Source organism: Dendropsophus ebraccatus, chromosome 1 (genome assembly GCF_027789765.1).
Source record: "Dendropsophus ebraccatus isolate aDenEbr1 chromosome 1, aDenEbr1.pat, whole genome shotgun sequence".
In the NCBI taxonomy this organism is placed as follows: domain Eukaryota; kingdom Metazoa; phylum Chordata; class Amphibia; order Anura; family Hylidae; genus Dendropsophus; species Dendropsophus ebraccatus.
The window spans coordinates 32,678,560-32,822,738 of NC_091454.1; the positions used below are offsets into that span (position 1 = coordinate 32,678,560).

The 144,179-nt window shown below is 39.3% G+C and overlaps 15 protein-coding genes and 1 pseudogene across 15 annotated transcripts; all 16 read right to left on the reverse strand.

Moving 5' to 3' along the window:
• Window positions 1–2,296: 2,296 nt before the first annotated feature.
• LOC138779126 (protocadherin gamma-B5-like) lies at window positions 2,297–4,612 on the reverse strand. The gene has a single exon (XM_069956565.1). It carries the CDS (start codon window positions 4,610–4,612, stop codon window positions 2,297–2,299), a length of 2,316 nt encoding a protein of 771 aa, XP_069812666.1.
• A 5,651-nt stretch (window positions 4,613–10,263) lies between these two features.
• Window positions 10,264–12,702, reverse strand: LOC138779286 (protocadherin gamma-B4-like). Its single transcript, XM_069956575.1, has one exon. The coding sequence runs from the start codon at window positions 12,700–12,702 to the stop codon at window positions 10,264–10,266; it is 2,439 nt and encodes an 812-aa protein (XP_069812676.1).
• A 4,537-nt stretch (window positions 12,703–17,239) lies between these two features.
• LOC138779405 (protocadherin gamma-B1-like) lies at window positions 17,240–19,687 on the reverse strand. The gene has a single exon (XM_069956606.1). The coding sequence runs from the start codon at window positions 19,685–19,687 to the stop codon at window positions 17,240–17,242; it is 2,448 nt and encodes an 815-aa protein (XP_069812707.1).
• Window positions 19,688–31,260: 11,573 nt separating this feature from the next.
• On the reverse strand, window positions 31,261–33,702 carry LOC138779565 (protocadherin gamma-B2-like). The gene has a single exon (XM_069956616.1). The coding sequence runs from the start codon at window positions 33,700–33,702 to the stop codon at window positions 31,261–31,263; it is 2,442 nt and encodes an 813-aa protein (XP_069812717.1).
• A 4,915-nt stretch (window positions 33,703–38,617) lies between these two features.
• On the reverse strand, window positions 38,618–40,936 carry LOC138779725 (protocadherin gamma-B4-like). Its single transcript, XM_069956625.1, has one exon. The coding sequence runs from the start codon at window positions 40,934–40,936 to the stop codon at window positions 38,618–38,620; it is 2,319 nt and encodes a 772-aa protein (XP_069812726.1).
• A 3,937-nt stretch (window positions 40,937–44,873) lies between these two features.
• On the reverse strand, window positions 44,874–47,309 carry LOC138779852 (protocadherin gamma-B2-like). The gene has a single exon (XM_069956658.1). The coding sequence runs from the start codon at window positions 47,307–47,309 to the stop codon at window positions 44,874–44,876; it is 2,436 nt and encodes an 811-aa protein (XP_069812759.1).
• A 4,269-nt stretch (window positions 47,310–51,578) lies between these two features.
• LOC138780008 (protocadherin gamma-B7-like) lies at window positions 51,579–54,020 on the reverse strand. The gene has a single exon (XM_069956668.1). It carries the CDS (start codon window positions 54,018–54,020, stop codon window positions 51,579–51,581), a length of 2,442 nt encoding a protein of 813 aa, XP_069812769.1.
• A 1,976-nt stretch (window positions 54,021–55,996) lies between these two features.
• On the reverse strand, window positions 55,997–58,423 carry LOC138780166 (protocadherin gamma-B4-like). Its single transcript, XM_069956677.1, has one exon. It carries the CDS (start codon window positions 58,421–58,423, stop codon window positions 55,997–55,999), a length of 2,427 nt encoding a protein of 808 aa, XP_069812778.1.
• Window positions 58,424–63,379: 4,956 nt separating this feature from the next.
• Window positions 63,380–65,806, reverse strand: LOC138780320 (protocadherin gamma-B4-like). The gene has a single exon (XM_069956702.1). The coding sequence runs from the start codon at window positions 65,804–65,806 to the stop codon at window positions 63,380–63,382; it is 2,427 nt and encodes an 808-aa protein (XP_069812803.1).
• Window positions 65,807–73,315: 7,509 nt separating this feature from the next.
• LOC138780455 (protocadherin gamma-B4-like) lies at window positions 73,316–75,746 on the reverse strand (annotated as a pseudogene).
• A 5,678-nt stretch (window positions 75,747–81,424) lies between these two features.
• LOC138780606 (protocadherin gamma-B4-like) lies at window positions 81,425–83,845 on the reverse strand. The gene has a single exon (XM_069956714.1). It carries the CDS (start codon window positions 83,843–83,845, stop codon window positions 81,425–81,427), a length of 2,421 nt encoding a protein of 806 aa, XP_069812815.1.
• A 7,553-nt stretch (window positions 83,846–91,398) lies between these two features.
• On the reverse strand, window positions 91,399–93,804 carry LOC138780772 (protocadherin gamma-B4-like). The gene has a single exon (XM_069956732.1). It carries the CDS (start codon window positions 93,802–93,804, stop codon window positions 91,399–91,401), a length of 2,406 nt encoding a protein of 801 aa, XP_069812833.1.
• A 2,846-nt stretch (window positions 93,805–96,650) lies between these two features.
• Window positions 96,651–104,014, reverse strand: LOC138780895 (protocadherin gamma-B4-like). Its single transcript, XM_069956753.1, has 2 exons — window positions 101,600–104,014; window positions 96,651–96,884 (listed from the first exon to the last, which is right to left on the reverse strand). The coding sequence occupies exons 1-2, from the start codon at window positions 104,012–104,014 to the stop codon at window positions 96,651–96,653; spliced, it is 2,649 nt and encodes an 882-aa protein (XP_069812854.1).
• Window positions 104,015–106,341: 2,327 nt separating this feature from the next.
• On the reverse strand, window positions 106,342–108,765 carry LOC138781063 (protocadherin gamma-B2-like). Its single transcript, XM_069956762.1, has one exon. The coding sequence runs from the start codon at window positions 108,763–108,765 to the stop codon at window positions 106,342–106,344; it is 2,424 nt and encodes an 807-aa protein (XP_069812863.1).
• A 12,112-nt stretch (window positions 108,766–120,877) lies between these two features.
• Window positions 120,878–125,528, reverse strand: LOC138781199 (protocadherin gamma-B4-like). The gene is made up of 2 exons (XM_069956779.1): window positions 123,156–125,528; window positions 120,878–121,012 (listed from the first exon to the last, which is right to left on the reverse strand). The coding sequence occupies exons 1-2, from the start codon at window positions 125,526–125,528 to the stop codon at window positions 120,878–120,880; spliced, it is 2,508 nt and encodes an 835-aa protein (XP_069812880.1).
• A 3,870-nt stretch (window positions 125,529–129,398) lies between these two features.
• LOC138781365 (protocadherin gamma-B7-like) lies at window positions 129,399–131,372 on the reverse strand. Its single transcript, XM_069956781.1, has one exon. It carries the CDS (start codon window positions 131,370–131,372, stop codon window positions 129,399–129,401), a length of 1,974 nt encoding a protein of 657 aa, XP_069812882.1.
• Between the last annotated feature and the right edge of the window lie 12,807 nt (window positions 131,373–144,179).

Consider the following 144,179-nt stretch of genomic DNA (forward strand, 5'->3'; position numbering starts at 1 on the left):
CAAAACACAAAATATCCCCCCCCCCAGGCCCCCCAATAATAAAAATGCATTATATTCCCTATACACAATAAACCGTTACACAAAACAGATCAAAAACACAAAACCTATACATGTTTTGTATGGCCACTTCCGTATCGAACCAATGTATAAAATTATATCAATAATTATATCACATAACACACACTGTAAAAAAAACAAAAAACTGAATTGCTGTATTTTATCAATCAGCTTTAGACAATACATTATAAAAGAGATCATAAAGTCCTATATTTATAAAACTTGGTATCAATAGAAACTACTGTAGACATCTTCTCACAAAAAAATGAGCCCAAAACCAGCTCTGTCACACAAAAGATAAGACCGCTATGGATCTTGCAATGTGGCGACAGTTTTGGTGGGTTTTTGTTAGGAAGATAACCGCCATTACTGTGAACAGACTGTTTGTTCACAGGGATGAATTCCTAAACATGATCAAAACCCCATTATATTTGAATATAGAGGTTCCCTCAGAAAAAAATAGTAACCTCAGTATGTATTTCACTTTCTTAAGCCCACAACGCCATAAACCTACAGAATATATTTGCAATTGGCTATTCCTATAGTAAATCCTTGATCCCCCTAATCCATTTCTGTTCATTTGTCCTATTTCCATCTTCACATTTTTAGGCTATGTTCACACAGCGTAAAAGTACGGCCATTGTTGCAATCGGCACCAATGACCATACTTTGTACGAGTGGAACACTGCATGTTCTTTTATGGGATCCCGGAAGGAGCGCATACACATAGGGGGGGATTTATGAAAGGGTTTAAATATACACCTGGTGTAAATTGCCCACAGCCACCAATCACAGCTCCTCTCTTATTTTACAAGAGCTGAAAGCTGATCTGTGATTGGTTGCTGTGGGCAGTTTACACCAGGTGTATATTTACACCCTTTCATAAATCTCCCCCATAGTATACGCTCTGGCCGGGATCCCAATCGGTGCCGCAAAGAACTGACATGTCAGTTTTCTGTGGCCGCTAATCATTGAATAGCGGCCGTAGAAAACCATGTCGCTGCACACTGTGGAGCAAGCGGCTGCGGCCGCTTACTTCACAGTGTGCTATGGGGAGTTTTGATGCGGGCGTGCACCGATGCGCCCGCATCAGAACTCTGTGGCCACAAAGATCAGATTTTTGCAGAGAGTGGCCGCTCCTTGAACAGGCTGGGTAACAGAACGGCCAATCTCATATGTCATGTGAACATGGCCTTATACTGTGAATTTTATTTGCTCTGAATATTGTTGTTTTCTATTCAAGCGCCAAACCTGGTGTACAGATCTAGGCAGCCTCATCTTACTCCCTGTAATGCGTTACACAAACCTAAGCTCAACATTGCTACTTAATTACTGGCCATATTGTGATCCCTGGTTTATTTGGTTATCCCAACACATCACATTGCTGTATCCATCTAACACATTGAAGACACCCATGGCTACATCTGAATGCTTTGCTCCTTTTATGATCATTGAGAAACCATTAAACCATCAACTAGACAAATTTCTATACAATGGAGGCTATTAAAGGAAAATGGGCAAAAAGGGTTGCTGGACCACATATACCATGTGATACTAAGATAGGTGCACTGCACACACAAACAAAGAAAAATCATTAAAACATGTTGGGATGGGGGAAGTGTAGGCATATTAAATAATTCACAGGATTGGCGATGAGTATGAGGTTAGACTTACGTACCGACAAGGGATCTGTAGATCAGAGATCTGGCTTCTTTGTTATCAATTAAGTCATGAGTGGAAGCGTGACCCACAGCTCCCAGCTCCATTCATTTTCTATGGAGCTGCCAGAAAGAGCCCAGTGCTATGCTTGTCTCTCTGGCGTCAGACCCCCAAAATCTCATACTTTACTCCCCCCCCCCCCCCATCCCGTGGATAGGCGACAAGTACGTTTAAACAGGAAAAGAGAAGCACTTAGAGAAGCACTCATAAAAAATGGAAACTTTAAAACTGAAAGAGATGTCAATACTCCTTTACAGGATCAGGTATTGTTTCACTACTGCCAATCATTGCTGCAAATTGGTAAGCTAGTTTCTCCCCTTCTAGAGAAAAGATAATTTGCATCAAATGCATTAAATTGGATAATCCAATCTCAAGTATACAATATAATAAAACTGCAAATTCTTTGTATAACCCACAAAAAAAGAAATGTATACAGATAAAACAACTGATTGAGTAAATCTTGGTTAGCAGCCTTCCTTATAAAGTATTGTACAAAAACTTTTTTAAAGATGTTTAAATGTCAATATGTAAATACCTGATCGATATTGCTGGGAGGCAGGTCGGTGCTTGCACAAACATCCCCTTCTGTCGGATTGTCTGTGTCTATGAGATTGTCTGTAGGGACGTTCTGCACCGGTTTCAGATAAGCAATTTCATTCTGCTTTGAGTCCAGAGTCACACACACATCATATGAGAATGGGAAAGGTAAACTTGTATCACTGATCTCAGAAGGACATCCCAGGGTGAACTGAGGATACACATTTCTGCTATATGCTCCATAGCTTGTTGGGGTGGGAGTCTTTCTGCATTTGTAGATGACAGCGATGAGAACAGTTATAATGAATAAACAGGAGATCAGAGCTATGGATACCACCAGATAGAAAGTTACAGGGGACTTACTATCTGAATTAGTTGGTTGTTTTCTGATCTCCGGCACAACTTGCTGAAAATTCTCAGCTACAACTACGTTCAAAGTAACTGTAGATGAGAGAGATGGGACTCCATTATCCTTCACCAGGACCACAAGTTTTTGCCTTAAGGTATCAGAGTCTTGAAGATCTCTCACAATCTTTATTTCTCCAGTGTGTTGACCAATTCCAAATAAAGTTGGATCAGGAACCTGTAGTAAGTGATAGGAGAGCCAGGCGTTGTGTCCAGAGTCAGCGTCCACTGCAATCACTTTGGTGACTAGATAACCTTTCTCAGCAGAGTGAGGAATAAACTCAAATAATGCTGATCCCTCAGTGTCTGCTGACGGGTAGAGGATCTTAGGAGCATTATCATTCTTATCAATGATACATATCCTCACTGTGACATTACTGCTTAGAGGAGGAGATCCACTGTCTTTAGCCATCACCTGGAACTGAAATTCTCGCAACTGTTCATAGTCAAATGATCTCTGGGCATAGAGAACCCCAGTCATTGAGTTTATGGAGACATAGGAGGTGACGGGAATATTATCTATGTTGCTGCTGACAATGCTGTATGTAATTTTCCCATTCTCATCCTGATCAAGATCTGAAGCAACAATATTGTGTACTGAGGTCCCAGGTTGGTTATTTTCTATAATGTAGACAATGTTGTTGATTCTCTCAAAAACTGGAGAATTGTCATTCACATCTGAAATAGTCAGCTGAATGGTTTTATTGGTAGCCAGTGAAGGAGATCCTTTATCCATACACTGAACTGTGACATTATATACAGAATTCCTCTCTCGGTCCATGTTAGCTGCAGTTACAAGTTTATAGTAGTTGCTGGATGATGGTAACAGCTGAAAATTCTTTGTGTCTGAGATCTGACAAAGAATGTCACCATTCATCTCAGAATCCAGATCATGGACATTAATAATTGCTATAACAGTACCAGGTGGAAAATCTTCTGGAATAGTTGCTGCCAGAGTGGTGACTGTTATATCCGGAGCATTATCATTCACATCAATCACTTGTATAGACACCTTACAATGTGTCACCTGACCTCCACCATCTTTAGCCTCCACAGTCATTTCATAGCTATCAGATGCTTCATAATCTAAAGTTCCTATTACCTTAATGTCACCTTTTATGGAATCTACAGAAAATTTTTGATTAGCATTTTGGGGGATATAACTGAAAGAATAAGATATTTGGCCATATGAACCTTCATCTGCATCACTTGCATTTAAATGGACCACTAGGTAGCCAACAGGTACATTCTCCGGTAGGCTTATTTCATAGGTGTCTTTCATAAATGTTGGAAAGTTGTCATTTACATCTTGAACAGAAATCTTAACTATTGCAGTGCCTGTTTTAGGAGGTTTCCCTTCATCGGATGCAGTTAAAATTAATTCATAGAAACTCTGCTTTTCTCTGTCCAACAATTTTTCCAGTATAATTTCTGGATATTTAATTCCATCTTTAGTTGTCCTTTCTCCAATTCTAAAGTTTTCATTACCAGAAAGAGTATAACTTTGAACAGAATTTGTACCTAAATCCGGATCTTCTGCATTTCCTAATGGGAAATGAACTCCAGATAGAGCAGATTCCCTGATTCCTATATCAAAAGATTTCTTAGAGAATGTCGGAGCATTATCATTCACATCCTGGATTTCTATAGTGATTGTGTAAAAAGTCAAAGGATTTTCGATCACAGCTTCCAGGTTTAGAAAGCAGCTCGGTTTAGCTCCACATAATGTTTCTCTATCAATTCTATCTGATACAATTAAATCTCCATTCTCCATATGAATGGTGAAATATTGCTTTGTAACATGAGATACTATCTGAAATTTTCTAGATACAAGATCCTTAAAATTTATTCCAAGATCCTTTGCCACATTCCCAACTACAGCTCCCCTTTTCATTTCCTCAGGTATTGAGTATTGTAATTGGCCTGAGATATTCTTGCAGTAAAATAAGATGACATAAAATAATACTTGCCATATTACTGTCCATTGTGTCCATCTGTATCTTGTGCTATATTTCATTGTAGAAATTCTTCATATAAATGATCAGGGAAAGGGGAATTGTAAGATTCGAAAGGATTCTTGAGAATAAAGGAAAAGGCAATATGCTCTGAAGTATTAATGCTGGATATTCTAGAGATCTGTGCTGTGAAGCTGCAGTAGTTCTCTCATTCAGTTACAATAAAATATACTACAGTCTAATGGCGGCACTCAGAGTCCAAATTGAGGTACTGCAAGTCACTGGTAAAAGCTTATTCTGTTACTCTTACTATTCAGTGTATACTTTCCTAAATCAAACTTTCTTATCACAATTATAACCACTATTATCATTATCAACTGCAAGTAGCCTTTTCAAGTGTTCCATTCTCTATGCCTACTATTATTAGTGTTATAAATATTTGCATTATTATTTTAGTCTAGCATAAAAATAACAATAAACTCAATGGATTCAATGTCTTGTTGCTAATGTTTTAAAACTTGGGATGTAAAGAATATTTACAAAATAAATTGACCTGGAGACTACCTTACCACTGCCCGCCCTTTCAGATCTCCAGAACTTTCCTCAAAGGCCAATAACGGGGTCTATCTGCCTGTAAATCGTCCTTGCAGAGTGGGCTGACAGACAGAGAGCCTTGACTAGTTACAGGCTGGAAACCCCCAGATGACTAGTTCCCACCTCTGTCCCTCTCTCTTTGCGCCGGAATAAAAAAAAAACATTTTTCTCCGAACTCCACATACAGATTAAGACACAGCACATTCGGTAGGCAATCTGTGTACGAGAGGTGTTTAGTGCAGCTGGGAGCTATATTAGCATGACTGTGTATAATCTCTTGTATAACTATTCATTACATCCTGGGGGCACCTACAGAATTATCAGCAGCTCAGACATAGGGTTTAATGGTTTTACAAAGAAAATTAGTTAGGAAAATAGACAGTTGAAGCTATATATTTGATATAAATGTATACTTTCCTCTTCCATGCTTGTTAAGAACACCAAATATATGATAGTTGTGTGTAAGCTGTGTGTTAAGTTTTTTCTTTATTTTAATTAATTAAATAGGCAAAAGACAACTCACACTTAAACAGGAGAAGAATATGGATACCACCAAGTATAGGGGTCCTCCTTAGAAAAAGATATAGTAACCTCAGTATGTAAGCCCATAACTCCACAGGATGTTTTTGCAATCGGCTATTTATGGTGAATCCTTGGTCCCCATTTTTAATTCTTATGTTAGTTGATAGCAATTTGCTTATTTGTCCCTTTTCCCTCTTCACATTTTATACTGTGAATGGTATATGCTGAAAACATTGTTCTACATCTGTTCTAGAACCAGTAGATGTAGCCAGACTCATCTTCTACACGTTATACAAACCTAACGTTAACATTCGTACTCAATTACGAGCCTTATTGCAATCACTGATGCATTAGGATATCCCAATACATCCAATTGCTGTGTCAGTCTAGCACACTCAAAACACCCTTGGCTATGTCTGTATGCCTAGCTCCTTTTACGGCTATTAAGTAACCAATAAGTCACCAAGTAGGCAAAATACCATACAGGCTATTAGAGGCAAATAGGCAAAAAGGCCTACTGGCCGGTATAAAACCACATGGTAGTAAGAAGGGGGCAGTGTAAGAATATTAAAGGGGTGCTCCGGCGGGGGGGGGGCACTTTTTTTGGGGGACCGGGGAGGAGGTGGCTGAAATAAAAGACATCCACTTACATCCCCGGTTCCAGCGGCGCATCCCACATCACGGCGCTCCGGTCGCTGGTTCCCGGCTGCTTCCGGGTGTCTGACAACGCCCGAGACGCTACGTCTCAGGGCCACTCAGCCACTCAGTGAAGGAGGCGGGATCCGAGCGGACTTCAAACGGATCCCGCCTCCTTCACTGAGTGGCTGAGCGGACCTGAGATGTCACGTCTCGGGCCTCCTTCAGACACCCGGAAGCGGCCGGGAACCGGGGACTGGAGCGCCGTAATGCGGGACCCGCCGCTGGAACTGGGGAGGTAAGTGGACGTCTTTTATTTCAGCCACCTCCTCCCCGGTCCCCCCAAAAAAGTGCCCCCCCGCGGGAGCACCCCTTTAAAAGACCATACCCTGAGAAACTGACTTTATCTGAAAGATTTAATAAAACTAGTGTAAAAAGGTAGAGCAATTACCCAAAAAATCCAATCAGATTTCAGATTTATTTTTTCAGTGGCCATTGAAAAAAATGGAAAAATATCCCTATTGTGTACTACTGATATATTACTGATACTTGTTTTATTATTGGACTTTTTTTAACAATTTAAAGCGATTGTACCACCAGGCATATTGCTATGGGCTTTTACATTAACAGACCGGCGCCGAAACGGGGATGTCGGTGGCATAGCCCTTTTTTTGAGCAGCCGCCCAGTTCCTGTGCACATCGCCGGGCTATCCCCAGCACCAGGGCAGTGTGACAAAAACCCCTTCCCTCCGTGACGCAGCTCCATTAGGCTCAATGGTTCAAAATCTGCAGTTCAACAAAAGGACCACGACATCCCCACACCAGTGACGGTCTGTTAATTAAGAAAGCCCATAGCGATTCACCTGGTGGTACATTTGCTTTAAGGGAAAGAATGGCCTCTGTTTTCAATTAAAATAGGGGCCATTTTGTTTCAGCCTGGGCGGCACTGCATTGAAATCAATGCAATGGTGTCGTTCCATTCTCACACCATACCAAACAACAGGCGTCAATTAGGCGTTATTCATTTTCCATGCACATCTTTTAAGGAAGTCCATGCATCCGTGCCCTGCATGAAAATAAATGTTAATTGATTTCTAAGCACACGTGGATGGGGCCATATGGGAAACCGGTTGGTGTTCGGCTGTTGTTATACTGTGTGAACTTAGCCTAAAAAAAATAAAATTAGAACACAGAAAAATAAGACACATTTCCAGTACCTTATAGATTGTAATCTTACAGATTGTAAGCCCTCATGGGTAGGGTCCTCTTCCCCCATGTACCAGTCTGCTATTTACCTTTATGTGTTTTTGATCTTGTAATGTTTCTGTTTGTTACCCTTATCACTTGTATTGCGCTCTGGAATTAAGGGCGCTTTATTAATATAATTATTATTATAATAGAATTATATTATATACTGTATTTTCCGGCGTATAAGATGAAAAGGGGTATAAGACAACCCCCAACTTTTCCAGTTAAAGGTTTAGGATATATACTCGCCCTATAAGACTACCTCTCTTTGAACGCAAACCAAATAAAAAAGGAATAAAAAAACATCAGACAGCAGTAAGATCTGAGAGGCAAAGAAGGAGGTACAGTAATACCGGTAGGATACAAAGGCAGCCAGACAGGTAAAAGGTGTGTTTTTCTTGGCACAGCGCTACTCTACCATATCTCTAATTTTCCATACCCCAGAAACCTGCAGCTTGCTCTATGCTTCAAACAGCAGCTGCAACCATTTTTGAGCTCCCCTGATGTGGCGACTGCATATTCTCTAGATCGTTTCTGAAATTTTTCAGCACCCGCCTTATAAGACGACTCCCGGTGTATAAGACGACCCCCTAACATTTGAAAAGATTTTCCCCGGTCAAAAAGTATACGCACAATATGATATGAAGTAACATAAAATTACCATAAAATACACTTAGGGTGCCTTCACACCTACCGTATCGCAGTAGAAAATCCGCTGCGGATCCGCAGCAAATCCGCAGCAGATTTAACTAAATGAATGAACACAGCATTAAATACGCATCGGATCCGCAGCAGATTTGTAAGTGCGGATCCGCAGCTGATTTTCTACTGCGATACGGTAGGTGTGAAGGCACCCTAAATTTGATTTTATACCAAAGAAATAAGCTTTTTGTTTTTTCAATGGAATGCATTGAAGTCAATGAAATGAAGGCCACTCAACACACATTGGGGGACAATTACTAAAAAGTCTAAAGTGGGCGACTTTTCTAATGTGGGTTGGTGTTTATATTGTTCCAATATATTGTGTGTGATTTATGGAAAAGTCACACTGTCATAATAAATGCATCTAAGTAAAAAGTTAATTCACCTTGTACTGACCAGACGTAGGCCTGCACCAGTTTCTACGACTTTTTAAAAAGTTGCAAATGAAAAATTGGGTGCAAATCCAGGATTAAGCACATTTTTGGAATTAGGTGAACAATTATTCACCTAAAAATAGGTGCAAAGCCCTTGATAATTTCCCTCATGGTGTATTGAATACCAGACATTTTTTGCACAGATGTCAAATTAATGTTCCTGACAGTTATTCACTGATGTTATTTTGAAAACAAAGGACATTATTTTCAGTTGTTAACACAGTTGTTTTCAGTTGTTTCACAGTCCTTTCACCATCTTTACTACTAAATGTAATGCATCTTCAAAAAAGAACCACAACCAAAAGGCCCTGAACTAGAATAATGTACCAACAGCGGTCAATGTAATGACAGACGCCCAAAATGCATAATGACTGACATCATTTGAGAGAAAAAACAGCTAGACAAAATTCATGTGAACATAGCCTTACTCCCGGTTTTGGTTAAAAATACTGACCACTTAATCTTAAAAGAAATCTGTCACTTGGTTTATGCTGCCTCAAATGGGGGCAGCATAAAATAGTGACAAAAATGCTGAATAGATCGGTGTATTACATACATAATTTTCTTCAGACATTCTCCTAATATGCAGGAGAATTCTTGGAATTCTTGCTGCACCGCTCCCCCCACCCTCCAGCTGCTGATTGATGGTTGACTGCCTATACACAGCATGGATAGCTAACTGCCAATCAGCAGCTGGTGGGTGGAGTTTTCTGATTATCATGAATATCCAGGACTACTGGTCTAATGCACATAATGGAGAGGACTACTTTATTATTGTCCGTGTTATTCAGGAGCATAGCTCCCAATCAGCTTCACAGGACAATGTGAGTGATACATCATTCTGTTTAGCTTCTCTGTCACTAGATTATGCTACCCTTAGATAGGACAGCATAAACCTGTTGAAAGAGTCTCCTTAAGAAGGAGAGGGACAAAACACTATATTTGTGCTGAGGCCCTTTTATAGCTATCAATGGAGTACCTTGGTTAATTGTGGTACATGGGAACAACAACAAAAGTCCAGCGAGGTACAGTTAATGGGGGGGGGGGGCAGTTCACTGTGACACCGACTATGTACTGAAATAACACTACAGCCTTTTATTTCTCAAATACAGTGGGGGTCCTACCCTTTGGACACCAATAGTGATGGTTTATCCCAGTAATATGCAATTATTTTTCGAGATTTAATAAATAGCCCTGGATGAGATTGTTTTGCTACTGTCATTCAATGGTGTCTTTTGGTAGGACAGTTCTTTCCCCTTCCAGAGAATAGATATTTTGCACCAAATACACTGAATTGTGATGATCCAAATAAAGCTCCAAATTGTTTGTTTTACGTATTACAACCAACAGCAAATAAATGTGTACAAATAAAACAACTGATTTGGTAAACCATGGTTACCAGCAATTCGCATAAAGTATTGTACAATAATTATTTACAAATATTTGTTTGAATGTCAGTATCTAAATACCTGATTGATATTGCTGGGAGACAGGTCGGTGCTGGCACAAACATTTCCTTCTGTCGGATTGCCAGTGTCTATGAGATTGTCTGTAGGGACGTTCTCCACTGGTTTCAGATAAGCAATTTCATTTTGCTTTGAGTCCAGAGTCACACACACATCATATGAGAATGGGAAAGGTAAACTTGTATCACTGATCTCAGAAGGACATCCCAGGGTGAACTGAGGATACACATTTCTGCTATATGCTCCATAGCTTGTTGGGGTGGGAGTCTTTCTGCATTTGTAGATGACAGCGATGAGAACAGTTATAATGAATAATAGAGAGATCAGAGCTATGGATACCACCAGATAGAAGGTTACAGGGGATTTACTGTCTGAATTAGTTGGTTGTTTTCTGATCTCCGGCACAACTTGCTGAAAATTCTCAGCCACAACTAAAGACAAAGTAACTGTAGATGAGAGAGATGGGACTCCATTATCCTTCACCAGGACCACAAGTTTCTGCCTTAAGGTATCAGAGTCTTGAAGATCTCTCACAATCTTTACTTCACCAGTGTGTTGACCAATTCCAAATAAATTTGGATCGGGAACCTGTAGTAAGTGATAGGAGAGCCAGGCGTTGTGTCCAGAGTCAACGTCCACTGCTATCACTTTGGTGACTAGATAACCTTTCTCAGCGGAGTGAGGAATAAACTCAAATAATGCTGATCCCTCAGTGTCTGCTGATGGGTAGAGGATCTTAGGAGCATTATCATTCTTATCAATGATACATATCCTCACTGTGACATTACTGCTTAGAGGAGGAGATCCACTGTCTTTAGCCATCACCTGGAACTGAAATTCCCGCAACTGCTCATAGTCAAATGATCTCTGGGCATAGAGAACCCCGGTCATTGAGTTTATGGAGACATAGGAGGTGACGGGAATATTATCTATGTTGCTGCTCACAATGCTGTATGTAATTTTCCCATTATCACCTCGATCAGGATCTGAAGCAACAATATTGTGTATTGAGGTCCCAGGTTGGTTATTTTCTATAATGTAGACAATGTAGTTAATTCTCTCAAAAAACGGAATATTATCATTCACGTCTGAAATAGTCAGCTGAATGGTTTTATTGGTAGACAGTGGAGGAGATCCTTTATCCATACACTGAACGGAGACATTATATACAGAATTCTTTTCTTGGTCCATGTTAGCTGCAGTTACAAGTTTATAGTAGTTGTTGGATGATGGTAACAGTTGAAAATCCTTCATCTCTGAATTCAGACAAACAACTTCTCTATTGATCCCAGAATCCAGATCATGGACATTAATAATTGCTATGACAGTACCAGGTGGAGAATCTTCTGGAATGGTTGTGGCTAAAGTGGTGACTGTTATATCCGGAGCATTGTCATTCACATCAATCACTTGTATTGACACCTTACAATGTGAGACAAGACCTCCACCATCTTTAGCCTCCACAGTCATTTCATAGCTATCGGATGCTTCATAGTCTAAAGTCCCTATAATATTTATGTCCCCTGTTATGGAATCTATAGAAAATATCTGATTAGTATTTTTAGAAATATGGTTAAAGGAATAAGATATTTGGCCATTTGTACCTTCATCTTCATCAGTTGCATTTAAATGGGAAACTAGAAAACCAACAGGTACATTTTCAGGAAGGCTTATGTAATATGTATCTTGGGCAAATGTTGGAAAGTTGTCATTCACATCTTGAACAGTGATCTGGATTGTGGCAGTGCCAGTTTTAGGAGGTTTACCCCCATCAGAGGAAGTTAATATCAACTCATAAAAACTCTGCTTTTCTCTATCCAAAGGTTTCTTTAGTATAATTTCTGCATATTTAATTCCATCCTTAGTGGTTCTTTCTCCTATATTAAAATATTCATTACCAGAAAGAGTGTAACTTTGTATAGAATTTGTGCCCAAATCTGGATCTTCTGCATTTCCTAATGAAAAGTGTACTCCGGGAACTGAAGACTCACTGATTCCTACATCAAAAGATTTCTTGGAGAATGTAGGAGAATTATCATTCACATCCTGGATTTCTATAGTGATTGTGTAAAAAGTCAAAGGATTTTCAATCACAGCTTCCAGGTTTAGAAAGCAGCTCGGTTTAATCCCACATGATGTTTCTCTATCAATTCTATCTGATACAATTAAATCTCCATTCTCCATATGAATGCTGAAATATTGGTTTGTAACATGAGAAACAATCTGGAATTTTCTAGATATAAGATCCTTAACATTTATTCCAAGATCCTTTGCCACATTCCCAACTACAGATCCCCTTTTCATTTCCTCAGGTATTGAGTATTGTAATTGGCCTGTGATATTCTTAATGCAAAATGAAGAAAAACAGAACAATACTTGCCATATAGCTGTCCACTGCATCACTCTGCACCTTGTCTTGTGTTTCATTGTTAGAAGTAAAAAATATTTTCTTTTAAATCCAGACAAAAAAACATCTGTAAGATTCCAAAGGATTCTTGAGAAGCAGATAAAGGGTAAAGCACTTCACAGCAAACACTGATGAATTTGTGCAGGATTTTCTAGAGATCTGTGCTGTGAGGCTGCATTACTTTCCTTATTCAGCTACAATAAAAAATAGTACAGTCTTATGGCGGCGCTCAGAGTTTAAACTGAGGTACTGCATGTAACCAGCTAAAATGACCTTCTGCGATATTTAATATAGATAGTTTTAATGATATTAAACTATTTCTTTTAATTATATAATCTTCCTTTTTTTTCTTTATAGTTGCAGTATGTCACTTTGTTACAATTGTAACCTGATAGTTGTAAGCTTTAGATAAAGTACAATAAATAAGTAGAGAAAAGATTATGTATTTCTGATTAATCCATTTATATAATATACTTCATATACAAGAGTTTTCCTAAACAAATTAAAAAAAATACACCCATTCATGCCTTATGCCGCTATAGATGGATACTCAATAGTGTAGCTAGAATGTGGCTAATCATAAAGGCAAAGCAAGATTTTCATACTCCCCTTAGTTCCTAAAGTTTAACATTTTACATATTTAAACATCACTTATTTAACATTATCACATCACTCTGCTCTCCCAATAATCCAGTGTTTTATTCATTAAACTGAACCTATCAGCACAATTGTGCTGATATGGTTCCCTCCAGCACCTTATAGAGCTCGCGGCACGTACAGGCTGCTGCTGCCTTGGTAGCTTTAGTATGCAGAAAAAGAAGTTTTATTCCCCCAAGAGAGGCAGGAAGAAAGCCATGATTAGTCCCGGGCAGATCGCCGCCCAGATGACTAGTTGCCGCCCCTCTCCCTGCCTTTTTCTGCTTAATAAAGCTACAGCTGCAGCGGCATCCTGTACATGACGCAAGCTGCACAGTAGCTCTATAAGGTGCTGGAGGGAACTATATAACAAAATCGTTCTTATTGGTTCACTTTAATGAATAAAACACTATGGATTGCCTTTAGGCTAGGTTCACACTCTGTATCTGTGCGGCTGTATTGCGGGCGGTAAATCATCGGCCGGATTTTTCCGGTTCATGCGTACGCTGGAAAGTATACGATATACGGCTGCACAGTGCACACTATGTATGAATCTACGGTCCGATCGTAAACGGACCCGTAAAAAAATGAACAAGACCATTGTTTGCGGCTGGAGATGCGGCCGAGGATTGACAGGCGGTCCGTACGGAGTACTTCAAAAATAGCTGGCAATAATGCCGAATGCCGATGCCTCTAATAGTTAATATATTAAATTAATAAAACACATTTTCTTTGTAATAAAGTCCCTTTCGTTGTTCAATAATTTAATTCTAACGAATCCATCATTGTGCAATTAAATATACTATTAAAATAAATATATATATATATATATATATATATAAATAAATGTATATTTATATATATATATTTTTTGACAGTATATTTAATTGCACAATAATGGATTCGTTAGAATGAAATTATTAAACAACGAAACTGATTTTATTTCAACGAAAATGTGTTTTATTAATTAAATATTAATTAGTACAGGAAGCTCCAGTAAGCCGTTAATTCATATTGTCGGCAATAGAGCTTTCTGTACTAATCATCACTTTACTTTAATTAAAACATCAAATGTTTCTTCTAATTATGTTATCACAATAGCATTATTAGAAGAAACATTTAGAATTATATGTGCGCTCAGCTGATTGGCTGATTGGCTGAGCGCACGTATAATTAGCGGGTCCGCAGCACAGTGACTTCATTGTGCTGCGGACCAGCGAAGAGACAACATCGGGGTGAGTATAGAGCTCTCCCCACCCCTCCCCAGCACTGCACCCCTCCCAGCAAGGAAGGGGGGTCACTTAACCCCTTCCTTGCTGGGATGGGTGCAGTCTGACATCAGTCTGGCCCCCAAGGGGTTAAGGGGGATGCAATACATCCTCCCTTGACCCCTTGGGGGCCAGACTGTAAGCAGCGATCTGTAAAGATGCTGCATACTGTAAGAAGCACAACGCCCCGCTCACAATGATGGGTGTTGTGCTCCTGTTTGTGTGTTTTTTGTGTGTTTCTCCCTTTTTGTTTTTCAGATATCGGTATCCTGGGGATTACGTCGGATTCCGTGGACTACGTCGTTGACCAGCGGTTGTTTTTTTTTTTTTTTTTTTAATAAAATGGTCAATGAGGGGTGTGGGGGTGTTTTTATTTGAATAAAAAAAAAATTAACTTGTGTCTTGTCTTTATTTCTTTACTTTATAGACTTAGTAGTGGAAGCCGTCTAATAGACGGAATCCATTACTAAGTTGGGGCCTAGTGTTAGCTGGTATAAAATGGCTAACACTAACCCCCCATTATTACCCCAGTACCCAATGCCACCAGGGGTACTGGGAAGAGCCGGGTGCCAGTGGTCCCGAAGCGTCAAAATTGGTGCTCCTGGACCGGGCGGCAGCAGGCTGGTAAGATTTAGGCTGGGGAGGGCCTAAACCAATGGCTCTTCCCACCCTGGTGTTACCAGGCTGCTGTCGTTTGGTTTTTAACCCGGCTGGTTATAAAAATAGGGGGGACCCTATGCGTTTTTTAAAATTATTTATTTATTTAAAAAAAACCGCATAGGGTCCCCCCTATTTTTATAACCAGCCGGGTTAAAAACCAAACTACAGCAGCCTGGTAACACCAGGGTGGGAAGAGCCATTGGTTTAGGCCCTCCCCAGCCTAAATCTTACCAGCCTGCCGGTCCAGGAGCGCCAATTTTGATGCTCCGGGACCACTGGCACCCGGCTCTTCCCAGTACCCCTGGTGGCATTGGGTACTGGGGTAATAATGGGGGTTAGTGTTAGCCATTTTATACCGGCTAACACTAGGCCCCAACTTAGTAATGGATTCCGTCTATTAGACGGCTTCCACTACTAAGTCTATAAAGTAAAGAAATAAAGACAAGACACAAGTTAAAAAATATTTTTATTCAAATAAAAACACCCCCACATCCCTCATTGACCATTTTATAAAAAAAACAAAAAAAAAAACAACCGCTGGTCATCGACGTAGTCCACGGAATCCGATGTAATCCACAGGATACCGATATCTGAAAAACAAAAAAGGAGAAACACACAAAAAACACACAAACAGGAGCACAACACCCATCATTGTGAGCGGTGTTGTGCTCCTTACAGTATGCAGCATCTTTACAGATCGCTGCTTACAGTCTGGCCCCCAAGGGGTTAAGGGAGGATGTATTGCATCCCCCTTAACCCCTTGGGGGCCAGACTGATGTCAGACTGCACCCATCCCAGCAAGGAAGGGGTTAAGTGACCCCCCTTCCTTGCTGGGAGGAGTGCAGTGCTGGGGAGGGGGTGGGGAGAGCTCTATACTCACCCCGATCTTCTCTCTTCGCTGGTCCGCAGCACAATGAAGTCACTGTACTGCGGACTGGCTCTTTATATGTGCGCTCAGCCGATCAGCCAATCAGCTGAGCTCACATATAATTCTAAATGTTTCTTCTAATAATGCTATTGTGATAACATAATTAGAAGAAACATTTGATGTTTTAATTAAAGTAAAGTGATGATTAGTACAGAATGCTCTATTGCCGGCAATATGAATTAACAGCTTACTGGAGCTTCCTGTACTAATTAATATTTAATTAATAAAACACATTTTCGTTTCGTTGTTCAATAGTTTAATTTAAATGAATCCATCATTGTGCAATTAAATATACTGTCAAAAAATAAATATATATATAAAAATATAAATTTATTTATATATATATATATATATATTTATTTTAACAGTATATTTAATTGCAAAATGATGGAATCGTTTAAATTTAATTATTGAACAATGAAAGGGACTTTATTACAATGAAAATGTGTTTTATTAATTCAATATATTAACCATGAGAGGCATCGGCATCGGCATACTGCAGAGGATCGCAAACCCCGGTAATAGCAATTCATGTAAACTGTTTCCCTGCTTTCCCAGATGCATCCAGAGGTGTTTGCATCACTTTCTTAAGATTTTATTTGTTATTTTTAGTTGAACCAGATTTCCAAGTAAATGACCGAATGTTTTCAGCCGCATGTCTATTTTTTCCCACGGCCGTAGTTTCATCCGCACATTTACAGCCGCATAAAAAATACAGCCGCACACATACATAGTTTGAACATAGCCTTAAGATGTATTCTTATTTCCATCCACCCCTCCACTCCATAGATCTTCAGTTAAAAGCAGTGCAAGCAGGCTAACCCGTCACATGAAGAATTAGTATTAGGGTCACTCAGTTCCCACACCTTTTTCCTCCAAATGTCTCTATAACCTTTTCTATATAAAATCATTGTAACCTAGCACCTTTGACATTATTAGCAGTTTATAAATAGTGATTGAAAAAACTTGGTGATCTGTAAGACTCAGAAACCCAATAATATATAATCATGATTGTTTGAAAACATTTTTGCCAAATTGCTATTTAAAAAATCCATTTGTTTAAAGTTAAATATCAAAATACAGTACCTGATCGATATTGCTTACAGGCAGGTCGGTGCTTGCACAAATATTCCCTTCTGTTGGGTTGTCAGTGTCGATGAGATTGTCTGTAGGGACGTTCTGCACCGGTTTCAGATAAGCAATTTCATTCTGCTTTGAGTCCAGAGTCACACACACATCATATGAGAATGGGAAAGGTAAACTTGTATCACTGATCTCAGAAGGACATCCCAGGGTGAACTGAGGATACACATTTCTGCTATATGCTCCATAGCTTGTTGGGGTGGGAGTCTTTCTGCATTTGTAGATGACAGCGATGAGAACAGTTATAATGAATAAACAGGAGATCAGAGCTATGGATACAACTAGATAGAAAGTTACAGGGGATTTACTGTCTGCATTAGTTGGTTGTTTTCTGATCTCCGGCACAACTTGCTGAAAATTCTCAGCCACAACTAAGGACAAAGTAACTGTAGATGAGAGAGATGGGACTCCATTATCCTTCACCAGAACCACAAGTTTTTGCCTTAAGGTATCAGAGTCTTGAAGATCTCTCACAATCTTTACTTCACCAGTGTGTTGGCCAATTCCAAATAAAGTTGGGTCAGGAACCTGTAGTAAGTGATAGGAGAGCCAGGCGTTGTGTCCAGAGTCAGCGTCCACTGCTATCACTTTGGTGACTAGATATCCTTTCTCAGCGGAGTGAGGAATAAACTCAAATAATGCTGATCCCTCAGTGTCTGCTGATGGGTAGAGGATCTTAGGAGCATTATCATTCTTATCAATGATACATATCCTCACTGTGACATTACTGCTTAGAGGAGGAGATCCACTGTCTTTAGCCATCACCTGGAACTGAAATTCCCGCAATTGTTCATAGTCAAATGATCTCTGGGCATAGAGAACCCCGGTCATTGAGTTTATGGAGACATAGGAGGTGACGGGAATATTATCTATGTTGCTGCTGACAATGCTGTATGTAATTTTCCCATTCTCATCCTGATCAAGATCTGAAGCGACAATATTATGTATTGAGGTCCCAGGTTGATTATTTTCTATAATGTAGACAATGTAGTTGATTCTCTCAAAAACTGGAGCATTGTCATTTACATCTGAAATAGTCAGCTGAATGGTTTTATTGGTAGCCAGTGAAGGAGATCCTTTATCCATACACTGAACTGTGACATTATATACAAAATTCCTCTCTCGGTCCATGTTAGCTGCAGTTACAAGCTTATAGTAGTTGCTGGATGATGGTAACAGCTGAAAATCCTTTATGTCTGAGATCTGACAAATAATCTCACCATTCATCCCAGAGTCCAAATCACGGACATTTATAATTGCTATGACAGTACCAGGTGGAGAATCTTCTGGAATTCTTGCTGCCAGAGTGGGGACTGTTATATCTGGAGCATTATCATTCACATCAATCACTTGTATTGACACCTTACAATGTGACACAAGACCTCCACCATCTTTAGCTTCTACAGTCATCTCATAACTATCAGATGCTTCATAGTCTAATGTCCCTATTATCTTTATGTCACCTTTTGTAGAATCTATGGAAAAAATCCCATTAGCTTTTTCAGGAAACTGGCTAAAGGCATAAGACACTAAGCCGTTTGTACCTTCATCTTCATCAGTTGCATTTATTTGGACTACTAGATATCCAATAGGGGCATTTTCATGTATTTTAATCTGATTTATGGCTTGAGTAAAACTTGGAAAGTTGTCGTTCACATCCTGAACACTGATCTTTATTATGGCTGTGCCAGTTTTAGGAGGTTTACCCCCATCAAAAGCAGTTAATATCAAATCATAAGAACTCTGCTTCTCTCTGTCCAGTGATCTTTCCAGTATAATTTCTGGGGTCTTAAGTCCATCCTTAGTTGTTTGTTCCCCAAGTCTAAAGTATTCGTTGCTACTAAGAGTATAACTTTGTACAGAGTTGGTGCCTAGATCTGGATCTTGTGCATTGCCTAATGGGAAATGTACTCCAGGAACAGAAAACTCACTAATTTCAATTTCAAAGTATTTCTTAGCAAATGTAGGAGCATTATCATTCACATCTTGGATTTCTATAGTGATTGTATAAAAAGTCAAAGGGTTTTCGATCACAGCTTCCAGGTTTATAAAGCAGCTCGGTTTATCCCCACATAATGTTTCTCTATCAATTCTATCTGATACAGTTAAATCTCCATTCTCTATATGAACATTAAAATATTGCTTTGCATCATGAGAAACAATTTGGAATTTTCTAAATGCAAGGTCCTTTACATTAAATCCAAGATCCCTAGCCACATTACCGACAACTGATCCTTTTTTTAGTTCTTCAGGTATTGAGTATTGTAATTGGCCTGAGACTTCCCTGAATCCAAAGGAAAGAAGAGAAAGTAATAATACTTGCCATAATATTGTCCATCTTGAGCACCTGAGTCTTCTCCTTTGTTGCATTGTTAGCTGGATATTCAAAGTAAGCCCTTTCAGAATTAATAAAATAGAGTTCTAAGCAGTCATGTGAAGAAGATAAAGGAAAAGCAATCCTTGAGATGCAGTGAAGAATAAATGCAGGATTTTTTTGCTGTGAGGCTGCATCAGTTCCCTTATTTAACTACAATAAAATATACAACAGTCTAATGGCGGCGCTCAGAGTCCAAACTGAGGTACTGCAAGTCACCAGCTGAAACCTCTTGACATCTGAATCCTACTTTTTAAATACTTGTTGTTATAGTAATATTTGTTGCTCTATTTTATAGTTATGTTTTGTATAATTTTGTACAGTTTAATTTTTTACCATACTAACTTGAAAAGAATAATAATTTTACACCACTACTTTAATAGCATTGAAGTCAGAAGTAAAAATACAAAATTTCACATCATTTAGAAGGAAAACCTGCCTGGATTTCATAAATATTACATAGAAAAACTTTCCTAATTATCCATGCCTTTGCAAATTACTACATGAAAGTTCTAATTTTCTTGCTTTTTCAAGTATATTTCCTGATTTTGCAGTTAAGGATAACCAAAAAGTATATTGCGCTCTTTTAGCTACAAAGCAGGAACTCTCTGTACCTGCAACTCAGTTATCAGCACCGTACAGGATTGACAGCCAGAACTCATAAGCAATTCCTTTAATCAAGCACTATTTCCTCCAGTTGCTTCCAGAGTAATTAGGCTGGGTTCACACTACATATATTTCAGTCAGTATTGTGGTCCTCATATTGCAACCAAAACCAGGAGTGGATTAAAAACACAGAAAGGCTCTGTTCACACAATGTTGAAATTGAGTGCATGGCCGCCATTTAATGGCAAATATTTGCTGTTATTTTAGTACAACGGCTGTTATATTGAAATAATGTCAGTTATTTACTGTTATATGGTGGCCATCCACTCAATTTCAACATTGTGTGAACAGTTTTTAATTCACTCCTGGTTTTGGTTGCAATATGAGGACCACAATACTGACTGAAATATACGTAATGTGAACCCAGCCTCGATGTATGTAAAGTAATACAAAGTACAGTATAATGTTGTCTGTCAAGGATTCTTTTAGAAGAAATTTTCCTCTGAGGCTACCCCCTCTCCCATTCAGAACTAGTCTATATCCACTCCCCTTTCCCAAGTGCACATATTTACCAAAATTGCATAGAAATGAAAATAAAACAAAAAACTTAAAGGGGTAGTCCACCCAAAAATTTTTTCTTTCAAATCAACTGCTGCCATGAAGTGACAGAGATTTGTAATTTACTTCTATTAAAAAATCTCAAGCCTTCCAGTACTTATCAGCTGCTGTATGCCCAACAGGAAGTTGTATTATTTCCAGTCTGGAGAGCAGGAGGGGTTTTCTATGGGGATTTGCTCCTGCTTTGGACAGTTCCTGACATGGACAGAGGAGGCAACAGAGAGCACTGGGTCAGACAGGAAAGAAAACACCACTTCCTGCTGGACATACAGCAGCTAATAAGTACTGGAAGATTTAAGATTTTTTAATAGAAGTGAATTACAAATCTCTGGCACTTTATGGCACCAGTTGATTTGAAAGAAATTTTTTTGGGGTGGACTACCCCTTTAAGCATGTCAATAATTAGTAAAATATAAGTCTATATACAGGCAGGGCCGGTTTTAGACTAAATGTGGCCCTGGGCAAAGTTGAAGGTGGGGCCCCAAATGCTGAAATATTGTAGCAACAATTTAAGGTCCCCATACATGTTACTCTTTTGTTGGTGGTACCTGTTGCTCCTGGTGGGTTCAGCCATCAGTGTAAGGTGTATGGGGCTCTCTGGACAGTCCTCTGACAGATGTTATCAGTGGACATAGGGGATCAGGCTTGGTGAAAAATCAACGCCCAGCCTCTTTGTTCTCAGAGACAAGCCGCCATCAGATCTGTCTGGCTATGGCTGTCCCCTCCCATAGAGAACACAGGAACACTTAGATGTGCCAAATTTCTGTGTATGGAAAGGATAGGGTCATATGGGAGAGATAATTGTCAGCTGAAGGATTGTTCAGCCAGCAGTTATTGAAGGTGTGTAGCCACTTTTAAGGCCGTATTACACGGCCTGATATTCCGCAGAAGTGAGCGCCAATCTGGTAGAATGGAGCTCGCTTAGAGAGCCTACTACATGGCTCTTTTATGATGCAGCAAAAGCTATGGAGGAGATTTATCAAACTGGTGTAAAGAAGAATTGTCTCAGTTGCCCCTAGCAACCAATCAGATTCCATCTACTCAGAATCTGAGTAATGAAAGGTGGAATCTGATTGGTTGCTAGGGGCAACTGAGCCAGTTTCACTTTACACCATGTTTGATAAATCTCCCCCTATGTGTATATATACAGTATATCATTAGTGATGTCTGTGCAAGCCTTGCTGTATATAGTAAACAATAAAGATATATACTACCTGATCATTTTCCCCGGTGTCCTCACAGAGCTATATTGTCCTGTTTCGGACAGTTTTCACTCCATGGATTAGGGCCCTTACTCAGTTCAGAAGGTTACATGCCAGGACTGCCGCTACACGTCAAGACTGCCCCTACATGCCAGGACTGCCGCTACATGCAAGGACTGCAGCTAGAGGTGTAAACACAAGAACTATTTATATGAATTGTTTTAAAAAAATGAAATAAATATCACTATTTCAGAACCAAATATTACCTCCTTACCGTTATTGAAGAAAACATACTATATATAGGCCAATATTACTACCATAGAGTGACCACCACATAATGACTCTATGTATACTATATACAGACCAATATTACTGCCATAGAGTGACCACCACATAATAACTCTATATACACTATATACAGACCAATATTACCGCCATAGAGTGACCACTGCATAATGACTCTATATACACTATATACAGACCAATATTACCGCCATAGAGTGACCACCACATAATAACTCTATCTACAGACCAATATTAATGCCATAGAGTGACCACCACATAATGACTCTATATACACTATATACAGACCAATATTACCGCCATAGAGTGACCACCACATAATGACTATATACACTATATGGGGATGTCACTGTCCATGAACACCTGGGTAATAGTGACCACAATATAGTGACTTTTAGCTTAAAGTGTAGAAAAGAAAAACATGTTGGGAGGGCAAAAACTCTTAATTTTAAAAGGGCCAATTTTCCTGGGTTAAGGGCAGAACTTCAGGGCATAGACTGGGAGCGGCTGCTGTCACATACGGATACAGCTAATAACTGGGAAATCTTCAAATCCACATTAAATAACTGTACTGCCAAATATATTCCTATGGGTAACAAATATAAACGGTTAAAATCCAATCCCACATGGCTTACAACCGAGGTTAGAAGGGCTATAAATGAGAAAAAAGGGGCATTCAAAAAATATAAATCAGAGGGGTCAGCTGTAGCATTTAAACATTACAAAGAAGTCAACAAAACCTGTAAAAATGTAATAAAAGCAGCAAAAATTCACAATGAAAGGCAGGTAGCTATAGATAGCAAAAGAAACCCCAAAAAATTCTTCAAATATATTAATGCAAAAAAACCAAGGTCAGAGCATGTAGGACCCCTAAATAATGGCGACGGGGAATTAATAACTGGGGATCAGGAGAAAGCTGAGTTACTTAATGGGTTCTTCAGTTCTGTATATACAAAAGAGGATGGAGCTGTGGTGGGTGGGGCCAGTACTGAGGTGGGTGGGGCCAGTGCTGCTAACACATGTAATGTACTGAACTGGTTTACTATAGATATGGTCCAAGATAAATTAAACAAACTTAATGTAACCAAAGCTCCAGGGCCTGATGGATTGCACCCCAGAGTTCTTAGGGAACTCAGTTCTGTAATTTCACTACCCTTGTATGAAATATTCCGTGATTCTTTGCTTACTGGTATTGTGCCGAGGGACTGGCGTAAGGCAAATGTAATACCGATCTTCAAAAAGGGCTCTCGAACTTCCCCAGGTAACTATAGACCCGTAAGCTTAACGTCCATTGTGGGGAAACTATTTGAGGGGCTTATAAGGGACTACATCCAGGAATATGTAGTGGCTAATAGTATTATAAGTGATAACCAGCATGGTTTTACTAAGGACAGAAGCTGTCAAACCAACCTAATATGTTTCTATGAAGAGGTAAGTAGAAGCCTGGATGGCGGCGCGGCTGTGGATATAGTGTACCTGGATTTTGCAAAAGCGTTTGACACAGTTCCTCATGGACGTCTGATGGGTAAGTTAAAGTCTATCGGTTTGGAAAATTTAATGTGTAACTGGATTGAAAACTGGCTTAATAATCGTACCCAGAGAGTGGTTGTCAATGATTCCTACTCCGAATGGTCCCCGGTAATAAGTGGTGTACCCCAAGGGTCAGTACTGGGCCCTCTTCTGTTTAACTTGTTTATTAATGATATCGAGAATGGAATTAACAGCAATGTTTCTATCTTTGCAGATGACACCAAGCTTTGTAGTACAGTACAGTCTATGGAGGATGTGCAGATGTTACAGGATGACTTAGACACACTGAGTGTTTGGGCGTCCACTTGGCAAATGAGGTTCAATGTGGATAAATGTAAAGTTATGCACCTGGGTACTAATAACCCGCATACATCATATGTCCTGGGGGGAGTTACTCTGGGAGAGTCACTGATAGAGAAGGATCTGGGTGTACTTGTAGATAATAGACTACAGAACAGTACACAATGTCAGTCAGCTGCTTCTAAGGCCAGTAGGATATTGTCATGCATTAAAACAGGCATGGACTCTCGGGACAGGGATATAATATTACCGCTTTATAAAGCTTTGGTGCGGCCTCATCTGGAGTATGCCGTCCAGTTTTGGAACCCGATTCATAAAAAGGATGTTCTAGAGCTGGAGAGGGTACAAAGACGGGCAACTAAACTAATAAGGGGAATGGAGCATCTTAGTTATGAGGAGAGATTAAAAGAATTACATTTGTTTAGTCTGGAGAAGAGACGTATAAGGGGAGATATGATTAACTTATTTAAATATATAAATGGCCCCTACAAGAGATATGGGGAAAAGATGTTCCAGGTAAAACCCCCTCAAAGGACAAGAGGGCACTGCCTCCGCCTGGAGAAAAAAAGGTTCAATCTCCGGAGGCGACAAGTCTTCTTTACCATGAGAACTGTGAATCTGTGGAACAGTCTACCACAGCATCTGGTCACAGCAAAAACAGTAGAGGGCTTCAAAACCGGCCTAGACAAGTTCTTAGACCAAAATAATATAGATGCATATGTATAACATATCACCCCTCCCCCTTCCCTGTATCCATCCCCTCCTTGGTTGAACTTGATGGACATGTGTCTTTTTTCAACCGTATTAACTATGTTACTATATACAGACCAATATTAACGCCATACAGTGACCACCACATAATGACTATATACACTATATACAGACCAATATTACCGCCATAGAGTGACCACCACATAACTCTATATAAAGACCAATATAACTGCCATAGAGTGACCACCACATAATGACTATATACACTATATACAGACCAATATTACCGCCATAGAGTGACCACCACATAATAACTCTATATAAAGACAAATATTACTGCCATAGAGTGACCACCACATAATGACTATATACACTATATACAGACCAATATTACCGCCATAGATTGACCACCGATATACACACACACTAACACATCCATGAAAACACATTATACAGATCCAAACCATCCAGTCCATCCACCACACACATGACATGTAACACACACTACATTTATCCATCATACACATAGCATTCATACACACACTACATTCATCCATCATACACATAGCATTCATACACACACTACATTCATCCATCATACACATAGCATTCATACACACACTACATTCATCCATCATACACATAGCATTCATACACACACTACATTCATGAATTATACAACTATATTCATACACATTGCACACTACATATACAGTATACTCACTACATCTAGCAGCATGCTGGGTGCAGTGGTGCATCCCCCTCATGTTCCTTAGCAGCAGGTTGTCATCCTCACCCGGCAGCCCTCTCCTCCATCGTCCCGACAGCTCCACACCAGAGGAGGAAGTCACGTGCAGTAAGAGGAGCTGGAGGGAGGGGGAGGGGGAGCAGACACCGAGCAGCGTCCTGCAGCCTCTGTGTGACCCCTGATAGCAGCCATTAGCTGTAGTCAGGGATCACTGCCAGACGCTGCAGGACCCTGTCTGTGCTCTCCTGCCCTACTGTAACTGGGGTAGGGGCCCCTGGGGGATGGGGGCCCCTGGGCAATTGCCTTGTTTGCCCCCCCTAATGCCGGCCCTGTATACAGGTATGTTTTTAAAGGGAACCATCCCCTAAAATACCACTATAACTGTTAGGACTCGGGCAATGCGTTCAGCTCGGCATCAATAGCAGCCAGAATGCATCTCATGTTTTTGCTATACTCTGCCCTGCTATTCCTTGTTATGGCAGTGGCAAGTATTCTCTCCCTGGCTGATCAGCATAAGGTGTAGTGTGTTTGCTGATTGTTGATTGACAGCACCAGTCAGCTGTCGGTATCTGGGTAGGACCTGGATCCTCAGCCTCAATCACGCCTGGGGCTGGGACTACAGGTTCCATTAGTACCTTCCCCTGTTTCCCATTGCAATAGAGCCTAGTTATCTAGCATTTCTTGAACTAGCTATTCACTCTGACTGTACCCCGATTCTTTGGATCTTGACTTTGTACTTACAGTACATTGACCGGCTGTTACCGACTAGGACCTCTGACTATTCCCTTTTTGTATGTTAGTCTTGTCTCTGTTTTGTGTTTCCACTTGGATCAGGTTCGGGAACGCCACTCAGTTGTCCGCAGCCATTTAGGGCTGTTGAGGCAAGTAGGCAGGGACAGCTTTGGCAGGTGTCAGTTCTAGGGCCTGTCTGTTGTCATCCCAGACCCCTCTACCTGACAATAACGTTATTGAAAAGTGCAGCAGCAGCACCCAGCACACTTCCCAGACATGCTTTTTTAACTTTCCTCCCTGCAATGTATATTCTCCAAACTTACTTTATATTCTTGGAGCGCTGTATGCAAATCCCCCGCAAGTAATCATCTGGGTGGTGAGCCGTCGACATCTAGTCAAGATCCCTTGGGCGTTCCTCCATGTCAATCAGGCCCCTCTGGTTGTGATTCAAACTGAATAATTAGTCTGACGTTATTCAGGGGCGCCTCGTGCATCACGTCGGTACACCCATATTCTTACCACAGTGGTCCCGATGCATGCTGTACTGCACAGGTGCAGGATAGCCTCTAACTCATTGCCGAAGATCCAAGTGGCATGAAATCCCTAATCACTTTTATTAGTGTTATTACAGCTCAAGGTCTTCCACTATTGATGGACACTCCCCTTCAATATAGTGTAGCAGGTTTATCCAAAGCAGGGGAAGAACCAAAACCTACCTGCCCTCAAGGGAACAAAAGGTTGCAAAGACCAGAACCAAACTTCTCTACTACTGCCACTTGGGTTCTGAAGTTCACTGCACGAACTTCCAGAGACCTAAGGGCACCGCCATGTTTGGGGAGTCCTATGCTCCCATGAGAGATCATGACCTCATCTTGAGAGTAGAAGTAGTGTGTGCAGTTGCAGCTAGTGTGTTAAACAATGAGCAGTGCAGCCAAGATGCTCCCACTCATAACGCATATGCTCAGCAACCACAGGCCCCTGAGGCCTTCAAGACCAGCTGGGGTGACAGCAAATACCCAGCAGATTTCTCTGCGCAGCCTTTGGCGCAATGCAGATGCAGGGTCTCCAAGCCTGGGGGGCCCCATTGTTCTCTTATGGTTATTTTGGGAGGAAGAGAACCTCAAAATTACGAATGCCCAGTTCTAGTGAGTAACCCAGGGAGGGAAGAGAAGCGGTACCCACCAAATTTGAGAAATCCAAGGTGTATGGGTTCATCTCGGATAAAAAAAAAAAAAAACATTGGGGAACCCTATTTGTGAGGCGGAGCTCAATAAAGTGGGACTACCTCCCTGAACACCTCCACAACTTGACACCAGGCGAGTAGGTAGAGTACACCCCCATGAGCGATCTGCAAGGATGGTGGGCAGCAGCCATTACCAATGCGGGGTTACTCCCCCTTGATTCATCCTCTGCCATGATGATTGAAAAGTGGAAGGAGGATTATAAACGGCAAGCCAGGCATTATCAACTATTAGGGTACGTGCACAATATGGAATGGCAACAGATAACCGTGCAACTCGTACCCGCCGGCGGACTGACGCAGGCGCCCATAGACTCTTTTCTATGCACAGGCGGATTCTATAATCTGTCCAAAGAATGAACACGTTCATTCTTTGGATGGAGGGCGAGTAATAGCTGCGGAATGCGCAATGGGTTATCCGTTAACATTCCGCAGTGTGCACGTACTCTTACAGAGAGTCCTCGACTGCTGACTATTCCTGAGTGGATCCAGCTCATCAAGGCTGCACCTATTCCCACCATGGCTGATTCCGAACCTGCTGAGATGACGCCACCCACTACTCCATCTTGGGCATTTCCTACAGGATACTCCAACTTGGGCCTCACAGGAGACTGGATGCTGTTTCATCAACCAGTCTATCTACTGAGGATAACCCAACAGGGGCCGATTGTGCCTAGGCCATTATCATCTACAGCCTTTCAGTCCCCATCACTAGCAGGAGTAAAAGGGAGGTCGTGATCCAGTCAGACCCAAGGACAGGCTTTCATCAGTTAAGCCTACAGGCGGTTCCTTCCCCAAGGCCTCCTTTGTCACAGCTACTAAATCAGATCAGCCTCAGCTAAATTGAGCGTTTACATAGACAGATTTATTTGATAGATTTTTTAAGGCAAAGCCAGGAACAGACTATGAACATGTGATAAAGGAAACACTGAGATTTCCCCTCTTTTCAAATTCATTTCTGGCTTTGGGTTAAAAAATCTGTAAGATAAATCTGTCTATGTTAACGCTCTATAAGGCTGAGCCTGGCCAGCTTTGCCTTTTACAGGCACATTGCTTTGCAGAGCAGATCAGCACTTTAATGCAATATGCCTGTAATCAGGCAATACCAAAGTGAGGTCTCCATGGTGGGACAATAAAATAAAGTAAAAAAAAACACACCCAAAAATTATAGACAAAGTAAAAAACACACATAATCCACCATAGCCCCCAATACAATAATAAATGTAGCAAAAATATTTAAAAATAAAAAAAAGTACACGTATTTAGTATATCCAAGTCCGTAAGAAAGCTGGCAATGAAATTATCACTTGATTAAAACTGCAAGCGGACCGCAGAAAACATGAAATAAGATAAATGCAAATTTTTATTAATTTTCATGAAAAATGTTTTCTGTTATCTGTTTTACTTTGCACCTCTAAAACATCAAGGGCGTCTCCACCAACACCTCACACAGCAGTAATAGAGAGAGTCTTGGGGAAATACATGTACCACAATTAACCACCAAGGAGCATCCCCCTTGTAACCCATATGTCAGACCCCCAGAAGTAAAAGGATTGAGAGATAATTCAGAGGATAGCCCGAAAAAAAGACCTCTCTGTCACGTCAATTCTTTCCCTCGTAATCTAGTCTGCTGAAGCTTCCACCTCCATGTCTCTGTGATAAGCCCCTTTGGGTTTAAAACGTTGCCAGTTCTGGTGCTGCCACTTCCAGGTGTCTGTTCTAGGCCTCTCTGGGTAAAATAGATTGCCCCTAATGGTGGTGTAACTTTGAAGTGTACACTACTGTCCTGGGAGAAATTTTATGGTTGCAATCCTTCTCCTATTATAATGAAGTTCATTCGAACCCAAAGTTATCGTTAAAATTCACCGAACCATTCGAACCAAACCAGTTTGCAGATCTTTACCAACAACTTATTTCTGGCTACAAATGAATTACTGGATATTATTAAACATATGACCTTATGTGCATATATGAATGAAATGGGATTAAGGCTATCATTGGTTTAACCTTATCACACATTGTTTGAAAAGTATTATATATTAGTATTTCTAAATAATATTTATATTGACCTATTTTTATGAAGAGTTTAATTAACATAACTCATTGAGCATCATTGCCTTGTGATTGTGACTAGTAATAATTACGTATATCATTAGGAAACAGCATCACTATTGTCCTCTATTTGAGTGTGGTTTTGCTGCTCAGTTCATTGAAGTTTTTATAAGGAAAACCTTGTTAAAAAGCTAGAGAAACAGAAGCAACACCTCTAAGGGGTAAACCCATCTGGGAAACAAATATCCTTTGACTATGCCATGTCCACTGGATGTGTGTACCACCTCTAAAATCTGGATCTTTAGATAGCAGCTCCCCATCAGACTGTTTGTGGGTGCCAGGGGTGGTTGGAAAGTCAAAAACTGCAATTTGTTTAACGCTCATTGACTATAAGAACAACAGCTTAAGGTGCGTTTACACGAAACGATAATTGGCCCGATCGTACATTAAAGGGGTTGTCCCGCGCTAAAAAATTATTCACAGAATAACACACATTACAAAGTTATACAACTTTGTAATGTATGTTATGTCTGTGAATGGCCCCCTTCCCCGTGTCCCACCACCCCCACCCGTGTACCCGGAAGTGTGGTGCGCTATACTCACCTGTCACGTGCCGACCACGGTCTCCGATCCTCAGCAGTGACGTCTTCTTCGGGCGGCCGGCGGATCTTCCCGAGTGCCGGACGCCCTCTGCAGCGTCATCCGAAGCTCAGCCGCGATTGGTTGAGCACAGTTATGCTCAGCCAATCGCGGAATGAGGATCGCAGACCGTGGTCGGCACGTGACAGGTGAGTATAGCGCACCACACTTCCGGGTACACGGGTGGGGGTGGTGGGACACGGGGAAGGGGGCCATTCACAGACATAACATACATTACAAAGCTGTATAACTTTGTAATGTGTGTTATTCTGTGAATAATTTTTTAGCGCCGGACAACCCCTTTAACGATGTCGGAGTAACGATTTTTTTTTCATAACGATCAGCGTTTAAACGGTACGTATATCGTAGGGAAAATCGTTTTGCGATCGTTTTGCGATCGCTTAAGCTTATCTCACACATTGGTTAAATCGGCGAACAACGAATTTTTTGTGAACGACGATTTGATGACATGTTGAAAGATCAAAATGAACGATTTCTCGTTCGTCGTTTGATCGTTTGCTGCGTTAACACGTACGATTATCATTCGAATTCGATCGTTATCGTGCAAATTCTCAGGATAATTGTTACGTGTAAACGCACCTTTAGCCCTAAGAGCTACGATGCTTGCCTAACTCTCTAATTTATGTAACAGTGTGGCTCATAGGTTTTGCCATTAGCACAATTCTAATCCCACTGTAGACAGAATGGTGGGCGAAGGCTCCTTTACCAGTGTAAAAAAACATGGAGAATTATTGCTAATATACTGTAGATACATGTATAACAATTTAGATAAATACATACTGTATAACTATTTAATTGTACTTGTAACAAATGATGCACTTATGTATTTTAATAAAAGTATTTAGAAGTTTAAGATAAAAAAAAAGTTTAAGAATTTTGTACCTGATCAGTATTGATGGCTGCGACGTCAATGTTTGTAGAATCATTCACTGCTGATAAATCCCCAGTGTCTATGAGATTGTCTGTGGGGACGTTCTGCACCGGTTTCAGATAAGCAATTTCATTCTGCTTTGAGTCCAGAGTCACACACACATCATATGAGAATGGGAAAGGTAAACTTGTATCACTGATCTCAGAAGGACATCCCAGGGTGAACTGAGGATACACATTTCTGCTATATGCTCCATAGCTTGTTGGGGTGGGAGTCTTTCTGCATTTGTAGATGACAGCGATGAGAACAGTTATAATGAATAAACAGGAGATCAGAGCTATGGATACCACCAGATAGAAAGTTACAGGGGATTTACTGTCTGCATTAGTTGGTTGTTTTCTGATCTCTGGCACAACTTGCTGAAAGTTCTCGGCCACAACCAAGTTCAAAGTAACTGTAGATGAGAGAGATGGGACTCCATTATCCTTCACCAGGACCACAAGTTTTTGCCTTAAGGTATCAGAGTCTTGAAGATCTCTCACAATCTTTACTTCACCAGTGTGTTGACCAATTCCAAATAATGTTGGATCGGGAACCTGTAGTAAGTGATAGGAGAGCCAGGCGTTGTGTCCAGAGTCAGCGTCCACTGCTATCACTTTGGTGACTAGATATCCTTTCTCAGCAGAGTGAGGAATAAACTCAAATAATGCTGATCCCTCAGTGTCTGCTGACGGGTAGAGGATCTTAGGAGCATTATCATTCTTATCAATGATACATATCCTCACTGTGACATTACTGCTTAGAGGAGGAGATCCACTGTCTTTAGCCATCACCTGGAACTGAAATTCCCGCAACTGTTCATAGTCAAATGATCTCTGGGCATAGAGAACCCCGGTCATTGAGTTTATGGAGACATAGGAGGTGACCGGAATATTATCTATGTTGCTGTTCACAATGCTGTATGTAATTTTCCCATTGTCATCCTGATCAAAATCTGAAGCGACAATATTATGTATTGAGGTCCCAGGTTGATTATTTTCTATAATGTAGACAATGTTGTTCATTCTCTCAAAAACAGGATAATTGTCATTCACATCTGAAATAGTCAGCTGAATGGTTTTATAGGTAGACAGAGGAGGAGATCCTTTATCCATACACTGAACTGTGACATTATATACAGAATTCCTCTCTCGGTCCATGTTAGCTGCAGTTACAAGCTTATAGTAGTTGCTGGATGACGGTAACAGCTGAAAATCCTTTATGTCTAAGATCTGGCAAAGAATTTCGCCATTCAACCCGGAGTCCAAATCACGTACATTAATAATTGCTATGACAGTACCAGGTGAAGAATCCTCCGGAATTGTTGCTGCCAGAGTGGTGACTGTTATATCCGGAGCATTATCATTCACATCAATCACTTGTATAGACACTTTACAATGTGACACAAGACCTCCACCATCTTTAGCCTCCACAGTCATATCATAGCTATTAGATGCTTCATAGTCTAGTGTCCCTATTATCTTTATGTCACCTTTTGTAGAATCTATGGAAAAGATTCCATTTGCTTTTTCAGGAATGTGGCTAAAGGAATAAGACACTAAGCCATTTGCACCTTCATCTTCATCAGTTGCATTTAACTGGACTACTAGATATCCAATAGGGGCATTCTCGGGTATATTAATCTGATTTATGGCTTGAGTAAAACTTGGAAAGTTATCATTTACATCCTGAACACTGATCTTAATCATAGCAGTGCCGGTTTTAGGAGGTTTACCCCCATCAAAAGCAGTTAATAGCAAATCATAAGAACTCTTCTTCTCTCTGTCCAGTGATCTTTCTAGTATAATTTCTGGGGTCTTAGGTCCATCCTTAGTGGTTTGTTCCCCAAGTCTAAAATATTCATTACTACTAAGAGTATAACTTTGTATAGAGTTGGTGCCCAGATCTGGATCTTGTGCATTGCCTAATGGGAAATGTACTCCAGGAACTGAAGTCTCACTGATTCCTATCTCAAAAGATTTCTTGGAAAATGTAGGAGAATTATCATTCACATCCTGGATTTCTATAGTGATCGTGTAAAAAGTCAAAGGGTTTTCAATCACAGATTCCAGGTTTATAAAGCAGCTCGGTGTAGCTTCACATAATGTTTCTCTATCAATTCTATCTGATACAATTAAATCTCCATTTTCCATATGAATTTTGAAATATTGCTTTGTATCATGAGAAACAATTTGAAATTTTCTAAATACAAGGTCCTTTACATTAAATCCGAGATCCTTTGCCACATTACCGACAACTGATCCTTTTTTTAGTTCTTCAGCTATTGAGTATTGTAATTGGCCTAAGACTTCCCTGAATCCAAATGAAAGAAGACAAAGTAATAATACTTGCCATATTATTGTCCATTTTAAGCATCTGAGTCTTCTCCTTTGTTGCATTGTTAGCTGGATATTCAAAATGAGCTCTTTAAGAATTAAATGAAATAGAATTCAAAGCAGTCGTGTGAAGAAGATACAGGTAATGCAATCCTTGAGATGCAGTGAAGAATAAATGCAGGATTTTCTAGAGATCTGTGCTGTGAGGCTGCATCAGTTCCCTTATTCAGCTACAATAAAATATACTACAGTCTAATGGCGGCGCTCAGAGTCCAAACTGAGGTACTGCAAGTCACCAGCTGAAACCTCTTCACAATTCAATCCTACTATTGAAATATGTGTATCATAGTAATTTCCTTTGCTCTATTTTATAGTTATGTTTATAATAGTTATAGTTAAGCACAAACAAGTTGCAACAGCGATTGGCACTATTACTTGAAGAGCATACTTACGGTAAGGGCTCGGCCACACTAGCGTTTTTCTTTGTTTCTAACGGATCCGTCTATATTAATTAAACGGATGAGCATAAACTGATGAGCAGACTGATGCAAACTGATTGCAAAATGTTCATCTTTTTTTAATGGTCCGTTTGTATTTTGGCTTAAAAAAAACAGACTTTTGTACATCAGTTTGCATCCGTTTGCATCAGTCAGCATCCGTTTTTCTATCCGTTTATTTCTCTTCTTTGGTTTCTTGCTGCTTCTGCGCATGCTCAGTGCAAAAACGGATGAAAAAAACGGATGTGAACGGAAATAACTTCCGTTTTAGATCCGTCCTCATTGACTACAATGTAAAAAAAAAAACGGAAGTGCACTTTCCGTTCGTGATCCGTTTTTTTAAGCAGAAAGAAAAATACTGCAAACACTATTTTGTCTTCTGTTTAAAAAAACGGACCTTGAACGGATTGCATGCAAACGGAGCACAATTAGGGCAAACGGAGCACACTAAAATAGCATGGGAATCTATAGGGATTTTAACGGATCCGACAGTTTCCGTTTTGCTTACTCTAAAACGTAAAAGGTAAACGGAATGGTGCTGGATGGTCAAACACTAATGTGAACGTAGCCTAAGATAGGAGCTAAAAAATGGCGACAAACTTTTTTTGCGGGGTGCTCACTCCTGATAAAAACAGGTTCAGTATGGCCATATCAAGAAAAGAAGAAAGATTGCGGAGGGCACTCACCATAAAACTTCACTTTTATTGCAGATCCATTAAAATTCCATTTGGGGTATGGTGGACAGCAAAACCGCCAGCACCTTGAGGTAGTGTGACAGCTATTTTGTGTGCGTCAGCACGCTTCTCCAAACAGCTTTTCTTGATATGTTTAAATTTTAAGCATACTAAACTAACAATATAAATTCACAGCTCTACTTTCATAACTTATACGTTAGAAGTACAAATACATTTCACATAATTTAGAAAAAAAAATACATAAATTATTACATCGAAATTAGTGATGAGCGAATACTGTTCGATCGAATAGATATTCGATCAAATATTAAGGTATTCGATCTATCGAATCTTATCGAATAGTTCACCGAATATTCGATAAATATTCAATAAGCGTTCAAATCCCCCAGCTTCCATTTTTTACCTCCAAGTGGTCGAATAGATGTTTTTCAATAATCGAATACTTGTTCCCATTGACTTTAATGGGATCGAATATTTCACTATTCGCTAATCACTAATAGAAATCCTTCCCTAATTATACATACCTTTGCAAATTAATCCATAAAAATTCCCATTTTCTTACCTTTTTTGAGTATATTACCTGATTTCACAGATCAAAGAGTATATTAGGCTCCACTACTTACAAAGCAGGAATATTCTGTATCTGCAGCTCAGTTATCAGCACCATTAAGGATTGCCAGCCAGAATTCATAAGAAATTCCTCCAATCTATCACTATTTCCTTACATTCCTTCCTTTTAGAGCAAATTCGATTTAATGTATAGAAAATAATGAGTAAAGTCAAATTATGTCTATCAAGTAGTGATGAGCGAATACTGTTCGATTGAATAGATATTCGAGCGAATAGTGAGATATTCGAATATTCGATATTCGTACGAATATCCCGCTAAAATTCGATAAATATTCGATAAGCGTTCAAATCCCCCAGCTTCTGGTTTTACCCTCCAAATGGTCAAATAGATGTTTTTCACTAATCGAATACTTGTTCCCATAGACTTTAAAGGGATTGAATATTCGATCGAATATTCGAATATTCGCAGGATATTCGTACAAATATCGAATATTTGAATATCTCACTATTCGCTCATCACTACTATCAAGGTTTGCTTTAAAAGATTATGTATTCTGGGGTATCCCCAGGGCCCAGTCTAGGTTTTATGCTGCCTGAGACAAAAATTGTTATGTGCCCCTCCTCCTGACAACATAACTATATACCTGCAGTGAACATATTGTATACATGACTATATACCAACATTGCATATAATGCATACAGAACAATACAACAGAAGTGCATACACTACGCATATATTAGTGCCAGCACATGGCCACCCCAGTCTTAGAGACCCCCTTATAGTAAAGGTCTCTGACCACCTAACACTGCCAGTTTCAGAGACCCCTTAATAGTGCCAACCTTAGAGACCCCCTCTGCCCATATACTGCTCCCTATAGCACCCTTCATATACTGCTCCCATAGCCCTGCTTACTCCTAAAATACAGTATAGTTCTCACTTACTGAAGCCCCTTATGGCCCCCTGTCTCACATATAATCCTTATATACTGCCCCAGCTCCCTATATACTTGTTTCCCACCCCCTACCCTTTCCCTTTTACCTCCTTCACTTCACACTGTATGCTGCCTGCAAGGACCTTATGACATCATCAGGACGGTCACTTCAGGTCCTTGCAGGTAGATAAAAAGAGTTTATGATCCCTCTGTGGGCTTTGAGCAGGGTAATCAGCTCTGTCAGCTCTGGCACATCTATTATATGATTGCTGGATTTATTGAAAATTACAGTAATTTTACCACAGATTTGGGTAAAGCGATTAGTTAATGGAGATGGATGGAGTGGGATGAGGTGTGAGGGGAGGCAGGGGGAGAGTTGGAAAGGTGCTCGTCCTTCAGATTTGGAGAGAAATGCTATGGGTATGGATATGGAGTGGCTTGGCCTTTAGTCTCATTCTGTAGCAGGGTGTGTGAGGCATTAATCAACACAAAAGTCCTTAAACAGATCAATCTCAGCTGTAAGGCTGGCCAAGGTGAGGGCGCTGCTGCACGGATTACATTCAGTCAACCAGGCCCTGTCATTTAGCTATGTCACGCTGCGTTTACACGAAGCAATAATTCGCCCAATCGATCGTTTAACGATTTTGAAGCAACAATTTGGTTTTTATAACGATCAGCGTTAAGACGAATAAATCGTTAGAAAATTTGTAAGAAAAATCGTTATTGCGATCATTTTTAAGATTGCTTAAGCCCATCTTTCACATGGGGTGAATCTTAAAAAAGCGATCTGCAAATTTTTACAATGATTTGAGAACATGTTGAAAGATCAAAATGAACGATTTCTCACTGTGTTTACACAGAACAATTATCGCTCAATGCGATCGTTATTGCGAAAATTCCAACGATAATCATTCCGTGTAAACGCAGCATCAGACTGACTTATTAAAATGACAGGGCCACCCCCTTGGGTAACAGAGAATCCACCTCCTGAGGCTGAATCCTCATTCTGTGGCAGAAGCAGCCCTGGGTATGCCCAGTACCCCACCACTCTCAATAAATCTATATCCACTTCACTTTCCCAAGTAAATATATAGAGTAATTACCAAAATTGCCTAGATATAAAAATAAAACAAAAAAAATCACTATGTTAGTAATTATTAAAATAATAAGTCTATATACAGTTATTTATAGACTAATAAAATTAATATATAATAAAATGAAAACCAATTATCATTTCTATTTATATTAAGTATCAATCACAATTCTGAGAGTCACATGTTTACCAACCAATCAGATTACTGATGAATGATCGGGTGTTGGTAAACATATGATTGCACTGTATGTACATTTATGGACGCAATTAGGGCTATGATTGGTTTAACCCTTTCTAACATCATTCTCCCGAGCGCAATCTAGGGTTGATGTTGTCAGAACAGGGGGTGGGCCTGGTCTTCTTCCTCTTCGCTGTCTTTCACAGCAGTGAATGAGAGAGGAAAAGGCTGCTGGTGCACTTGCGCACCAGCAGCCTTTTCATTGGCTGGAGTGCATCACATGGCTTCCAGCTTGCTCAGCCAATCAGCCTTTGGTTCATAGGCTACATTATTTGCGAAATTCACGCCAAAGTCAATAGGTAGTCAAAAGAACAAGGTGTAGAACTTATCGTAAAAAAAACAAAACAAAGTGGAACAGCAACCTACAGGTGCAAGTGCTTACCATGTATACTCCACCCGGTGTACACACGACAAAAATCTGCTCTATAGATATTAGAAAATGAGGATCGTAGCAAACTATTTGATCAAACAGAGTTTACTATGTCACCACGTTAAGTTGTGCTCAGAGACATGGTCCCTACTGTAGCATTCTCACGCTAGCAATGGCCTCTCCTGGGCTAAATAAGCCTACAACTGGGCAGGTCGGATCCGAATATTTATATATAGCATCCACAAGACATGGGTGGAGTGCAAGCCAACAGGTGGTAGCCACACACCCCAAATACAACAGGAAAAAAAAATTGGCAGCACTTCTTTGCCTCTGTTCACACTGAAGGTTGCACGCTGCATGTGGCTTAAGTACACACGAAAAAAACTGAAAGTGGCACAGACAGAACAGGGTAGGAAGACCCTTTTTGCAGCATAAAACACACAGAGAATTAGTGTTAATATCCTGTATAACAGTTTAGATATACACATAAAAACATTTCATTATACTGATAACAAATGACGCACTTAAGTATGTTAATTAAACATATTTAGAAGTTTAAAATAAAAAAATAAGTTTAAGAATTTTATACCTGATTAGTATTGATGGCTGCGACGTCAGTGTTTATAGAATCAATCACTGCTGCTAAATCCCCAGTGTCTATGAGATTGTCTGTAGGGACGTTCTGCATCGGTTTCAGATAAGCAATTTCATTCTGCTTTGAGTCCAGAGTCACACACACATCATATGAGAATGGGAAAGGTAAACTTGTATCACTGATCTCAGAAGGACATCCCAGGGTGAACTGAGGATACACATTTCTGCTATATGCTCCATAGCTTGTTGGGGTGGGAGTCTTTCTGCATTTGTAGATGACAGCGATGAGAACAGTTATAATGAATAAACAGGAGATCAGAGCTATGGATACCACCAGATAGAAAGTTACAGGGGATTTACTGTCTGAATTAGTTGGTTGTTTTCTGATCTCCGGCACAACTTGCTGAAAATTCTCGGCCACAACTAAGTTCAAAGTAACTGTAGATGAGAGAGATGGGACTCCATTATCCTTCACCAGAACCACAAGTTTTTGCCTTAAGTTATCAGAGTCTTGAAGATCTCTCACAATCTTTATTTCTCCAGTGTGTTGACCAATTCCAAATAATGTTGGGTCAGGAACTTGTAGTAAGTGATAGGAGAGCCAGGCGTTGTGTCCAGAGTCAGCGTCCACTGCAATCACTTTGGTGACTAGATAACCTTTCTCAGCAGAGTGAGGAATAAACTCAAATAATGCTGATCCCTCAGTGTCTGCTGATGGGTAGAGGATCTTAGGAGCATTATCATTCTTATCAATGATACATATCCTCACTGTGACATTACTGCTTAGAGGAGGAGATCCACTGTCTTTAGCCATCACCTGGAACTGAAATTCCCGCAACTGTTCATAGTCAAATGATCTCTGGGCATAGAGAACCCCGGTCATTGAGTTTATGGAGACATAGGAGGTGACAGGGATATTATCTATATTGCTGTTCACAATGCTGTATGTAATTTTCCCATTCTCATCCTGATCAAGATCTGAAGCGACAATATTATGTACTGAGGTCCCAGGTTGGTTATTTTCTATAATGTAGACAATGTAGTTCATTCTCTCAAAAACTGGAGAATGGTCATTCACATCTGAAATAGTCAGCTGAATGGTTTTATTTGTAGCCAGTGGAGGAGATCCTTTATCCATACACTGAACTGTGACATTATATACAGAATTCCTCTCTCGGTCCATGTTAGCTGCAGTTACAAGTTTATAGTAGTTGTTGGATGACGGTAACAGCTGGAAATCCTTTATGTCTGAGACCTCACAGAGAATCTCACCATTCAGCCCAGAATCCTGATCACGGACATTAATAATTGCTATTATCGAACCAGCTGGTGAATCTTCTGGAATTGTGGCTTTAGAAGTAGTAATTGTTATATCTGGGGCATTGTCATTCACATCAATTACTTGTATTGACACCTTACAATGTGAGACAAGACCTCCACCATCTTTAGCCTCTACAGTCATTTCATAGCTATCGGATGGTTCATAGTCTAAAGTCCCTATAATATTTATGTCCCCTGTTATGGAACCTATAGAGAATATCTGATTAGCATTTTTAGGGATTTGGCTAAAGGAATAAGATATTTGGCCATTTGCACCTTCATCTGCATCAGTTGCATTTAAATGGGAAACTAGAAAACCAACAGGTACATTCTCAGGAAGACTTATGTGATATGTATCTTGGGCAAATGTTGGAAAGTTGTCATTCACATCTTGAACAATAATCTTAACTATGGCAGTGCCAGTTTTAGGAGGTTTACCCCCATCAGATGCAGTCAAAACTAACTCATAGAGACTCTGCTTTTCTCTGTCCAATGGTTTTTCTAGTTTAATTTCTGCATATTTGATCCCATTCTTCATAGTTCTTTCCCCTAGACTAAAGTGCTCGCTATTGCTAAGACTGTAACTTTGGATAGAGTTTGTGCCCAGGTCTGGATCTTCTGCATTCCCTACTGGAAAATATGCTCCGGGTATAACAGACTCACTGATTCCTATCTCAAAAAGTTTCTTAGAGAATATAGGTGCATTATCATTCACATCCTGGATTTCTATAGTGATCGTGTAAAAATTCAAAGGGTTTTCAATCACAGCTTCCAGATTGATAAAACAGCTCGGCTTAGCTTCACATAATATTTCCCGATCAATTCTCTCTGATACAATAAAATCTCCATTTTCCAAATTTACACTGAAATCTTGCCTGGTAGCATGAGATACAATCTGGAATTTCCTAGATGCAAGTTCCTTGAAATTCAATCCAAGATCTTTTGCCACATTCCCAACCACAGATCCTATTTTCAGCTCCTCAGGCATTGAGTATTGTAATTGACCTGAGACATCATTGAAACATAATGAAGAGAAATAGAAGAATAATACTTGCCACATCCCTGTCCATTGTGTCCCTTTGCGTCTCTCATTATCTTTCATTTTCAGGAATATAAGGTGTTCTTTTAAAATTTTGATTAAAAAAAATGGTAAGAAACAGCTATGAAGCAAATTGTAGGATGCTCTTGAGAATGAACACAGGATTTAGTAGATCTATGCTGTGAGACCGCAATAGTTCCCTTATTTAACTACAAAAGAAAATACTACAGTCTTATGGCGGCGCTCAGAGTCCAAACTGAGGTACTGCAGGTAACCAGCTAAAAACTAATATATATATCAGATATTGAAAGTATGCAGGAAATTTACAATCTTTCAGTAAGTCTATTTTAATATTTGTACTTTATTGCAAAACAATTACATAGAAGAGTCAATCTGAACTATTGTACTATGGTTCAGTACTATGGTTGTATTTATAAAGAGGACCCGCCAGCTATTATATTTTGGAGCAACTTTACTTAGGACTCCTCATTCTGCCGTTCCTCTGTTATTCCTCCATCAAATATATCAGCACTGATTGCAGGAATAATACCTATCCCTAAAATAGTAACCAAAGCACCATCAGCAGAATAGTTTGCAAGGTCAAACTATTCAAGTGTCACTGGCGTTATAACTTTCAAAATCTAAATCAGCAGGGGATGAAAAATAAAGCAAGTTTGCAATTTACATTATTTTTTTAGTTATTACGCTGTAAAACTAAGCTTTTTGGTCATGTGCTGGTTCAAAAAAAAGAGGCCAAATGCAGGAAGTGCAGACCTATACAGAGTAAAGTAATGAATGTAATGAAGTAATGTATTGCAAACTTGCTTTATATCACATCTACTGTTAGATTAGAATTTGAAAGTTATAAAGACAGGGACACTGATTTTTATCACATTGACAGAGAAGACACAGTTTTACAACCCCCTTCACATCCCTCTAATTCCTTCTGTTTACTGTTTCATACTAGATCTGATGATGAATAAAAGGGTTAAAATTAACCACCCCAGAGAAGAATTACTATCAGCAATTAGACTATCTTTGAGTCTATGAGAAAGTTATAGCTTCTGAAAGGATATGCATAGCTCATGGGAAAACATTTGTCATCAAGTCATTATGCATAAATGTTACTACCTATTAGCAGGACTTGGAGATTGTGTTTGTATTGCTCTTCACTATTTATGTGATTTCCATACCAAAGTTAAAATAGGTTTATTGTATTCTGTCCTGGCTTGTTTGCTGTTGGCCATACACAACACTGAAAAAGCACTTAATTCATACCTATAAATGCTTGATTTGTAATAATATGATTTGTAATATTATTTATATCTATGATTGAAAACTATTATATGTCACTTTTTTCTTTTATCTTGGTTTTATTACGAAAATCTTTGGTAAAACAGGAACCAGAGAACTAGCGTTAAAGGCTGCTTGAAGGTTAGGAAAATACCACTTCCTCATTCCAGGATATTTTATAAGGTTTCACATATTTATTTATACTACTACAAAAATTGATGCAAAAAGTATTTTAAAAATATGCTATACATAGTTGAATAAGATTGTTTAACCAGGACTAAAAATGTTAGTTCCATAGACATAAAAAACTGATTAGGCCTACGTTCTATTTTTGGCCATTTGAGGGCCATCTTTGAGGGCGGCCATTTTTTAATAATGACGACAATTATTTTATAATAATGGCAAGTCCTAAAAGACGGACGATAAATGGCAAAATACAAAATGGTATGGGAGCATAGCTTAACATTCTAAAGTACACAATGGACTATGTCTCGATATCAACAGTGCCAAAGTAGGAATGACAAGAAAACTCCATGATGTTGTCAGCTAGACTGCCACTGGACAACCAAAAAGGGTATGGGGCGAACACAAACTGTGAGCCCTGGACCTGCCCCACCCAGCTGCCTCTACCTACTTGTCTCAAGAAAGCCCTAAGCAGCAGTGGGCAACTGGCTGACATTCCATAACCTGCATCTTAGCTGTAAAAGACAAAATGTAGACAAAACAGACAAAACATCAAGGGATGGTTGTATGGGCCAGGATCAAACCTAATGGACAATGTGGTACAGAGTCAGAATACAAAAGAGTAGTCAAAGGTACAAGAGTCGAGATCAGAATACCAAAGTATAGAGATATAAGGTATCCTTAACATGCTCAGAGAGCCTAATAGCTAGTAGTAATTACTGGGCAACAAAACACTTTATGACAGGGATCAGGTCCAGAACATGATTGGACTAGTCCCCCTGACCTACAGCAAAAACACCTGTGGGCAGGTAACCAGTGATGTTGTTGGGTATCCGTGACATCACCAGACAGAAAAGAAGCCACGAAGCATGTTTGTGCAACATGTCCACTATGCAACTGCTGGGGCGCACTCCTGGACGTCAGAAGCGGAGTCCCTGCTACCGAAGAGGATGACACTGGGTCATGGAAAGGTAAGGATCTAACAGGTGGGGTGTAAAACTAGAAGTTAAAACCTCAACTAAAATAATAGGGGGAGATTTATAAAACTGGTGTAAAGTAGAATTGCCTTAGTTGCCCCTAGCAACCAGATTCCACCTTTCATTTTTCAAAGAATCTGTGAGGAATGAAAGGTGGAATCTGATTGGTTGCTAGGGGCAACTAAGACAATTCTACTTTACACCAGTATAATAAATCTCCCCCATGGTGTCTTGAAACAAATTTCAGAATTCAGGATTCAGAAATGTGAACCAGAATTTAAGTCTGTATCCATACAATAGTACAAACTTCTGATTCAAAGAGTTTTATTGAACATTTTTCAATTAAAGACAATAAGAAAGAAAGAAAGTACTTAAGGCTTCATCAACTTCTATCTACCAAAAGCTGATCATCCACATTTGATTTAAGTTGAATGAATCCACCCACTAGCTAGCCAATCATTTGATGTGTATGATGTCTCCTTTCCCCATGAGAGATGTTGGAGAAGAGAGCTGTCAGACACTGGATTTCAACCAGGGGTGTAGCTAGGATTCATGAGACCCCATAGAAAAAACTGTACGGGGAATCCTGTACACCACCACCATACGCACTCACACACATACCCACTGAGCTAAACGGAAACTGTGGGGAAGAAGTGGGGGATCAAGGATGGTTAAGAGGGGTTTTTTTTCTATCATGTAAGGGGCCTGCCACAGTATTTAATTTGAACCCAGAGCCAGAATATCCCTTTAAGTACGAGTGCCACAATCTTCTCATAGTGAGACCTTTGTTTCACCCACCTACATAGGTATCCATTCTTAACTTATCCCTAAACTTAATCCTTAGCTAAACGAAAGGAAAGGTAAGGGTGGGTACATCTATAATTCATAGCTTTTTCTTATGGGGAGGGGAGTCCTAATTTTGCGATACAACAAAAGACTGTTAGATAAATTTCATTTGTGGCTTTGTAAATAACTTAGAAATAAACCAATGCATTGAAATGATTTGATAATCAAAGCCATCTCCTCAACTGTGTCCATAATAAGGTCCATTAGGCCATGGTTCTACTGCACAATATTTAAGTTCTATTTTTTACAACGCAATTTATTCATGTTATACAAGTCAGAAGGGGTTATGGTGATGTGGTAGGTGAGGTCTCTATTTTTTCTTAGCTCTGCCACCACATAAGAAAGGTATGGCTGACCACACCACCCACCTCCAGCTCTTTAAAAGATAACCAAGAGTAAGACCAATTACAATCAGCTGATCACTGCGGCAGACTTTAACACTAAATCTTAAATTACATAAATGTTATGAGCATGAAATAAGGGTACAAATGGATTGGGCCAGGGTACGTCTGTGGTTTTAAGGTTGAAATTGTTGACTTGCAATGTTATCACTACATTATAACATAAGAAAAATATAAGTTTATACTTTAAGATTCAAATACCTGTACAATATTGTTGAGAGTCAAATCAGTGTTTGCTGAATCAATCATTGCGGTGTCATCAGTGTCTATGAGATTGTCTGTAGGGACGTTCTGCATCGGTTTCAGATAAGCAATTTCATTCTGCTTTGAGTCCAGAGTCACACACACATCATATGAGAATGGGAAAGGTAAACTTGTATCACTGATCTCAGAAGGACATCCCAGGGTGAACTGAGGATACACATTTCTGCTATATGCTCCATAGCTTGTTGGGGTGGGAGTCTTTCTGCATTTGTAGATGACAGCGATGAGAACAGTTATAATGAATAAACAAGAGATCAGAGCTATGGATACCACTAGATAGAAGGTTACAGGGGATTTACTGTCTGCATTATTTGGCTGTCTTCTTATTTCTGGCACAACTTGCTGAAAATTCTCTGCAACAACTAAGGGCAAAGTGACTGTAGATGAGAGAGATGGGACTCCATTATCCTTCACCAGGATCACAAGTTTCTGTCTTAAAGACTCTACATCCGGAAGATCTCGTCCAATCCTGATTTCACCAGTATATTGGCCAATGGTGAATAATGTTGGATCAGGAACCTGTAGTAAGTGATAGGAGAGCCAGGCGTTGTGTCCAGAGTCAGCGTCCACTGCTATCACTTTGGTGACTAGATAACCCTTCTCAGCAGAGTGAGGAATAAACTCAAATAATGCTGATCCCTCAGTGTCTGCTGATGGGTAGAGGATCTTAGGAGCATTATCATTCTTATCAATGATACATATCCTCACTGTGACATTACTGCTTAGAGGAGGAGATCCACTGTCTTTAGCCATCACCTGGAACTGAAATTCCCGCAACTGTTCATAGTCAAATGATCTCTGGGTATAGAGAACCCCAGTCACTGAGTTTATGGAGACATAGGAGGTGACGGGAATATTATCTATGTTGCTGTTCACAATGCTGTATGTAATTTTCCCATTGTCATCCTGATCAAGATCTGAAGCGACAATATTATTTATTGAGGTCCCAGGTTGGTTATTTTCTATAATGTAGACAATGTTGTTCATTTTCTCAAAAACTGGAGCATTGTCATTTACATCTGAAATAGTCAGCTGAATGGTTTTATTGGTAGACAGTGGAGGAGATCCTTTATCCATACACTGAACTGTCACATTATATACAGAATTCCTCTCTCGGTCCATGTCAGCTGCAGTTACAAGTTTATAGTAGTTACTGGATGATGGTAACAGCTGAAAATCCTTTATATCTGAGATCTGACAAAGAATTTCACCATTTAAGCCGGAGTCCAAATCACGGATATTAATAATTGCTATGACAGTACCAGGGGGAGAATCTTCTGGAATTGTTGCTGCCAGAGTGGTGACTGTTATATCCGGAGCATTATCATTCACGTCAATCACTTGTATAGACACTTTGCAATGTGAGACAAGACCTCCACCATCTGTGGCTTCTACAGTCATTTCGTAGCTGTCTGATGTTTCATAATCCAAAGTTCCTATTGTGATAATATCTCCTTTTGAGCTATCTATCGAAAATATTTGGTCTGCAATTTTTCCAATATGACTAAAAGAATAAGAGATTAATCCATGCATGCCTTCATCTTCATCAGTTGCATTTAAATGGGCCACTAAAAAGCCAACCGATGCATTCTCAGGTAGACTCACTCGATATTTGTCCTGAGTAAATACTGGAAAGTTGTCATTTACATCTAGAACAGTGACCTTTATAATAGTTGTGCCAGTCTTGGAAGGTTTACCCCCATCAGAAGCCGTCAGTGTTAACTTATATGAACTTTGTTTTTCTCTATCCAGAGACTTCTCTAGTATAATTTCAGGGATCCTAATTCCATCATCAGTGAGTTTTTCTCCGAGGCTAAAGTATTCATTGTCACTAAGAGTATAACTTTGTATAGAATTGGTGCCTAGATCTGGATCATCTGCATTTCCCAATATAAACTGTAATCCTGGTAGGGCAGACTCACTGATTCTCATATCAAAAGATTTCTTAGAGAATGTCGGAGCATTATCATTCACATCCTGGATTTCTATAGTAATTGTGTAAAAAGTCAAAGGGTTTTCAATCACAGCTTCCAGGTTTAGAAAGCAGCTCGGTTTAGCTCCACATAATGTTTCTCTATCAATTCTATCTGATACAATTAAATCTCCATTCTCCATACGAATGCTCAAATATTGCTTTAAATCATGAGAAACAATCTGGAATTTTCTAAAAGCAAGATCTTTAACAGTTAATCCAAGATCTTTTGCCACATTCCCAATTACAGATCCCTTTTTCAGCTCTTCAGGTATTGTGTATTGTAATTGGCCTGAGACACCTCTAAAATAATATAAAGAGAAACATAGTAATACTTGCCAGATCCATGTCCAGTGTGTACCTCTGCATATTGTGGTATTTGCCATTGTTAAAGATGTAAAAGGTTCTGATAAGAGATTTAATATTCAAAGAAAATTCTTGAGAAGCAGATCTGAACTACAGGAAGCTCTGATGTCTTTTATAAAGGATTTTCTAGAGATCTGTGCAGTGAGGCTGCATTAGTTTCCAGGTTCAGCTACAAAATACTACAGTCTAATGGCGGCACCTTGAGTTCAAACTGAGGTACTACAAGTAGCCAGAAAAGTATTTTCAATTTTACTTAAATACATAGTTTGCTTGCATATTTATTAGAAAAATACGTTTATAACATACACTATATATATATATGGATTAAACTATATATTATTATATAAGTTCTTTAGCAGCAGAAATACATTGTTTTCTAGCTCTCATATACAGCATTTTATACTTGATTTGTTGTGAGCATCAACATCCAACCAAACTAAGACTGTGGCCAGGTTGTGTGTTAGCTCATGTAAAGTACAGCCCATAAGAAGTACATATTGATCTATCACTCTATCTGCTTTTCCTGGTAATATGGTTGTTCTCTAAAAACCAGAACTTAAACATTTAAAAGAAAATATTAAATTATTATTATTATTATTATTATTATTATTATTATCACTTTTTTTAAAAAAAAATCCAGAGCACTATACAAGTGATAGGGGTTAACAAAAAGGAACATTGAAAGATCAAAAACATATTATATGAGTAAGAAAAATGGCAGACTGGTGCATGAGGGGAAAGGACCCTGCCAACAAGTGTTTACAATCTATGTTAATATGTGAATCATCAAAATTTAAAGTTTATTGTTTGAGATGTTTGAATTTTAAGGCTGGATAAACTTAATTTCTATTGAATTGGGATGCCGGCACATTCATGTGCGCTCACATCCCAATTCACCATAGCATACAATGAAAAGTTTGGTCGGACTCTTCAGTCAGTTTTTACTGCAGCCGCTAGAGATCCCAGACGGAACGTATACGTGTATGTGTATACAGCATGAGCATGAACTTTTTATTAATCATGGCGGTTGTTACAACGGCCGTCATTAACCCCTAGATGACTAAGGACTATGAAGCGTGCTTCATAGGAGGCCCCTCAGCCGGCCCCTCACCGTTAATGACAGGCTGCAGCGATTGCGCTGCAGCATGTCATAATCCCCTTAAACTCTGTGATCTCAGGGGTCCCGATCGCTGTATCGGACCGCCGGAGGTCTCTCACCTTCCTCCATGCGGTCCGATTGGCGATCTGCTCACTGAGTCTGCCACAGACAGGCTCAATGAGCAGAGCGCCTATCGCACTGATCAATGCTATACCTATGGCATAGCAGTGATCAGTGTAAATGATCTAATAAATGTATGTAAAAGTCCCCCAAAGGGTAAAAAAATGTGTAAAAAAATCAGTAAGAATGTCTTTACAAACACCCCAAAGCCCCTCCCCCAATAAAAGTTAAAAATCCCCCCCTTTCCCATTATATAAATAAAACATATAAAAAATAAAACATATAAAAAATAAACATATAATATACTGTAGAGTGCGCGATTGTCCTATTTATTAAAATATAACAATCGTCATCACTAATGGCGCACGGCTTATTTGGATTATCGTTTTTTTGTTACATTATATATAAAAAAAATAATAAAAAGTGATCAAAACGTCTGATATTCAAAAATATGGTATTAATAAAAACTAGAGATCATGGCAAAAAAATAACACCACATACAGCCCCATAGGTGAAAAAATAAAGCCGTTATAAGTGTCACAATAGGCCCATTTTATTAATAATTAATTGGAGAAAAAAGGATTTCATAAAAAACATATATAACATTAGAAAATATGTATAAACCTGCATGTGGTTGTGTTCGGACTGACCTATAGAATAATAGTATCATGTCGCTTTTACCATATAGTTTATTACCTAGACAAAAGAACCTCCCAAACGTTACCATATTGCATTCTTTTTTATGATTTCACCAATTTATATCTTCATAAATAATAATTTTGGGGTTCCATCATACATGTTATGGTAGAATGAAAGACGCCATTACAAAGTACAACTACTCTTGTAAAAAAAACAAGCCCTTACATGGCCCTGTAGATAGAAATCTGAAAGTGCTAGAGCTCTTAGAAGGGGAGGAAAAAGCGAAAACACAAAAATGAAAAGTTGTGCGGTCCACTGGGTCCCTTGGTACTCAAAGGGTCAATAGAAATTTTATGTTGTGTGAACGTAGCCTTAATGTGGAAATACTGTAAAGTTTGTAAGGTACAGTGTACAAATTAAGATATACAGTGTTCGCTCAAGGTACAGCTAGAGAGAGACATATAGACAGAAACACACACAAATAGACAAATGCTGACTAGGGATACATTACCATGAAGAAGGGAGTCTCCTTCTCAAGCACCTCCCCTGTGCTCCTTCTTCTTTTACTCTGCCCCTTAGCTTAAGGACCTGAGAGATCATGGTGTGTACTTCCTGGAGTTTACAGACCTTCAATGATGTCATTGAAGGTCCTTAAACTCCAGGAAGTACAGAGCCTACATTGATAATGCAGATAATGCTGCTATTATCAATGTGGTTTCTGCCTGGAGTCCCTGTTATGTGCTGATGTCGGGCACAGGCAGAATTCAATGATGTCCCGGCATACTGATGTGAGCAGCATCATAAATTGATGCTGTATTAAACTAACCATGGCCTCTAAGAAGCCATCGTTAGTTGAATCTATCGTATGTTGTGGCATTATATGTTGGGGGACCACTGTATATGCCATTTTAGATGTTAGCTTTAGCCAACAATACTTCAATATGACCTAATTGATGAGCCTAGAACAGTAGAAAACCTAAATGTTAAAACGCTCATGGTCAGGCTGCATTTTTAATAATACATAAGGTGTTTGTTAGGTATGTCACATTCACTTTACACAACCATATTAATGGGTGTCAAGAGAAATATGACTTTGCAATGAAGATGTTTATCATATTGGCGTCTATGTGTTTACACCCAATGGTTTTCATGTGTTCTGTAGCCTGTTAAGGTTTTTGTTAGAAATTCAAATTACTGTATTGAATTTGTATAATGACACTGTCATGTCTGGGATTTACAGCGAGCCCTAACTGAGCCTCCTCTTTCCCTGCCTACTTGATGTACTGCCCTAGGTGGTAGACCCCATCGTGGCGACGGTCCCTACACTACCAAGTGCTGGGGCTGTCAGGAAAGAATAGTCAGCAGTCTGCATAAAAACCACCAGGAATGTATGAGCCATGATTCAGAACTAAAAGAGGTCAAATGCCAATCCAAAGAGTCAAAACCAAGAGGTCAATTAAGAGGACCAAATAAGAACCAAAGTGAAAACCGCAAACAATCTGAGGTAAGAAACACAGTCAGAAGCCAGGTACAAAATCAGATATCAAGCTGAAGTCATGTACACAGTAATAGCAAAGCATAGGGAACACTGGTGAATTATGGCAAAGCAAAAACTATCACGGGCATCTGCTGAATGTAGAAGCTGATTTAAATCTCCAGCCCAAGTTTGCAGAGAGTGGCTGCTTGTGATTGGTCCGGCACTCCTGCATCATTGACTTGCTGACTGACCCCTACATCACTAGGCCCGTCCGAATCCACCTGCACCCAGCTGCCGCAGCAATGGAGAAGGGGCCAGCAGTGGAATGCAGTAAGCTAAGTTTCTGACAGAAACTCAAAAATTCTCAACTAAATTTGAGCAAATGTTAGGGTCTTATACGCATTGTTAGAAGAAACATGATCAGTAGTTCCAATGAGTATAGATCTGTAGGAAAGCAAGGCAAAGGCCTATATGATGCAGTTTCCAATTGTGCTTCTCAGTGCTGATTATGGCAGTCTGAATAAGTCTGAAATAAAAAACCCTATGGGAAAAAAAAACAAAAAACATCCAAGCATTTCTTAAACTAATTAATTTACAATATCATAAAAAAAACCCTCTGTAACAATGTTGAATCTTCTTAACCTCTAGACAAGGAGAATGCCCCCTTGTCATGGTTACGGGTCTCTGTGCTTTCCGCTCATATATTTGTAAAGACACAATATGGACCAGCAAGTTGCAAGATTATAGAATATTTTCTTTCATTGTATGCCACATTCAAGGAAATAGAAGTATGACAACATAGACATTGCCCCCCCCCCCCAAAAAAAAAAAAAAACACAGACATAACACTGCATATCAAGTTACAACTAAATAATCTAGAAAAATGTGTACACGATTTTAAATAATAATATAAAATGTTTATCTATATATAATCAGATGGGGAAGTTTAGGTAATTAATAAAATGCTACTACCTGATCGATATTGCTGGGAGGCAGGTCGGTGCTTGCACAAACATTTCCTTCTGTCGGATTGTCTGTGTCTATTAGATTGTCTGTAGGGACGTTCTGCACCGGTTTCAGATAAGCAATTTCATTCTGCTTTGAGTCCAGAGTCACACACACATCATATGAGAATGGGAAAGGTAAACTTGTATCACTGATCTCAGAAGGACATCCCAGGGTGAACTGAGGATACACATTTCTGCTATATGCTCCATAGCTTGTTGGGGTGGGAGTCTTTCTGCATTTGTAGATGACAGCGATGAGAACAGTTATAATGAATAATAGAGAGATCAGAGCTATGGATACCACTAGATAGAAAGTTACAGGGGATTTACTATCTGAATTAGTTGGTTGTTTTCTGATCTCCGGTACAACTTGCTGAAAATTCTCGGCCACAACTAAGGACAAAGTAACTGTAGATGAGAGAGATGGGACTCCATTATCCTTCACCAGAACCACAATCTTTTGCCTCAAAGATTCAATATCTGGAAGATCTCGCCCAATCCTGATTTCTCCAGAATATTGGCCAATGGTGAATAATGTTGGGTCAGGAACCTGTAGTAAGTGATAGGAGAGCCAGGCGTTGTGTCCAGAGTCAGTGTCCACTGCTATCACTTTGGTGACTAGATAACCTTTCTCAGCAGAGTGAGGAATAAACTCAAATAATGCTGATCCCTCAGTGTCTGCTGATGGGTAGAGGATCTTAGGAGCATTATCATTCTTATCAATGATACATATCCTCACTGTGACATTACTGCTTAGAGGAGGAGATCCACTGTCTTTAGCCATCACCTGGAACTGAAATTCCCGCAACTGTTCATAGTCAAATGATCTCTGGGCATAGAGAACCCCGGTCATTGAGTTTATGGAGACATAGGATGATATAGGGATGTCATCTATATTACTATTTAGGATGCTATATGTGATTTTACCATTCTCATCAGAGTCAACATCTGAAGCATGAATCTTCTGAATTGAGATCCCTGGTTGACTATGCTCTTCAATGTAAATGATGTAGTTATTTTTTTCAAAAACGGGAACGTTATCATTCACATCTGAGACCATCAACTCAATGACTTTACTACTCAATAGAGGAGGTAATCCATTGTCCACACATGCGATTGTTGTATTATACATAGACTTTCTTTCTCGGTCCATACTAGCTGCAGTCACTAATTTATAGTAGTTATTAGATGACGGCATCAGTTGGAAGTCTAACGTATCTGAGATCTGACAGTGAACCTCACCATTTACTCCAGAATCTTTGTCGTAAACATTTATCACCGCAATAACAGTTCCTGGTGGGGAATCCTCTAGAATAGTTGAGGAAAGAGTAGTGATTATTATTTCCGGGGCATTATCATTCATGTCAGCTACTTGAATCACTACCTTACAATGTGTGACATGACTACCACCATCTTTAGCCTCCACAGTCATTTCATAGCTATCTGATGCTTCAAAGTCTAATGTTCCTTTTATCTTTATTTCCCCATTTAAGGAATCTATAGAGAATATCTCCTGTGCATGTTCAGATATATGGCTGAACGCATAGGTTATTAATGCATTAGACCCTTCATCTAAATCAGTTGCATTTAGGCGGACTACCAGAAACCCTATGGGCACATTCTCAGACAGCCTTATATTATATGTGTCCTGAGAAAATATAGGTAAGTTATCATTAAAATCCTGTACAATAATGTTAACTATACCAGTGCCAGTTTTAGGAGGTTTTCCTCCGTCAGATGCAGTTAAAATGTGCTCATAAAAACTCTGCTTTTCTCTGTCCAGGGACTTTTCTAGTATAATTTCGGGGTACTTAAGTCCATCTTTAGTAATTTTTTCTCCAAGAATAAACTGTTCATTGCCACTTAATGTATAACTTTGTATAGAGTTGGTGCCCAAGTCTGGGTCTTGAGCAATTCCTAAAGCAAAGCGGGCGCCAGGTAAAGTGACTTCACTGATTTCTATATCAAAATGTTTCTTAGGAAAGAAAGGAGCATTATCATTCACGTCCTGGATCTCTATAGTAATTGTATAAAACATCAGAGGATTCTCAATCACAGCTTCCAGGTTTATATAGCAGGTGATTCTAGTGCCACATAAGGTTTCTCTGTCAATCCTATCTGACACGATTAAATCTCCATTTTCCAAATTCACATAAAAATATTGCTTTGTCGCGTGAGAAACAATCTGAAATTTTCTTAATGCCAATTCTTTAATATTTAATCCAAGATCATTTGCCATATTCCCAACCACAGATCCCTTTTTCATCTCTTCAGTTATTGAGTATTGTAATTGGCTTGAGACATCCCTGAACCCAAAGGAAGCAAAGCAGAATAATACTTGCCATATCACTGTCCGTTGTGTCCCTCTGTCTCTTTTGGTATATTTCATTCTTTGCAGCAGATAAAGCCTTAGATTGATGCTTATTATAGTATTCCTAGGGAAAAAGCTCTAAATAGAATTTTAAAATCCAAATGAGACCTTGATAATATGGGTAATCCAGAATGCAGGCTGCAGTGTGATGATAGTACAGGATACACTGTAGATCTGCACAGCTAAACAGCTTTGGTTTTCTACATTGAACTAGAAATAAAATACTACAGTCTAATGGCGGCACTTTGAGTCCAATCGGAGGTACTACAACGTAGTCTAGTTACATTTTTAGATTCAACTTTTTAGATTTCTTCATATAATATTTTCAAATAAATTATAGTTTTTTCTAATAATTTAAGGTAACTTTTTTAACTACTTTCATTTATTACAATATTCAAAGACACAAGAGGTTGCAAGCTATTTATATAGAGAAAGAAAGAAAGAAAGAAAGAAAGAAAGAAAGAAAGAAAGAAAGAAAGAAAGAAAGAAAGAAATAGAAAGAAATTATTATTATTATTATTATTATTATTATTATTATTATCAAAATAAAGTTCCACTACAATACTTTTTAACTTTAACCTTTCCATTACAGTTGTTCCTATTTCTTTTATTTTCACATATTGTCCCCCCTACAAGGTCATAAAAAAGATTTAGGAAGTAATGACAACTTAAAACGGGTGGCAAAACAGACTCCAAAACTCATTGCTGACCTGTGTCTCATAGGACCCAGAAGCTCACTCTTCTGACCTAGCACCGGATCAGTAGAATCAGTAGAATGGAAAGCAGGAAGCGTTATTACATTTCACTACCTAAAGCACAAGGCATAAAATGAGCGATCCCTAAACTGGTAAGAAAACACTTGGCAGTAGTATCAACAAGTTATTTGTTACACAAAGGACACATAAACAGACCCAGATTTATCAAATTGTATAAAATAGAAACTGGCGTAAATTGCCAATAGCAACCAATCACAGCTTACTTTTTAGTCCTAGTAAAATGAAAGCTGAGCTGGGATTGGTTTCTAAAGCTAGGTCATAAAGGACACTTTTTTTTGGTCAATTCTGGATTGTTTTTTTTTGTTTTTTTTTTTATAATGTTTTTAAAGATTTAGAGTGTGTGTGTGTGTGTGTGTGTGTGTGTGTGTCTGTGTGTGTGTATGTGTGTGTGTGTGTGTGTCTGGTTCTCTTAATGTAAGTTGCATTCAATCATCTCCAAGTTCTCTGGTCATATAGCTGGCACCTGAGGCGGACCATAGCTAACTACAGCTATATGACCTAGCAGTCATCCACATAACTCATAGGCCATATTAGACCTATAACCTTTGACAGGACAAATGGTGGCACAACGTAATTTTTGTGTTAATAAAAGTTGTAAGCATTACTCTTAACACATAGGGAAGGACTTATCAAAGGGGTATAAGTAGAACTGGATAAGTTGCCCCTAGCAACAATCAGATTTCACTTTTCATTACTCACAGATTCTTAGGAAAATGAAAGGTGGAATCTGATTGGTTGCTAGGGGCAACTGAACCAATTCCACTTTACACCATGTTAGCTAAATCTACCCCATAGTCTTTGAAAAGTATTGGGTAAAATGGCTCCTACCCTTGTCAAATATTTCTGGTTCAAAAGGTCTGTATTACTTATATGTACCATTTTATGTAAAGGAAAAGTCCAACCATTTCAAAAATCTCACAGGCGGCAGGGGCAATCAATGACAATCAATGACAATCAATCATTACTTATCTCTCCCTGTGCCCGCGAACAGGCGTAAATCATGACAAATGAGGTGCAGGAGGAGGCCACGCCTCCTCCCCATCTTGTCACGCCCCCCCCCCCCCAAGTTCCCCCAGCCCGCCCATCGGGAAGCATATGCCAGGGAGAAGGGGTGAATCTGCACCTTCTTGGTGTATGCCTCGGGCGTATCCTTCATAAATGTCCCCCTTTAAGTATATTTTTGCTATATGATATACTGTAAATGAAAAAAGTCTTGATTCATACCTGCAAAATTTTTCCATCAGGCACATCAGTTTGTGAAGTGTTATTTGCTGAAACTGAATCATCAGTGTCGATGAGATTGTCTGTAGGGACGTTCTGCACCGGTTTCAGATAAGCAATTTCATTCTGCTTTGAGTCCAGAGTCACACACACATCATATGAGAATGGGAAAGGTAAACTTGTATCACTGATCTCAGAAGGACATCCCAGGGTGAACTGAGGATACACATTTCTGCTATATGCTCCATAGCTTGTTGGGGTATCAGATTTCCTGCATTTTAACCCTATGGTGATCAGCACAGTTGCAATAAAGAGAATTGAAATGAAAGCTATGGACACTATCAGATACAATGTTGCATTGGAAGAAGTATCTGATATATTGGGTTGTCGTTTTATCTCTGGTACAGCCTGTTGAAAGTTTTCAGCCACAACTGAATTAACTGTAACTGTACAGGACAAAGATGGGACCCCATTATCCTTCACCAGAACCACAATTTTTTGTCTTAGGGTATCTGAGTCTTGTAGGTCCCGTCTAAGTTTAATTTCTCCAGTGTAATCACCAATGGTGAATAATGTTGGATCAGGAACCTGTAGTAAGTGATAGGAGAGCCAGGCGTTGTGTCCAGAGTCAGCGTCCACTGCTATCACTTTGGTGACTAGATAACCTTTCTCAGCAGAGTGAGGAATAAACTCAAATAATGCTGATCCCTCAGTGTCTGCTGACGGGTAGAGGATCTTAGGAGCATTATCATTCTTATCAATGATACATATCCTCACTGTGACATTACTGCTTAGAGGAGGAGATCCACTGTCTTTAGCCATCACCTGGAACTGAAATTCCCGCAACTGTTCATAGTCAAATGATCTCTGGGCATAGATCACTCCACTTATAGAATTAATGGAAATATATGATGTCACAGGAATATCTTCTACATTATTGCTCAGAATACTATAACTAATCTTCCCATTGTCATCACAATCCAGATCTGAAGCGCGGACATTGTGTATTGATGTACCCGGTTGGTTATTTTCTCCAATATACAGAATGTAGCTCATCTTCTCAAAGACTGGAGCATTGTCATTCACATCTGAGATGTTGAGCTGAAAGGTCTTGTTGGTAGATAGTGGAGGAGATCCATTATCCGTACACTGTATAGTAACATTGTGGGAAGGATTTCTTTCTCGGTCCATACTAGCTGCAGTCACTAGTTTATAGTAACTATTGGGGGATGGAATTAGCTGAAAAGCCAATGTGTCTGAGATATGACAAACAACTTCACTATTCATCCCAGAGTCCAAGTCATGGACATTGAGTAATGCTATCACAGTGCCTACAGGAGAATCCTCTGGAATTGATGCTAAGAGAGATGTGATAATTATTTCTGGGGCATTGTCATTGACATCCATTACTTGTACTGACACCTTGCAATGTGTCACATGACCTCCGCCATCTTTAGCCTCTACAGTCATTTCATAGGTGTCTGATGTTTCAAAGTCCAAATCTCCGAAGACTTTGATTTCCCCATTTAATGAGTCTATAGTAAATAACTGGCGTCCAGTATCAGAAATGTGACTAAAAGAATAAGTTATTTGAGCATTAGATCCTTCATCTTCATCGGTTGCATTTAACTGGATGACAAGGGATCCAATAGCGGCATTTTCCTGTAATCTTATGCGATATATATCTTTGTTAAACATTGGCAGGTTGTCATTAAAGTCTAGGACATTAATCCTTATTGTAGCAGTGCTGGATTTCTGTGGGTTACCTCCATCCAGGGCTGTTAGGATTAACTCATAGGAGCTTTGCTTCTCTCTATCCAATGACTTTTCCAGTATAATTTCCGGATATTTAATTCCATTAATTGTTATTTTTTCTCCAAGACCAAAGTTGTCATTACCGCTCAGTGTATAACTCTGTACAGAGTTGCTCCCTATATCCGGGTCTTGGGCATTTCCTAAAGCAAAGCGGGCCCCAGGTAATGTAAGTTCACTGATTTCAAGATCAAAATGTTTCTTGGAGAATATGGGAGAGTTATCATTCACATCCTGGATTTCAATGGTGATTGTGTAAAAATTCAAAGGATTTTCTATTACAGCCTCCAGGTTTATAAAGCAGTTTGGTTTATTTTCACATAATGTTTCTCTATCAATTCTGTCTGCTACAAATAAGTCTCCATTATCCAGATTAACATTGAAGTATTTTAGTTTTGTTTTAGAGATAAGCTGAAATTTTCTATTTGCTAATTCCTTTACATTTAATCCAAGATCTTTTGCCACATTCCCAATGACAGATCCTGGCTTCATTTCTTCATGTACTGAATATTGTAGCTGCCCATAGGTAACATTGATAAAGAAGAATATAAAGCAAAATACCTGATAGATCTGATCCCATTGTTTTCTCCTGTGCCTTGTTATGTCATTCATTGTCAGAAAGCTGTGATGGAAATGATCCCTTTGCTATATTCCACAAGAATGTAATTCTTTAGAAACAACAATCATTGATGAAGATGTTTCCTGGAGCCCAGACTGCAGTGTGTTCTCTAGAATCAAAGCTATTTCTCACTATATCCAGCACTGTTAGACTACACAGAATTTAGTAAATTTTCCTTCTAAGTTGAACAGAAATTCATACACAGTCTTATAATGACATCTAGTGTTCAAAAATGAGAACTGCTACTGCTCTGCAATAGATAGATTATTTACTTACTTATCAAGTTTTAAGTTATGTTATATTTCCAGTTCTGATTTTCCTTTAAGGGATGAATGATATAAAAGTATATCTGATTATTACAAATTCAAGTTTAGTATTTATTTACAATTACAATTAAACAACCATAAGATATTACAAAATAAACTTTTTTATTTTATTATTTACATTTTCATTTAATCCAAACCTTTTATAATTAAAAATGACTAACAATACCTAGTGTCAACCCCAGTGCTACCTTGAATCTGTGTTTTTAATCCACTCCTGGTTTTGGTTGCAATATGAGGACCACAATACTGACTGAAATATACGAAGTGTGAACCCAGCCTTACAGTGAAACCAAGTGTAAAAAAAAAAAGTTCAATAAAAAAAGTTTTAAAAAGTAAAAACCCTATAAACCCCTCTCCCAAAAAAAGTTTAAAATACCCCCTTTCCCATTATAAAAATAAAAAATATAAATAAAATAAACATATTACATATCATAGCCTGCGGAATTGTCCAGTCTATTAAAATATAACATTATTGTTCTCGCACAGTAAACTGCGTAAATGGGGGGGGGGGAAACACACCAGGATTAATGATTTTTTTATGTTATATATCAGAAAAAAAAATAATAAAAAGCAATCAAAATGTTTCTGCTACACCAATAGGATATTAATAAAAACTAGAGATCATGGCACAAAAAAATGGCACACCCCGACCAGCTCTGTAGGTGGAAAAATAAAAGTGCTACAGCTCTTAGAAGGTGGGGAGGAACATTGCATTAATCTGACCCAGACTTTTGTACATCAAAGGGCTCTGTCTTGAAGGGGTTAATAAGCAACTTTGGTGTCGGCCCTGTCATAACTATCCTAACCATTTATACCTAGGTATGATATGATAACCCAACAGAAAACACATAAAAGACCATTAGTACTATATATCTGACCAGCTTGCTTATTCACTAGAGACATACAACACACATCTTGAATCATTTCCCAGATTTCCCTGGGATGCGACTAAATGAGGAAGAAATAGAAAAACTCTCAAGCCATGTCAATAGGCTCAAAAACATAGGGGGAGATTTATCAAGGGGTGTAAAATTTAGACTGGTACAAACTGCCCACAGCGACCAATCACAGCTCAGCTTCCAGCCCTGGTGAAAGGAAAGTGGAGCTGTGATTGGTTGCTGTGGGCAGTTAGCATCAGTCTAAAATTTAAACCCTTTGATAAATCTCCCCCATAATGTCCATTCTAAACAATGCATCTACAATTTCTTAAACAAGATGAAAATGAAAATGGTCACCTCCCTGTTTGTCCACTTGCCATGCTGTCTTTTCTGTCCTGTTTTTTTTTTCTTTTTACATTAGCAGAAATCAAATATATCATTTTAAATAAAAACTTCAATTTTTATTTGCAAAATTTACTTTTTGAAGAAAACGATGTGGAAAAGCTTTATTAAATCTTTTAAAACACACATATATATATATATGTGTGTATGTGTGTGTGTGTGTGTGTGTGTTTTAAAAGATTTCATAAAGCTTTTCCACATCATTTTCTTCAAAAAGTAAATTTTGCTAATAAAAATTGAAGTTTTTATTTAAAATGATATAATTGATTTCTGCTAATGTAAAAAAAATAAAAAAAATAAAAAAACAGGACAGAAAAGACAGCATATATATATACCACATCTGTCTCAGTATTATTGCAGGTTTTTTTAGGGTTCTCTATGCTTTAAGTCATCTACAAAGTTTTCAGTCAAAATCGTTTCACTTTATATTCTATCTCATCAATCAGGTCAGTAATAAAAAAAACAGATATACTGCTAACATTAGCCCATTTTAAATCTGTGTAATTTACAGATTTAATTTACCTAGAATAAATTAGCCATTTTTAAATGAGTTATCCAGCGCAGTCCCCTCTCAACCAGTCCTCCCTCTCAAGAAGAGTTTGTCCTGGAAGTGGTGGCGGCTGGGGTCAGCAGAGGGCCCAGAGACACAGCAGGTAAGAATAGCATCTCAATTTTTTTTATATAACAACAGCACTATATCAATAGTTTTACAACACCAGAGTACCTGTTTTATCAATTTTTCGCCCTTTTATATATTTCAATCCATTATTTATACATTTCACATAATTTACCAAAGCTAATACTGCTAAATAACACAGTTAATATCATAATACATTCTACAATATTCAAAGATAACTTTATCACTTGTCTGTGAGGTTTCAGATACTAGTAGAAATGTACATTTTTGTGGTTGTAAGCCAATATATATATCTTCAACCCTTGGGTTTGTTGTGGGTATACGTGGAACTTTATTTCTGAATACAGAATATTATAGCCAGTGTTGAGCAAACATGTCAAAATGTTTGCTAATGTTTCCGAACCCGAACACTCAGTGTTTGATTTCCCGCAGGTGGAGAAGTTTGTTGCAGTCCTAAGGCTGCCAGGAAAACATGGATACTGTCAGGACGGGGAGGCAGGGACAAGACACGACAGTGAGCCCTAATACTGAATGCACCAACTGTCCCTACCTACTTTCCTCAAACGGCCCTAGGCAGCCGCGGAGAACCACGAAGACGTTCCCTTTTCTGGATAACAAAACAGACAAACAAACACAATAGCGGATAGTCAAACAAGCTAGGTCAGAACCAAACGGGCAGCGCAGTACAAAATCAGGTAACAATCGGAAAGTCAAAAAGTCAAGCAAGAGGTCAGGTAACAAAGGTGAGCAAGCAGAGGGATTAGGTAGGGGGATAGCAGGAAAAGACAGGGGGAGCTGGGATCAGGGTATGAATCTAATAGCCAGCGCTGAGAGACTGCCTTAGCTTTGTTTTATGCTGCCCGAGAGCCCGGTCCAGATCCTCATTGGATCGGCGCTCTGATCCTCCAGGCTCCAGACAGGCAGAAGAACAAGTCAGTGAAACAGACTTGTTCAACTGTGGCTGAGAGAGTCAGTGGTAACCTTTGCATTGTCGGAAGCTGAGAAGCAATCAGGGGTGTCACACAGAAGCAAAAACCAGGCCCAGTTCACACCAGGCTACTGCACATTCCTGACAGATACAGCCTGGGGCTATTTTCACGCATTGTATTATAGTTAGTATTTCTGTTAGGAGAGGAACTTACAGGGCGAAAATAAAATGGAAAGACTTGCACAGATTTTGGGGTAGATTTATCAAACATGGTGTAAAGTGAAACGGGCTCAGTTTCCCCTAGCAACCAATCATATTCCACCTTTCATTTTCGAAAGAGTCTGTGAGGAATGAAAGGTGGAATCTGATAGGTTGCCAGGGGCAACTGAGCCAGTTTCACTTTACACCGACTCCTGATTTTTGTAGAAAGAATACTGACAAAAAGACTGACAGTCTTGGCTGTACCCATGTTCCCAGGGCGGCATTCAACTTCTGCAGCCATGGGGAATCAAGAGCAGAGTGTTTGGTATTGGCTAACGTTGCCAAACCCAAAATTTTGACCCAAATTCTTTTGAATTTTGAATTTATGAACTGATCTATCAACCTACATATATGCAGTACATGTTAAAAAGGATGTCGCATAAATTTCATTCCTTGAATTGTATGAATAACTTGACCTCATATTTTTATAACCGCACCTCTGTATGTGGTCTGCTATCCTGCTTCACAAATACCATCTCCAAGCCTTCAGTAGTTTACACTACTAATTTGAGGAACACAACTAAGGGATAATCTGCACAATAACAATTCATGGGGAAAATTAATAAAACACTTTTATAACATGATATACAGGTACAGCACCTCACAGTACACTGTCCTTGAATGTCTTTGGAAGTGAGAAGTGTAGATGCGGGAAGAAAGAGTTTTAATCTGACACGTGGGGTATTCAGATCCCTTCTATGTAGGCATCAGGGCAGAGAAAGAGCCGTGACTCGTCTTCCCGTGACTGTCTGCTCTCTGCGGGTGTGATTGACAAGCAAAAAGGCTTTTAAGTCACACACTCACGGGATATAGACACCTCTTTGAGTCCAAAAAGGAACAATGGGAAGCACATTGTGCTTTATTTCACGCTTGCAATGTCTCGGTTATAACTGAAATGTTGCAAGCATGAAATAACGCACAAGGATTTACATGTAGTTGTGCTGCCTATTGTTACTTATTGGACCTCTGAACCAGGCCTGCTGAGGCATGTACCCAAACTATATAATTTTTTTTATACCCATTGAGTGTCACAGATACGGTGACTGCTATAGAAAACTCTTTGTATTTCAATCATATCCTGTCTGACGCAATCACAGAGTGTTGTCGCGGATCTGTCTCCAGCCTGATGCCTACACAAAAAACATTTGCATACACTACATGCCAGATTAAAACTCTTCGGGGGAGATTTATCAAACTGGTGTAAAGTAAAACTGGCTCAGCTGCCCCTAGCAACCAATCAGATTCCACTTTTCTTTCCTCACAGATTCTCTGGAAAATGAAAACTGGTATCTGATTGGTTGCTAGGGGCAACTGAGCCAATTCTACTTTACACCATGTTTGATAAAACTCACCCTTTATGTGCACTATATCTTATGTAATATGCTTTTAAAGATTTTTGTATTGTAAGAGCAATATCTGTAAATCATGGTGTACATAAAAATAACAACTAGAGGAACACCTATATTTAAATGAAACAGAAAATATTAACAATTTATAATTTAGTCAATAGGGCATCTTCATACCTGAGAAATATTGATAGAATTTGGATCACTGTTGGAAGCATCATTCATAGCTGTAGATACATCAGTGTCTATGAGATTGTCTGTGGGGACGTTCTGCACCGGTTTCAGATAAGCAATTTCATTCTGCTTTGAGTCCAGAGTCACACACACATCATATGAGAATGGGAAAGGTAAACTTGTATCACTGATCTCAGAAGGACATCCCAGGGTGAACTGAGGATACACATTTCTGCTATATGCTCCATAGCTTGTTGGGGTATCAGATTTCCTGCATTTTAACACTATGGTGATCAGCACAGTTACAATAAAGAGAATTGAGATGAAAGCTATGGAAACCACCAGGTAGAATGTTATATTGGAAGCAGTATTTGATACATTCGGTTGTTTCCTTATCTCTGGTACAGCCTGTTGAAAGTTTTCTGCCACAACTATATGGACCGATACTGTACAGGACAAAGATGGGACCCCATTATCCTTCACCAGAACCACAATTTGCTGTCTTGTGGTATCTGAGTCTTGAATATCTCGCCCGATTTTAATTTCTCCAGTATATTGGCCAATGGTGAATAGTGTTGGGTCAGGGACCTGTAGTAAGTGATAGGAGAGCCAGGCGTTGTGTCCAGAGTCAGCGTCCACTGCTATCACTTTGGTGACTAGATAACTTTTCTCAGCGGAGTGAGGAATAAACTCAAATAATGCTGATCCCTCAGTGTCTGCTGATGGGTAGAGGATCTTAGGAGCATTATCATTCTTATCAATGATACATATCCTCACTGTGACATTACTGCTTAGAGGAGGAGATCCACTGTCTTTAGCCATCACCTGGAACTGAAATTCCCGCAACTGTTCATAGTCAAATGATCTCTGAGCATAGAGAACCCCGGTCATTGAGTTTATGGAGACATAGGAGGTGACAGGAATATCTTCTACATTACTGTTCAGAATGCTATAACTAATCTTCCCATTGTCATCACAATCCAGATCTGAAGCGCGGACATTGTGTATTGATGTACCCGGTTGGTTATTTTCTCCAATATACAGAATGTAGCTCATCTTCTCGAAGACTGGAGCATTGTCATTCACATCTGAGATGTTGAGCTGAAAGGTCTTGTTGGTAGATAGTGGAGGAGATCCATTATCCGTACAATGTATAGTAACATTGTAGGAAGGATTTCTTTCTCGGTCCATACTAGCTGCAGTCACTAGTTTATAGTAACTATTGGGGGATGGAATTAGCTGAAAAGCTAATGTGTCTGAGATATGACAAACAACTTCACTATTCATCCCAGAGTCCAAGTCATGGACATTGAGTAATGCTATCACAGTGCCTACAGGAGAATTCTCTGGAATTGATGCTAAGAAAGATGTAATTGCTATTTCTGGGGCATTGTCATTGACATCCATTACTTGTACCAACACCTTGCAATGTGTCACATGACCTCCACCATCTTTAGCTTCTACAGTCATTTCATAGATGTCTGATGTCTCAAAATCTAAATCTTCTAAGACTTTGATTTTCCCATTTAATGAATCTATAGTAAATGACTGGCATGCATCATCAGAAATGTGACTGAAAGAATAAGTTATTTGAGCATTAGATCCTTCATCTTCATCGGTTGCATTTAACTGGATGACAAGGGATCCAATAGCGGCATTTTCCTGTAATCTTATACGATATGTATCCTGGTTAAACATCGGCAGGTTGTCATTAACATCCTGGACAATAATCCTTACTGTGGCAGTGCTGGATTTCTGTGGGTTACCTCCGTCCAGGGCTGTTAGGACTAACTCATAGGAACTTTGCTTCTCCCTATCCAATGACTTTTCCAGTATAATTTCCGGATATTTAATTCCATCTGTTGTAATCTTTTCTCCAAGTCCAAAGTTGTCATTGCCGCTCAGTGTATAACTCTGTACAGAGTTGCTTCCTATATCTGGGTCTTGGGCATTTCCTAGTGCAAAATGTGCACCAGTTGAAGTGAGTTCACTGATTTCTAAATCAAAATGTTTCTTTGAAAATATGGGCGAGTTATCGTTCACATCCTGGATTTCAATGGTGATTGTGTAAAAATTCAAGGGATTTTCTATTACAGCCTCCAGGTTCATAAAGCAGTTTGGTTTATTTCCACATAATGTTTCTCTATCAATTCTGTCTGCTATAAATAAGTCTCCATTATCCAGATTAACATTGAAGTATTTTAGTCTTGTTTTAGTGATTAGCTGAAATTTTCTATTTGCTAATTCCTTTACATTTAATCCAAGATCTTTTGCCACATTCCCAATTACAGATCCTCGCTTCATTTCTTCATGTACTGAATATTGTAGCTGCCCATAGGTAACATTGACAAAGAAGAAAATAAAGCAAAATACCTGATAGATCTTCTCCCATTGCTTCCTCCTGTTTCTTGTTGTATCATTCATTGTCAGAAAACTGTGACAGAAAGGCTTCCTTTGTTATAGTCCACAAGATGTGCAATATAAAGATTTTTCTTACAGGCTGGACTGCATTGTATGATATCTGGAAATAGTGCTGTGTCTTCCTATATCCAGCACTGTGAAACTACAGAGAAACTGGTGTATTTTCCTCTATTGGTAAAATAAAAATCTATACACAGTCTTATAGTGACACTCAGTGTCCAAAAATAAGAACTGCGACTGTTCTGCATTAAGATTTTTCAACAAGTTTGGAATTTCATTGCATTTAATATTTCACATTTTACATTTCATTTTGACTATTTGCTCATGCATGTTTATGTATAGTCTATATCTTTAACAACAGAAAAAGGTAACAACAATATCAATTACCTAGAATTATTGTTACCTCTAGTTTACCTAGAAACTGATAAATATTTATACTTAATTTTTTAAAACTTAAAGATTCCAAATAAAAAAAAATTGTTTTAACCTACAGAATGTACCTTTTGTATAAGGTAAAACTATTAAAATAATGCCTTTATTAAACATGGAATTTTATGATGGTGGTTGAAGACTTAACAAATAATATAAAGTTTAAATGTAGGGGTAGGTCAATAACTAGATTTGTGCATCTCCACACCGTTACTCGTTACTTTATGTACTGTACTTATGCAAACCCTTATGATAATTCTTAATGGAAGTCATTCACTACATATACTTTATCTATGATGTTCTTTCCTGGTTTCTATAGCACATACTTTTATTACTAAAGGGAATCTGGTACTGCCTGGGTGCTGACAGTGTTCTGTAGTTGTCAGTCCCCTAGTGAGCATTGTCTGTGGAGTGGATCATGCACAATCTCGCATCTCCTACTGGAATGAAGAGTCAATGAGGAGTTGTGGCTGAGCATTTGTGCCACACTCTAGCACGTCTCACCACTTTTACCTTTTCTTAATGAATAATTAATGTTACCTTGCCTACTGCTCACTCAGGCTTAAGCTTGTGTCTCTGACTGCAGATCATTCCTCTGTAGATGGTCTATATCTAAAAGGAACACTACATAGTTGAATCTCCTAACAAAAACATGTTGGAGCTGTGATATAGGGGTAAATTACCAGTGTAGAGACCAGACCAGTTTTTTTTCCTTGGTTCAATTCCTGATGAAATTAAATATAGGTACATTTTCTTCTCATTATTGTATCATTTTCAAAAGTGCAAAGAATTTCCAGTCAGGTCCAAATTAGTTTTAAAATTCAGGGCCTTTTTTACACAATCATGAGAGAAAAAAATAGATATATTTTATTTCTATCAAGGAAATAAAAACTATTGCTGGTCTCTACACAGGTGATTTACTTCTGAACCACAGCTCCAATACATTTGGGCTTTGAGATATACTATATGTGAGTGTTTTTTTCAAACATACACTGCAGAGGACTGATCTGCAGAGACACAAGCTGACAGTGTGAATGAGCAGGAGGTTGATCAGCAGAGATTATATTTGAACAAAAAAGAGGAGATAGCAGTGGTGAGGTTTTCCAGAGTACGGCACAAACGCTGAGCCACAACTCCTCTTTGACTCTTCATTACAGTAGGAGACCTGAGATTGTGCATAATCCACTCCACAGACAAATTACCAAAAGGTAACACACTCACTAGGGGACTGCCAGCTACAGCACACTGTCAGCACCTCAGGTAGGGTCCAGGTGTTGACAGAGTCCCTTTAAATTGTTTATTTATGTGATTGCGATTGAATACATAAATGTGTATATGGACAAAGTAATATATTTATTTCCCGTAATGTTTGGCCATGAATGTGGGCTCCTATATCATACTACAGTTAACGCGGTACCAATATTTTTCATAGGAAAAAAAGTTACATTGTTCAACTATAGAATGCCTATGTAATTAATTAATGGAGATTTCTTTTTCAAGAGAATAAGCAAGCAGTAAGGCAAAGATAAAACAGACCTTAAACAAATTATAAAGCAAAAAGTAGAGGTCATATTTTTCTTTGTGTCAGAACAAAGGAAGGTTGAGCCAAATAAAGACAAACAGAGTACCCTAGTGAGTCAACATAGGTCAACTATGGGTACACAGGGATTAGCAGGAGTAAGAATGTATATGATATGAACTAATAATGTCTATGCCATTTACATTTGCTATGCTGCTTAGAAGGCATTTGTATGCCACTAAAGTGGAAAATGTTAAAGGTTTTCATGTAAATCACTGCAGTTCAGCTATTTAGATCGAGCTAAAAGAAAACTGTTAGCTCCAGGTCATGCTCAGATCTCAAGTGTCAGGAGGCTAGAGACTAAACTGCAGCATGCATGCCACCACCCTCTCTCACTCCTCCATGTCTTGACTGATTGAGAGAGCTCAGAGCTGGAAGCCAAGCTCTGTAAATCCATAATCCAATAGAGGAAAGGGGATCTCCAGCTCCACTAAAAACTTTACAATAACATGTCATCATAACATGTAGTTATCAACTTAAATGTAATCATCAGGAAAGCTGAGCTGTGATTGGTTTCTATAAACAGTTCACACTAGTATGTATTTTACACCCTTTGATAAATCTCCCCCAAGGTCTTCAAGGACTTTTAATAAACATCTTCAAATGACTAAAGTGACAAATTAGTCATTATAAGGCATTTACGTGGTTTTAACTCCCATTGTGAGATTGTTATATTCATAAATTTGTAATCAACCAAAAACAATAACCAAGAACAAAGTAGCTTGACCTATATTGCAACGCTTGCCATGTATGTCTATGTTCACACATACCATTGACGTCAGTCTTTTGGTCAGTATTTTTTCAACCAAAAACAGGATTGGTACTGACAGGGCAAAATTATAACAGAAAGATTTAAACAGCTAATGTGTTTTCAACCCACTCCTGGTTTTGGTTGAAAAAAGACTGACCAAAAGACTGGTGGAAATACTATTTGTGAACATAGCCTATCACTATGTTGATTTAATAAAAATGTAATAAATGCAAACGATATATACTCTATGGTGAACATAGTCATTTTCTTCAAGACCATCCTTAAAAGGCTAAATCCTCAGGACAGTGTTAAATTGCAATCTATGGTTATGTTTCCTCTTTGGGAAAATGTCGGTCAAAGGCGGCCCTTTCGTTATAAAGACAGACGCTAATAATGATCATGATCTTTATAAGCAGCCATCTATTTTATGAGATGGCTGCCCTTCCCCATTATGTTCCCGGAGAGGTACAATAGCCTAAGTTTTTATAATAACATATAAACTTGAAACCGCAAGAAAATCTTACTTAATTTAAAAATTTTAACTTGAACAAATTAATTGACATATAATTTATAAATTATTTTTCCACTTCTCAAACTTAACTATCTAGTCAAGTGTGCAAATGTTATTAGAATTCTAATTGATATAACATTTCTTAAATGTAACAATTTTTCTTTTATCTTTTTTTGTTTGTTTGTTTACCAATACATAGACACTTTACTATTGTTGTAGTTTTCTATTTTCTAACTTTATTTTACCAAGTACTGAGCACTAAATAATTTTTACTATTTCTGTACTGTGACACATTTTAGATACTTTTCCCTGCATCCTACATAGGAAATGTTACCTTAATAAAAGTGACATGGCTGTAGACGCAACACGGTGCACTAAAAATATGGCAGAATTATGGCACAATATTCAGGGATACTTTAAGCCAATTTAAAGTTGGTCTAAGCTAACACTAGGAATAAGATAGTTTTAATAAATCTAGTAAGATCATAAAAAGTTGTATTCTTAGATATATATGAGCAAATTACTAAAATTGAATTGTCAAACCATTATTCGCTTTCTCTCTCTCTCTCTCTCTCTCTCTCTCTCTCTTTCTTTCACTCTCTCTCTCTCACTCTCTTTCTCTCTCTCTCTATTGTCCTCTTGACCTCCAATCTTGAAGGTCTTGGACAGGCCCTTAACCCCTTCACATCACCAATACTTACCTCTAACTTGTCGGATCAGCAAACTTCTCATAGAGTCCGCCTTCCGGTAGAATCTATGAGAAGAGCGCTGATACTACTGATCAACTGATGAACTACTGATGAATGGCATTGATTAGTATATGCAATCATATAAATTCATATAAATATCCCCTAGGGGAATTTTAAAAACTTTTTTTTACATTTTATAAGATATTAAAATCCCTACCCCCAAAAAGGTTTTAAATCACCCTCTTTCCCGTTATACAAATAAAACATGTAAACAAATATTATTATAAACATATTATATACCATAACATGCAGAATTGACCGGTCTATTAAAATATAACAATACTGTTCCCGCAAGGAGAACAGCTTAAACAAAAAGAGTTTTAAAAAAATGTAAAAAAAAATTTTAACAAAATTATAAAAAGTGATAATTATTTTTCTTTTATGCCAATATGATATCAATAAAACCTAATACTCTTGAGACAAAAATGAGCACCCAACCAGCCCTTTTTAGAAGTAGAGGAGAAACACTTCTTCAATTTGACCTGGGTGTCAAAATTTTGTTCATGAAGAGGTTAACAAACATATACACCCTCCTCCAGACGACAAATCCTGAGCTTTTTAATAAGGCGCAAACTAAATAGCTGAGGGATATCCCTGAGCTTATAACGGATCATTGGGAGGATGTCACTATTTCCTATCTTCTACTGTGAGTGCAAGGGATCTTTTTATCCAATATTGCTTTTTACATAGAATACACCTCAGCCTGCTTAGTTACTTGTACCTTTTTACAAGCAGTCTTTACATGCCCTAGAGTGCTAGCATCCTGGTTCCTGGTTGTCTGTTGTACTATTTCAGCACTAATGTCCCAGATCATCAAACATACCAGGAGAAGTGCAAGGAAAGACTCGTTAGCTAGATCTCTGCCTATCCTCTCAAGTTATAAGGACACACTTAGCTCTCACACACATTGTAATTCACGCTCTGTGTAAGCCTGTCAGACTTAAGCTGAGAGGAAGCAGTGAAGCTGAGCTCTGACTCTATTACACTACCACCATGACGTAGCAAAACACAATAAAGGCATAGGGGCTCAAAAAAGGATCTTCCAGACCTCTATTGGACAAGTCTAACTTCACAGATGGGAGTTTGCAGCAGAGGCCCTCTGGATGCAAGTTCTCGAGCTGAAGCTTCTAAAGTACCCAACAAAAATATGACCCTGACTGCCAGGGGCGTAGCTAATGTCTCATGGGCCCTGGTGCCAGAGGTCCACCTGAGCCCCCCACGCAGTGCCACGCGACTCCAAAACTGCAACCTGACCCAGGAAAATTTGTATATATCACTGGAGAGTGTCCCAAACTATCTCTACCTGACTACATTATGCCAAGTGAAGTGAATGGGGCCTGCTGCACTACACCACAGTATATGTCAGCATCTCTTTGGTGGTGGGACGCTGAAAGTGTACCTGTTATTATAAAAAACATTTGACATGTCATAGACACATCATAGAGACATGTCAAAAGTTTTGATCGGTCTGGGTCTGAGTGTACACACCTGTACAGATCATGAGAACGAGCCAGGATAGGATCGCGCTGCAGTGCTGTCCGCTTTCACTCAGGGTATGTGCACACTGAGTAATTTTGACATAAACTCCATTGCGGTATTCTCAGCTTGTGCACGCTCGCGGACTGCGGCAGGAGCGCGCGTCTCCGCCCTTGTCATAGACTCCATTCTATGCACGGGCGGATTCCGCCCTCTATCCAGAGAATGAACTTGATCATTCTGTGGACGGATGAAAGAATCCGCTTGCGCATAGAATGGAGTCTATGACAAGGGCGGAGACGCGCGCTCCTGCCGCAGTCCGCGAGTACCACAATGGAGTTTACGTCAGAATTACTCAGTGTGCACATACCCACAGTCAGTAAAAAATAGCTGGGCTTGTAATGTAAATCTATGGAGTCCGACTTTTTTTTCTAACAGAGAAAAAAGTGAACGTGCTGCAGCGTGGTCCTTTCCTGGCTCATTCTCCTAAACGGTACAGGTGTGAACACTCAGATCCAGACTGGTGAAAACTTTTGACCTTTCTCTATGTCTCTATGACATCATAGAGACAGGTCAAAAGTTTTTTTTATAATGACAGTGACACTTGAAGTTTTGCTATAAATGTGCTGCTCTCACATGTGTAGTGTGCATTAAGGACACATAATACACACTTCTCTCTCTTCTCTGCTTGTTTCCTTATCTGCAGCTTTTATTACAGCAAGGCAGTTTTAACCCTTTGACTGCTTTCCTCAAGATACTTCTGATACATTAGCAGCAGGAGAAAAAGGGTTAAACCTGACATACAATAATTAATAAATAAGTTACAGATGAGGGGACAGGAGTAGCCAGAGAATGGAGCACCCCCCTCCAGGGCCATGACAGGACTGCTGCCCCCACCTCAGGGCTGTGCTGTCCCTGTCACAGCCCCCACTCAGTGTTTACTCACAGTTGCTGCTCTGTCGTTCTGGTCAGCCGGGGGAGGGGGCTTCCTCACTGCTCTGTCAGGACGAGTCTGCTGGGCTTCTGTGCTCCTCTGGCTTCCAGTCTCCCTGCAGCTCAGCAAGTAGGTGACAGAGCTGCGATACAGAGGGGAAGCTGCTGCTGCTCCTGTTGTCACTCTTTGGGACCTCTCTGCACCATCTCCCCTGCAGGCATGGAGGAGCTGTCTGAGGTAACTTCCCCTCCTGGATGGTGCAGGTCCGTAACAGTACGGCGCTCTGGTCTGGGGGAGGGGCCTCAGCTCTGTACACTAGAGCTGGAGTGTCCCGGCAGATTGTCAGCCTGGGATGAGGGGGTGGGGGCCTGCCAGAGAGGTAAACAGTGTAGATCGTGAGCGGACCCGGGACCCCCACCCGCGCTTGCAGTTTAGCAGCAGCAGCCTGCATTCAAAGATGCAAGCAGCTATGCCAAACTACTTGAGAATTCAACCAGGTGGCAAGTGGGGCATAGTGGGCCCCCCTGGCTGCGGGCCGGGCCGGTGCTGTAGCTACGCCACTGCTGACTGCACTAACCTTCCAGTAATCAGACATGCCTGTCCTCAAGCCATTCAAGAGTATTTGCCTCTAATAATTCCAGGAACTTCAAAAGGGGATAATTTGAACCAATATAAACCATCTCAGTTTCAAAAGTTAATATTTACACAGCGGGTCTACACTTTCCAGAACAAAATGGCCCAACAGATGTTTTTACACTCAATAACAGTTAACATTAAACAGACAGATAGGTCGATTAAGTAGGGTTTGGTTTGATAAAGAGTTCATAAAAAATACAAAAAAAAATCATTTGCTAATTGATAAATATTCACTAAAGAATTATACAGAAGTTAAAATATAAACATTATATAGCATTAAAAAAAAGTAATGCTGCTTCATACCTCAATATTGTTAGAATTTAACTCCTTGTTAGCAGAATCATTCATAACTTCTGTTTCATCAGTGTCTATGAGATTGTCTGTAGGGATGTTCTGCACCCTTTAAGTACATTTTTGCTATATAATATAAATGAAAAAAGTCTTGATTCATACCTGCAAAATGTTTCCATCAGGCACATCAGTTTCTGAAGTGTTATTTGCTGAAACTGAATCCTCAGTGTCGATGAGATTGTCTGTAGGGACGTTCTGCACCGGTTTCAAATAAGCAATTTCATTCTGCTTTGAGTCCAGAGTCACACACACATCATATGAGAATGGGAAAGGTAAACTTGTATCACTGATCTCAGAAGGACATCCCAGGGTGAACTGAGGATACACATTTCTGCTATATGCCCCATAGCTTGTTGGGGTATCAGATTTCCTGCATTTTAACACTATGGTGATCAGCACAGTTACAATAAAGAGTATTGAGATGAAAGCTATGGAAACCACCAGGTAGAATGTTACATTGGAAGAAGTATGTGATACATTCGGTTGTTTCCTTATCTCTGGTACAGCCTGTTGAAAGTTTTCTGCCACAACTATATCGACTGATACTGTACAGGACAAAGATGGGACCCCATTATCCTTCACCAGGACCACAATTTGCTGTCTTAAGGCATCAGAGTCTTGAATATCTCGCCCGATTTTAATTTCTCCAGTGTAATGACCAATGGTGAATAATGTTGGATCGGGAACCTGTAGTAAGTGATAGGAGAGCCAGGCGTTGTGTCCAGAGTCAGCGTCCACTGCTATCACTTTGGTGACTAGATAACCTTTCTCAGCAGAGTGAGGAATAAACTCAAATAATGCTGATCCCTCAGTGTCTGCTGATGGGTAGAGGATCTTAGGAGCATTATCATTCTTATCAATGATACATATCCTCACTGTGACATTACTGCTTAGAGGAGGAGATCCACTGTCTTTAGCCATCACCTGGAACTGAAATTCCCGCAACTGTTCATAGTCAAATGATCTCTGGGCATAGAGAACCCCAGTCATTGAGTTTATGGAGACATAGGAGGTGACAGGAATATCTTCTACATTACTGTTCAGAATGCTATACTATACTAATCTTCCCATTGTCATCACAGTCCAGATCTGAAGCGCGGACATTGTGTATTGATGTACCTGGTTGGTTATTTTCTCCAATATACAGAATGTAGCTCATCTTCTCAAAGACTGGAGCATTGTCATTAACATCTGAGATGTTGAGCTGAAAGGTCTTGTTGGTAGATAGTGGAGGAGATCCATTATCCGTACACTGTATGGTAACATTGTGGGAAGGATTTTTTTCTCGATCCATACTAGAAGCAGTCACTAGTTTATAGTAACTACTAGAAGATGGAATTAGCTGAAAAGCCAATGTGTCTGAGATATGACAAACAACTTCACTATTCATCCCAGAGTCCAAGTCTCGGACATTGAGCAACGCTATCACAGTTCCTGGCAATGAATTCTCTGGAATTGATGCTGAAAGAGATTTCATTGTTATATTAGGGGCATTGTCATTGACATCCATTACTTGTACCAACACCTTGCAATGTGTCACATGACCTCCGCCATCTTTAGCTTCTACAGTCATTTCATAGGTGTCTGATGTTTCATAGTCCAAATGTCCTAAGACTTTAATTTCCCCAATTAATGAGTCTATAGTAAATAACTGGCGTGCTTCATCAGAAATGTGACTGAAAGAATAAGTTATTTGAGCATTAGATCCTTCATCTTCATCAGTTGCATTTAACTGGATGACAAGGGATCCAATAGCAGCATTTTCCTGTAATCTTATTCGATATGTATCTTGGTTAAATATCGGCAGGTTGTCATTAAAGTCTAGGACAATAATCCTTATTGTAGCAGTGCTGGATTTCTGTGGGTTACCTCCATCCAGAGCTGTTAGGACTAACTCATAGGAACTTTGCTTCTCTCTATCCAATGACTTTTCCAGTATAATTTCTGGATATTTAATTCCATCTGTTGTAGTTCTTTCTCCAAGTCCAAAGTTGTCATTGCCGCTCAGTGTATAACTCTGTACAGAGTTGCTTCCTATATCCGGGTCTTGAGCATTTCCTAAAGCAAAGCGGGCCCCAGGTAAGGTAACCTCACTGATTTCTAAATCAAAATGTTTCTTGGAGAATATGGGCGAGTTATCATTCACATCCTGGATTTCAATGGTGATTGTGTAAAAATTCAAGGGATTTTCTATTACAGCCTCCAGGTTTATAAAGCAGTTTGGTTTATTTCCACATAATGTTTCTCTATCAATTCTGTCAGCTACAAATAAGTCTCCATTATCCAGGTTAACACTGAAATATTGCTTTCTTGTCTGTGAAATAAGTTGAAATTTTCTATTTGCTAATTCCTTTATATTTAACTCAAGATCTTTTGCCACATTCCCAATTACAGATCCTCGCTTCATTTCCTCATGTACTGAATATTGTAGCTGCCCATAGGTAACACTGGTGAAGAAGAAAATAAAGCAAAATACCTGATAGATCTTCTCCCATTTTATTCTTCTTCGACTTGCTGTATCATTCATTGTTAGAAAGTTTCTTTACTGTAATCCACAAAAAGGAATGTATTCCTAATATTGCCCAATTCCTTGCAAAGATGTTTCCTGGACTCCAGACTGCAGTGTGTGATCTTCAGAAATATTGCTGTGTTTCTGTATATCCAGCACTATGAGATTTCAGTGACATATACTAGATTTTCTTGTGAATATATTTTTACACAGTCTAATACTGCCACTTAGAGTTCAAATTTAGGAACTGCAGAAACTCTGCAAGAAGCAGAATTTTCAAGTAGTTTGCAAGTTTTATTTTATCTTTACATTGTTTCTTACCTCATTTACATCAGGAATATTAGGCTTAGGTAAATGCAATGTAATGGCACTGCCAGATTATAGGAAGCTGCTATGCTGTTAGTAGACAACTAACATATTGATTGTGAATTCAATTCTAAATTCTAATTTTAAAGGCAATAAATAGAAAATACATTACAATACATTAATGATCAGGTTTATAAAACATCAGAAACATATGCATACAGTGTGTATGTAGATTGATAGCTAGATAGCTAGATAGATGTGGATAGACAACTCCTGCCATGAAGACATCATTTTACTAGAACCATTCTGCAAGACTACTACTCCCATTTGCTTGAGTTTCCAAGTAATGTTGTGTTGCCATTATACATTTGTTCATGACAATGATACATGCTTGTATTATAATGACCCGGTACTGGCCCCTAAGTCCTGTTGCACCTGAGTAAGGTAACTCTCTTGGGCTCACACAAGTGGGACGAGGTGTCCGCTGTAACTAGCGTTTTTCTTACCGGGTGTCACTACTGTGTTTCTGTGTAACTTATTCTATGCATGGCTCTCCTCTACTCTCTTTTCTGCACACACACACACACACACACACACACAGCCTAACCAATCACAAACAGGGTTAGATAGATCGCTGCAGTTGGGACTTGGTCCCTGGTGGGAGAAGTTAGTCAGTCCGGCTAGGGAGTTGGAGGTGGTAGCAGCTAGTCTAACAGGGACACAGTTAAGCAAACCACAGTATCTTCCTATGAGCACTAGAACCGCTATGCAGTGGCCTTTCACAGGGAGAGAAAAGCCAAACAGGGAACACCTTTCCCATGCTGTAAAACACTCTAAAAAGTGCAGGGCAGTTACCTTCAGAGTTATAGGAACTGACCCCAGTGGAAAAAAGGAACTAAGGAAAGTCTACGTATTCCACTGCGCAGTGCAGGACAACTGGGAGGGCTCAGGAGTCTGCTCAACCCAGATAACAAGGCCTGGGGCTCATATTACCCACCGAGGAAGGGTAGCTCGCAACTAGGGGCCCATAAGGCGGTCAAGACTAGAAGTCATCTGTGAGTACAAGTATTCTGTATTCTCTTCTTCTACACACCTCTACTGTTCCAGCATAGTATACTTCTACCTTGGGCAGGGCCCCTCTGGCAACTCCTCTTCTATCTTCTCTCTACTGCAGAGCACCTTCTTACTACAAGCACCAGGTCTCTACTGCAACTACTAGCACCTGTGTTATTAAGAGAATGTAACTACTGTATTGCACTAGACTGTACTGTTGCCACCAGTATCTCCTGTATTGCACTACGGTTATCCTAAGTAAACTGTTCCACTTTGCTAAAGCACTGGACTCTCTATACATCTCTCTATACTTGGATTAATTCTTTTTTTGCGCTGGTGAGGTGCCAAACCATCCAGGGTGGGTCCTATACCACTCCAGGCTACTGTGACAAGTGTCCAAGTGACCCTAGACCCACTCAGCTATCACACCAACATAACAGCTGACCCAGCAGGAGTTCACCCAAACACTTCCTCAGGCCTCACACAGTATGAATTTAATTTTTGATTGTTGACTGATCTCCCTATTCTGCTGTATCATCATCCCTGGGAGTATCTGAGTTTTGGAAGTCATTGTAAGGAAGCAAGAAAGGTGTTTCCTGGTTCTGTGGACTGGTGTCCCACCTGCGTTGTTACAATACTGTTAATGTTGGCTCAGGATTAGAATTTTCTATGATCCTAGATATTATTGAAGGAGTATGCCCATAATGACTATTCTTGTCACCCCCCACACACAATTGTGGCATTTTGTGAGAAGGGGATAAAATCTGTTATTTGCCATACAGCCATATCTTTTTTTTAAAGATATTTTATGCTCACAGTATATAATATAGACTTTATAATCTTACAATACTCCATAAATAAATGGAGTATAAATAACATATGCCAACAACCTATCTCAATTAAAACATTACAGTTTAAGGCTGGGTTCACACTACGTATATTTCAGTCAGTATTGTGGTCCTCATATTGCAACCAAAACCAGGAGTGGATTAAAAACACAGAAAGGATCTGTCCACACACTGTTGAAATTGAGTGGATGGCCGCCATATAACAGTAAATAACGGCCATTATTTCAATATAACAGCCGTTGTTTTAAAATAACAGCAAATATTTGCCATTAAATGACGGCCATCCACTCAATTTCAACATTGTGTGAACAGAGCCTTTCTGTGTTTTTAATCCACTCCTGGTTTTGGTTTCCAATATGAGGACCACAATACTGACTGAAATATACGTAGTGTGAACCCAGCCTAAGGGATTACCTGGGTCTGTTATATTTACAGCCTAACTTTGTCATTAATATTATCCATCCCTATACTCTTATCACTTAGTTGACTGAAGGACAGCAAAGCTGAGGTAAACATAGCAAGCCAATCCTTGTTTACCAGACACAACACCATATAGAGGACTATCTATATGCTACATAATATACAGACCTATGCTTGGTATGAAAAGGCCACAATACTTATGTTAGCACTAGGGATGGTCCGAACCTGCCGAGGTTCGGGTTCGTATGAACCTGATTGCTCGGCAGCAGATTCCAGCTGTCTGCCCGCTCCGTGGAGCTAGCAGGTACAGCGGGAGTAATGCCTGGAAAACTGGGATACAGCCTATGGCTATGGCTGTATCCCAGTTTTCCAGGCAGTCCTCCCGCTGGACAGCAGGAATCATTATCGAGGGTTCGGGTTCGTACCATCCCTAGTTAGCACCAAGGCCCCATCATTCAAATGCAGACACTACCGTTTTGATCTTTATTTATGTCTATCATAATTGGACATCTTGATAAACTTATTGGGTAAATGTGCTTCAGCTTGGAAGCTGCAAACTATACTAACTAAACAAATAGAATTATTGAAATTTAAATGTGATTTGAAATGTCTAAAAAATATAAGGGTTGATATTTCTGCTCTGTATTTTTTCTCTTCTCTTTTTTTTTTTTTTTTTTTTTTTTAACCTAAGGATTACCTCAAAGTTATATAGTACCAAAGATTAATACAACATCTACATGAACGCACCACTGATATTAACCCCTAGACGACTAAGGACGTAGTGTGGCATAGCAATGATCAGTGTGAATAATCTAAGTATTGTATGTAAAAGTCCCCCAAGAGAACTTAAAATGTGTATAAAAAAAGTAAAAATGTCTTTATAAATACCCCAAAGCCCCTCCCACAATAAAAGTTAAAATCCCCCCCCCCCTTTCCCATTATATAAATAAAACATATAAAAATAAATAAATAAACATATAATGTACTGTAGGGTGCATAATTGTCCGATCTATTTAAATATAACAAGCGTCATCACTAACGGCAAATGGCGTAGACAAAAAGAGGAGGAAAAGTGCCAGGATTACCGATTTTTTGTTACATTATATATTTAAAAAAATAATAAAAAGTGATCAAAACGTCCGAACTTCAGAAATATGGTATTAATAAAAACTAGAGATCATGGAGTGTTGCCCCTAATCAGTGTGGAGCAGGACCCCAGCTAGGTAGGAGCAATGTCTAGTAGAACCATAAGAGAAATAGATCACTGATCTCAGGGAGTCCAGCCAAATGATAACACTGCCGGCTGCTTGTAAAAGCGCTCAATGCAATTAAAAATATGTGTAAACCTTCATGTGGTTGTGTTCGGGCTGACCTATAGAATAATGGTATCATGTCGCTTTTACCATATAGTGCATTACGTAGACACAACCCCCCCCCCCCCCCAAACGTTACCATATTGCATTCTTTTTTTACGATTTCACCAATTTATATCTTCATAAATAATATATTTGGGGTTCCATTATACATGTTATGGTAGAATGAAGGACACCATTACAAAGTACAAATACTCCTTTAAAAAAACAAGTCCTTACATGGCCCGATAGATAGAAAACTGAAAGTGGTAGAGCTCTTAAAAGGGGAAGAGGAAAAAAACAAAAACACATAAATGAAAACTTGCATGGTCAACTGGGTCATTTTGGGCTTGGTCCTCAAAGGGTTAAATATCTAATTCCTGAAAAAGTGAACCATATTTGCTAAAATATTTGCCTTCCTTTTTCTATATTAAAATCATAAAAAAAACTCTAGAGCAGTTTTTTTTTTTTATTATCACTTGTAAGAAGGGGGAGTATATATGGTAAGCCCTAGCACTTAAAGCGACTCTGTACCCACAATCTGCCCCCCCCCCCAAACTGCTTGTACTTTCAGAAAGCTGCTTTTAATCCAAGATCTGTCCTGGGATCCGTTCGGCAGGTGATCCAGTTATTGTCCTAAAAAACTACTTTTAAAATTGTAGCCCTGTGTCAAACGGCCTTGGCCTAGATTGTGTATGCATTAGGCTGGCTCACCCTCCCACTCCTTCCTCCCTGCCCTCTTCATCATTAGGAATGCCCCAGGCAGATTGTCTCCTATTCCCCACCTGTGTCAGCCCGTCACATGGGCTGGATCCTTAAGGCACCTGTGCAATGTTCACTGCAGAGGAATAGGAAAAATGATGAAGAAGGCAGGGAGGAGGGACGGAGGGGTGGTGCAAAGTTAGGGCACAGATACTCCAAGCCACGGCCGTTTGGCACAGGTCATGCAAGTTAAAAAGTTGTTTTTTAGGACAATAACTGCATCACTTGCCGAACGGACCCCAGGATTTTGGATTTAAAGCAGCTATCCAAAGGTACAAGAGGTTTGGGGGGGTCAGACTGTGGGCACAGAGTCGCTTTAAAAGTTGTTGTTGTTACACCTTTTCTCATTTTGTAAGTCTCTCTATCAAGTTTTCTGAAACAACATCAACACTTTAAAATAAATACAAAAATGGATCTTAACATCGACATATACCTCCTAACACAGTCAAGACAATTCAGAAAACTAAATATTATACTATAATAGATCGTTGTAAAAAACGTTGTAAAAAAAAATAATGATATATAACTATTAATCATGCCTTTCATTATGGAAACAGATGTGAACCTTGACCACACGTACTGCGTTACATGACATGGGAGTTGAGGGAGTAAGGGATCACCTGGGTTGCACTAGCGCTATGGGTCAATTCACCTCACACTATCATGCTTTAATGCCCTACTTGCCCTAGGCCGTAAAACAAGCGTAAATCACCACCTGACGCCAGACACCCACTTTGCCACAAACACATCGTTGTTCGTTGTTCACAAAAACACAAAACCTTTCTGTGTTGGGACCCACCAGACGCTGTCATACACGTATCCCACCAGCCACTGCCAGACACACAAACACAAAAGACACACACACAAAACTATGCTGTGTTGGAACCCACTAGACAGTAATATCACAATTTGTAAACTTTTATATTTTTAAGTATTATTTTTTTTAAAGGTTGTTTCATACCTGTGCAATAATGTTAGAATTTGGTTCATTGTTGGAAGCATCATTCACAGTTTCATCAGTGTCGATGAGATTGTCTGTAGGGACGTTCTGCACTGGTTTCAGATAAGCAATTTCATTCTGCTTTGAGTCCAGAGTCACACACACATCATATGAGAATGGGAAAGGTAAACTTGTATCACTGATCTCAGAAGGACATCCCAGGGTGAACTGAGGATACACATTTCTGCTATATGCTCCATAGCTTGTTGGGGTGGGAGTCTTTCTGCATTTGTAGATGACAGCGATGAGAACAGTTATAATGAATAATAGAGAGATCAGAGCTATGGATACCACTAGATAGAAGGTTACAGGGGATTTACTGTCTGCATTAGTCGGTTGTTTTCTGATTTCTGGCACAACTTGCTGAAAATTCTCGGCCACAACTAAGTTCAAAGTGACTGTAGATGAGAGAGATGGGACTCCATTATCCTTCACCAGGATCACAAGTTTCTGTCTTAAAGACTCTATATCCGGAAGATCTCGCCCAATCCTCATTTCACCAGTATATTGACCAATGGTGAATAATGTTGGGTCAGGAGCCTGTAGTAAGTGATAGGAGAGCCAGGCGTTGTGTCCAGAGTCAGCGTCCACTGCTATCACTTTGGTGACTAGATAACCTTTCTCAGCAGAGTGAGGAATAAACTCAAATAATGCTGATCCCTCAGTGTCTGCTGATGGGTAGAGGATCTTAGGAGCATTATCATTCTTATCAATGATACATATCCTCACTGTGACATTACTGCTTAGAGGAGGAGATCCACTGTCTTTAGCCATCACCTGGAACTGAAATTCCCGCAACTGTTCATAGTCAAATGATCTCTGGGCATAGAGAACCCCGGTCATTGAGTTTATGGAGACATAGGAGGTGACAGGAATATCTTCTACATTACTGTTCAGAATGCTATAACTAATCTTCCCATTGTCATCACAGTCCAAATCTGAAGCGCGGACATTGTGTATTGATGTACCTGGTTGGTTATTTTCTCCAATATACAGAATGTAGCTCATCTTCTCAAAGACTGGAGCATTGTCATTCACATCTGAGATGTTGAGCTGAAAGGTCTTGTTGGTAGATAGTGGAGGAGATCCATTATCCGTACAATGTATAGTAACATTGTGGGAAGGATTTCTTTCTCGGTCCATACCAGCTGCAGTCACTAGTTTATAGTAACTATTGGGGGATGGAATTAGCTGAAAAGCCAATGTGTCTGAGATATGACAAACAACTTCACTATTCATCCCAGAGTCCAAGTCTCGGACATTGAGCAATGCTATCACAGTTCCTGGCAATGAATTCTCTGGAATTGATGCTGAAAGAGATTTCATTGTTATATTAGGGGCATTGTCATTGACATCCATTACTTGTACCATCACCTTGCAATGTGTCACATGACCTCCGCCATCTTTAGCTTCTACAGTCATTTCATAGATGTCTGATGTTTCATAGTCCAAACGTCCTAAGACTTTAATTTCCCCATTTATTGAATCTATAGTAAATAACTGGCGTCCAGTATCAGAAATGTGACTGAAAGAATATGTTATTTGAGCATTAGATCCTTCATCTTCATCGGTTGCATTTAACTGGATGACAAGGGATCCAATAGCGGCATTTTCCTGTAATCTTATACGATATGTATCCTGGTTAAACATCGGCAGGTTGTCATTAACATCCTGGACAGTAATCCTTATTGTAGCAGTGCTGGATTTCTGTGGGTTACCTCCATCCAGAGCTGTTAGGACTAACTCATAGGAACTTTGCTTCTCTCTATCCAATGACTTTTCCAGTATAATTTCCGGATATTTAATGCCATTAGTTGTAATTTTTTCTCTGAGTCTAAAGTTGTCATTGCCGCTCAGTGTATAACTCTGTACAGAGTTGCTTCCTATATCCAGGTCTTGAGCATTTCCTAAAGCAAAGCGGGCCCCAGGTAAGGTGACCTCACTGATTTCTAAATCAAAATGTTTCTTGGAGAATATGGGAGAGTTATCATTCACATCCTGGATTTCAATGGTGATTGTGTAAAAATTCAAAGGATTTTCTATTACAGCCTCCAGGTTTAAAAAGCAGTTTGGTTTCATTTCACATAATGTTTCCCTATCAATTCTGTCGGATACAAATAAGTCTCCATTATCCAGATTAACACTGAAATATTGCTTTCTTGTCTGAGAAATAAGTTGAAATTTCCTATTTGCTAATTCCTTTACATTTAATCCAAGATCTTTTGCCACATTCCCAATTACAGATCCTCGCTTCATTTCTTCATGTACTGAATATTGTAGCTGCCCATAGGTAACACTGGTAAAGAAGAAAATAAAGAAAAATACCTGATACATCTTCTCACATTTTATTCTTCTTTGTCTTGCTGTATCATTCATTGTCAAAAAGCTCAGATTTAAAAGTTTCCTTTACTGTAATCCACAAAAAGGAATGTATTCTTATATTGCCCAATTCCTTGCAAAGATGTTTCCTGGACTCCAGACTGCAGTGTGTGATCTCCAGAAATATTGCTGTGTTTCTGTATATCCAGCACTATGAGATTTCAGTGACATATACTAGATTTTCTTCTGAATATATTTTTACACAGTCTAATACTGCCACTTAGAGTTCAAATTCAAGAACTGCAGAAACTCTGCAAGAAATACAATTTTCAAGTAGTTTACAAGTTTTATTTTAATTTATCTTTGCATTTCTATGTTTCTCACCTCATTTAGATGACCATAATGTGTACATCAGGAATATTAGACCTAGGTAAATGCAATTTTATGACACTGGCAGATTATAGGAAGCTGCTATGTTATTATTAAACAATATAAGTAATATATTAATTGTGGATTGAATTCTAAATTCTAATTCTAAACAATATCCAAAGGCAATAAATAGACAATACTATCAATACATTAATCATCAGGCTTCTAAAACATTAAGAAGTACATCCATCTAGTATGTATGTATATATGTATGTATATATGAAGACATCATATTATCTGAACTATTGTGCAAGACTTCTACTACTCCCACTGGTTCTTATCATGTTGCAAAGTCAAGTCATGTCAAGTTGACATTTTACTAGTGTTTGTGACAATGATACATGCTTCTATGAATTCCATTCTTGACTGTTAACTGATCTCCCTATTCTGCCCTATGTCCTGAGAGTATCTGAGTATTTAAAGCCATTGTTAGGAAACAGTTAAGGTGATTCATAGTTCTGTGGACTGGTGTCCCATCTGCATTGTTATAATACAATACCTCGATATTATTAAAGGAGTATGCCTGCAACACACCATAGAGCAATTCCTATAGTGGAGCCTAGGAGGGCACTTGTTCATTAACTATTTGGTATATGTAAAGTTGTTTTATGTATTCTCTGTACCAGGTTAACTGGCAGGAAAGGAATGGCTTCCATTTGCCTCACCACACACACTATAGTACACTGTTAGTCAACAGTGACACCTGCAGTCTTTGGTGGTATACCTGCTGCTTTAGCTAATATAGAACTTCAAGTTCTTTCTAGAACCTGCTAGAAGGTAAGTGGAGCATGCTAATGTGCTCATAAAAGGCCTGCAGAGACAAGGTTTAGCTACAAGTTGAGTAGCTGTCCAAGAGACAAGTTGAAATAAGAACAAGTAGAGAAGTTTTCAAGAAGAAGAAAGAAGAAAATTGGCTTATACTATTGGAGTATAAGCTGGGCAGAAAGGAGTAGGACAGCTGGAGGTGAGACTAAGATAAACTGTGGGAGAGAGTTTGTCAACGGATAGTGGGAATCCTCAGTTCCGTAACCCATGTGGATGGACTTGAGTATGTTTGGTGGCGGAGTTAACTTAGGCCTCTGCATCGTCTCCTTCTCATGCGGATTTCGGGGGGAGGGGGGGAGGGAGTTGTGAAAGGACCGCAGGGAATTTCTAGGAACCGCAAGTACTGGCTTTTGACCTGGCTTAGATACTTAAGCAAAAAGCTCCCTAGATAACAGGGAGGAAAAAGTCTCAAGCTCCATTGGAAAAGCCAGGATCACAGCATCAGTGTGATCACCAGTGTCCTACATGAAGTAACATACTGAGGTCTGAGGCAGACCATCTCTCCACACATCAGCACAGCAACCCATTCAAAGCCTCTGTATGCAGCTGCACTGTTGAACTGCCTTTAAGTTACCAGTATAGTAGTTATCATTACACTGCCCCCCTCCTTGTCTCCCTGTTGCCTGGTCCACATGCACCACACCATCACCAAGGGCCATCTTGCCGGACAGCAGTATCAGGGGATGGCCCCGGCGGATTACAGGTCCACACCACCAACCACCTTACACACAGGTGCAACCCCCCTAAAATCTCTACAGTGGCCCCCAGAAGAGAAAGAGATCACAAGGAAATGCCAGAGAATAGTCTGCTCCTGCAGAAGCCCTCATGCCAGCCTGAGACTATGACAAGTCAAAGAGTAGGGCTGTGGTGCAACACAATAATAAAAATACATTAAGAAATAGTTTAAAGCTCTCTAACTGACAGTTATAGAAATAAGTCCACAGGTTTGTTACCTTTTATAGTAAGTTACATATATTACAAAATGCCATATATCTGAGCATATACCTCGCTTAAAATAAACACATATACATCTACACATCAACTTGTAAATTCTAACATAGTCAAGGCAATTCAGAAATAAACAGTATATTATAGCAGATCTTAAACGTTGTACAATAAATTAATGGTACATAACTACTAATCATAATTTTCAGATGGTTGCCACTACAAACTCATCAGTTAGTTAAACTCTAACTCCCAGCCGGGGCATAACTACCACTGTAGCAGCCATAGCGGCTGCTATGGGGCCTACAGCATCAGGGGGGCCCATTGCCATGTCCCTTTAACTGCAAGCTCTCCTGACAAGCACTTGCAGTTATGATTAGACTTGACGGCTTAGTGGCCTGACGGGAAGAGGGGGGGGGGGCAATCAAAAGTTTGCTATGGGGCCCAGCCATTTGTAGTTAAACCCCTGATTCCCAGCATGCCATCGGAAAAAGGTTGGAGACCGCCGTTTAATAACCCATAGCTCATTTAAACAGCCTTTGTGATAACCAAATAAACCTAGTCTTATTTTTAAAGGAGAAGTCTGGCAAAATTTTTTGTTAAAGTAATGTATTGTCCCCCAAAAGTTATACAAATCACCAATATACACTTATTACAGGAAATGCTTATAAGGTGCTTTTTTCCCTGCACTTACTACTACATCAAGGCTTCATTTCCTGGATAAAATGGTGATGTGACAACCTGACTACCAGAGCTGTGTCTCTAAACTCCTTTTAAACACAGTTCCTATATCACTCTGTGCATTAGGTCTTTTCAACAGTCTTCTGCACAAAATTTCATATAAAATTATAAGTTTCTTGAGAGCATTATGTTTAGTTACTTGAAATTGCACGGTCCTGCGTGTCCCTTATTTTGTTGTCATGCTCTGTGTCATGGTGTATAATTTTCTGTTTAATAAAACTTGTTTGGAAAAAAAAACAAAAAACATGTTATCCAGGAAGTGAAGCCTTGATCCAGTAGTAAGTGCAGGGAAAAAAACACTTTATGTGCATTTCATGTAATAAGTGTGTATTGGTGATTTGTATAACTTTTGGGGGACAATACAATACTTTTTTTTAAAACTCTTTATTATTTTAGTTAAACATTAACAAAGAAAAAAAAGTTGGAAAGACAGTGGTCCTCAACAACAAGGACAACTGTGTGACAAACAATTCAGTACATTCCACACAAATAAACGGTACTAAACATCCAGTGGCAGAGCGGAGCATCACATCAAAGGGTGATACACCGCTAAGAATCTCATACTCTTGTGCGAGACATAAACACATAAGAGGTATCCCTCCTCTGCTGCTGCCAACAATACAATACTTTAATAAAAAATTTTGCTGTGGATTTCACACAGGGATTTTAAAGTGTCACTGTCGTTATAACTTTGAAATTCTAAATCAGCAGGGGATGTAAAATAAAGTAAGTTTGCAATTTACATTCATTTTTTTGTTTTTGTTGTTTTCATGCTGTAAAAAAAAGATGAACTTACCAGAAATCCAAGTCCAGTTTCCTAAAAGGCAGATTTTTGTCTTTTTGCTGTTTGAAAAAAGAGACTAAAATCATGAAGTTCAGACCAGTACAGAGATTCACAGCTCAATGTGTCTGTCAATCACATGACTGCCTTCTCTCTGTGAGCGCTCAGATGGCCTGGAAAACATGGAATTCCCGTGTTTGGACTCTTTGGAAAAAAAAGGTCAGAATACAGAAGGTGCTCTGTTTTCTATGATAACTACTGAATGTATATGGCAAACTTGCTTTACTTTAGCCTCCTGTTGGTTAAGGTTTTAAAACTAAAAACTCCTGGTTTTTGCTTGTGATTTTAATGACAAATTCTGACCATAAAAAACTATTTATTGTATTACAGACAGCATATTGATGGAAGACATATGTAAATTTAAGACAGCTGAAGGGTAAAGTATTCACCATAATGTCATCATTTACCAAGAGGTACAGTATGTTTTTATACACACAGTTGTGTAAAAATAAAGACATTGGGGAGATTTATCAAACTGGTGTAAAGTAGAACTGGCTCAGGTGCCCCTAACAACCAATCAGATTCCACTTTTCTTTCCTCACAGATTCTTTGAAAGATTAAGGCTGGATTCACACGCTGTAACTGTGCGGCTGTATTTTTTATGCGGCTGTAAATGTGCGGGTGAAACTCCGGCCGTGGGAAAAAATAGACATGCGGCTCAAAACATACGGTCATTTACTTGGAAATCTGGTTCAACTAAAAATAACAAATAAAATGTTAAGAAAGTGATGGAAACACCTCTGGATGCATCTGGGAAAGCAGGGAAACAGTTTACAGGAATCGCTATTACCGGGGTTTGCGATCCTCTGCACTATAGCCGATGTCTCTCATGGTTAATATATTGAATTAATAAAACACATTTTCTGTCTAATAAAGTCCCTTTTATTGTTCAATAATTAAATGTAAACGATTCCATCATTTTGCAATTAAATATACTGTTAAAATACATATATATATAAATAAATGTATATTTATATATATATTTATTTTTTGACAGTATATTTAATTGCACAATGATGGATTCGTTAGAATTAAATTATTGACCAACGAAACTGAATTTATTTAAACGAAAATTTGTTTTCTTAATTAAATATTAATTAGTACAGGAAGCTCCATAAGCCGTGAATTCATATGCCGGCAATAGAGCATTCTGTACTAATCATCACTTAACTTTACTCAAAACATCAAATGTTTCTTCTAATTATGTTATGACAATAGCATTATTAGAAGAAACATTTAGAATTATATGTGTGCTCAGCTGATTGGCTGTTCGGCTGAGCGCACATATAATGAGCCGGTCCGCAGTACAGTGACTTCATTGTGCTGCGGACCAGCGAAGAGGACACATCGGGGTGAGTATAGAGCTCTCCACACCCCCTCCCCGGCACTGCACCCCTCCCAGCAAGGAAGGGGGGGTCACTTAACCCCTTCCTTGCTGGGATGGGTGCAGTCTGACATCAGTCTGGCCCCCAGGGGGTTAAGGGGGATGCAATACATCCTCCCTTAACCCCTTGGGGGTCAGACTGTAAGCAGCGATCTGTAAAGATGCTGCATACTGTAAGGAGCACAACACCGCTCACAATGATGGGTGTTGTGCTCCTGTTTGTGTGTTTTTGTGTGTTTCTCCCTTTTTGTTTTTCAGATATCGGTATCCTGGGGATTACGGCGGATTCCATGGACTACGTCGATGACCAGCGTTTTTTTAATGTTTTTTTTAATAAAATGGTCAATGAGGGGTGTGGGGGTGTTTTTATTTGAATAAAAAAATTTGTAAACTTGTGTCTTGTCTTTATTTCTTTACTTTATAGACTTAGTAGTGGAAGCCGTCTAATAGACGGAATCCATTACTAAGTCGGGGCCTAGTGTTAGCCGGTATAAAATGGCTAACACTAACCCCCTATTATTACCCCAGTACCCAATGCCACCAGGGGTACTGGGAAGAGCCGGGTGCCAGTGGTCCTGGAGCGTCAAAATTGGCGCTCCTGGACCGGGCGGCAGCAGGCTGGTAAGATTTAGGCTGGGGAGGGCCTAAACCAATGGCTCTTCCCACCCTGGTGTTACCAGGCTGCTGTCGTTTGGTTTTTAACCCGGCTGGTTATAAAAATAGGGGGGACCCTATGCGTTTTTTTTTAATTATTTATTTATTTAAAAAAAAAAACGCATAGGGTCCCCCCTATTTTTAGAACCAGCCGGGTTAAAAACCAAACGACAGCAGCCTGGTAACACCAGGGTGGGAAGAGCCATTGGTTTAGGCCCTCCCCAGCCTAAATCTTACCAGCCTGCTGCCGCCCGGTCCAGGAGCGCCAATTTTGACGCTCCGGGACCACTGGCACCCGGCTCTTCCCAGTACCCCTGGTGGCATTGGGTACTGGGGTAATAATAGGGGGTTAGTGTTAGCCATTTTATACCGGCTAACACTAGGCCCCGACTTAGTAATGGATTCCGTCTATTAGACGGCTTCCACTACTAAGTCTATAAAGTAAAGAAATAAAGACAAGACACAAGTTTACAAATTTTTTTATTCAAATAAAAACACCCCCACACCCCTCATTGACCATTTTATTAAAAAAAAATTAAAAAAACGCTGGTCATCGACGTAGTCCATGGAATCCGACGTAATCCCCAGGATACCGATATCTGAAAAACAAAAAGGGAGAAACACACAAAAACACACAAACAGGAGCACAACACCCATCATTGTGAGCGGTGTTGTGCTCCTTACAGTATGCAGCATCTTTACAGATCGCTGCTTACAGTCTGACCCCCAAGGGGTTAAGGGAGGATGTATTGCATCCCCCTTAACCCCCTGGGGGCCAGACTGATGTCAGACTGCACCCATCCCAGCAAGGAAGGGGTTAAGTGACCCCCCTTCCTTGCTGGGAGGGGAGCAGTGCAGGGGAGGGGGTGGGGAGAGCTCTATACTCACCCCGATGCGTCCTCTTCGCTGGTCCGCAGCACAATGAAGTCACTGTACTGCGGACCGGCTTATTATATGTGCGCTCAGCCGAACAGCCAATCAGCTGAGCGCACATATAATTCTAAATGTTTCTTCTAATAATGCTATTGTCACAACATAATTAGAAGAAACATTTGATGTTTTCATTAAAGTAAAGTGATGATTAGTACAGAATGCTCTTTTGCCGGCATATGAATTAACGGCTTATAGAGCTTCCTGTACTAATTAATATTTAATGAATAAAACACAATTTCGTTGAAATAAATACAGTTTCGTTGGTCAATAATTTATTTCTAACGAATCCATCATTGTGCAATTCAATATACTGTCAAAAAATAAATATATATATAAATATACATTTATTTATATATCTATTTTTTTTAACAGTATATTTAATTGCAAAATGATGGATTCGTTAGAAATAAATTATTGATCAACGAAAGTGTCTTGATTACAAAGAAAATGTGTTTGATTAATTTAATATATTAACTATTAGAGGCATCGGCATTCGGCATCATTGCCGGCTATTTTTGAAGTACTCCGTACGGACCGCCTGTCAATCCACGGCCGCATATTCAGCCGCAAACAATGGTCTTGTTCATTTTTTACGGGTCCGTTTACGATAGGGCCGTAGATTCATACATAGTGTGCACTGTGCAGCCGTATATCCTATACTTCCAAGCATACACACGAACCACCAAAAATACCGCCGCACAATTACAGCCGCAAATACAGCCGCACTGTTACAACGTGTGAATCGAGCCTAAAGGTAGAATCTGATTGGTTGCCAGGAGTAACTAAGACAATTCTACTTTACACTAGTTTGATAAATCTCCCCCATTATCAATATGTAAAACAAAAAAAAAATCATCTTCATACCTGGGAAATATTGCCTGAATTTGGATCACTGTTGGAAGCATCATTCATAGCTGTAGATACATCAGTGTCTATGAGATTGTCTGTAGGGACGTTCTGCACCGGTTTCAGATAAGCAATTTCATTCTGCTTTGAGTCCAGAGTCACACACACATCATATGAGAATGGGAAAGGTAAACTTGTATCACTGATCTCAGAAGGACATCCCAGGGTGAACTGAGGATACACATTTCTGCTGTATGCTCCATAGCTTGTTGGGGTATCAGATTTCCTGCATTTTAACACTATGGTGATCAGCACAGTTACAATAAAGAGAATTGAGATGAAAGCTATGGAAACCACCAGGTAGAATGTTACATTGGAAGAAGTATTTAATACATTCGGTTGTTTCCTTATCTCTGGTACAGCCTGTTGAAAGTTTTCTGCCACAACTAAATGGACTGATACTGTACAGGACAAAGATGGGACCCCATTATCCTTCACCAGAACCACAATTTGCTGTCTTAAGGCATCAGAGTCTTGTATATCTCGCCCGATTTTAATTTCTCCAGTGTAATGACCAATGGTGAATAATGTTGGATCAGGGACCTGTAGTAAGTGATAGGAGAGCCAGGCGTTGTGTCCAGAGTCAGCGTCCACTGCTATCACTTTGGTGACTAGATAACCTTTCTCAGCAGAGTGAGGAATAAACTCAAATAATGCTGATCCCTCAGTGTCTGCTGATGGGTAGAGGATCTTAGGAGCATTATCATTCTTATCAATGATACATATCCTCACTGTGACATTACTGCTTAGAGGAGGAGATCCACTGTCTTTAGCCATCACCTGGAACTGAAATTCCCGCAACTGTTCATAGTCAAATGATCTCTGGGCATAGAGAACCCCGGTCACTGAGTTTATGGAGACATAGGAGGTGACGGGAATATCTTCTACATTATTGCTCAGAATGCTATAACTAATCTTCCCATTGTCATCACAGTCCAGATCTGAAGCGCGGACATTGTGTATTGATGTACCAGGTTGGTTATTTTCTCCAATATACAGAATGTAGCTCATCTTCTCAAAGACTGGAGCATTGTCATTCACATCTGAGATGTTGAGCTGAAAGGTCTTGTTGGTAGATAGTGGAGGAGATCCATTATCCGTACAATGTATAGTAACATTGTGGGAAGGATTTCTTTCTCGGTCCATACCAGCTGCAGTCACTAGTTTATAGTAACTATTGGGGGATGGAATTAGCTGAAAAGCCAATGTGTCTGAGATATGACAAACAACTTCACTATTCATCCCAGAGTCCAAGTCATGGACATTGAGTAATGCTATCACAGTGCCTACAGGAGAATCCTCTGGAATTGATGCAGTGAGAAACGTGATAGTTATGTCTGGGGCATTGTCATTGACATCCATTACTTGTATTGACACTTTGCAATGTGTCACATGACCTCCGCCATCTTTAGCTTCTACAGTCATTTCATAGGCCTCTGATGTTTCAAAATCCAAGTCTTTTAATACTGTGATTTCCCCATTTAATGAATCTATAGTAAATAACTGGCGTCCAGTATCAGAAATGTGACTGAAAGAATAAGTTATTTCAGCATTAGATCCTTCATCTTCATCGGTTGCATTTAACTGGATGACAAGGGATCCAATAGCAGCATTTTCCTGTAATCTTATGCGATATGTATCCTGGTTAAACATTGGCAGGTTGTCATTAAAGTCTAGGACAATAATCCTTATTGTAGTAGTGCTGGATTTCTGTGGGTTACCTCCGTCCAGAGCTGTTAGGACTAACTCATAGGAGCTTTGCTTCTCCCTATCCAATGACTTTTCCAGTAGAATTTCCGGATATTTAATTCCATCTGTTGTAATCTTCTCTCCAAGTCCAAAGTTGTCATTGCCGCTCAGTGTATAACTCTGTACAGAGTTGCTTCCTATATCCGGGTCTTGGGCATTTCCTAAAGCAAAGCGGGCCCCAGGTAATGTAAGTTCACTGATTTCTAAATCAAAATGTTTCTTGGAGAATATGGGAGAGTTATCATTCACATCCTGGATTTCAATGGTGATTGTGTAAAAATTCAAAGGATTTTGCATTATAGCCTCCAGGTTTATAAAGCAGTTTGGTTTCATTTCGCACAATGTTTCTCTATCAATCCTGTCAGCTACAAATAATTCCCCATTATCCAGATTAACACTGAAATATTGTATTTTTGTCTTTGAAATAAGTTGGAATTTTCTATTTGCTAATTCCTTTACATTTAATCCAAGATCTTTTGCCACATTCCCAATGACAGATCCTCGCTTCATTTCTTCATGTACTGAATATTGTAGCTGCCCATAGGTAACACTGGTGAAGAAGAAAATAAAGCAAAATACCTGATAGATCTGATCCCATTGTTTCCTCATGTGCCTTGTTAAATCATCCATTAGAAAGCTGTGTTATAATGTCTCCCTTACTGTAATCCACAAGAATCCAAAATAATATAATTCTGTGAAGTTAAAAATATTTGATGTTTCTTGAAGTCCAGGCTGCAGTATGTGATCTCTGGAATTATTGCACTGTTTCCCTATATCCAGCACTATAACACTACAGCAACACTTACAAGATTTTATTTCTGAGGTGAAATAATTTTTCCATAGTCTAATAGTGCCATCTAGAGTTCAAACAGAAGAACTGCAGTTGTTTTGCAAGATTTTGCAAGAAGATTTTTAAAATAATTTGTAGGGGCTTTTTTAATATCTATATTTATTATAGTGTTCATTATCACAAGGTGTTTTGGTATATTAGGAATATATAATTGTAATAACATGGTATGCATAGAGCAAAATGAAGCTGCTATGTCATGAGTGATTACTAAAATACTGATGGTAGATTTAATAGATCTAGTTTTAATTTAAAAATATATAAAGCAGCATAAGGTATACTGTGATTTTTTTCCCCTTCATTTTAACCATTTTCAGAATTTTCAGCGGCATTTTAATTTACAAAATTAAAGTAAAAAGCATGTACAACTTGAAAGAAACAACCTTTTAGTATCAGCAAGACACGCATAGAACATTTATCTTTATATAAATCTAACTGTATGTTCTTTTGTAGGAACCAGTAGCAATAATTAAAACACCAGTCTTCCGAATCTTAAGGTATTTAAAAGGACACCATTTTCTATCATTTGTATAACCACCACTGTAAAGAGTTTACGTAGATAGATAGAAAATCTTGATATTAGAGTTGAAAAACATATTTGGTCCCTCAACCTCCTCACGCTGCTGGGCAGTAAATTAACGTCGCTGCAGCTTATGCCTGATGCTGCAGCGACGTTAATTTACACCGCAGGATGACCCAGGTGCAAGAGCTGCGCATGTGTCATCCGCGACAGGTCCCGGCTATCAGTGATCCAGAGACCCCGCTGCAACTCTCAGCACTGGAGCCGCGCTTCGGTGCTGAGAGTTAACCCTGTAGATACTGCGGTCAGCACTAACGCAGCATCTATAGAGCTTCTGACAGAGAATTCTCTCTTTACAGAGGGAGAATTCTCTGTCCGCTGTCCATCGGGCTCCTTGCTACAGAGGCCAGCGGGGGGAGGTAAGGCTGGGCGCGCGGGGCCCGCGCCCGTTAGCTCTGCCTTCTCCCCTCTCTCCGCTGCCGCTGTCACAAGATTGTTCCAGCGGCAGGGGACAGAAGAGAGGGGGCGGACGTAGGGACATCAGCTTATGGGATCATTATGATCCCATAAGCTGATGCCTTAAAAAACCTGGGCATTGATGCATCAATGACCCATGGTCCTGAAGGGGTTATCTAGTTATCCAGTTATCCAGTTATCTAGGGGTACAAGACAGGGGTGTCCCTTGTCCCCCCTCCTGTTCGCCATAGCAATGGAGCCGTTTGCCGAGTACATTAGATGCTCTAGTAAAGTCAGGGGTTTCGAACACTCCTTGGGAACGGAAAAGATTGCTTTATTTGCGGATGATGTGATGCTGTTCCTGGGGAGTGTTCGGTCCTCTTTGGGAGAGGTAATGGAGATAGTCAAGAACTATGGGAGATACTCAGGTTTTGCCATAAACTGGGGTAAGTCCTCACTCATGTTGTTGGGCGCCAGTGATGGGGGGGATTATGGTCAGCTGAGGGTCTGTGCCCCGGGGACTTCTATTAAGTATCTGGGAATTGAACGCACATCTGACCTACATAAATATATTAGATTTAACTGGATCCCACTAATTAGGAAGTTACAGGGGAAAATTAGATTATGGGAGCGGCTTCCTCTTGGCATGGCCGATAGAATTGGTCTAGTAAAAATGATAGTGCTGCCACAGGTCCTGTATGTTATGGCCAATAGTCCAGTGTGGCTAGGGAAGAAAGCTCTCGGGGATATTAGGGGTTTATGTAATGAGCTAATTTGGAAAAAGAAAGTCCCGAGAGTAAAGTATGAGCTACTGACGAAAAAATGGGAGGAAGGAGGTTTCAACCTCCCTAACTTTGAAGTATATTTCTTGGCGGCACAATTACTATACATTGTGAAGTGGAAGGAGTATGATTTTTGGGGCAAGTGGCTAGCACTGACCGACAAGTGTGGCCCAGATCTACCGACGCTACTGGAGGCAGGGAGGATCGGGATGAAAGATAATCCCCTTAATGACCTATATAATAGGGTATGGTCTTATAGTAAAAAGATAGTGGGTATGAATAAGAGCAATCAATTTACACCCTTGTGGCTTAATGGGAATCTGGCCCAGTTCAATAAATATCAGGATTGGTTATTTTGGACAAAACGGGGGATTATAAATATAGAACATATTTTTGATCCATCTGGTGACTTAAAATCCCTAGAAGTTCTGTCAGAGGAATGGGGCCTGGGTAAGGGGGACACTCTACGGTACTATCAACTCAAACACATGGTGAGAGAGACTAAGGAGAAAGAAATGTTTATGGTGGAGGATTTTTTTTTATTTGACGAAACGATAATGAAATCAACTAAGGGGACTGTGGGGAAACTTTATAAGATGCTAATTCATACGGTAAATGCAACACTGGAGGAGAAATTTAGATCTAGTTGGGAAGAGGATATAGAGATAAGTGAAATAGACTGGGGAAGTGTGATGGGTAATATAAAAGAGGTTAGTCTGAGAATGAATCATAGAGTGTCACAGATTTTCATAATTAGAAGGTTACACTTTACACCAGTTCAGTTATTTAAGATGAAAGCATGAAACACAGATCTGTGTGACAGATGTAAATGTAATAGGGGGGATTTAATTCATTTGATGTGGAGATGTCCCAAACTTAAAAGATATTGGGAAGAAATATTCGGTGAAATTAATAAGAGAATAAGCGTGGAGTTGAAGAAATGTCCGGAAACGGCACTTCTAGGGGATCTTGGAGGGATAGAAGTCACTAGGGTGGAGAAATTTATAGTTAGTAGAGTGTTGTTCGCGGCCAGGCTCTGTATATTAAGGAAGTGGATTTCCCCGAATTTGCCAACTTTGGAGGACTGGAGAAGAGAGATAAAGAGTCTAAAATTGATGGATTACGTTAAAGCCACACAAATAAAGAAGATGGAGGATTATGATAATATATGGTCAAAATGGTAGAAAGGGAAGTGGGGGGAGTATACCCAGGCATGGGGGGGGGGGTTAGGTTTGGGTTTTGTTTTTTTTTTTTGTTTTTTTGTTTATGTCTTTGGGGGGAGAAGGGGGGGTGGATAGTAAATGGGTTAAATTTATGTGTTAAAGCTTAAAAATTATGTTTGAATAAGTAGGGGATGTAATTGGGAAAAGTGTAAGGGGGGAGCAGATCTGGCGGAGTTGGCAGTTAAGAAAAAAAAAAAAAAAAGCATGTACAACTTGAAAGAAACAACCTATTAGTAACAGCAAGACACACATAGAACATTTATCTTTATATAAATCTAACTGTATGTTCTTTTGTAGGAACCAGTAGCAATAATTAAACCACCAGTCTTCCGAATCTTAAGGTATTTAAAAGGAAACCATTTTCTATCATTTGTATAACCACCACTGTAAAGAGTTTACGTAGATAGATAGAAAATCTTGATATTAGAGTTGAAAAACATATTTGGTCCCTCAACCTCCTCACGCTGCTGGGCAGTAAATTAACATCGCTGCAGCTTATACCTGATGCTGCAGCGACGTTAATTTACACCGCAGGATGACCCAGGTGCAGGAGCTGCGCATGTGTCATCCGCGTCGGGTCCCGGCTATCAGTGATAGCCAGAGACCCCGCTGCAACTCTCAGCACTGGAGCCGCGCTTTGGTGCTTAGAGTTAACCCTGTAGATACTGCAGTCAGCACTAACGCATCATCTATAGGGCTTCTGACAGAGAATTCTCTCTTTACAGAGGGAGAATTCTCTGTCCGCTGTCCATCGGGGCTCCTTGCTACAGAGGCCAGCGGGGGGAGGTAAGGCTGGGCGCACGGGGCCCGCGCCCGTGAGCTCTGCCTTCTCCCCTCTCTCTGCTGCCGCTGTCACAAGATTGTTCCAGCGGCAGGGGACAGAAGAGAGGGGGCGGACGTAGGGACATCAGCTTATGGGATCATTATGATCCCATAAGCTGATGCCTTAAAAAACCTGGGCATTGATGCATCAATGACCCATGGTCCTGAAGGGGTTAACATTAACTTTTGGCATCATCCATTGTACACTTAAAGTGGAAGATGCAGGAAGTACATAAAGGACTCATGAGTCTGATCTATACTCAGCAGGTGTCAGCTGCATTTTATAGGTAGCACTGAAAATGTTAACCCCTTAACGACAAAGAGCATATTTTTACGCCCTTTTGCCGGTAAGGGGCTTCAGAACGGTGCCATGCGGCGACCCCGCTCTGAACCGCCGTGATCCCGCGTGCCGCGTATAGCCCGGGACCGCGGCTATTAGCGGGCATGGCCCGATCGCCGTGCCCGCTAATCAGGTAATCAGATGCAGCTGTCAAAGTTGACAGCTGCATCCGATTACCGTATGCAGCTGTTCCCTGGTGTCTAGTGGCGGAGATCGCTCCCCCGAGACAACGAGCGATCTCCGTGTCTATTACCTGCCGGGGTCTCCACCAAGATGGTGCTGACCCCAGCTCGGCACTCGTTTGTTTTCGGGTGCAGCAGCCGAAAGCAAACGAGTGCCGATCTCATTGATCATTGCTGTATATGTATACAGCAAAGATCTCAATGAGAGATCAAAGTGTATATACTAGAAGTCCCCCAGGGGGGCTTCTAGTATATGTGTAAAAAAAATAAATAAAGTGTTGTTGTCAATAAAAAGCCCCCTAATAAAAGTGTGAATCACCCCCCTTTTCCCAGGTTATAAATAAATAAACATGTTTGCTATCGCCGCGTGCGTAATCGCCCAAACTATTAATTAATCACATTCCTGATCTCGCACGGTAAACGGCGTCAGCGCAAAAAAATCCCAAAGTGCTAAATTGCGCATTTTTGGTCGCATCAAATCCAGAAAAATTGTAATAAAAAGCAATCAAAAAGTTGCATATGCGCAATCAAGGTACCGATAGAAAGTAAACATCATGGCGCAAAAAATGACACCTCACACAGCCCCATGGACCAAAGGATAAAAGCGCTTTAAGCCTGGGAATAGAGTGATTTTAAGAAACATAAATTTGTTAACAATGGTTTGAATTTTACATTATACATCATACATGTTATATATTGTTTTAATCGTAACGACTTGAGGAACATATATAACAAGTCAGTTTTACCCCAGGGTGAATGGAGTAAAAACAAATACCCCCAAATAAAAAAAAATGCTTTTTTTTTTTCACCACCAATTTCACCACCAATTTATTTTTTTTCTGGTTTTCCACTGTGTTTTATGAAAAAATTCAGTCATTCTGTCATTGCAAAGTACAATTAGTAGCGCAAACAATAAGGGCTCATGTGGGTTTCTAGGTGGAAAAATGCAAGTGCTATGGCCTTTTAAGCACAAGAAGGAAAAAACAAAAACGCAAAAATGGAAATTAGCTCTGTCCTTAAGGGGTTAAACCAACTCTGCCATTTTAAATGGGTTATATTGATATATGGATTTGTTCACTCAGAACTTTCTTAAGAATTTATTAAAACAATTCATTACAATTTAATGGCATGCTATCAAAAGTCTTCATTTACATAACACTTGCAGTGTGTGTACCCATAGACCGGCACAAAGTATACACCTCTGTAAATAAAAACTATGAAATTACGAAGCAGTGGGGGAGGAGGAGGAACCAGCATATTAGCATACAAAGGACAAATAATACTGCCACATCATGACCATTACAGTGACCATTTATTGGTAGATACAAGTTCTACATAGGCCCTACTGACAGTACAAATGATAGCAGATCATTTTTTTATCCTGAGACTATCAAGGTATGCCTTCTAATATATACAATAAATGTGAAGGAAAGTGATTCGCTCACCACATAGCCGCAATCTTCGGGTAATGAAACCCAATATACTCCAACTATGTGGAGCACTATACTCACAGAGTCGATATGACTTCAGACATCTTTTTTATTTTCTTATGTAGATAGATGCAGCATACCAAAAAGTTACATGCTCACAGCTGATGTGACTCTCACATCCGGACGCCCAAGTACGTCCTCCTCGCGGACGTAGTGCGTATAGTGCTCCACATAGTTGGAGTATATTGGGTTTCATTACCCGAAGATTGCGGCTACGTGGTGAGCGAATCACTTTCCTTCACATTTATTGTATATATTGGATTGCTTGACCGGACTGGTGGAGTTCGGGAGTGTGGAGGGTGCTTATGAGCATTATAGTGCGTGGTCATTTTGTTGAACTGCCCAAGGGATGCCTTCTGTCATTTTTATTTTTATTTTCCATCTGTCCAGGGTCAGAGTCAGGCAGAGTTTCTTGCCCCCATTTAATGCAGTAATTAGTCATATTCAGCCCCCATACAATAGTTAGGTCTGTCCAATGTCTCCATATAGTATGTAAGTCCAATCTCTGCCCCATATAGTAGTCAGGCCCCCTCTGTTTCCTCATATAGTAGTTAGGCCCCCTCTGTTCCCCCATATAGAAGTTAGGCCCCCTCTGTTCCCCCATATCGTAGTTATGCCCCTCTGTGCCCCTATATAGTAGCTAGGCACCTCTGTAGCCCCACATAGTAGTTAAGCCCCCTCTGTGTATCCATATAATAGTGAATCCTATCTCTTCAAGTAGGGAGGTAGGTCCTCAGTAGTATTCCCCATGTATTTACCAAGTAGGTAGCCCACCAGATAGTTAGCCCCTCCAGTAGGTTGTATAGCCAAAGTTGGACTCCCCCTGTAGGCACTCTCCTGGTATTAAGTCTCCACATGTAGCCATCTTATCTCTGTAGTATAAATAAAAAATACTCATACTTAACATTCTCCATTAATATGCTCGCTTCCTCCTCCTAATCAAGCACTTTGAATTCAGGGGCCCTGGTACTTGCCCGGCTCTGCTGCTCAAGCTAAGGCCTGGGACCAAGTGATTCGCTGTCCACTGTTGGTCCATGGCCTTTTTCTTGGGAACCCCTAGTTTAAAGATTTAATAAGTAGGCACTAGGCAAACTTACTGCATCCCTAGATAAAGATGTAAACCCCTTTGAAGGTTTTCAGTATTTTAAGAAATGTACTTAGGCCTCATTCTCTTGTCCATAGTTCTGTTTACAACTGCAGAGAGCACTAAGGACACATTCATTTCAATGGCACTGTTCATACATCCGTACTTGTGTGTGGGACCATAATTATTATCTTTCTATGCAGAGGTCCGTGAACTGCAGACAACTACAGACAGAAATCCATAGTACATTGCAGGTCCCTAATTATGGGTCGCACTACGGACGTGTGAATGAGGTTTTATTAGCAGCAAATGAAACTATTTCTAAAAATAACATTCTAAATGCCTCACGGCTCCACAAGTTTTGTACAGATGTTTCCCGCAATTTAATGTCCATTTACATACAGCATTGATTACCACATAACCACGACAACCAATATCTGGCATCAGGATAATAAACAAAGACTGACAAGGACAACTGAGCCTAGACAATAAGGTCTTTGATCGCTATACAGCCCTATATTTTTCTTTTTGTTCTTTTACTCTTAAGAATTTTTATACATACAGTATGCAATAAACATATGAAGTTAAATAATAATGTCACGTTATTTAAAATTTATTATTTAGGTATAATTTAAGCAGAAAAAAAAGATTTTTTTACCTGTGCAATACTGACAGATGACAGATCACTGGAAGCATCATTCATAGCTGTAGATACATCAGTGTCGATGAGGTTGTCTGTAGGGACGTTCTGCACCGGTTTCAGATAAGCAATTTCATTCTGCTTTGAGTCCAGAGTCACACACACATCATATGAGAATGGGAAAGGTAAACTTGTATCACTGATCTCAGAAGGACATCCCAGGGTAAACTGAGGATACACATTTCTGCTATATGCTCCATAGGTTGTTGGGGTATCAGATTTCCTGCATTTTAACCCTATGGTGATCAGCACAGTTACAATAAAGAGAATTGAGATGAAAGCTATGGATACCACCAGGTAGAATGTTACATTGGAAGAAGTATTTGATACATTCGGTTGTTTCCTTATCTCTGGTACAGCCTGTTGAAAGTTTTCTGCCACAACTAAATGGACTGATACTGTACAGGACAAAGATGGGACCCCATTATCCTTCACCAGAACCACAATTTGCTGTCTTAAGGAATCAGAGTCTTGAATATCTCGCCCGATTTTTATTTCTCCAGTGTAATGACCAATGGTGAATAATGTTGGGTCAGGAACCTGTAGTAAGTGATAGGAGAGCCAGGCATTGTGTCCAGAGTCAGCGTCCACTGCTATCACTTTGGTGACTAGATAACCCTTCTCAGCAGAGTGAGGAATAAACTCAAATAATGCTGATCCCTCAGTGTCTGCTGATGGGTAGAGGATCTTAGGAGCATTATCATTCTTATCAATGATACATATCCTCACTGTGACATTACTGCTTAGAGGAGGAGATCCACTGTCTTTAGCCATCACCTGGAACTGAAATTCCCGCAGCTGTTCATAGTCAAATGATCTCTGGGCATAGAGAACCCCAGTCATTGAGTTTATGGAGACATAGGAGGTGACAGGAATATCTTCTACATTACTGTTCAGAATGCTATAACTAATCTTCCCATTGTCATCACAGTCCAGATCTGAAGCACGGACATTGTGTATTGATGTACCTGGTTGGTTATTTTCTCCAATATACAGAATGTAGCTCATCTTCTCAAAGACTGGAGCATTGTCATTCACATCTGAGATGTTGAGCTGAAAGGTCTTGTTGGTAGATAGTGGAGGAGATCCATTATCCGTACAATGTATAGTAACATTGTGGGAAGGATTTCTTTCTCGGTCCATATTAGCTGCAGTCACTAGTTTATAGTAACTATTGGGGGATGGAATTAGCTGAAAAACCAATGTGTCTGAAATATGACAAGCAACTTCACTATTCATCCCTGAGTCCAAGTCATGGACATTGAGTAATGCTATCACAGTGCCTACAGGAGAATCCTCTGGAATTGATGCTGATAGAGATTTTATCAGTATTTCTGGGGCATTGTCATTGATGTCAATCACTTCTACCAACACCTTGCAATGTGTCACATGACCTCCGCCATCTTTAGCCACTACAGTCATTTCATAGGTGTCTGATGTTTCATAGTCCAAATCTCCTAGGACTTTGATTTCCCCATTTACTGAGTCTATAGTAAATAACTGGCGTCCAGTATCAGAAATGTGACTGAAAGAATAATTTATTTGAGCATTAGATCCTTCATCTTCATCAGTTGCATTTAACTGGATGACAAGGGATCCAATAGCGGCATTTTCCTGTAATCTTATTCGATATGTGTCCTGGTTAAACATAGGCAGGTTGTCATTAACATCCTGGACAATAATCCTTACTGTAGCAGTGCTGGATTTCTGTGGGTTACCTCCATCCAGGGCTGTTAGGATTAACTCATAGGAACTTTGCTTCTCTCTATCCAATGACGTTTCCAGTATAATTTCCGGATATTTAATTCCATCTGTTGTAATTTTTTCTCCAAGATTAAAGTTGTCATTGCCGCTCAGTGTATAACTCTGTACAGAGTTGCTTCCTATATCCGGGTCTTGAGCATTTCCTAAAGCAAAGCGGGCCCCAGGTAAGGTGACCTCACTGATTTCTACTTGAAAGTAATTGTCTGAAAATATGGGAGAGTTATCATTCACATCCTGGATCTCAATGGTAATTGTGTAAAAATTCAAAGGATTTTCTATTACAGCCTCCAGGTTTATAAAGCAGTTTGGTTTATTTCCACATAATGTTTCTCTATCAATTCTGTCTGCTACAAAAAAGTCTCCATTATCCAGATTAACATTGACATACAATTTTTTGGCTTTTGAAATAAGTTGAAATTTTCTCTTTCCCAATTCCTCTACCTTAATTCCAAGATCTTTTGCCACATTCCCAATGACAGATCCTCGCTTCATTTCTTCTAGTACTGAATATTGTAGCTGCCCATAGATATCATTGATAAAGAAAAAAATAAAGCAAATTACCTGATAAATCTGCTCCCATTGTATTCTTCTGTGCCTTGTATCATTCATTGTTAGAAAGCTGTGATAGAAAAGTTTCCTTTACTGTAATCCACAAGACTGAGAATGTAATTATTTAAGATGTAAAATCCTTTTCATAGATGATTTTTATACAGCAGACGGCAGTGAGTGATCTCTGGAAATATTGCAGGGTTTCCCTCTATACAGCTCTGTGAGACTATGGTGAAATCAGTAGATTTTCCTTTGTAAATGAAATAAAAATTCAGACACAGTCTAATGGCGCCACTTGGTGTTCAAAGTTGAGAACTGCAACTTCTTCAAAACATGACGATTTTTCAAACTGTATGGCAGGATTTATTTTAAAGTTTTCATTTATTTCTTTTGTGTTATTGCTTGAATCCTTTTAAAATATAAGGAACCCACAGAATAGCAAACCTTATACTATATAATGCATAAATAAAAGGTCTTAATATATCTGCTTTACTACTTATCATAACCACAGTGTTAATAGTACATATAGTAGCATTGTTGAAAAACACAGTCTATATTGCTGATCTAGGTCCAACTACCAACTCAATATATATGTTTGCATCGTGTTACTGATATATTTTAATATATTCTAAATCATTTTGAAGTTTGACAAACTACTTAAAAAAGATAAAATATACCACAATAAAAAGATTTTGGCTTATGGCACAGTATAGATCTACCATATAGACTTATAGAGCATACCAGTCACGGCTGCAGCAGTAGCTTTACAAAGGGGAAAAAGATGTTTTATTTTTCCATGCAAGGACGGGAGAGGGACGCCAACTAGTCATCTGGGCGGGGAGACTACTGCCCCAAGTGCACCAATCCGCCCTGGCTAACCCACTCTGATGAGTCATTAGAAGTGGTCAACAAGAAGGAAAATTATCGCCTGAGTCCTTCGGCTGCTACTTAACCCTTCCCTCTCTATAGAGAACATAGGAACTCACGGCCAAGCTGAACATTCCTGTGTAGGGAGAGGACAAGAGCCGGACAGGAAAGATAACTGATAGCCGAACTATTGTTTTTTTTTTTTGTCCATTCATTAGTTAATGAAAGTGTATGGCCACCTTTAGATTTACTCTAGATATAAGTGCTTTCAAAGTGTATAAAAATGCTTTTTTTCTCTGGTAGAAAGAGTCACAGAGGCTTTCAGAAGTCTAAAAAAAGATCTTCAATAATCCCCTGTCCAGGAATCCCCTGTATCACCCTATTCCACCAGACTATTATCGTTCAGATTATCGTTAAATCGTTCGAATCTAAACAATAATCGTTCGGTTGAAATGCAGTTAACAATTAACAACCGAACGAGAAATCGTTGATCGCTTTATAAGACCTGGACCTATTTTTATCGTTGCTCGTTCGCAAAACGTTCTCAAATCATTCGCATTGAATAAGACGTCATTCGGTCATTCGCAATAGATACAAACGCAATAGCGAATAAATAGCGAAGAAAAACTATCGCAATTACGATCATAAGTAACAATTATCGTTCCATGGAAATGAGTGAACGTTTTCACGTCTTTCGCAATAGCGGTCGTTTGAGATTGTTAATCGTTAATGATTATGCAAACAATAATCGTCCGGTGGAATAGGGCCCTAAATTCTTACTTTGCTCCCTTCTGCTCAAGACACAGCAAACTGTGTCTCGGCATTCTTCTCCGTCCTGCTCCTGAACTCCCTCTTTCCCCCTCCCTCTTGGGATGTAACCAGTGCCCCTAACTGGCTGTTTCTGCACTCTGTGATGCCAGAAGGCTGGGGAAATTATTCACAATGTAACTGGCAACTTGGATTGATCTGTGGGTAGAACATCATTATGTGTTCATAGGAGGATATATCTATATACCAGAAGAGGATGGAGTAGTACAATTTCTTCAACAAAAGAATCAGAACACTAATGTTCCCGCACTGCATGAATGTGCTGAGCTAGGGGGCACACTACAAATAAACAAGAGGAAGACCCCCATACCAACAAAGAACACAATACAAGTTTACTTTTTACATAAGGTAAAATACTAGAGATTAATTCTCCACCTCGATATGTGGGACACCGCAAAGAAGCTCTGGGACTTGTAGAGCACAGGACCATAGCAAAGTGCTACTATATATTCCACATAGGATATGCAAGAAAAATAACTGCGACATCAAGATGTCCCAGCACCAGGTACATAAAGATCCTTCACACTTCTTTCAATTAATATCTGAGTGATGTAGCACTTCCTATTTATGCTACTACCATATAGCTTGAAGCCTTTTACTTCTTTTATGCACCAAAGCAAATAGTCCCTTATTTACTAACTCTAGATGGATATACAATCATGCAATTTCCTTGGATATTTAGATATTGATTTTCATACCTGTGGAACACTGAGAGTCTTCAAGTGATTGTTGGAGGAATCATTCACTGCAGAATCCTCCGTGTCTATGAGATTGTCTGTAGGGACGTTCTGCACCGGTTTCAGATAAGCAATTTCATTCTGCTTTGAGTCCAGAGTCACACACACATCATATGAGAATGGGAAAGGTAAACTTGTATCACTGATCTCAGAAGGACATCCCAGGGTGAACTGAGGATACACATTTCTGCTATATGCTCCATAGCTTGTTGGGGTGGGAGTCTTTCTGCATTTGTAGATGACAGCTATGAGAACAGTTATAATGAATAATAGCGAGATCAGGCCTATAGCTATAACAAGGTAGAATGTGGTATTAGAAGCAGTTGCTGAGTTATTGGGTTGGCGTCTGATCTCTGGCACAACTTGCTGAAAGTTTTCTGCCACAACCAAGTTCAGAGTAACTGTAGATGAGAGAGATGGGAGTCCATTATCCTTCACCAGGACCACAATCTTTTGCCTCAGAGTTTCTATATCTGGAAGATCTCGTCCAATCCTGATTTCACCATTATATTGTCCGATTGTTAATAGAGATGGATCAGGAACCTGTAGTAAGTGATAGGAGAGCCAGGCGTTGTGTCCAGAGTCAGCGTCCACTGCTATCACTTTAGTGACTAGATAACCCTTCTCAGCAGAGTGAGGAATAAACTCAAATAATGCTGATCCCTCAGTGTCTGCTGATGGGTAGAGGATCTTAGGAGCATTATCATTCTTATCAATGATACATATCCTCACTGTGACATTACTGCTTAGAGGAGGAGATCCACTGTCTTTAGCCATCACCTGGAACTGAAATTCCCGCAGCTGTTCATAGTCAAATGATCTCTGGGCATAGAGAACCCCTGTCATTGAGTTTATGGAGACATAGGAGGTGACTGGAATGTCATCTATATTACTATTCAGGATGCTATATGTCACTTTACCATTCTCATCAGAATCAAGATCTGAGGCATGGACACTATGAGTTGACGTCCCCGGTTGATTATTCTCCATAATGTAGACAACATAGTCAGTCTTCTCAAAAATGGGAAAATTATCATTTACATCGGAGGCGATCAGCTGAATGGTTTTATTGGTAGACAGTGGAGGAGATCCATTATCCGTACACTGTATAGTAACATTATAGGAAGGATTTCTTTCTCGGTCCATACCAGCTGCAGTCACTAGTTTATAGTAACTACTAGAGGATGGAATTAGCTGAAATGCCAATGTGTCTGAGATATGACAAACAATATCACTATTTATACCAGAGTCCAAGTCTCGGATATTAATGATTGCAATGACAGTTCCTGGAGGGGAATCTTCTGGAATTGATGCTGATAAAGAGGTAATCGTGATTTCAGGTGAATTATCATTGACATCCATTACTTGTATTGACACCTTGCAATGTGTCACCTGACCTCCACCATCTTTAGCCTCCACAGTCATTTCATAGGTATCTGTGGTCTCATAGTCCAAGGGTCCTATGACATGAATATCTCCACTTAATACACTTACACTGAATAACTCCTTAGCAGCTTCAGGAATGTGGCTAAAAGAATACGACACTAGCCCATTAGGGCCTTCATCTTTATCAGTTGCATTTAAGTGGACCACTAGATAGCCAACAGGTACATTCTCAGGTAGACTTATGTGATATGTATCTTGGGCAAATGTTGGAAAGTTGTCATTCACATCTTGAACAGTGATCTGGATTGTGGCGGTGCCGGTTTTAGGAGGTTTACCCCCATCGGATGCAGTTAAAATTAACTCATAGAAACTCTGCTTTTCTCTATCTAAGGATTTTTCTAGTATAATTTCTGGATACTTAATGCCATCCTTACTAGTTCTCTCTGCAAGCCTAAAGTATTCATTACCGTGAAGGGTATAACTTTGTATAGAATTGCTGCCTAGATCTGGATCTTGAGCATTCCCTAATGGAAAATGTACTCCGGGAACTGAAGACTCACTGATTCCTATCTCATAATATGTCTTAGAGAATGTCGGAGCATTATCATTCACATCCTGGATTTCTATAGTGATTGTAAAAAAATTTAAAGGGTTTTCAATCACAGCTTCCAGGTTTATAAAACAGATCGGTTTAGCTCCACATAAGGTTTCTCTATCAATTCTATCAAAAACAACTAAATCTCCATTCTCTAAATTCAGATTAAAATACTGTTTTTTTGTTTGAGAGACAGTTTGCATTTTCCTTAATTGCAATTCCATAACATGTATTCCTAGATCTTTAGCCACATTCCCCACTACAGATCCCTTCTTTAATTCTTCAGATATTGAGTATTGTAACTGGCCGGCAATCTGCTGTAAGAAAAATAGCTGGGAGATAAATACTTGCCAGGCGATAGACCTTAGGATGCTTCTTTCTCTTCTGAAATTCTTCATTGTAGGCAAAAGGGTTTATGATGCTTCAAATCCGAGGAAAAGGTTATTAATGTAAAAAAATCCAAGGTGCAAGATGGTCAGGATAATCCAGACTGGAGGATGAAGGTTTATACTGTTGCAGTGTTACCTTTAATTCATCAATTGAGGTTATATATTTCCACATTCAGGCAGAAAAACATTTTACAGTCTTATAGTGACACCCAGAGTTCAAAACAGGTATTGCAGCCATCTCATCTACAATGCTATATACTTCATTTATACTATGGTAATTTAAAGCACCTGTATACAAACTATACATAGCATTAAGAGTAATGCCAAAAGACAATCATCATTGAAATAATTTTCTAATTCCCTGCATGTATATGCATTGGTTATTGTGACTTTTTTATGTTTAAATAGAAGTGTATGATGAAGAATTTAACCAAGTATAGCCAATACAGATTAGGCTTCCTAAAGGGCTCTTACATACCAAATCTTAAAATGACAAACTTTATTGTCACAACTTATATAACATATGCCTCTTAAGTTTCACAAATCGGACTATTAGATTATTCTTCTAAATTTTTAATTTAGTTGTAAATATATTATAACATTAGGCTATGTTCACACTACATATTTTTTCATAAATCTATGGGTGTTGTTGCACAGTGTAACAACGGCAGTGATACTTACGAAAAAATATGTTACATTGCTGTCTATGGGATCCCGGCCGGAGCGTATGCATATGGTATGCTCCGGCCGTGATCCCTAGCACCGCCGCAAACAACTGACATGTCAGTTGTCTGTGGCCGCTATTCAGTGAATAGCAGCCGCAGAAAACCATGTCAGTGAACACTGTGAAGCGAGCGGCTCTGGCTGCTCGCTCCATAGCGTGCTGTGGAGAGTTCTGATGCAGGCGCACATGGATGCGCCCGCATCAGAACTCTGCGGCCTGAAAGATCATCCGGTCGGTACTGCAGTACTGGCCGGGATGAGCTTTTCAGAGACCGGCCATTCCTAGACCCAGTCGGGTTACGGAACAGCCGGTCTCATACATAGTATGAACATATATATATATATATATATATATATATATATATATATTATATATATTGGCCCTAGAAATATTGACACAGGCGCCACCAAAGATGATAAGAAAATAACAATGGAACTGAGGAGATTTTGTATGCATATAAAATGTTTACTGTTAAAGGGTAAATGTTTACCTTCATGACCTCCTTAGTCCTTAGCATCGGTATAAAATTTTCCAGAAAGCTTATGGAAAATTAATAATTTGTGCAGGTGTCGATTATCACACTTTGTCAATAATCTTGTTTTCCTTAACCCCTTAACGACGCATGACGGGTATACCATGCTATAAGCATGGGAATAGAGCAATTTTAAGGAACGTTTATTTTCTGTAAAACCTTTCAATTTTTACGAGTAATCAATTAATTTTAAAAGTTATACAAGTTACATATCATTTTAATTGTACCGAGGAACATATATAACATGTCAGTTTTTCCATTGGACACACGGCGTAAAAACGAAACCCTCCCAAAGAAAAAGAATTGCGATTTCACCACGCATATAATTTTTTTCTGGTTTTGCTGCATATTTTATGCAAAAATTCAGCCTGTCATTGCAAAGTACAATTAGTGACGCAAAAAATAAGGGCTCATGTGGGTCCGTAGGTGTTAAAATGCAACTGCTATGGCCTTATATATACAAGGAGGAAAAAACGAAATCGCAAAAACGAAAATTAGCCCGGTACTTAAGGGGTTAAAGGGGTTGTCCAGAATTTTTCAATAAACTAGCATTGCCTTGACTGTGGGTGCTGTATATTTTACATACACTTCTATTTTTTATTTAGGGCGCTTATTCAGGGAAATTTATTAAATCCAGCATTTCTTACGTCGGGCCTACAAATGTCCCCGCAGCTCTGGAGCTCAGAGTTATGTTTGAATGAAATATCTCTTGAAGGAATGTACATGACAAAGCTAAAGTACACAAAAAATACTCCAAATGTGATTATGACCATTACAAAGAACCAATATCAGAACAAAGAGGAGTCTGCAACGCCTGAATCACTGGGTGCTCCACAACAAACCTACTACAACAGCAGCTACAAACAAGCAAAGAAAAAAAGGGGGTATGACATAGTAACATAGAACACACCAAAAGGCAATATTTACCAAAAATATATAAACAAATCTTTTCTGTTGCAATGAAAGTATAGAAAATAAAGTATTACATGAAGATTACACAAAACAAAAAATGTATACTAACCCCCATGCCCATGACTGATGACATGTCAGTTTTCTGTGGCCCCTATTCATTAAATAGCGGCCACAAAGAACCTGTCAGTTCATACAATGGCTCTGGCCGTACGGTCCGTTGTGTGCAGCAGGGTATTCGGATATGGGCGCACAAGGGTGTTTTACTAAATGTGAACATGGCGTGAGGTTGTAAGGGTCCATGCACACCCTACGCGTTGCGTCCCCTACTTCATCAGGTATACCATTACAACCATTACAAAGAAAGTTGCAAATAAATCCCTCATACCTGGATGTTGCTGCTTGTAGATAAGTTGACGTTTGTTGAATCTGGTTCAGCAGCAGAATCCTCAGTGTCTATGAGATTGTCTGTAGGGACGTTCTGCACCGGTTTCAGATAAGCAATTTCATTCTGCTTTGAGTCCAAAGTCACACACACATCATATGAGAATGGGAAAGGTAAACTTGTATCACTGATCTCAGAAGGACATCCCAGGGTGAACTGAGGATACACATTTCTGCTAAAAGCGTCAAAAGATGAAGGAATTCTAGAAGGTTTTCTGCATTTATATAAGACGGCAATGAACACTGTAATAATAAATAATAGCGAGATCAGGCCTATAGCTACAACAAGGTAGAATGTGGTATTAGAAGCCGTCGCTGAGTTATTGGGTTGGCGTCTGATCTCTGGTACAACTTGCTGAAAGTTTTCTGCCACAACCAAGTTCAGAGTAACTGTAGATGAGAGAGATGGGAGTCCATTATCCTTCACCAGGACCACAATCTTTTGCCTCAAAGTTTCTATATCCGGAAGATCTCGTCCAATCCTGATTTCACCATTATATTGTCCGATTGTTAATAGTGATGGATCAGGAACCTGTAGTAAGTGATAGGAGAGCCAGGCGTTGTGTCCAGAGTCAGCGTCCACTGCTATCACTTTGGTGACTAGATAACCTTTCTCAGCAGAGTGAGGAATAAACTCAAATAATGCTGATCCCTCAGTGTCTGCTGACGGGTAGAGGATCTTAGGAGCATTATCATTCTTATCAATGATACATATCCTCACTGTGACATTACTGCTTAGAGGAGGAGATCCACTGTCTTTAGCCATCACCTGGAACTGAAATTCCCGCAACTGTTCATAGTCAAATGACCTCTGGGCATAGAGAACCCCGGTCACTGAGTTTATAGAGACATAAGAGGTGACTGGGATGTCATCTATATTACTGTTAATAACAGAATATGTCACCCTAGCATTCTCACTATCATCCAGGTCAGATGCACGGATACTCTGTATAGATGTTCCTGCTGGGGTGTGCTCCGGGATATAGGAAATATACAAGGGTTTATCAAAGACTGGTGCATTGTCATTCACATCCGAGACAGTGATATGAACCGTTTTCTTAGTGACCATTGAAGGAGAGCCTTCATCTTCTGCTATAATTGTGATGTTATATTCTAAGCTTCTTTCTCTATCCAGTGGAGCAGCTGTAACAAGCTTGTAATAACTATTGGATGATGGAAGTAACTTTAGGGCCTTTGTATCGGTTATTTGACAGTTCACTTCTCCATATTTCCCAGAATCCAAATCCTTCACATTTATCAATGCTACAAGGGTCCCAGGTGCAGAATCCTCAGGAATCGGTGTAGACAGTGAAGCAATAGTTATCTCAGGAGCATTGTCATTCAGATCCACAATCTGTATTGAGACGGTACACTTGGCTACTAGGCCTCCACCATCAGCAGCTTTTACAGTCATCTCATAAGTCTGCGTTGTCTCATAGTCCAGTTTTCCTATAGTTTTAATGACTCCTGTCTGGGAATCAATAGTAAATATTTGTTTAGCATTTTCAGGAATATGGCTAAAGGAATAGGTAATATCTGCATTGGATCCTTCATCTTTATCACTGGCGTTCAGGTGTAATGCTATATAGCCAATCGGTAAGTCTTCATTTAAACTAATTTGATAATTTTTTTGACTAAATACTGGATAATTGTCATTTATATCTTGAACATCAATCTTGATAATGGCTGTGCCAGTTTTCATAGGCTTTCCCCCATCAGACGCAGTTAAAATTAGTTCATATTTTTGTTGCTTTTCGCGATCTAAAGTCTGAATTAAGGTGAGTTCCGGATATTCTATTCCAACGTCAGGTTTGTGCACCAATGAGAAATGTGGGTTTGGACTTAGACTGTAACTCTGTAAAGAATTGGAGCCTAAATCTGGATCTCTTGCAGTTTCAAGAACAAACTGCGCTCCAGGCGGAGCAGATTCACTTATAATTATATTAAATATTTCATTAGGAAAACTTGGCGCATTATCATTTATATCTTGGATTTCAATTTTTACTGAATAAATGTTTACTGGATTTTCTGCCAAAATTTCAAGATCCAGAAAGCAGTTCTGCTCTGAGCCACAGATCTCCTCCCTGTCTATCCTATCACTGACATATAAATTGCCATTTTCTGCGCTGATATTGAAATAATTTCTATTATGCTGAGAAACAATCCGTAATTTCCTCATTTTCAGGTTGCTGCTGTTCAATCCTAAATCTTCTGCAACATTCCCAATGATAGAATTTAGCTTCAGCTCCTCTAGAACTGAGTATTGGATCTGATTACAAGCAGCCATAGAAAGGAAAAAAAGGTAGAAAAATAGTACTTGCCATGCCATGTCCTGTGTGCTATAATCCTGAATCTTTGCAGAGTAGGATCCAAGTAAAGATAAAAAATTAAAAGGCAGTAAGATGTGTCCAAAACACAATAAAAGGAACATAAAGAAAAAGTGTTGCTTCTTGTTCAGATCTGCAGTGTGTGTGTTAAAAAAAACACTAGCTCCACATGCTGTTCGGATAGACTTTTTATTTTGTTAGCCAACAGCACCATCTTGAGGATTACTTTAGGTACTACAAATAAATGTTCTCTGAAATATTGTTTACACTAAATATTTTAAAATATTTTCTCTTTATTGTTTGCCGTCACTGTATTAAAATTAGCCTGAAATATTTTATAGACACATTTCTAAATGTTTTATTGATTCTGAATGCATCATGTTAGTGTTTCTTTATATGTCGTAGTTCTTTTTTAGCAGTGCAAAAATTAAATATACGAGTAGAACTTAAAATCTTACCCCATATAGAGTATGTAAGGATTTACAAACATTTTCTACTCAAGAAATAGAACATAGATCTATTTTGCATCTTTTTGACCATCTACACCAGCCCAGGATTTATTAAATTTCCCACCCATTATATTTAAATATACAAGACATAAATAAATATAACTCATGCAATCAAATGTATTATAATCACTCCTATTAATATTATAAAAACAGTAACATTTCCCATATTTTTCTACTAGTAACTGCAGCAATATTTTTAATTCATATTGACTCTATTTTTCTAACATATTGGTCCAGGTTTTTCACATGCCACCTTTCATATCTTATTGATCTGTGGTAAAATGAGACCTGAGTTTATTGCTTGCTATGGGCAAGTTACACCTATTTTAATAAATCTCAGTCATTTAGGCTCCATTCACATGAAGCAAAACTGGCGGAATTCCCACTAGTCTCCCTGTCATAATGATGGACTCTATGGGAGGCTCGCGCAAACCTCCCATAGACTGTGATAAGGACAGGGAGGCTAGCAGGATTTCGCGGCGGAGAATTCTGTAAATGGAGCCTTAGTCAGTAAATTATACATTAGAAATTAAACTGTATGCATGTCTTAATGCCATTCACCCCTATATAACATTTTCTGCTTTTACTCCATCTTAATTGTTCCATGTTTCTCAGTAACACTTTTATATTACATTTTTTGAACAAAAAAGGTGCTAAATTATAAAATGCAAATGTCAGAAATTCACATGCCTGATCCATCCTCTCTCCCCATTCAGTGCTGCTCCTGGTCATTTCTTTGCTCCTGCGGAACAGGTGTAAGGCAATATTCAGCTAACACTTGCAGCAGAGCATGCGGGCACTCAGGAGGCAGAAGCTTCAGGCCGATCAGGTCCGGCATCTGTGCCATATGCCTACTTAAGCTATGTTTACGCTACGTAAATTCCGTACTAATCATGGCCGTTGTTGCAAGGGCCGTCATTAGTGCGGAACTTACGTTGTGCTTAAGGCTGAGGAAATCCCAGCGGGAGTGTACACACATAGTATAAACTCCGACCGGGATCCCTAGCAGTGTCACGAGAAACTGACATGCCAGTTTTCTGCAGCCGCTATTCACTAAATAGGGGCCGCAGAAAACCAGTCAGTTCATACAATGGAGAGTGGAATTCGGATGCGGGCGAGTACTCTTATTTTTCGATATTCAGATATGCCGCCTATGTTTGACCCTACCATTGCCTGACAGTTTAGACCTATCCTCTCTGGCTGTTTTGCCCTATTTGATGTACTGGATTTGACCCTTTAGAGTATTCTCTTTATTTTCTCCAGTCTTACAGTTTTTGTCTATAGGTGCCCATTTGGTGTTGGCCCTGCCTTTCTGATCCCCTTCTGCACCCAAATGATTTAGATGGGGACTAGGTAACATAGTTATTACAAAGCTGTAGTCAGATAAAGAATTACGTCATTCACAACCAGTACAAGAGAAAGTTCACATCTCCATCCTCCTGCTAGGATCCTCAGCAATTACCTTTACTCTATAAGGAATAGAGTAAAATGTGCTTGATTCTCCTTTACAGCCAACACAAGAAAAAAAAGTATTACACAGCTCAATTGAAATCAATGGGTTACCAATAGAGATGAGCAAACCTGGAGCATGCTCGAGTCCATCTGAACCCGAACTTTTGGCATTTGATTAGCGGTGGCTGCTGAAGTTGGATAAATCTCTAAGACTATGTGGAAAACATGGATATTGTCATTGGCTGTATCCATGTTTTCCAGACAACCTTAGAGCTTTATCCAAGTTCAGCAGCCCCCGCTAATCAAATGCTGATCGTTGGGGTTAGGATGGACTCGAACCCGGTTCGCTCATCTCTAGTTACCAATGTAATGGATATAAGTTTTCGGTATTCCAGATCGCATTATGCAGTTATTATTCACCTTCACATTATACGCAGCTTTGCTAAATACTATAAAAAATATTTATTGGGACAGTTGGGAATTTTGTAAACCACGCAAACCCTTTGTGTCTTCATTACCATTTATAGATGATTAAAATGTTTATTATCAAATAAGTAATAAAAACTCAAAACGTAGCACAAAACATCAGCATAATGGACAGTCATAATTAAGTCAACTTTCCCGTAAAATTCTAAATGGAGTGTGTGAGAAAAATTAGGATTCTGCGGCATTCAAATATAAACACAAGACAAGAACTTTTCAGCTACTTTAAAATGGCTCATTTCTTCAAAGATAAACTATTGGCAGGTTGGATGAATCTAGCCGGCTAAGTCCCTATTGCGCAGGAGGCGCAGAGGATGATCCTCTGATCCTTTGTGTTGTCCCCGTGCGGTGAGTCTTTTACTCCTTCTTCTGGAAAGACCATTTGGAGCACTAAGGCACCGTTAGGAGCACTGCTAGGCCCATAGCTCAGATAAGAAGGCCAGTCAGGGGGTGGGCCAGATTGGCACTATGGGAGCAAGGCAGTGCTCCTAACAGTCTTACTGGACCAAGGATTAAACATCTGCAATGCATGGGAACAGCACAAAGGAGGAAGGTAAGAGACATACCTTCGACCAGGACAAACCTGAAAGCTGTTATTACTTTTAAAAGTGTAAAAGTTTAAAAGATAACTTGAAAGGAGAAAGTTGCTTAGCATTAGAAATACAGTAGGTCAATACTAGATCCATTATAAAAACTACAAGGGTATAGGTAATACATCTTACCTGTGTAGATTCCTCAGACATATTTTGATCAACTGTAGAATCCTCAGTGTCTATGAGATTGTCTGTAGGGACGTTCTGCACTGGTTTCAGATAAGCAATTTCATTCTGCTTTGAGTCCAGAGTCACACACACATCATATGAGAATGGGAAAGGTAAACTTGTATCACTGATCTCAGAAGGACATCCCAGGGTGAACTGAGGATACACATTTCTACTAAAAGCATCAAAGGATGTAGGAGTTCTAGCAGGTTTTCTGCATTTATATAAGACGGCAATGAACACTGTAATAATGAATAATAGCGAGATCAGGCCTATAGCTACAACAAGGTAGAATGTGGTATTAGACGCCGTCGCTGAGTTATTGGGTTGGCGTCTGATCTCTGGAACAACTTGCTGAAAGTTTTCTGCTACAACCAAATTCAGAGTAACTGTAGATGAGAGAGATGGGAGTCCATTATCCTTCACCAGGACCACAATCTTTTGCCTCAAAGTTTCTATATCTGGAAGATCTCGTCCAATCCTGATTTCTCCAGTATATTGGCCAATGGTGAATATTGTTGGATCAGGAACCTGTAGTAAGTGATAGGAGAGCCAGGCGTTGTGTCCAGAGTCAGCGTCCACTGCTATCACTTTGGTGACTAGATAACCCTTCTCAGCAGAGTGAGGAATAAACTCAAATAATGCTGATCCCTCAGTGTCTGCTGATGGGTAGAGGATCTTAGGAGCATTATCATTCTTATCAATGATACATATCCTCACTGTGACATTACTGCTTAGAGGAGGAGATCCACTGTCTTTAGCCATCACCTGGAACTGAAATTCCCGCAACTGTTCATAGTCAAATGATCTCTGGGCATAGAGAACCCCGGTCACTGAGTTTATGGAGAAATAGGATGTGACTGGGATGTCATCTATATTACTGTTAATAACAGAATATGTCACCCTAGCATTCTCACTATCATCCAGGTCAGATGCATGGATACTCTGTATAGATGTTCCTGCTGGGGTGTGCTCCGGGATATAGGAAATATACAGGGGCTTATCAAAGACTGGTGCATTGTCATTCACATCCGAGACAGTGATATGAACGGTTTTCTTAGTGACCATTGGAGGAGAGCCTTCATCTTCTGCTATAATTGTGATGTTATATTCTAAGCTTCTTTCTCTATCCAGTGGAGCAGCTGTAACAAGCTTGTAATAATTATTGGATGATGGAAGTAACTTTAGGGCCTTTGTAACGGTTATTTGACAGTTCACTTCTCCATATTTTCCAGAATCCAAATCCTTCACATTTATCAATGCTACAAGGGTCCCAGGTGCAGAATCCTCAGGAATCGGTGTAGACAGTGAAGCAATAGTTATCTCAGGAGCATTGTCATTCAGATCCACAATCTGTATTGAGACGGTACACTTGGCTACTAGGCCTCCACCATCAGCAGCTTCCACCGTCATCTCATAAGTCTGCGTTGTCTCATAGTCCAGTTTTCCTATTGTTTTAATGACTCCTGTCTGGGAATCAATAGTAAATACCTGTCGTGCATTTTCAGGAATATGGCTAAAGGAATAGGTAATTTCTGCATTGGATCCTTCATCTTTATCACTGGCGTTCAGGTGTAAAGCTATATAGCCAATCGGTAAGTCTTCATTTAGACTAATTTTATAAATATTTTGATTAAATTCTGGATAATTGTCATTTATATCTTGAACATCAATCTTGATAATGGCTGTCCCAGTTTTCATAGGCTTTCCTCCATCAGACGCAGTTAAAATGAGTTCATATTTTTGTTGTTTTTCGTGATCTACAGACTGAATTAAAATGAGTTTAGGATATTCAATTCCAATCTCAGATTTTTCTACCAATGAGAAATGTGGATTGGGACTTAGACTGTAACTCTGTAAAGAATTAGAGCCTAAATCTGGATCTCTTGCATGTTCAAGAACAAACTGCGCTCCAGGCGGAGCAGATTCACTTATTCTTAAATTAAATATTTCATTTGGAAAACTTGGAGGGTTATCATTTATATCTTGGATTTCTATTTTAATTGAATAAATGTTTACTGGATTTTCTGCCAAAATTTCAAGATCTAGAAAGCAGTTCTGCTCTGAGCCACAGATCTCCTCCCTGTCTATCCTATCACTGACATATAAATTGCCATTTTCTGAACTAATATTAAAATAATTTCTGTTGTGATGAGAAACAATCCGTAGTTTTCTCATTTTTAGGTTGCTGCTGTTAAGTTTTAAATCTTCTGCAACATTCCCAATGATAGAATTCAGCTTCAGCTCCTCTAGAACTGAGTACTGGAATTGATGAGAAGCAGCCATAGAAAAGAGACCAAAATAGAAAAATAGTACTTGCCATTCCATGTCCTGCGAATGATATAATCCAGAATCTTTGCAGCTTTTCTTTTAATATCCAAATAAAGATAAAAATCCGAAGGTTGTGTCCAAAACACAATATAAAGGAGAAAAACAGAAATTCAGCCCTGCTTCATGTTCAGATCTGCAATGTCTGTGTATTAGAAAAGAATCACTAGCTCCACATACTGTTCACCTGGTATAATTGTAATGTTAGGCAACAGCACCACCATGTGGATTCATTTAGGTACTACAAAATAAACTGTTCACTAAGAAATATTATAATTTCTTAAATATTTTATATAATTGTTATTGTTATAATTTAGCTTAATTTTAAGTTCAACGATCATCAAAATTAGCATTTTTTTACATTTTCAAAACAATTGATTTCTTTAATGTAGGTGATTATGCTTGTTTTTAATGGCACCTTGTGACTTTCTGATTATATGATTTAAAGAAAGAAAGATTAAAAAGCTTAAATTAGTCAAATCTTTTAGAATCTTAAGGATATACATATATTTTACATTAAGTATTGAAGCAAATAATATATATATAATTATTATTATTATTATTATTATTATTATTATTATTATTAATAATAATAATAATAATAATAATAATAATAATAATAATAATAATAATAATAATAATAATAATAATAATTTATTTTTTCTCCAATATACTTTCTCCAATACCCAATACTTAACTTACTTGAGTTTTTTATTTACTAAAAAATTAAACACTAGGCTTTACATGCATATTTCACATGGTTTAGATGCCTCAATATAACACTTACTTTTATTATTCTTAGATGTATAATCCCTATGATATTATAGTTTTTGACTGGACTTTATACTTTTGTAAACTCTAAATTAAAAAAAAAAATCTAAATTATAAAAATGAATAAATAAATAAAAACATGGAATCTAAAGCTAAATAAAAAGTGTGGATATTCTAAAGATTCAGTTAGTGTATTTTCGAGATCATAGAAGGGCAACCAAATTGATACGAGGTATGAAAGATCACAGACACAAGATGGCTAGGAGCATATGATATATTTAGAAAAATATTTAAATGTTTCTTGTAAATACCAACCATTTTTTTCTCCACAGTCCCAGGACAGTCAGTCATTGCTTATAAATAATGGAAATGCAATTTTGTCACAAAGTTTATAAACACTACTTAAGGAGCTGACAAAGCATAAGGTAATGGCATCTAAATGCTGCTGAAGAAGTAGTTATTGACAGCCCGAAACACGTACAGCTCTAATAAATAAATGTTGTCTCACACAGCTTTTAGACATATTATTTTAAACAAGTAACTCTATCAACCAGTCGAGCAGGACAATCCAGAAGATTGAATTTGGCTCCACAAACCCACGTGGAATTAGCATCTTATTGACATTAGTCGACAAGGAGTGTACACACATAGTATACACTCCGGCCGGGATCCCTAGTGGTGCCACGAGAAACTGACATGTCAGTTTTCTGCGGCCGCTATTCACTGAATAGGGGCCGCAGAAAACCCTGTCAGTTCACACAATGGAGCGCAGAATTCGGATGCGGGCGAGTACTCTTATTTCTCGGTATTCAGACATTCCGCCTATGTTTGACCCTACCATTGCCTGACGGTTTAGACCTATCCTCTCTGGCTGTTTTGCCCTATTTGATGTACTGGATTTGACCCTTTAGAGTATTCTCTTTATTTTCTCCAGTCTTACAGTTTTTGCCTATAGGTGCCCATTTGGTGTTGGCCCTGCCTTTCTGATCCCCTTCTGCACCCAAATGTATTGTCACCTATAAACATTTATACAGTTGATTTACACATGAATTCAATACGTTTCAATGTGTATTTTACTATGTTTTTCATCCCTTTGCCCGTGCCATAATTGTGTGGAGACTGACAAGTGATCAAAACTTCATCTCTGATCGCCTTTTTTTTATTGCCACTACAACCATTGTTCTTGCTCTTCTATTCAACACTTGAAGAGAATGGAAGAAGACCATTCTGGAATAGGGATGAGAACACTGACTAGGCTAAATATTAGCTATAGATGGCATTACCGAAAGCTTAATGGAATGTTTAGTACCATAATGCTACAAATTATAAGAAAATAACAGGGTCCTTAAAAGACTTTAGGAACCAAGCAAGATCCTCCACAATGCATAGCGCTGGTATATGTACTAGGAAGGGGTAGTCAATGGTAAGCTCCGTAGTTACGGTTACCGAAAATTATGACTCCCGACCAAAGTAGTGACAAAAACAATGAAGCAGATTTATTAAAAGTAGCGACGCGTTTCGGCACTATAATCCCTCAGTGCCTTTCTCAAGGCTTGAGAAAGGCACTATGCTTTACACACTATGGGGGAGATTTATCAAAGATGGTGTAAAGTGAAACTGGCTCAGTTGCCCTTAGCAACCAATCAGATTCCACATTTTATTTTCCAAAGAGTCTGTGAGGAATGAAAAGTGGGATCTGATTGGTTGCTAGGGGCAACTGAGCCAGTTTCACTTTACACCATGTGTGATAAATCTCCCCCATAGCTTATATGTATTCACTCAAACTTAAAATGTGTAGAGACAAATCATTCACACATACACGGCTATATAAAGATTATTCATACACAGTCAGATCATACACAATTGGGCTTCAATTATCAAACCTGCCTAAAAGTAAAACTGATTTTGTTTCCATAGCAACCAGAACTCAGCTGTCATTTTTTAAAGGGGAACTCTGGTAAAATGTTTAAATCCAGGAGCACAGTGCAGCAGCTCCACCTCTCACGGTTCCCCGCATGTCTCCCAAATCTCCCAGCCCTGTGACATCACGACCCGGCCCACTCAGTCAGTCAGTGACCGGACATCTCTGCACGCACTGACTGATTGAGCAGGCAGATCCTTCTATGTTCCCACCACCCCCTGCCCTTAGTAACTTTTTATATTTGCCTGTAGTAACCTTATAAACTGCTCTTGTAAAATTAAAGCTTTACTACAAATGGGCATTGGGAACAAAAGCTTTGTAGAGTTTATGAAGGGTGGCAGATTTTATGGCATGGCCATAAATTATACTGTGTCTACTACACACCACTGACTTCATAGACCCCATGACGCGCCATTTTATGTTTCACCTCAGGTAGTGACAGACAACTGAAAATTGGCACTTATGATCAGTCATGTCAAACTCTGGCCCGCGGACCAAATCTGGTCCGCATTGCCATTATTTTTGGCCCACTGAGCTTTTCCATTGCTGTATTAAATCTGGCCCGCCTGATGTTGCAGCAGATTATAATATGGGTGGTCCGGACAGCCACTCGGACTGGCTATTATATAAGAGACTATTTGGAGGGCTGGCTACTATATAAGACATTTGGGAGGGCTGGCTTCTACATAAGAGACTATTGGGGAGAGCTGGCTATTATATAAAACTATAGGGGAAGGGGTGGTATTGTATAAGAGACTATTTTAGGGACTGACTTCTATATAAGAGACTATTGGGGAGGGCTGGCTTCTATATAAGGCACTATTTGGAGGGCTGGCTACAATAGTAGACACTATTGGGAGGGCTGGCTACTATATAAGACACTATTGGAAGGGCTTGCTACTATGTGGGGCTCTAATAGTAGGCCTGGCTATTATTTGGGGCACTATGGGGGAGGGGGCGGCTACTACATGGGGCACAATTATGGGATTACCTACTACTTGAGGGATATAATGGGCAGCTACCTTGTGGGGACATTTACTTTAGGATAGGCAGTGGCAGGAACGCTGCATGCACTCTTTATTAAAAATTGGCCTGTGACTTTCTCCAATTTTTTTATTTTGGCCCACTGTGTGTTTGAGTTTGACACCCCTGCTTATGATCATACAATAATGATGTCATTAAAGATTTCAATCCTACCTCTCTATACTTCTAAGAATAAATTGGAAGATTGACCTTACCTGAACAGCTTGATTGGTGGAAGCATTCTCACCTACAATAACAGAATCCCCAGTGTCTATGAGATTGTCGGTAGGGACGTTCTGCACCGGTTTCAGATAAGCAATTTCATTCTGCTTTGAGTCCAGAGTCACACACACATCATATGAGAATGGGAAAGGTAAACTTGTATCACTGATCTCAGAAGGACATCCCAGGGTGAACTGAGGATACACATTTCTGCTGTATGGTCCTAAGGATGGAGGGATACTTGACTTCCGACACTTAAAGATAACTGTAATCAATACTGTTATAATAAAGAATAAGGAAATCAGAGCTATGGCAATGACCAGGTAGAAGGTGGCATTAGAGGGAGTATCCGATTTACTGGGGTGACGCTTTATCTCTGGTACAACCTGCTGAAAGTTTTCTGCTACAACCATTGTTATTGTGACTGTAGATGAAAGAGATGGGACTCCATTATCCTTCACCAGGACCACAATCTTTTGCCTCAAGGAATCCATGTCTGGAAGATCTCGCCCAATCCTGATCTCTCCAGTATATTGACCAATGGTGAATAATGTTGGATCGGGAACCTGTAGTAAGTGATAGGAGAGCCAGGCGTTGTGTCCAGAGTCAGCGTCCACTGCTATCACTTTGGTGACTAGATAACCTTTCTCAGCAGAGTGAGGAATAAACTCAAATAATGCTGATCCCTCAGTGTCTGCTGATGGGTAGAGGATCTTAGGAGCATTATCATTCTTATCAATGATACATATCCTCACTGTGACATTACTGCTTAGAGGAGGAGATCCACTGTCTTTAGCCATCACCTGGAACTGAAATTCCCGCAACTGTTCATAGTCAAATGATCTCTGGGCATAGAGAACCCCGGTCATTGAGTTTATGGAGACATAGGATGTGACTGGGATGTCATCTATATTACTATTTATAATGGAGTAAATTATCTGAGCGTTCTCATTGTCATCCGGGTCTGATGCATGGACGGTGTGCAATGAAGTCCCAGTCAGAGCATGCTCTGGTATATAGGCAATATAGATCGGTTTATCAAAAAGTGGAGAATTGTCATTTATATCAAAAATAGTTATAGAAATTGTTTTCTTAGTAACCATTTGAGGAACACCCCCATCCTCCGCAATAACTGTGATGTTATAGGCAGAAGTTCTCTCTCTATCCAAGGGAGTTGCAGTCACAAGTTTGTAGTAATTGTTTGATGATGGAATCAATGTAAATGTAATGGTTTCTGATATTAGGCAGGTAACATCACCATTGTTCCCAGAGTCTGAGTCCTTGACATGAATCAGTGCAACAAGTGTCCCGGGTGCGGAATCCTCTGGGATAGGGGTTGACAGTGAAGCAAGCATTATTTCAGGAGCATTATCATTCACATCCACTATTTGAATTATTATAGTGCATTTTGCAAGAAGGCCTCCACCATCTGTAGCTTTTACAATCATCTGGTAAGTTTTTGTTAACTCATAATCCAGTTCCCCTTGTGTTCTAATTATTCCAGATTGAGGATCCATAGTAAACACATCATGTGCTTTTTCAGAAATTTGACTGAATGAATATGTGATCTCTGCATTGGATCCTTCATCTTTATCAGTTGCATTAAGTTGAAGAACAAAGGAACCAACTGGTGAATTTTCATTCATATTGATTCTATAGGTGTCCTGACTAAATACAGGATAATTGTCATTTACATCCTGGACTTCAATCCTAATAGACGCAGTCCCAGTTCTCAGTGGTTTTCCTCCATCAGATGCAGTCAGAGTCAATGTATATATTTGTTGCTTTTCACAATCTAGACTTTGCTCTAAAATCAGCTCTGGATGTTTTGTTCCTTCGCTGTCGGTCTTTTCTCCTAAGGAAAAATGTGGATTTGGGCTCAACATATAAGTTTGTAAAGAATTAGTCCCAATATCTGGATCAAGTGCATTTCCCAGAATCAGACGTGACCCCGGAGAAGCAGACTCACTTATTCTTAGTTCAAACATACTGTACGAAAATGTTGGTGAATTGTCATTGATATCCTGGATTTCCACCTTGACAGGATAAACGTTCACAGGATTCTCAGCCAGAATCTCAAGGTCCATAAAGCAGCTTTGTTCTGGTCCACACAGCTCTTCCCTATCTATCCTATCACTCACATACAAGTTACCATTTTCTAAACTCACATTGAAATAATTCCTTGTGTTATGAGAAACAATCCTCAATTTCCTTATTTCCAATTCATTAGTATTTAATCCTAAATCCTTCACTAAGTTCCCAACCACAGCATTTATCTTCATCTCTTCTAGAATCAAATAGTGAAGTGGGTTAGAAGCAGCCACAGAATATAGGGTAAAATACAGAAATATTACTTGCCATGCCATGTTGTCTATAGAAGAGAAAGCTCTCCTTAAAATCCAGGGAAAACAGCAATGATCCTGTATTATAGGAAGAAAATTGTCCAGGAGGGGTAACAATGTCCCTTATCCTTCAGTGAAAACCACTGTGTAAAAACTGTATATTGTATCACCAGCTCTACACACAGAATATTCAGCTTGTCTGAAACTTATCCAACAGTGACATCATGTGGCCAAATGTAAGAACTGCAATACAAATTCTACCAAAAATCAATTTATTCTTTTAATATTTCATATAATCAATTTACTTATTATAATTTAATATTGTTTTTTTTTTTCTAAATACAGTATTTAAACCAGGACAAATAAAGAAACTAGCACCAGTATATAATAAAACACTGTAAAATGTTGCTTAATTTTTAATAATACTTAAAATGATATAACAGAAAATAGCAACCTATATTATACATAAGCCTTTATGGGAAAAAAAATTGTATGGTTTAGTTTATACAGCTCCAGTGCAAACCTATGCATGCAACCTGTGGTTACAAAAAATAAATGCTTTATCTGACCATGTAATCATACTTCTATGAGTCCTCTACTTCTTGGTAACCTGCTTAAAGGGGTTATCCAACACTACAAATATATTGCCACTTTCTTCCAGAGACAACATGACTAATGTCTCTAGGTCAGGTGTGGTTTGCTATTAACTTCAATGGAACTAAGTTGCAAAGCCCCACCCAAACTGGAGACAAGAGTAGTGCTGTCTATGGAAGAAAGTGGCTGTGTTTTTGTAAAGCTGGATGACCCCTTTTGATGTATCTTGGAAGAAAGTTAGGAACAGATTGAAAAAAGTATTAGCGCAGAATCCAATATTTTTTAACTGTTTCCATATAGATTCATAAAAAGGAAATGATTGAAAATGATAGATTAAGGGGTATTACCATCTGGAAATAAGGGGTCCCTGGAGATGGTCTAAAAGCCAAAAACAGCAAAGCTTCTATGTAGAGATGAGCAAAGTGCGCTTCATTATGGATTTGTACAAAGCAGCCCACTCGGCTTTTGAATCCCAAAGTTTGGGCGCTTTATGTAGAAAGTGGCGATAGCCTGCGGATTATCTGGATATAGCCTATGGCATGCTTCACTCATTTCTAGTCCTATGCAATTAGGTTAACTTCCATTCATTTTAGTGAGAGTTGCATAAACAGCATAGCACCATGAGCTACATGCTAACATACCTTACAGTAACGGGAGTTTAATGGCATAACCTTACAAATCGTTTGTATCTAGCGAATGATGGTCTTTTGGTTGAACTCCCTTGAGTTACTTTTTACTTTCCCTTTAATCCCATGATTCTTTCCCCCCTTGTTTTTTTTTCCACCTTCCCCACTCCTTGAACACATCCCTAATCTCTCTCATCGCTCCACCCTGGTCCTCTCCCCTTTTACTCCATTAGGGGGCATTCACACGTCTGTGAATTTGTGGACGTTGCAGATGGGGAAGGAATGTAATGGATTTGTTCTCCGCCCGGGAAATGTGTCAATGTCATGCCAGCAGTGGGAAATGCTTACATAGAAACACCAACCTTGGGGTAAGTTTTGTGAACCCCAGCACCCTTTTCAAGCCCAGTTTCCAAGATTGTTACCCCAATAACTAAAGCAGAAATATTTTGGATGTTTACTAAGTAATAACTTAGGATAGAGATCGCAGGGCAACTGACCTCCGCACTCCCTAGTGATCTCCAGATTGGCCCCCCAGCTTCTTTGTTTTGAATACAGCCACGGGTACGGCTGTATTCAGCTCTATTCATTCTCTATGGAGCCGAGTACAGCTCGCTTTGGTGGCGCCATGGAGAATGAATAGAGCTGCGGATCATGTGCCTTACCGACGGTTGTATTCAATCTGGAGATCCTGTGAATAGAAGATCCACTTTAATGCCACTTTGCTTTTGAGTTATATGATAATATACCTGACGGGAAAAACATTTCTAAATATAATTGAATCACTGCACTTGAAAGTTATAAGAAAGGAACAACTTAAACTTAAAGAGGTTGTCCAACATTTCTCTTAGTTGTTTTCTCTAACCTTTTCCCGTCTCTGTGTCCCTGGGCATCCATCCCCTGCTGCTGTTTTTTGGATCTGTTTTTGTTTACATAAAGAACTTCCAGGTCACAAGGGTCAGCAGTGACATCACAGCTCTGCAAGCCTGTAGCTCCACCCCCTCCTCTCTAGCTCCACCCACTCTACCTATAGGCAGGGAAATGTCTTCCTAAAAGTGTCTTTTGAGCAGCATGGTGGCTTGGTGTCTGCCAATTACTTATATTATCAAATACATTAGTTTTTTCAATCTTTTATCTGTTGTAGGACTACAACCCCCAGCACGTATGTACATGATAGGAGTAGTAGTCCTGAATTACACATACACTACAGTAGCCATCCTACAGGTGGGTGGGGTTTCAATAAACTAGGATTCTGCTGCAGGTTTACCTCAGCAAGAAATAAATAGAATGGTGACTGACATGAGGTGAAGCAGCATCTCTCCTCTCCATATTACACTGCTCGGCCACTGTAGATCTGTACAGTACAATAATAACAATATAGGGGGAGATTTAGCAAAGCCTGTGCAGAGGAACAGTGGAGCAGTTGCCCATAGCAACCTAGAGCCTGACTGATTGCTATGGGCAACAAGTTTTGATAAATCACAATCCATAGTTCCTTTATTTATATAGCTCCAACCTATTCTGCAGTCTGTAGTCACTCATCTTGGTCACTGTTCCCAATGGAGCTCGCAATGTTTTGGAGAGCGTGGGCTCAAATGTTAGCTCCTCCTACTGGGGAGGGGCTAAGGAAATGAGGAAGCATAACCCCACCCACCTGACGACTCATTGTTCCCTCACTGGCAGGAAAAAGAAACAGAACATGACATCAAAGGAAGTAAAGAAAACACAGAGTGGTCATGTGACTGGGCCTGAGAGCACAAAAAGGGCTCTAAATAAAAAATAGAAGTGTATGTAGAATATACAGCACCGACAAAAGTCAATGCAATGCTAGTTTATTGAAAAATCACAGACAACCCCTTTAAAGATACAATATATATATATATATATATATATATATATATATATATATATAGATTAATATCCCTACCAAGTATTCTACAATAAAAAAGATAGTAGATAGTAATGATATCAAATAACTCTGCATAAAATAAAATAAAATGAAATAAGAGCTTCCATTTATTTTGTCAAAGACAGGAAGGTAACTCATATTGAAGCCTATATAAAACTTTAAATTGATTTTCATCAATAGTCTAGTCCATATGACCCCACCATTTATACATAATTTGCGTAATATAAAAAAAAACTATCTACTGATTTAAATTTAGTTGTTGCTAATTTCTCAAAGGTCAAATTCAAGTGTAAATTGTATGTTTGTTGTTTTTTTTTACAAATTACCTTTAAAGTAAAGTATGATCATATATTGTTACTAATAAACACTGAACATGTCTCAGACTACCCAACGTCCATTATATTGTCATTTTTCTAAATGGTTTGTCCCACAAACATTTATTACCATTTGCTGAGGTCTGGCTGATGGGACTCCAAGAAATAGCTAGCATTGTACTTGGTTATGCCGAAAAGGTTGTCTTCTCCAGACAATAGAGGAAGGAGCAGCATGCCTGTATTACCATTGGTATCACCCTATCATGTACAAGCCCTTTTAAATCAAAGCTGGTACAGTCCTCCTACCTTTCTATTGCCTCTAGTGTATTGTTTAAAAGACAATTTTGTAATACATATAAAAGAAGTCATGTAATGTTATAAAACAACATGAACAATAGCTGAAATGTAAAGTACAATAAGTGAGTTCATATCATAAAGAGAATTTTAAAAAATTTCAGCTTCCTACCTGGACGTTGCTGCTCGTAGACAAGTTCACATTTCTAGGATCACTTCCAGGAGCTACATCCCCAGTGTCTATGAGATTGTCTGTAGGGACGTTCTCCACTGGTTTCAGATAAGCAATTTCATTCTGCTTTGAGTCCAGAGTCACACACACATCATATGAGAATGGGAAAGGTAAACTTGTATCACTGATCTCAGAAGGACATCCCAGGGTGAACTGAGGATACACATTTCTGCTGTATGCTCCATAGCTTGTTGGGGTATCAGATTTCCTACATTTATAAATAATTGTGATCAACACTGTCACAATAAATAATAGAGAGATCAGGCCTATAGCTATAACAAGGTAGAATGTGGTATTAGAAGCAGTCGCTGAGTTATTGGGTTGGCGTCTGATCTCTGGCACAACTTGCTGAAAGTTTTCTGCCACAACCAAGTTCAAAGTAACTGTAGATGAGAGAGATGGGAGTCCATTATCCTTCACCAGGACCACAATCTTTTGCCTCAGAGTTTCTGTAACCGGAAGATCTCGTCCAATCCTGATTTCACCATTATATTGTCCGATTGTTAATAGAGACGGATCAGGAACCTGTAGTAAGTGATAGGAGAGCCAGGCGTTGTGTCCAGAGTCAGCGTCCACTGCTATCACTTTGGTGACTAGATAACCTTTCTCAGCAGAGTGAGGAATAAACTCAAATAATGCTGATCCCTCAGTGTCTGCTGATGGGTAGAGGATCTTAGGAGCATTATCATTCTTATCAATGATACATATCCTCACTGTGACATTACTGCTTAGAGGAGGAGATCCACTGTCTTTAGCCATCACCTGGAACTGAAATTCCCGCAACTGTTCATAGTCAAATGATCTCTGGGCATAGAGAACCCCGGTCACTGAGTTTATGGAGACATAGGAGGTGACTGGGATGTCATCTATATTACTGTTAATAATAGAATATGTCACCCTAGCATTCTCACTATCATCCAGGTCAGATGCATGGATACTCTGTATAGATGTTCCTGCTGGGGTGTGCTCCGGGATATAGGAAATATACAGGGGCTTATCAAAGACTGGTGCATTGTCATTCACATCCGAGACAGTGATATGAACCATCTTCTTAGTGACCTTTGGAGGAGAGCCTTCATCTTCTGCTATAATTGTGATGTTATATTCTAAGCTTCTTTCTCTATCCAGTGGAGCAGCAGTAACAAGCTTGTAATAACTATTGGATGATGGAAGTAACTTTAGGGCCTTTGTATCGGTTATTTGACAGTTCACTTCTCCATATTTCCCAGAATCCAAATCTTTCACATTGATTAAAGCTACAAGGGTCCCAGGTGCAGAATCCTCAGGAATCGGTGTAGACAGTGAAGCAATAGTTATCTCAGGAGCATTGTCATTCAGATCCACAATCTGTATGAGGAGAGAACATTGTGTGACCAGGCCTCCACCATCAGCAGCTTCCACCGTCATCTCATATATCTGGGTCGCTTCATAGTCCAGTTCTCCTTTTGTCTGGATGACCCCAGTTTCAGAATCCATAGTGAACGCTTGCTGAGCATTTTCAGAGATACGACTGAAGGAATATAAGATTTCTGCATTGGATCCTTCATCTTTATCGCTGGCATTTAAATGTAAAACTACAGAACCAACTGGTGAGTTTTCCTCTAAACTAACTTTATAAATCTTTTGACTGAACACTGGATAATTGTCATTGGCGTCCTGAACCACAATCCTGACTGCTGCCGTTCCGGATCTTACAGGTTTTCCTCCATCAAAAGCCGTCAGCGTCAGTTCATAGTTTTGCTGCTTTTCACGATCCACTGACTGCAATAAGATGAGTTCAGGATATTCTTTTTCTGGTTCAGATTTTTCTACCAATGAAAAATACGGATTGGGACCTAGACTATAACTCTGTAAGGAATTAGATCCTAGGTCTGGATCCCGCACATTCCCAAGAACAAACATCGCTCCAGGTGATGCAGATTCACTTATTCTCACAGTAAAACTCTCCTTAGAAAAACTTGGCGCATTATCATTTATATCTTGGATTTAAATTTTTAAAGGAAAAACATTTACTGGGTTTTCGGCTAAAATTTCAAGATCTAAAAAGCAGTTCTGCTCTGAGCCACAGATCTCCTCCCTGTCTATCCTATCACTGACATAGAAATGACCATTTTCTGCGCTGATATTGAAATAATTTCTGTTGTGATGAGAAACAATCCGTAATTTTCTCATTTTCAGTTTGCTGATGTTCAATCCTAAATCTTCTGCAACATTCCCAATGATAGAATTTAGCTTCAGCTCCTCTAGAATGGAGTACTGGATTTGACTAAAATCACCCATAGGAAAGAAACAAAAGTAGAAAACTAGTACTTGCCATGCCATGTCCTGTGTGTAGCACAATTCAAATAAAGCAGCTCAAAACTGAAGATTATAATTCACAGCACAGTATAAGAAAGAAATCCAGCCTTGCTTCTTGTTCAGATCTGCAGTGTTTGGGTATTAAAAACAGATCACTAGCTCCTCTTGCTGTTTAGACAGCTTTTCTGAAGAGTTAGGCAACAGCACCACCATGAGGATATATTTGGGTACTACAAATAAACATTGTTTGATAGGAAATTTACTATAGCTACTAACTATGATAAGGAATAAAATTATTTATAGATTTGTAAACTTAAGATGAACAATTAACATTAAATATGTATGTAAAAATAATAATTTCAAAAGCAATATATCAGTGTTATTAATATATCAATTCTATGGTGTTGTTATGAGGAAGTGAGGAAGTAGTGTAAACCCTTAAAGATATTCTATCCTTGTCTTTATTAGTATAATTATAAAACAAATAAAAGAAAAATAATGAATGTGGTATGGAATAGGTGAAAATGAACACAAATACATATTAGAGTAATACATAAAATATGTCAGAACATTAAAAAAATGGGTTTTCCGAAAAATAAATGAATGATCTTACCATACTCACAATTTTATATTTGCTTATTTATAATTATACTATTACTCAAAAATAACTTTTAGCTATTTTTATAATAAATTATTATAGATAATAAAAAAGAGAGGTGCTAAACCATAAGAAGGCTTGAATTTCTCAAAGCTATTCTTAAAAATACATGAAAGTTATTGCTTTATAAATTTTTAATTGCATGTATGTAAAATTTTTGCTTTATAAGTAATTGATCTATTTATTTTAGCTCTGACTGTAATGTAATGCTTAATTCAATCACTATACCTTTGCTTCTATATAGTTGCTACAATACTAATAAAAGTTTGGTGGTATGCATAGCATGACTCTTACTGGGAAACCTTCTTTTCTGGTTTATTGGACTTTCTGAAACTGTCCTATATCCTGATGTAGTATACCAGAGCATGGTTCCTGTGGCTGGGCTGAGGATGACACCTGTCTACAAGCAGTTTGTCTATTCTAGAAGGTAACATGTCTTATGTTCAACTGTTATTTGTATTTCTCTGTACCCTGTAACTGGCAGGCAGAGAATAGGTTATATGCTTTTCACTGCACACCACACAACAGCGACACCTACTGTCCCTAGTGGGAACTGCTCTAGGTAGTGTAGAGGTAGTGTATTAATCCCATAGGAAGTTGCTAGAAGGGGGAGGAGCAGTCTCCTCATGAAACCTAGCTGTGACAGGAAGTGGTGTTCAGTACAGTTCAGTCCAGTCAGTGTGCAGTCACTGGCAAGTCAGTGTGTACAGCCACTATACAGTGCAGCTAGTGGTTGTTCTGCAAGCAGGCCAGTCAAGCCTGCCTGTTACTAAAGAAGGGGAAGGAGATAAAGGAGGAGAGACTGAACCAGAGGAGAGTTCTTCAGAAGTATTTACAGAGATACAAGGTATTCTCTAGTGGGAATCCTAAGGGCAGAACCCCTAAGCAAAAGGACTTGAGCATACTGGGTAGCAGAGATAACTGAGGCCTCTGTACCCATCTTCCTGAAATTCGGGGGGTAAGATTGACTAGGACCCCTGGATACCTCTGGGACCCGAAAGTTGTGGCCTTAGGCCCGGCCCAGTAACGGAAGCAGGAAGCTCCCTAGCAGACAGGGAGGGATAACAGACTCAAGCACCATTGGGGGAAGAGATCCACAGGGTCACAGCGCCCATCAGCATTCCACACACCACCAGACTCTCCATCAGTACAGTAACCCAGTCAAAGCCGCCAGTAGTCACCGCTGTGTACCAAAGGACTGTATAACATCTGCAAGACTAACAGTAAAGGAGTTGTTGTTACACTGCCTCCCTCCTTGTCTCCCTGTTGTCTGGTCCACCTGCACCACACCACCATCAAGGGCCATATTACCAGGCAGCAGTATTTTGGGGTTGGCCCGGGGGAACTACAAGTCCACACCACCGACCACCTTACACACGGGTGCAGCCCCCCTACAGAAACCGCTGCAGCAGCCACAGAAGAGAGAGAGATACCCGGGAAGCGCCAGAGAGTCCCCCTGTACCTGCAGAAGCCCTCGTGCCCACCTGTGACCGTGACAAAGTTCCAGCCATCCTGCAGGTATAGCACACTCTCCCTCTGCAGCCCTCAGTGCATCCCCTCACAGAGGAGCTCAGCGCCACACTCAGGAGAGACTACCATCACCATCATCCTCTCCTCACTCCCCTCACTCTCTTCCCACGCAACCCCGGCTCGCTGCACTGATTCCAGACTAATGGATCAGGTAAACCTTTGTTTTATCAGGTTAGTATTGTTTAGCTGGAGTTTTATTAGTTAGGGTCCTTGCACTTTGAGAAAAAGAGGCGGAATTTAAAAGCAGAGTCTATGCGTCAGATTCCGCTCGAAATTCAGCCCGTCCTATTTCTTCAATGGGATTTCTTGTGCACCTCTGCTCTCCACTCAAAGAATGAACACATTCATTCTTTGAGTGCTGAGCAGACATACAAGAGAAATTCCATTGAAGCCATTGGACAGGCAGAATGACAAGCAGAATCCCCCTGCGGACGCCATTTGTAAATTTAGCTTCTTTTACTCAGTGTGCCCTTAGGCTCAGGGCCCTAAGGCTGGATCCACACTGCATTCACACTGCAGTCTGTTTAACTTATCCATTTTACGGAGAGAATACAGATGCAAAACAGATGCAATTGTGTGCATCCGTGTGAATCAGTTTTTTAAATTGAGTTCCATAATAAAAGAAACGGATCAAAACAGATCCAAGCAGTTTTCAACTGTTAGTATTTTGCCCACTTTGAAAAATCACACCTCAAGAGCTTCATGTTATTCATACACATACAGTTCAAATATATAAAACCAGCTCACAAACAGGTTATTTGCTTAAATTTTTCTCTGGTATGAAATGTCAGTTAGAGGAGCCCCACGTGTATTATATAGGAAGTGTATATTGGATACAGTGCACCAAGATTTCATTGAATACCATCTATCGTACATACAGTACACGTTAATTTGCAAACCATTTCTTGAATGATTTAGCACATTTTTAGGCCATTGCAGATTATTGGTTTGTAGGCAACCCCATTTACATAGTATGGATAATTTTCTACAAAAAAAAGTTTACAATGGAAATAAGTGGTAGTCACTTATTTCAGACAGAAACCTTGAAAGATAACTGGGGATAACTGTTATAAAAAATCGAATTTGCTTCTCTGACTAGCCAACAGCATTGGCATAGCACATGCATGGTAGGTGTTAGCCCCAAATATCAAATAAAGCAAAAAGTAGCAGGGAGTATCACAGGAAAAAAAGGGTTACATCACAAAAGCCTAAAATGAGAATGGATTAAATGGATTACACTCAGGAGGCAGCACTGTGTACATAGTTAAAACAGTAGTATGTACATAAAGAACGGTTTCCTAGAACTGAAAGCCTAGACTCAATTTTTAGGCAGTGTGGACTATCTAGAGGAGAGAGACAGACTCAGCTTGCATGCACAAACTCAAGACTTCTTCCACTTCCTAACACTAAGACCTGCCCCACGTTTTTGATGCTCCATTTAGCTCTTTCTATTACTAAAGTTTGAATACCCCTAACAACAAATGGTGGACAGCAGCTTGCAGAAAAGTGAGGCATCTAGTGGTAACAACTTTAGTGCTTTATCCTGGGGTACGGAATCACTTTGGTGAAGACATTTGCAGATATGTTAGTAATCACCCTGCTATCAAAAGAAGGGAACTTGTTTGTAAGAACCATGGCCACTGAAATACCTTAAACGATGGATGAGACAAACTTATGCAACAGTAGACTCCAAGGTTTTTGTAGTCTGGAAAACCAAATGATCAGAGACTCAAGATTTAAAACAATTTTTGGGGTATCTAAACGTAAATTATCAGGAGATAAAATAACAACAAAATGGAAACTTTTTGAACATTAGTTAATACTAAGATCATTTCTCTAGTTCTAACGATAAAGTGAATCTTACCTGTGTGACTTGTTCAGTGGAAACATTTTCGCCAACAATAGAAGACTCCTCAGTATCTATGAGATTGTCTGTAGGGACGTTCTGCGCCGGTTTCAGATAAGCAATTTCATTCTGCTTTGAGTCCAGAGTCACACACACATCATATGAGAATGGGTAAGGTAAACTTGTATCACTGATCTCAGAAGGACATCCCAGGGTGAACTGAGGATACACATTTCTACTGTACGGTCCTAAGGATGGTGGGATACTTGACTTCCGACACTTAAAGATAACTGTAATTAATACTGTTATAATGAAGAATGAGGAAATCAGGGCAATTGCTATTACCAGGTAGAAGGTGGCATTAGAGGAAATATTGGACTTATTGGGATAATGCTTTATCTCTGGTACAACCTGCTGAAAGTTTTCTGCTACAACCATAGTTATTGTGACTGTAGATGAGAGAGATGGGAGTCCATTATCCTTCACCAGGACCACAATCTTTTGCCTCAAGGAATCAATGTCTGGAAGATCTCGTCCAATCCTGATTTCACCATTATATTGTCCGATTGTTAATAGAGATGAATCAGGGACCTGTAGTAAGTGATAGGAGAGCCAGGCGTTGTGTCCAGAGTCAGCGTCCACTGCTATCACTTTGGTGACTAGATAACCTTTCTCAGCAGAGTGAGGAATAAACTCAAATAATGCTGATCCCTCAGTGTCTGCTGATGGGTAGAGGATCTTAGGAGCATTATCATTCTTATCAATGATACATATCCTCACTGTGACATTACTGCTTAGAGGAGGAGATCCACTGTCTTTAGCCATCACCTGGAACTGAAATTCCCGCAACTGTTCATAGTCAAATGATCTCTGGGCATAGAGAACCCCGGTCACTGAGTTTATGGAGACATAGGATGTGACTGGGATGTCATCTATATTACTGTTAATAATAGAATATGTCACCCTAGCATTCTCACTATCATCCAGGTCAGATGCACGGATACTCTGTATAGATGTTCCTGCTGGGGTGTGCTCTGGGATACAGGAAATATACAAGGGTTTATCAAAGACTGGTGCATTGTCATTCACATCCAAGACAATGATATGAACCGTTTTCTTAGTGGCCATTGGAGGAGAGCCTTCATCTTCTGCTATAATTGTGATGTTATATTCTAAGCTTCTTTCTCTATCCAGTGGAGCAGCAGTAACAAGCTTGTAATAATTATTGGATGATGGAAGTAACTTTAGGGCCTTTGTATCGGTTATTTGACAGTCCACTTCTCCATATTTCCCAGAATCCAAATCCTTCACATTTATCAATGCTACAAGGGTCCCAGGTGGAGCATCTTCTGGAACTGGTCTAGACAGTGAAGCAATAGTTATCTCAGGAGCATTGTCATTCAGATCCACAATCTGTATTAAAACAGAACTTTGTGCCACTAGGCCTCCACCATCAGCAGCTTCCACCGTCATCTCATATATCTGGGTCATTTCATAGTCCAGTTCCCCTTTTGTCTGGATGACCCCAGTTTGAGAATCCATAGTGAACACTTGCTGAGCATTTTCAGGAATGTGACTAAAAGAATACAAGATTTCTGCATTGGATCCTTCATCTTTATCGCTGGCATTTAGATGAACAACAACAGACCCGGTTGGTAAGTTTTCCTCTAAACTCACTTTATATTGATTCTGACTGAACACTGGATAATTGTCATTGGCGTCCTGAACCACAATCCTGACTGCTGCAGTTCCGGATCTTACAGGTTTTCCTCCATCAAAAGCCGTCAGCGTCAGTTCATAGTTTTGCTGCTTTTCGCGATCCATTGACTGCAATAAGATGAGTTCAGGATATTCTTTTGCTGATTTTTCTACCAGTGAAAAATATGGATTGGGACTAAGACTATAACCGTGTAAGGAATTAGATCCTAAATCTGGATCTCGTGCATTTCCCAGAACAAATTGTGCTCCAGGCAATACAGATTCACTTATTCTCACAGTAAAACTCTCCTTAGAAAAACTTGGCGCATTATCATTTATATCTTGGATTTCAATTTTTATAGGAAAAACGTTTACTGGGTTTTCGGCTAAGATTTCAAGATACAGAAAGCAGTTCTGCTCTGACCCACAGATCTCCTCCCTGTCTATTCTATCACTGACATAGAAATTACCATTTTCTGCACTGATATTGAAATAATTTCTATTATGCTGAGAAAAAATCCGTAATTTTCTCATTTTCAGGTTGCTGGTGTTCAATCCTAAATCTTCTGCAACATTCCCAATGATAGAATTTAGCTTCAGCTCCTCTAGAATGGAGTACTGGAATTGATGAGAAGAAGCCATAGAAAGAAAATAAAAGTAGAAAAATAGTACTTGCCATGCCATGTCCTGTGTGTAGTAAAATGCTGAATCCTCGCAGCCGTTTCCCCAATATCCAAATAAAGATAGTAACAAAATGGAAGGATCCAAAACAAAATAACAAAAAATTAGGAGGACATGCAGAAATACAACCCTGCTTGGTGATCAGATCTGCAATGTCTCTATATTAAACAAGCATCACTAGCTCCACATGCTGTTTAAATAGCTTTTCTGAAAAGTTATGCAACAGCACCACCATGAGGATTCATTTGAGTAGTACAAATAAACTTGTTTAAGAAGGAACATTACTATGTACAAACAATTTAGAAATATATTAATTTCATTTGTTGATAATCTTTGAAATAATCAACTCGAAAATGTTTAAAACAAATAAAAAAGAAAAATTACTATTTGTTTACTTCACGTTATTTATATGTTGTTGCTGTGGTGTAGTAGAGCTAACACAGAAATATCTTATTTGATCTTTTGTCTTTGTTATTGTCGATTGTTATTTAAATCTTGAAATTGATTTTAAATGAAATGTTACAATGTCAATACAAATGTAGGAATGAAATTGTCACACTCACAATTTTATATTTGGTTACAAATATATCAAAAAGTTATTGATATCTCTGGTGCTGTAACATAAAAAGAAACATGCCAAACTATAAAAATTATTACATTGATAATTCTCCCCCCCCCCCCTTTCCGGCTCCGCTTTTGTTATATTTGTGTGACCCGCCATGTTTATAAAATCACTCGGAAAAAATATGTAAATGAGTTCCATTTAGTGCACTGGGGCGTTCCTAGCCCCCTCCCCCAGTGCACTGTTCTGCCGCCCACTAGTAGACCCATTGTAGTTGGAAAACCAAATGATCAGAGCTCATAAAATCCGTTCCAAACTACAACTGATAGGAGGTGCACTTATAATAAACTGTGTAAACTCTATATTTAAGAACATTACAAACATAAGCAATAAAAGCATTTCTAAAGATCTAAGAGTGTGAAAATTGACCTTACCTGTACAACCTGTTCAGTGGAAACATTGTCACCGACGAGAGCAGAGTCATCAGTGTCTATGAGATTGTCTGTAGGGACGTTCTGCATCGGTTTAAGATAAGCAATTTCATTCTGCTTTGAGTCCAGAGTCACACACACATCATATGAGAATGGGAAAGGTAAACTTGTATCACTGATCTCAGAAGGACATCCCAGGGTGAACTGAGGATACACATTTCTACTGTACGGTCCAAAGGATGGTGGGATACTTGACTTCCGACACTTGAAGATAACTGTAATCAATACTGTTATAATGAAGAATAAGGAAATCAGAGCTATGGCAATGACCAGGTAGAAGGTGGCATTAGAGGGGGTATCCGATTTACTGGGGTGACGCTTTATCTCTGGTACAACCTGCTGAAAGTTTTCTGCTACAACCATAGTTATTGTGACTGTAGATGAAAGAGATGGGACTCCATTATCCTTCACCAGGACCACAATCTTTTGCCTCAAGGAATCAGTGTCTGGAAGATCTCGCCCAATCCTGATCTCTCCAGTATATTGACCAATGTTGAATAATGTTGGATCAGGAACCTGTAGTAAGTGATAGGAGAGCCAGGCGTTGTGTCCAGAGTCAGCGTCCACTGCTATCACTTTGGTGACTAGATAACCCTTCTCAGCAGAGTGAGGAATAAACTCAAATAATGCTGATCCCTCAGTGTCTGCTGATGGGTAGAGGATCTTAGGAGCATTATCATTCTTATCAATGATACATATCCTCACTGTGACATTACTGCTTAGAGGAGGAGATCCACTGTCTTTAGCCATCACCTGGAACTGAAATTCCCGCAGCTGTTCATAGTCAAATGATCTCTGAGCATAGAGAACCCCGGTCACTGAGTTTATGGAGACATAGGAGGTGACTGGAATATTATCTATATTACTATTTATAATGGAGTAAATTATCTGAGCATTCTCATTGTCATCCGGGTCTGATGCATGGACGGTGTGCAATGAAGTCCCAGTCAGAGCATGCTCTGGTATATAGGCAATATAGATCAGTTTATCAAAAAGTGGAGAATTGTCATTTATATCAAAAATAGTTATAGAAATAGTTTTCGTAGTAACCATTTGAGGAACACCCCCATCCTCCGCAATAACTGTGATGTTATAGGCAGACGTTCTCTCTCTATCCAAGGGAGTTGCAGTCACAAGTTTGTAGTAATTGTTTGATGATGGAATCAATGTAAATGTAATGGTTTCTGATATTAGGCAGGTAACATCACCATTGTTCCCAGAGTCTGAGTCCTTGACATGAATCAGTGCAACAAGTGTCCCGGGTGCGGAATCCTCTGGGATAGGGGTTGTCAGGGAAGCAAGCATTATTTCAGGTGCATTATCATTGATATCCACTATCTGGATTATTACTGTACATTTGGCTGCAAGGCCTCCACCATCTGCTGCTTCCACCGTCATTTCATAACTTCTTGTTGTTTCATAATCCAGTTTCTCTTTTGTTTTAATGGTCCCAGTTTCAGAATCCATGCTAAATACAATACCAGCTTTGTCAGACATATGACTGAATGAATATGTGATCTCTGCATTGGATCCTTCATCTTTATCAGTTGCATTAAGTTGAAGAACAAGGGAACCAACTGGTGAATTTTCATTCATATTGATTCTATAGGTGTCCTGGCTAAATACAGGATAATTGTCATTTGCATCCTGGACTTCAATCCTAATAGACGCAGTCCCAGTTCTCAGTGGTTTTCCTCCATCAGATGCAGTCAGAGTCAATGTATATATTTGTTGCTTTTCACGATCTAGACTTTGCTCCAGGATCAGCTCTGGATGTTTTCTTTCCTTCGCTGTCGGTCTTTTCTCTCAAAGAGAAACTTGGATTTGGGCTCAAACTATAACCCTGTAAAGAATTAGTCCCAATATCTGGATCAAGTGCATTTCCCAGAATAAACCGTGCACCCGGGGAAGCAGACTCACTTATTCCTAACTCAAACATATTCTTAAAAAATGTTGGTGAATTGTCATTGATATCCTGGATTTCCACCTTGACAGGATAAACGTTCACAGGATTCTCAGCCAGAATCTCAAGGTCCATAAAGCAGCTCTGCTCTGATCCACACAGCTCTTCCCTATCTATCCTATCACTCACATACAAGTTACCATTTTCTAAACTCACATTGAAATAATTCCTTGTGTTATGAGAAACAATCCTCAATTTCCTTATTTCCAATTCATTAGTATTTAATCCTAAATCCTTCACCAAATTCCCAACCACAGCATTTATCTTCATCTCTTCTAGAATCGAATAGTGAAGTGGGTTAGAAGCAGCCACAGAATATAAGGTAAAATACAGAAATATTACTTGCCATGCCATGTTGTCCACAGATGAAAGAAAACGTGATTTTCTTTAAAATCCACTGAAATCAGTATAATCCGGTATCATAGAGGGATAATAATCCAAATATAGGAGAGAAGGTGTATAAATTCCCCCTATCCTTCCTCAGATCTTCTATCTATAAATATATTGTAAAAATCACCAGCTCTACACACAGAATATTTAGTTTATCTACCAACTTATCCAACAGTGACATCATGTGGCCAAATGTAAGAACTGCAGTATTTCTACAATATCAAATACTGTGTAAATATATACAGCACATTGTTTATGAATAGGAAAACTATTACATATACAATTCAAAATAATATTTTTTGTAATTCTAGAAAATTTCCTGTATGATAAATATTAGGTAATTTACTTGAGGTTTAGCAAGAAATAATATCAGAAATTAGGACTCTAATAAATTGATATAATATATTAGTAATTAATACTAATAGATTGTTAATTTAAAAAATGCAAAAGAAACAAGGTTTTTAACATCTGGTATGATAAAGGGGTACAGAGAAGAAGACTCTGATGACATGTAGTAATATGCTTTATGCCACACATCTTGTGCATTTCTTTAGTAAAGATAAGTTAGTACATGTGTTTATAAGTTACTATGGCAGCTGGAGACCTCAGTGTCTCTCATCTTAAGGCTATGTTCACACAACGTAAGTTAGGTATTTATCACCGGCCCTAATTAATACTTAACTTACATTGTGCTGAAGCTAGAGGGAATCTCGGCCGGAGTGTATACATATAGTATACACTCTGGCCGGGATCGCTAGCGGCCACACAAAAAACTGACATGTTAGTTTTCTGCGGCCGCTATTCATTGAATAGCGGCCGCAGAGAACCTGTCAGTTCACACAATGGAGCGTGCGGCTCCAGCCACACACTCCATTGTGTGCAGCAGGGAATTCGGATGCGAGCGCTCACAGGTGCGCCTGCATCCGAATTCAGCAGGAATGAAGATCATCTGGCCAGTACTGCAATACTGGCCGGGATGATCTTTAGTAACACCGGCCATTCTGTGATCCGGCCGGGTCATAGAACGGCCGGTGTTTCACTGAGTGTGAACATGTCCTAACTTTGTTATTACAGCCTCAGGCAGACTGTAATAGTAGTAATCTAACTGTTTACTACAATGCAATCAATCAATTGCATTGATCAGGGTACTGGAAAAAACTACAGAATTCTGTAAACAAAAAAGTTATAACAGTCAGAATAAGGTGGTTTTTAGCATTTTTATAATAAAAAAAAATATTAAAAGCCAAATAAGATTTATACAAAAACAAAGCAGATTATAGACCAACTGTCTTATGTTTATAATAAACAGACAATGCGTATAACTTGTTTATGATTCTTGCATTATATCTATAAAACATAGGACTAACTATATTAATGTGAATTCTATAAGGTTACAGAATCCATAACTTTAAATTATATATTGGAGCATGGTTAACCCTAAACATGGCTAACACTTTTATATATTGATATGTTCAAAGGTGTAGCTGCAAGGGTGAAACAAATGAAAAGCTTAGATGAAATACTCAAAATGTAACCTAACAGACAAAGCAAGTGAAAAATCACTTAAAAAATGTATCTTTTATTGTGCTTCATAACAAAGATGATATTCAAAGACTGTGTAGTATGTCTATTATTAAATATTATTATTAAGATCTAATTACAATTGTAATTTGTAAATAAGCAAGTTTACCTTTTATAATATTAAGTTGCTTAAAAAAACTATAGAAAAATACACCAAAAGAAAATACATGTGAGAGTTCCTATCTGTAGCCCATCAAAGCCTAATAGATTTAAATCTCTGTCATTACCGCACCACTCACCCTTCCCCCTTCAGATTGACAGCTGATTGCCTATACACAGCATGCATAGATAACTGCCAATCAGCAGCTTGTGGGCAGAGTTTGCTGCTGCTCATGAATATACAGGACTACTGAGCTCACCGGTATTGAATTAGAAGAGGTCAGTTTCGGGCAGTAGCCCGGGGCCCTGAGCTCCTGGGGGGCCCGTGGCCACCCAAAAAGACTTATATTTTCAGTAGTGTATTGTCTCCTGGCTACAGTTGTGCCATGATTTGCAAAAAATCACTGCTTTTTTACCACACTTTTGCACAAATCAGAGCATTATGAGATTATCTATCCCGTACTATCTAGTACTGCCATAGTTACAGTGGGGTGGGGGGCCCAGGCCTGGTGAACAGCCCGGGGCCTATAGTAAAGTTAATCCGCCTCTAGAGCTCACACACATAATAGAGAGGACTACTTATTGTCCATGTTACTCAAGAGGATATCTCCAAATCAGCTGCACAGAACAAGGTAAGTGATACATCATTCTGTTCAGCTTCTCTGCCACTAGTTTATGCTACCCTTAAATAAGGCAGACAACCCAAATAAAATTAAATAAGGCGGCATAAACCTACTGAGTCTCTTTAATAACCCAGAATAGGAAGGGATTTATTCAGAACACAAAGAACACAAATTATGTCCTCTGTCCATCAACACAGGTTTCTACGTCATTAAAAGCAACGGTCATCTCCCCACACATACAAAATCATGATTTACTTAAATTTAAAAATACTAAATAAGAAACAAGTTA

Coding starts and splice junctions, on each gene's coding strand:
- LOC138780772 (XM_069956732.1), bottom strand. CDS start 93,804: ATGAGGAAACAATGGGATCAGATCTATCAGGTATTTTGCTTTATTTTC.
- LOC138780895 (XM_069956753.1), bottom strand. CDS start 104,014: ATGAATGATACAAGGCACAGAAGAATACAATGGGAGCAGATTTATCAG. Junction 96,885..101,599: donor CATCTGTCAGTATTGCACAG/GTAAAAAAATCT, acceptor TCTCTTCTCCAG/TCCTCCAAAGTTGGCAAATT.
- LOC138780008 (XM_069956668.1), bottom strand. CDS start 54,020: ATGAAATATACCAAAAGAGACAGAGGGACACAACGGACAGTGATATGG.
- LOC138779725 (XM_069956625.1), bottom strand. CDS start 40,936: ATGCCTGAGGAGCTGAAAATAGGATCTGTGGTTGGGAATGTGGCAAAA.
- LOC138779126 (XM_069956565.1), bottom strand. CDS start 4,612: ATGAAAAGGGGAGCTGTAGTTGGGAATGTGGCAAAGGATCTTGGAATA.
- LOC138779286 (XM_069956575.1), bottom strand. CDS start 12,702: ATGAAACACAAGACAAGGTGCAGAGTGATGCAGTGGACAGCTATATGG.
- LOC138780166 (XM_069956677.1), bottom strand. CDS start 58,423: ATGAATGACATAACAAGGCACAGGAGAAAACAATGGGATCAGATCTAT.
- LOC138781365 (XM_069956781.1), bottom strand. CDS start 131,372: ATGTTTGTTCTTGGGAATGTGCGGGATCCAGACCTAGGATCTAATTCC.
- LOC138779852 (XM_069956658.1), bottom strand. CDS start 47,309: ATGGCAAATACCACAATATGCAGAGGTACACACTGGACATGGATCTGG.
- LOC138781063 (XM_069956762.1), bottom strand. CDS start 108,765: ATGAAGAATTTCAGAAGAGAAAGAAGCATCCTAAGGTCTATCGCCTGG.
- LOC138779565 (XM_069956616.1), bottom strand. CDS start 33,702: ATGCAACAAAGGAGAAGACTCAGATGCTTAAAATGGACAATAATATGG.
- LOC138780320 (XM_069956702.1), bottom strand. CDS start 65,806: ATGAATGATACAACAAGAAACAGGAGGAAGCAATGGGAGAAGATCTAT.
- LOC138780606 (XM_069956714.1), bottom strand. CDS start 83,845: ATGAATGATACAGCAAGACAAAGAAGAATAAAATGTGAGAAGATGTAT.
- LOC138781199 (XM_069956779.1), bottom strand. CDS start 125,528: ATGGCATGGCAAGTAATATTTCTGTATTTTACCCTATATTCTGTGGCT. Junction 121,013..123,155: donor CCACCAATCAAGCTGTTCAG/GTAAGGTCAATC, acceptor AAATGTTTATAG/GTGACAATACATTTGGGTGC.
- LOC138779405 (XM_069956606.1), bottom strand. CDS start 19,687: ATGCAACAAAGGAGAAGACTCAGGTGCTCAAGATGGACAATATTATGG.